This window comes from Condylostylus longicornis, unplaced genomic scaffold (genome assembly GCF_029603195.1).
Source record: "Condylostylus longicornis isolate FDR11 unplaced genomic scaffold, ASM2960319v2 ptg000053l, whole genome shotgun sequence".
NCBI lineage: Eukaryota > Metazoa > Arthropoda > Insecta > Diptera > Dolichopodidae > Condylostylus > Condylostylus longicornis.
In genome coordinates this window covers 349,282-493,460 of record NW_026578022.1, presented here as the reverse complement: position 1 = coordinate 493,460, position 144,179 = coordinate 349,282, and the positions used below count along the sequence as shown (strand labels likewise).

General features: G+C 22.4%; 1 protein-coding gene across 1 annotated transcript; it reads right to left on the bottom strand.

Moving 5' to 3' along the window:
* Positions 1–47,011: 47,011 nt before the first annotated feature.
* On the bottom strand, positions 47,012–128,966 carry LOC129611582 (transcription factor mef2A). Its single transcript, XM_055524790.1, has 6 exons — positions 127,865–128,966; positions 101,992–102,791; positions 55,184–55,335; positions 51,853–52,075; positions 50,008–50,249; positions 47,012–49,501 (listed from the first exon to the last, which is right to left on the bottom strand). The coding sequence occupies exons 1-6, from the start codon at positions 128,761–128,763 to the stop codon at positions 49,415–49,417; spliced, it is 2,403 nt and encodes an 800-aa protein (XP_055380765.1). The 5' UTR covers positions 128,764–128,966; the 3' UTR covers positions 47,012–49,414.
* Between the last annotated feature and the right edge of the window lie 15,213 nt (positions 128,967–144,179).

Genomic DNA, 144,179 nt, shown 5'->3' with positions numbered 1-144,179 from the left:
GGGGCCTATCTACCTACTTTACTTTTAGAATTTTCATATTATGTTAGCTACTTATTTTAAGATTACAAAAATGAAAAAAAAACAAACATTAAATTTAATATAAAAATGAAAAAAAAAAAATTTTTTTTTTCTCGTGATTTAAATTTTCACATAAATAATCGTATTTAGAAAAATGAAAAGAAAATAAGAAAAATTCGAAACGTCGAAAAATACACGAGGAGAAATTTTTTTTTTTTTTTTGATAATTTTAAGAATTATGTACCACCTACACCCGCCCATGAATTATAGGAAACTAGAGGTTTATTTGAAAAAGAAAAAATCGCCTTACAATGTTTTTTTTTCTTCTCTCTCTAATACTTTAAATTAAAAGTAAATTAAATTTTTATGTTGTTGTTGTTGTTTTTTTTTTTGATTATTTAGAACAGGTAAAAATTTTCATGTATATACATATTTAATAAAAGTAATAAAATAATAATAAATCACGCCGACCACACAATACTATATGGTATCTGCAATGCCAAAGATATTTGTTTAGAAGGATGCGATTTTGGGAATAAAATGTGTGACGGGAAAGAGTTGATAGAGATGAGTGCAGATGCAATTCAATTATAACAAAGTCTCGATTCGTTCTCATATATTTTAAATAGCAAATATAATAATAGCGTAAATACTAGATTTTAAGAGATAGTAACAAAAAATATGTCGTTTTTGTCTTTTCTAAAATAATAGTGTAAAATCATAAAAATCATAATCAAAGATCATAATACACAAAATTTATATTTGGTCCTAAAAAATAATCAGTGAAGCTTTAGAACGAACGTGGGCTTCAAAAATATTTTACATCGACAAGAAAATCACAAAACTACACTCATATTTCTATGAAGAGCCTGTAAAAAGTTACCAATTAATATAGTTATATATTGTGGTACCACATCAATGAAAAGGTCTTGCCGCACTGCATAAATTTTGTTCTGTAATTTAGTAATGAAATTATTGATTTAAAGGGTTCACTTCACTATTAATAATTGAAATTTGAATTTAATTTGTTCGCTTTTTCTTTAAAGAATTCGACTCATAATTTTTGCATTTTTTTATTTCATATTTTTACATCACATTGTTACAATATCTACGATCGCATAATTATTATGTTATTTTTATTATAAGAAGTTGCCCGGGGAAATATTCTTTTAATGTTATTTAATCCTCAATAATGTAATATGAAAACATTATTTATTATTATCTATTATACGTACCCTCATAAATTTATATACATATAAATTGTTTGGGTTCACAAAATTAATATCTCTATAAGGCCATCAATGTATCAGTGCCAATTTTATTTTTTTGTACAAATAACAAGAGGAAAAAGCAATATCATAATGCACTTTATAAATATTTCAAGAAACATTAATAAGAATTATGCAAGTTGAAATAAAATTACTAAAAATATCTGCCTTAAATTAATATTGTCCTTACTCTGTATGTAGATAAAGTAAATAAAATTTTATAGAATAATAAAATATTTTTATGTTAGGTAATCACCCGATAAAATTTCGTATGTACCCTATATACAATATTTTCTTACACTTTATAGAAGACAAATAACGAAATTTAAAATAAATCGCAGAAATAAATACAAATTCAAAAAAGAAAAAGAAAATAAAAAAAAAATTGTGTAATAGAATTATTAAAGTTAATTTTATTCTTCTTGGTAGACCAGTTATTAATTCACGATGCAATGTATTTTTGATATTCTCATACTTAATAGTGAATTTGAATCATAATTGCAATGAGCGTGTGTTGGTATTTTGCTATGGTATGTTAGACTGTAGCTGGCTGTCAGTGTTGCCTTTTTGGCCGAAATATGTTAAAGAATGCCATTTTAAAATTAACGTCATGGGTGATGTTTTTTACTGATTTTGTCCTTATATTAAAATCTTAATAAGTCGGGTATAATAAAACTGTTATGAAGGAACAATATGAAGTGTGTAAAAAAACTTCACGGCACTTTTTAATTTTTTTCCGGCTGGTAAGTTTTTTTTGTATTGAAATCATCTGGCAAATTGTATAACACTGAAAGAGCTTAATTGACACTCAAAATTTGGTACTTTTTGGCACTTTTTTCCTATATTATTAAGTTTGCGACCTTTAATATTCTAAACTATGTTGAATATTTCGTGAACCTATCACATTAATTTGGCCAAACAAAGTCAGTCTTCAAATATAATTAACTTTTAATATAAAAATTTTACAAAAATTTAATTAAAATCTTATATTTTCTTAAAAAAGTTCTAACTTTCGATTTTGGAGTAAGTATATGACTTCGAAAATGGGGTAAGTGTGTGTGTGCGTGTGCATACTAAATGTTTATAATTTTTGTACGAACGGATTTCATTACATTATTTGGTATACAATAGCAGTAAGAAAAGTATAACAGTTTTCTTATAAAACAGTCGAGATTATTGCGTCATTAGATTTTGAAATAGTACCCAAATGGGATTTTCTATTTAATTTAGATAACAGGTCCGATATAATAGCAATAAAATAAGGAGTTGTTATATCATTTATAGTAATAGTCACATTGTTTTTAACATATTAAATAATTTTTAATATACCAAAGTAACTCATACCATAGATATACAACCGAGCTCTAATATAGTAAATATTTTACTCGCAATATTTTTGGGTGTACATGAAATATTTTAAAAACTTAAGGAAATAAAATAAAAAAAAAATTAATAAAATAAATGAAATATTGTCAAAAAATTTCTAATTTAAATTAAATAAAAACTTTTATAATAAATATTATTCAAAAATTAATTTTATTTACACAATTTTCTAATGTTCGAACACAAAATTGTATTATAGCAAATTTTTCTATATATTTCAATCGAATACATATGTACATAGCTATGTACTTATGTAAAATAAATTTTAATTTTATGTTTTTTTTTATTTTTTGCCTTTATATTATTCAAAAATTGCCAATTCAATATTATTTATAATAATTATTTATCACAAATATTCAAAATAACGTGATCGTGTATTTGTATAGAAGCTAGAGGTATGTGGGGTAACCCAATGTCAATTTTACGTAACATTTTATTTAAGAATATCAAAGAAAAAATGAAAAAAAATTAAATTAAAAGGAAAAGAAAAAAAAATGAAATATTTCAAATTTATTTGATGTGAAATCAAAAAATGAAAAAAAATTTTTATTATGCAATATTCTATATATTCTATAGTAAAAAAATAATCTATAAGAATTCATCTTAAAATAATCTGAAATCTCCTCTGATGTATTTGTAAAAATATAATACACATATTTAATCGAAATGTAATTGGATCTTATTGTGATGCACTCGCTACATCAAATGTGTATGACACTAGATAGGAATTTGTGAATTGCAATGCATAAATTTTTGTATGACGAAGAAGAATGGTGAAATTAAGTATTGAACAAATGTAGCTACATATTTGAAGTGATGTTGGATATCTGAGGAGGAGGAACATCAAGAAAATGAGTATATTATTGATAAAATGCCAAGAGGATGACGAATCATTTTATCAAGTAAATCATTACAAGAGAGTATCATTACAATCGCATGGTTCTGTTACCTGATGGAACGACCTATAATGCAATGGGACTTAATTTTCTAGAATTGAAAAAAAAGTAAGCAATTTGTAATTTTAATTTTTGTTCTTTAATTTAAAATTAATTTAAAATTTAATTAAAAAATTCATATTTAGCGGCTTGCAAGATTATGTTTTGTATACGTTATATGCATATACACACACACATACATACATATTTATGTAACATAATCTTTCATTTATTGTTATCATAGGAAGAACATTCAACAGCAAGGGTTAGCATTCAATTTTCAATCATAGTAAAAATTGATTTCTCTTTCGATTTAAAATGATTTTAATGAATCAAAATTAATATACATACGAGTACATACATAGGGATCAACGAAATCTAGAAAAGTTTTTCTGAGTTTATCTTTTTCGATATTGCAAAATTCATAAATATTTTATGAAAATATTATCTATTTTGAATAATATTTCAATTTGTATAACTTATATATATTCATGAATTGAATTGAAATGCGTTTTTTTTCATAAGATTCTGATTCAGTATAGGTATTGATATATGATAATTTGCACCCCCATATATCATTATTATAAAATAATAAATTTGTACAACAAAAGCAATGAGTGTATAGCAGATTTTTCCGATACTATATGTTAATTTATTGGGAAGCATATTAGTAATTTTAATTTATATTGGATTGTTTCGAATTAATTTAAAAAAAATTCTAAGGCAGGATGCACTATATGAAATTGGAAATGAATTTTATATTTTATTATAATTAATTTGCAATATACAATTGTAAATATATGTTGACATAATCATTGCTGCACATACATACTTATTATCGAAGCGTTAAATTTAATTTTATTTTCAACAACCTAAAAGTGAACTTAATTTTCTCAATTTAGCATGAAGTGCTAGTATAAATAGGTCTACATATAATCTATTAAAATTAAATAATTTACAGACAATTAATTTTGATTACATAATAAATGAATCTTGAAGTTATTACGAAATATATAATATTTGCTGATCAATAATCATAGAACAAAATCTCTTAAATTTATTCGGAAATAATATTGTTATTAAAAATGGTGTTTGCCTATGTGTGTGCACTCTAACAAATATGCTATATTGCAAAAAAATAGTAATATAAATTGACTATTTTAAAAGGAAAGCAAAAAAAAAGAGAATAAATTAAAAAAAAAAAAATGTGATAATAAAATCACGTTTTATCGAAAAGTAAGTAAGAATGTAAGGAAAGAACTTGAATTGTACATTTGCAAAAAGAAATTTATTTAAATTCATTTACTAAAAATTATATAAAAAATTAGATGGCGTAATTTTCTCACCTTGTCATTACATATAGAATTATTTACATGCATATAGAATCTGAAATCTATATCATAGACAGAAGATTATGGAAACAACTTTAAGAATATTACGAGAACAACAAACTCCATAATATCTTACAGGATTTTAATATTATAATACTAAGAACTAAAATTTAGAAGTTGTTCTTAATAGACCAAGTTAATTGTACACAGTAGGTTTAGAATTAAATACACCATCTTAAATATGTGACAGTAGTTTATGATTCAATTAAAATTCATAATTTGTTAAAAATTTACTTAGATATTTGCTTTTTTTTTTAAATCGAGGTCATCAATATTAAATTATCATACCATATTAAATCATAATATTAATTATACATTTTCAAGGGTGGTCAAAAATATTTCAAAAATCAAAAAATTGTAGCCACTCTATCAAGTGAATGTTTAACTTAAATGGATGTCGTATGCGGTATTTAAAATTATGGCAATGATACTGTGGTACTTGTTGTAATAAAAATATGATTCATGTCTGTATAAAACGTCCATTTCATGGATGGTCTGTATAAAACAATTTATTACATTATTTTCAAAGTCATGAAAATAATGTAATAAATTGTTAATTATTGAAATTAATTGTAATAGTGTATGCTTGGAATTGAAAATATTTTGAATTTTGTTTACATTCATTCTCCCCATCATCGATAATGATTGGAACGCACAACTATACGCAAAGATAAGTTCCTTCACATTAATTAAGATGGTATGGTATATCAATATTAATGCATTTTGGGGAAGTTATGCAATTATTTGCACGACAATACAAAATTAATATGTAATTGCTCTTTATTTCTTAAAATACGAAAATTATTCCATATACGGTATTTCACACTCTGTAGTGACAGAAATAGTGACTATAAAGTAATTTTTTAAAGCAAAAATGCTGCTAACATCCCACGGATTCTATTTCAATCTAAGAGTAGATTTTAAACAATGGGCAATAGTTATACGGTAATTGCATGCAGCACGACGATATTTTAAGTGTTTGCAGATGTATAAGTACTGCATTCAATTTTATATTGCCCACTCTAATTATTACAATATAAATTAATTTAATCCATAGAACAAGAAATGCATATTCTTTGTTCCAATTTTAATATTTTATTCATTCTCTGTCATCTATTATAATTAAAATTTAAATGTTATACTCTTAATTATACTCTTAATTATTTTATTTAATTTCCCGTGGTAACAGCATTAATTCTATTAGGTATGTGTATTACTAGTTTGAGATTTAGTAAGCGATCTTTAATTAAAATGCAGAAATATCTGATAATAATGTAGTTTCCATTTAATTTATAGAATAAAATATGCAAAATTATTCTTAATAAATGTGTATACATATACATAATATATGTATGTATATGCATAATGTAATTTATCACCATAGAAATAAAACCTTATAATTGCAATCATTATTTAAAATAGTTTAAAAATTGAAATAATTAGAATTGAAAATTTTATTCTACTACTTTACTTTCTAATTATGTATACAAATTATATTGAGTGCATTTTCATTACTATGTATAATATCTTTTACTTATGCCTGTATATGTGTAAGTGTATGTATACTATGTACTCGTACGTTTCTCTTTAGTTATAAAATGAATATATAATTATGTATATTTAAAAACGCAATTTTTCAATTTCTTTTATTATAAAAAAAAAAATATTGTAATCACGACAAGCAAGTGACTACCAATTCACGTGTTTTTTTTTCTATTTTACATAAGAATTTTTAATTCCAAAATAGAACATTTTTTTTATTCAATCATTGTGCAAGCTTAGGAGTATTTTTCTGTCTTTAAATAAAATTCGCAATTATAATTTTTTTTAAGGTAAAATTAAAATTTAAATTAAATTGTAAAATGAAGTAGAACTTTCGATTATTAGAATGTACATATATAAAATATCAGGGCCCATTTAAATACTTGACTTTAAGGCTTTGTATATAAATGACGTTTTTCGTATAACACTGTATTTACTCGTATATTCATGTAAAAGGGACTTGAATGTTCATATATGAAAAGTATCTTACAACAATCTATATAAATAGTGGCAAAATGGATCTTAAGATCAGGGTGCATTATCGTTTCAACAATCAATTTACATTCTACAACTAATATAACTAATTTGAAATTGCGGAATTAAATTCGTCCTTAAATTGTAATAATATAGACAAGATTTATAATTTTTTCTTATCATGAAACGAATATGTATGTATGTAAGTAATAATTTTAAAAATGTAATAATATCTTCCAAAACAAAGGGATCAAACTTCGTATATATTAACGTACATACATATACATACACACATATTATTTATTTTCACTGGAATTTTTAGAAAAAATGAGGTATTCTCAGTTAAAGACTATATTCTTATCACTTAAAAATTACAGTTTTTATTGTTTTCCTCTTCTGTTAGTAAAAACAATTGAATATTGTAGAACGGGACTCTAAATCTGTGCTTCCTTACCTCGGTATCACGGAAATTTTTAAAAAGCGACGCTTGAAATTCATAGCTTATTCATCATATTATGTGAAAACAAATAGTTTTTAGTCAATTATTGTGCTATTCTTAAAGCAAATGAGTATGCGAGTATATTTTGTTGTATGAAGATTTTCATCTGCTAGAAAAATATTCAAAACGCGCTGTTATTCCAAATATTCTAAAAATTTTAAAGAATGATTTATATGTATATAACATTTTATTGTTTAACATATAAGCTATATAATCAACTAAGTGGCATGGATGATTAGATTGTGCTGGCAAAAGTTAAATATTCCTAGAATAGTAATAGAATTTAAAGTCGTTGAAAAGGTCTCGCGATTTTTTAAAATCTTATCTACAAGGCCACAGATCATGTTAAATATGTTAAATATATAGCTCCATGTACATTAGATATGTAGATTTTGAGTGACTGATCATCGCTTTAAGAACCCCGGAGAACATTAACACGATTTAAAATTTTAGTATAATATGTTGGCTATTAAGATCTTCAGAGATTGCTGCAATGCACCACGGGTTAGCTAATATTTTATATTTTTTGAAATTTCAATTAATTCATTTAAACTAAAGCGTCTCAAACATCATTTTAATTTGATTGTATGCGATTATTGATCTCCTTTTTGATTTTATCTGAAAAGCAATCATCTGTACGGGGGTTAAATTGTTCTTATATTTAAAATCAGAAAATATGATTTATATTTTCTTAAATTATTTGGAAAAAAGAAGAAATTAGCTTAACATTAAAAATATTTTTTTCACTTTTTTACGATTACTTTAAGAGAAAAACCATATGTTCACACATTGCAAATTGAAACGCCAGCTGAAAAAAAATAATAATAATAATTAAAAGTTTTATAGTTTTTGTCGAAAGAAAATAAAATTTTTTTAAGCATATGCTGCACGTCCTATCTCTTGCTAAATAATTTGCAAAAATCTATACGCCGCGAGTCCAGAAAGAAAAAAAAAACAGATCGCAATCAAAAACAAAAAAATTTTTTGTTTTTTTTTTTTTTTTTTTCTCTTTATAGTTGGCACGTAAATGTATAGGGAATCCGCTAATAACAAGTGATAAAAATAAAAACGATCAAAAACTTTAGAAGTTTCGCTATCGTTATTTTAAGAAAAATAAAAATATTTTTGAATAAGTGAAAGATTCGCGTAGGAATATGGAAACACGCGCCTCTTATCTCTCCTTTTTTGTTTTTGTTGTCGATGTTTTTTTAACACGTTTCCATATTAATTTTGTTTTTATCATCCCTACCTAAATATTTTTGCTAAAATGATAACACACGTGATACAAATTGATTAAAATTTCTTATGGATAGAAAAATTTTAAAAATTCTTAAACATAACGCCGGTAGTTTTTCTAGATTTTCTATTTTTACAAAAGTATTGTTTTCTTTCTATTTTTATTCTTATTATTTTTATTTGTTTATGTTATGATGATGATAAATAAAAAAAAAACAAGACAACAATAAAAAATTCTAAATTCAAAGTAATCTTATGTGTGTGTGCCATGCCGTGCCGGTGATCACGAACGCCACTAAAATTCAAGAATATTGAGAAATTTAAGAAAACTTATAATTATCATTGTTTTGCAAAATATATGCATTCTATTTATAGGTAAATAAATATTTTTTTTTATTGTATAAACAAATACCCAGTAAGCCAAAATTTATGTATGGATGTGTTCATAGAAATTTTTCTAAAATTGTGAGTATTTGGTTAGATTTATAAATATTTTTGCATTATGTTGAAAATCTTAACTCCAAACATAAAATTAACCTCGAAATCTAAAAATGTTTAAGAGGTTGATATTAGTTTCATCTCTTATACATTTCTCGATCCAGAAATTTCAAATCAAGGCGGTACAAAAATTATATGCCTAACCAAATTAGTGTCAAAATGTTAGCTATATGGGGACCGCCTTATTCCACATGATGTGAACTATTTATGAAAATCTAATTTTAGATATTCTTTAATTGTTAATAACCAAATACAGTATCATAAACTAGAATCACAACATATTAGTTGAATAATTAGTAGAAAAGAACACACAAAATTGATCTCAAATCAAATAATAACATGTCAAATATTAATAAAATGAATAAAACCTTAATTGTGGAAGAACCACAAAAATATTACTGAAACTATTGAACAAAATAGATTAGAATCAGACCTAGTGAATTGAAAAATGATAAAATAATTTTAACAGAATAAAATAACATTGAAACTGAATGAGCCAGTGGCCACTGATCCAATATATTGACAATCTATTATTATAGAAGCGTTTTCACAAATAAGCATTAAAAGCTTAACTGTCACTAGTACATTTGTTTAATTGTTTTTGAGCTTCCCATAAATTAAATAGTTTTGCTTCCAAATATTTGGCTTATAGGGTTGCACAAATGATCTACATTAATTTTATATGTATGTGCATAAGTATAACGCATGTACATATGTTTGTATATAGTATGTATATAAACAATTTTTTATAGTATTTATAGCAAAATTTCAATTGTTTATGTATGAATTTTTCTATCTTATTTAAATTTGAAAAAAAGAAAAAAAGAAAATTACGTAAAGTATAAAAATGAGAATTCAAAAGTGATTATTTTAAAACGATGGCGGGAGTCGTGAACATAGATACTTTTATTTTTTCTGCTCTATGTTACAGATGTGATCGTATTATTGGCGTTTGGCAATAGAAAAGAAAAATATTAGTACAATGAAAAATTATAAAATAGCTGTTAATATGAAAATAAAATTTTAATTTTAAAATTTATTGTATTTACACAAAAAAAAAAAAAAAAATTAGCGAACACTAAGAATTTTTGCATTTTTAGTTCCGTCTAGTGTTCTTTTTTTTTTCAAATTTTTCTTTTAATTTTTTTTTGAAGACAAAGTAAAATAAAATTTGAATGAACATTTTTATTTTTAGTACAACAAAAAAAAAAAATACGAAACATTTAAAAATAAATAACAAATTAATGTTTATGTCAAATTCAGTTGTTCTCTTTAAGAAATTACTAATTAAATTGTTGAGGAAAATATTAAAAAATTTTAGCCGTAATACATAATTAGGGAGTGAAATATGTAACAAATATATAATTTAGATGAGAAATACAAACATACATAGATAGGGCTGGCGAGTTAACATACATAGATAGGGTGACATTGACGAGTGACCATAATATTACGAGTTTTTCGAGAATTGTTCATGGGATCGTTGATTTTTTCGTAAGTAATTTATTTGTAGAAAATATGTTTGGTACAGCTTGAATACTCGTATACATATGTAACACGAGAATTCACTCTTGCATATTGAAAAAATATCTGATTGTTTAGTAAATTATTTGTAAAATTAAATGTGACAAATATTCGGTATTGGAAAACATAGTTACTGACAAATGAAAGCAATGATTCCACGTTCTACGATCGTAAATTGAAAGTATTTATTTTATTTAAATTTATTTAACTTTAAATTTTTCCAAATATGGAGGGGATTTGACATTATTTGCATATATGGTTTATACGATTAAAAGTGTATCTACAAGAGTACTTGGGAATGTCTTGTAAATATTGAACATTTCCAGGCCTAAATTTAAAGATTAAGAATTTGACATCTATTTTCCAAATGATATTGGAGTAAACAGAATTATTTTATACAGTCACATAAGTAAATTCAAAAATCCAAAATGACTATATAAGGAAATGAGAGTAAGTTCTACAGTTTGCAAAAAAACGCTTAATTTTTTTATAACATTTACTTACATTACTTTGCAATTAACCCCCAAAAATCTGATATGATGGCAGAAATTTTATAAATTTTGTTACATGTACAGCATATTTTAAAAAATTTTATTTTCTGCTCAATGAAATAAAATAATATAATTTTTAATTTTCTTAATGTTTTAATTACAAAACAAACAAACATTTTGATTTTTGAAAAGAAAAATGTCTACTTTTAAATGATCGCGCATATTTTTATTATATGAGCATAATTATTTAAGAATGTTTATTAATTAATAAAATATGTAAAAGAATAAACATTGTATTTTCTTTCTAATGTCATGGGAGATTAACCTAATTAATTAAAAAATCAAATATGCAAACAATGTAATATAGACAATATAATATTTTTCGCTATAATAGAAATATTTAGGAAAAATTTATTGTTAGATAACATAACAGAAAAAACTCGTGTACTAAAAAATATTTAAAGATTCATGTGTCGGTTGGCTGTAGACATAGCATACTATTTAGGGAAGGTATAGTTTCAGACCATAGTTCACAAATTTTTTTTCTTTTAAACAGAAATTAGAATTTTCTGCGTTGAAGCAATGAAAACAAATGCTTATATAAGATGTTTAATTCTGAGTATAGGTATAATAAGAGATGTTGTAATATTAAAAAACTGCATATGGTAAGAGCTCATTAAGGGCCAGTTCTTAATGTTGTTTAATATATTAGAGTAAATTAAGGACAATTTTTCCCATTTTTATAAATAATACGCAGTTTGTTGGCATTTAGGGTTTGATGCTACAGATATGCATCGCATACCTAAACAAATATACCTTTTAAGATCTCATCTCATTTGTACTCATCCCCTATTCTACATTTTTAATAAATCTTAAAAATTATCTACGAAAATTTACAAAAAATTGAAAAGTTTTTTCATAAATTTGTTCAGAAAATATATAGCAAGGCAGATTATATGGCTACCATACCAAATTGTTTTGAAACATTTTCTCTGATATAAACAATTTTTTTTATTAAATTATAATTTAATTAAGAAAATTTTAGTTTTGCTAAATTTTGTCACAAATAATAAATCAAATAACGATTTTGAAAGTTAAAATTTTGAATACTGTAGAAATATTAAGAAAAATTAGTACTGGGAAAGGACAAGCAGTTTTTGAGATAAGGTCGTTTTACGTATGAACATAATCAAAAATTTCCCTTAAGATTTAATTTTCAATCAAATTATCGTAAAATTTTAGTAATTTTAGAAAATACCAAAATTTTACGATAATTTCGAGTTGTTTAGGAGTTTTCGTAAAAACTAAGTGTTTGTCGTTAAAAAAATTTTTTATTTGTGATTGTGCACGTTTATTTTTGGGCAAAATTCCTTCAAGGAAACTACGTTAATGACTAATATCGGTAACGTAGTATCAAAAAACACAAAATTTTTGTATTTCTTAAAAAAAAAAGAAAAAATTCTATTATAGAAAAATTTCGCCTCGTTTCAACTTATTAAAATTCTTTCCATTTTTGTAATAGTAAATAAAGTTGGGTCAAACCAATGGTTTGTATTGTAGCACTTTTCCCTTCGACAAGTGAAAATTCTGTTTTTAAATACAGTCTATGTAATACCTATCACACTATTAAAATTATTTTCATTCATATACAAAACTATTTCTGGGATTGCATATATTTAGGATGAACGATTTATGCAGTATTTGAAATAGAGCAAAAATAATATAAAGAGGGGTTAACATAATGCTCGATTTTAAGGTTTAAATGTGTGAGTTAAGAAAAATAATTATATTTTTTAATGTCATGGAATTTACCGTTAACTTTTAGCGTTTATAGACATTTGAAAAAGCTTGCGGTTTCGGAAATATAGGGTGTCAAAAATTCAAATTTTACAAATTTCAAGGGGCGATAACTTGAAAGGGGGCGGAGATGGAAAAAAATTTTCTTCTAACGAAATGAACTATTTGGTAATGTCTAAAAGGCCCTAAAATTTCAAGCTTCTACAGGCTGGGGTCTAGAAGAAAAACGAAATCAAAAATTTGGAAAAAAAAAGACTTTAGATAACGGTAAATTTGAACGGCCATTTTGTTTTTCTAAAGTTTAGCTATAGTATACCGTGCTAGAGGAAGCAAGCCATTGTCTTTCTGAGTTTGGAAAATTTCAAAAATGCTTATGGTTTCATTGCAACAAATAGTTAAAAAAGGCCGTTTTTAGGGTTTTGGGGGGGTATAACTTCTAGAGGGGGGGGAGATAGGTAAAAATTTTGTTCTATGGAAATAAGTTTCTAGTAAAGATCTATGTACGTACAAAATTTCAGCTTTCTATCTTCAACGGTGTAGAAGTTTTGTAAACAGACACACGGACGGACGGACGGACGGACGGACGGACAGAGTGAAACTAATAAGCACTTTTTTTCAAAAATTTTTTGGAAAAGTGCTAAAAATAAAAAAAAATTCAAAAAAATTTGAAAAATTTTATTCTTTTATATACAACAAAGTATCTGAACCAATTTGAACTTTTGAGTTCAAATGATGAATTCTCTTGCCATGTTACGTGTACAAATCAAAAATAAGTAGAGTTGTTTAGCGTTTTTTCTATTTTTCATTTTGTATTTTTGTATTCAATAAAATTCAATTTTTTATTTTTAGATTTTCTTGTTTTTTTTTCTCACTATATCTATATAAAGAAACTAAAGGTGAATATTTATAAATTTTCAACTATAACAATGTGAAAAAATTCAAATTGAAATTTCAACATCAATGTTAACAAATCAACATTGATAAACGTATTGTTATAATTAATTAATTAAGGATCTTATATAAGAAATTTAGGTATGTTGAGTATAACCAGGATGAAATTTAGAACACTAAGCAGATTGAATTGAGCTTATATATTATGGAATTTTAAAACTGAATATTTTTTATTAAAATTTAATTAAATTTTAATTATTTCTTGGATATAATATAAATAAATTTTTAAATAAATTATTCAAATTATTTTATATAAGCAAAATAACACTTGTAACAAATGAGTATTTTTAACAATTTAATCGAATTTAATATTATGATGTTTATAACATGTTTGATAGCTATGATCTGTATAACATGTTTTATAAATATTTACGTCAAATTTATGTGAAAAGAGATTCAAAATGAATTGAGACGAAAATTGAAAACTGCTCAAATTTATGTAGAATTTCTTAGACTTTTAAGAAGTCAGAAACTAAATTTTATTTGTTTATTTTAGACACAAAGTTACTTTGGTAGTTAGATAATCAGTTTTTAGGTAATTCAGTTTTCCTTGATAAAAAAAAAAAATTCTTAATTTCAACACTGCTATACTTTTAATTGTCAATTCAGTTTGACTTATTTATCTATGTGTTTATGAATTATGTTGAATAGAGTTTGAACTAAAAAATTTCTGAATTATTGGATTGAAAAGTTTAAGAAATGTTCGTAAATATTGTTGCAAAATGTTATACAGTTATAGAATACAATTATATACATTTGCACATATTATCACATAAATATCACACTCAGAGCTGCTTGCTTTTTTACGGTACAAGAATATAATAGGAACCTTTTTTCATAACCTATTCAAGCTGAATAACTTGTACTTATTAAATAATAATTGAAAACATAGGTACAAAAAATTAATTTTTTTTAATAATATTTCCGCTTCCGTTCGTAATTAAATTCCATTACAATCGGATATTATATACTATGACTATAACAGTTAAATTCTAAAATTTTTCCATTCTTCATATTGCAATATTTAATTATGTATATTTAAAAAATTATTTAATGTTTTCACATACTTATATAACGTCAGTTAAGAAGCAGAAAGCATTAAGTCAAGAAACCGTGTTTTGAGTAAATTCAATTTGAAAAAATCGTAAAATTGTAAAACTAATCAATTAGTGCAATGGAATCAGTCTCTTTAATTTGTAAACTATATTCTGGATTTGCATAATTTTTTCCACAACAAAGAATATATATTTCTGATTTAATTCATCTGGATAATTCGAATTCTCAAAAAATGTACTTAGTGCTTTCTGCCTTTTAACCAACGAGAATATATTGAATTTTCTATTTTCTTCTTATTTCAATATTTTCTACAATTTCATATTCATTAATTTTTATTTTTCAATTATTTATATGCAATATTTCACAATTAATATAATATGTAATGATATTTGATCAGTCTGTCAGTCATTCAAGTTATAATATGCAGAAGTATAGCAAGAGAGACATGTGAGAATGAATTTTTATGTGTGATTATTCAATTCAGATTTGTAAACCTTAGATGTTTTTTTATATTAATTTTTCTGTATTATTATTTTTCCTTTTTTTTAAATACAATCTAAATTATAAAATCAAAAATATATTTAATAGATGATTACGCGATTATAGAAATATAAAAAAAAAATATGTACCTACACTTAAAAAAATGCATCACAAAAGATCATCTCATTAAAAAATAAAAAAAAAAAAATTTTTTTTTGTATATTTCAATTTTATAATCGCATAAAAAAATTTGTAAAAACGACCAACAAAGGAAAAAGTAAAGCATAATTTTTTTTTTTTCGTAAAGCCTCTTAAGCTCATACATACAACATCATACTTACGACATTAGTAAAGCACACTATAAAAATATACATATATAAATTTTGTAAATTAATACTCTCATATCAATTTGATATACGCGAGTAGGTACATAATTATTTTGTAGAAGCAATTTTAAATGGTACAAAAAACCGCCTAAGTTTTTTTTTTTTTTATTTTTTTTTATTGTATTTTATAATAATGTTATTGTGTCGTAAGTCACAAAACTCTATACTAATAGGTATGAAGAAAAGTTAAAAGTGTATTTATGAAATTAATTTTTTTTATAGTATAATGTCAAGCAACCATAGGATAACCGAAAATATAAATTGATTGTGATTATTGTTTTTAAGAAGATATGGTTGAAATTGAAATATTACGAACTTATAGCTATTTAAGATATAAAAAATATTTGTGTTAAAATATTTGTGTTCACAAATTTGTGATTAAAAAGATTTTTATATTAATAACAAAATAACAATTAAGTACTATAATTTTGTCAAATAATTATAACAGTTAATAAAAGTGTTATACTGTCCCAAATTTAAGTTAAACTTTTGTTATATTCCGCCATTTAATTATGACATCATTCTTAGACACTTTTCATGTTCATAATTAGATTCGATATTTTTATTAAATTAAATTCTTCATTTTTTAGACATTTCCAATAAATTTTCAAAAAAAATGTGACTATTAGCTTCACTTTGGTTGTTCGTTTATTTATAAAACTTGAAGAATTTAGTCAAGAAACACAAAATAAAATTTTATACACAATTAATAAATCTTAAAGAAGGCATCATATATTTCTAGCTGCTTTATATCAGAAACTGCTGCCTTCAAAACAAAAACAATTTCAAAATTTAAAACGGCAGGAAACATTAGGCGATTGAGTTTATCTTTCAAATAAAATGTGATTTCAAACGAATTTTTCTCTGATTCTATGATAAACTTAGTAAGTTTCACCTGTTTGTTATTAATTTTATGTTGTAAAATGTTGTTAATTACTGCTTATGAACTAAATATCAAAAAGTTTATATCAACATTCCATCAAAATTTCATTTAATTTTGATTCAATATTTCGTTTTCATAAAAATAGCCGTAATCATGAATTATTTAGGTTTTCTTTTTCAATTTTAACAATCGTTTTCTTTTACAACATAATAGTAATAGAGTAATAGTATAGTAGTATTTATATTACAATATTAAGACATAGCGTCGGCGGCAATTGCTATAATAATTTGCAATCGCTTGTATAATACATTATACATTTTAAAGTCTATAGAGAGTACGAGTATAACAATATGATGAACGTATAAAATTACATGAACTGCATTATATAGCAAAATTATTTAAAATTTATTCTATCCTCTGTAACTCTTTATACGAGATTTTATTAAATTTATGTTTTTAACATTTTATTTAATTTTGATCATTACTCTATACATATATTTTATTTCGACTTTTGACTATAGTTTTCTAATACATTGTATATTTGCACTAATACAGTTTAAAATCAAACAAAATGTAATATTTATACATACCAATATAAGTTTTTTGTTGTTTTATTTTAAAATTTTCATACATGCATACCTTTTATAAAAAGATAGAATTTAAAGAGGCAAAAAAACTACTGCATATAAAATTAGTAAGTTTTATTAGAGTACATATTTTTTTTTCACTATCACTGCTCCAGGAGCTGTAAGGATGTTTTAAAAATACCAAATTAATTTTCGTTCAAATTCTCAAAATATAAGTTTTGGCAATGATGTTTTCGATATTTGACAGTTGATATATGACATTTGAAATTTGCCATTTGACATTTGACATTCGAGATTTGACATTTGACATTTGAAATTTGAGATTGGACATTTGACATTCGATATATGACATTTGACATTTGACATTTGACACTTGACATTTGGCATTTGACATTTGACATTTGACATTTGACATTTGACATTTGACAATTGACATTTGACATTTGACATTGGACATTGGACATTGGACATTTGACAATTGACATTTGACATTTGACATTTGACATTTGACATTTGACTTTTGACATTTGACATTTGACTTTTGACATATATTTTACAGTGATTGCAAAATATGCTATGCAAATAAATTATAAAGAAAATTTCATTTTATTCAAATATGTATTGCATAAGTTTAGGCTGCCCAGAACAAACTGTTCACATATCAATTTGATAATCTTGTAAAATAAATAACATGTGTATTCTATAAGACAGCTTATAATTCGAAATTAATATTTTTATTAAAAAATTTTTAATAAATTTAACATTAATCAAGTAAAAATTATTGATTATTAATCGTTCGATCTTCCTAAACATATAGGTTGCAAAGTATCCCAATATTTATTAGACAAACTCCTTTATTATTCTCATTCCACTTTAATTTAATTTTTACTCTCAAAATATGTGGGTACCTAAAAGTGTATTACTTTAAAAGTGCTACTACTTTATTCATTATTACATACATATTTTATAGAGTGTAAGTGTTATGAAAAAAATATTTCTTTTACTTCATTATTTTAAGTTTCTTTCTTTTAACTGTTATTACGAACATTATAAAACCATTTACTTTATTCATGTAATATGCATATAATTATACATGTGTGTAAATGACTATATTTGTTTGTATTTATAACCATCACAGATTATAATAATGTAGATACATATATTTTGTTGTAAGAGTATTACGACGGCTCAGATTGCATTATGTAGGTCTCAAATATTTCTTTTTTTCAATTTTTATTATTCTCTTATTTTCGTTTGTCAATTTATTTAATGTATTTTGATTGCTCAAATCTTCCATGTAAAAAGCTATAACAATGTACGTATAATTTAAAGAAAAAATTGGCGGAAAGCTTTTTATAATAATGGTATACCGGCTGCTGTTACTGCTGTTGCTGCTGCTTTTGTTATTATAATATTAACTATCACTATTGCGCTATTAAATAAATGTTACCTGATGCCTATTAATATCAAAAGTAAAAAAAATTTTGAAAAAAAAAAAAGAAACAAAAAACACCAAAATGAACGATTACTCATGTACTTTTGAGTGTTATATTTCAAAAGAGAGTATAAGCGTATTGAATATATGTATATATAGTTAAAGTATTTTGTATCTAAAGTGTTTTACGCGAATATTATGACGTAATTATATTGCAAGAACTGAATTTTACACAGTCTTTATTAAATGGATAGAGAGAGGATGGTTGGTAGTCATGTTAATACGACGATGATTATGATGATGATAGTGTGGGTAAAGATAATATTGGTATAGTGATGATTATGATGATGATGATGTTGATAATATTGTTAGTAAAGTTAAATTATATTACTTAACCTAATTTTATCTCATCTCCTCTTCACTCTTTCTTTCTATCTCGTTTTAAATGAATATTTTAAAATTTTATTTTTTGTCTTTGCTCCTTTTAAACAATTTTACGAAATATTTTTATTTCAACTAAGTATACACAACTTTAATGAGAGTTGCTTTATGTTTTATATGGTTGTAATCTTGTTATATAAATTTGGACAATAATTCGTGCTTTTTTTTGTATTTTGGTGGCATGTATACGCTAATGATACTTATACGAGTATTTATATATTATGGGTATGAGTGTATACATGGGTATAATATGGGTGTACATGGGTGTACCTTTTGATTATTAAAAGAAAAAAAAAAGTGATTTAGTTTTACTGATGGATGGTTGTCGTTCTTCTTATTTTCTTTTTTATAATATTTCTTATTATTGGTTTTTCGATTACAATTTTTGCATTTTGGTTTTTTATGCAAAAATGGTGTAATGGTGCTTTGAAATTATTGTGGTGTAGATTTAATAAGTAGTAATTATATTCGAACCTATGATTTGTGCAATATGTGAGGTATTGTTTTGAGAATTCTATGAAAATATATCGTAAATCTGTTTCTAAAATTCTTTTATAAATGTAATTAATTATTCAACTTGTTCTTTAAGTAAATTAGATTATTTTTTATTTTAGTACCTTTTGGTTATTTTGGTTCTAATTTAATTGGTATTTTATGTTTGTATGTAATTAAACCACTAATTATGTAATAGCATAGTTGATTATGTGTATTATGGACCAATTATACAATTCTTTATTTAAGTCTGTCTTTAATTTTTTAACAGTTTACATTGCAATACAAGGGTGACATTTGGCAATTTGTATTGATCGATTATGTGCCGTTCACATCGCAGTTTTTTTTTTTTGGAATTTATCAGTAAAATGTAATATATGCAGTGCGGTGTGGTTTTGTGTGTACGCTTTTAATATTTTTTCATAATAATTTTATGATATGATAATTTTTGAAATTACGATAAATATTATACTATGTCGATATATATTATACTTAAATGTGAAAAATAGTTAAAAAAATTGAATATTTTTAAAGTTAATTACGTAAATTTTTGGAGATTAAAGGAGATTTAAAATTAATTTTTTAATTTCTTATAGTATGTGTAATTGTGTTCAAAATAAATTGTATTAAATTTTCTTATTCTTAATAATTTTCAATTAACTTGTAAAGTTTCAAAATTATACTTTTGGAAATCTATTAAAAGAAAAACGTTCACGTTTCCTCAAAAATGGAATTTTACATTGAGAGAAAAATCATAAGGAATCTAAAAATTTTTGAGTCATAATATGGAAAGCTTACAACTATATTATTTGCTTCCTTTAGAGAATTAGATCAATAAGAATTGGTTATGAGTCCATAAATCCTGGAGAAAAAAATTATTTTAGAATGAAGTAAAAGTGGAACATAGTGTAGGTGTCGGTATGGGGTTGTTTGGGAACAGTGCAAATCTGCAAATTTGTGCTTATTTACTATAGCCTTCAGTGTTAAATGTGTCATGCCTCAATTTATGTTGAAACATTCTAAAAACATGACCATCATTGAAAGTACTATTATTTTCCAGTATATAAGTAAAATTTTTTATTTCGTTTAAGTCCCAAGATTTGAGTTCTGAAAATTTTTAATTCTTCTTCTTTCAAACAAGTATTTTATTGATAAATTGGGTTCGACCACTGTCGCTCAAAATTTAACGAAGTTTTCTCTTACAATATAATTAATTAATTATAAAATGGTGAAGATATGTTACCCTCACCTGAATTTTTTTAATAATTTTTAATATCAAATTAAAAAGCAATATGAATATAATTATTGCCTTAACAGCTACTACATTATTTATTAAATTTAATAATTAAATGACTCTAAAGCAGCATGTTAGCTGCTATACACTGAGCATGTGCGCAATTATTCTGCATCTTAACATTTCATCTTATGATTAGTATACCATTTCAATTTATTCGAAAGTCACTTTTACCTCTATCAAAACTTTTATACTAAGTTCCGTAATTTTAAATATTGTATATAAACATCATATATATAAAAAATATTCTTTTTATATATAAAAAATATTCTTATGATCTTCTCGAATAAGAAACTATATTTTTATTCTACAAAGTATAATTGTGCATAAAATATCGTACATATTTACGTAACTTTTATATAGCTAGTATATTTTCCGCATAAATATTATACTTATGAATATTTCTTATATATAGAATTTCATAAAACACGCCATATAATACTGAATCATTTATTAATATATATAGAATAATAATATTCATGCAATACAAAATTAAAGAAGGGGGCGAGTATATACAATATCGAAATTTCTGTATCATTCCATTATTATGTAATATTAAAATTAAAAAAAGAAAAATAACAAGAAAGTATTCTATATATACAAATATATTTTACTTAAAAAAATATAAGTATACAATTAGAAAATGGCAATGATTAAAAGAGGAACGAGGATAATTATAAAAAAACATTGTTAGGATTCGCACCATTTTTTTATTCTAGTATGAAAAATAATTTAAATTACAAATATACACAAACATATACATTATGTACAAACAATATACTATTAAAGTGTAAAAATTTTCAATGTGTATATAAAACAAAAACGAGCAAGTGCAGAATAAAACTAAGGAAAAACGTGAATCTCCAATGTGGTCATCATTTTTGTTTATTTAAATTTTTAAGCTTGTCAGCTGTACTTAATATTTCAGGGATCTAATAAAATTTCAATGTCTTAATTTATAATTAGTTAACTACTAGAGTGTAGGTATATATTTTGAATTTTCTAATTTTCAGCAGACTGGAATTAAACAAAATTGGACAAAAAATTAAATTTATTATTAGGTCGTGTTCGCAAAATTTCTAAACTGTTTATAGTAGCCTGAAATTTAATTCTTTGGAACAAATTTTGTACATATTTTTCGCTTTCATAACGGCAACACCTAAATATCTGAATTAGTCTTTTTTACATCTTATTGTGTTGAAATTGTTAATAATTTCTATAAATACCACAAAACGTAAGAAAAGCGGTATAGGGGGTTCCAGTCAATTGAATTAATCAAATAACATAATTTTCTCTAATATTGGAAAATTATTAACGCCATAGGAAATTAAAGTGATTTTTCTGCCTATTTTAAAGTTGGTTTAGAAAAAAGTTTTCGAAAGTTTTGAAAAACCGAAATACGTAGCAAGTTCGTTCTAAGATAGGTTAAAATTTTCTAATACATACACACATAATGAATTTATTATACATGCGGAAAATATTTTCTTGTTAATTTTTCTTAACTTTGCATATGAAACCAACACTTTCTAAAAATAAATAGATTTGGCATCTCTGACGAAAAAATTTCGTAATATTAGCGCTACAAAGTATAACAAAAATATGAATGTATGTATGTATGTGGGTATGTATGTTAAGTATACATATTTTCGTGTTGTAAAAATAAAACCGAACAAAAGAAAAATTACTCACAAAATTTTTCATAAAGAAAAAAATATTAGTCTTCTGTTTTCAAAGCTTTTTTTTTTTTCTTTAATTTTTCTTTTTGTCTTTGTCCCATGTTTGTGTTCTATTTCCTTTGTTCCATGTTTATATAGCAATGACCATACATACGATACACACATAAATATCTACATAAACAGGTAATTTGTCATAAGACATTGTATTTTTTTATATATGTATGTATGTATATTAATTTGACATTATTTTCTATGTCATTGCCAATTCTAATAATCATCATAAGGTTGATGACTTATTAATTTTACATGACGTTTAAAATATTCACACGTGCTTACACATTTAAATACATAAATATGTATATTATATTTATGCATACGTACATGTGTATATTTGTTCATATTTACGTAAAAATATATATAAATATATATATATATTTATCGTGTATGATATCTAATTTAATAAAAGGAAAGAAAACACATCAGAAATATTATGCTAAATGTAATCATTTGGTTTATTATTTTGGATTCATTTTGCTTGCGATTTCGGTTCTGCTAACTATTTGCATCAAAAAATTCTATTGCATTAAATTTATTTTCATCATATTATATATGGTTTTGGTATAACAAGTAGATAGACTTAATTTACAATATTTTCAATTATAAATTGGCGCTTTTTGTATCTAATTTTTCATTGCTACATATGAAGTTGGCTTCGCTATATACGAGGCTTTATAGAAAAATTTGAAATTTTTAAATTAATATTATGTTTTATTTAATTTTCAGAGAGTTTCAATGTAAGAAAAATAATGGGTTTTATTTTAATATTCTGAGTTTCTTTAAGAAAATTTTGTATTAATAAACATCTAAGGGGTGCATAACACTAACACATTGCATATAATTTGAGTGTTACTAATTTAACCTAAAAGTATGCAATATTCTAGAGTGACATGGTATGCCACTCTAGAACTCCCAAAAGCTACTAATATTAATATTAAATAATTCTTGTTTTTTTTTGGAACAGAATTAAAAATTAGCATTATTTAATTAGTTTCTTATTACTCATTATTACAATTTGTTCAAGTTAATGCAAATAGATCATATCATAAATATTACCAATACGCACCATATTACTGGTATCTAAAAAATGCTATATAAATTTTTTATAATAACATTACCAGATTAATAATTTAAATACTACATGTATATATATATATATATATAATAGTGTATATTGATTGTATATACTCATGTGCAATATGAATCAGAGTTTGCGGTATATTACATAACCATTTTATTCAAATGCAAATCCAAATATTTATATAGCATCTATATATACAAATTCTTGTAATATTGCTAAATGTCTGTACACAAAATGTATGTAAATATGTGTATGTATTTACGTATATGAACACAATATTTAAGTAGTACGTGTACCATAAAATTAAAAACTATTTAATTGGCCACATTTCTATATTATATTTATACCACATGATTATAAAATTATAAATTCATATTAATTGTGTATGTACGTATGTGTATGTATATATACCAGCAATTTGTAAAAAGAAAAAAAGTTGTAGGAGTTCAAATATATAACTATGGCGATAAAATCAATTTTATTACTATTTCATTATGCATAAATGGATGTTATATATACATACATATATACATATATAATATAAGTATTTAGGCTTCTATCATAAATGAATTGGCAACTAAAAAATATTGAAAATAAAAATTTAGTTAAATTAATAATAGTGTGTATATATACACACTTTTATATATTATGTACATAAATATGTAAAAAAATAAAGAAGAAAAATTTTGTGATTTTCTTTTCTCATATTTTCAATTACATACATATGTACAAGATTTAGAACATGAAGCGCTCCTCGTACGATAGTTTTTTCACTAAATTTCTCTAGCACGCGGTCATAAAAATTAAAAATTGTTTTTTTTTCTTTTCTTTATATAAATAAAATAATTTAATCAAATTTTATTACAATTATGTCATATATTCATATTAAATATTTCCGGAATAATAAACTAAAGTGTGTATGAAATTAAAAATAATTTAAAATTTAAATATATTTATTATTATTATATAAGAATGTAATTTTATGGTGGTCGCATCTTTTAATTGCTTATTTATATTGAAATAAAATAATATTTATTTTTATGGTTATGTAATAAGGCAATATGACAGAATATATTCTATCTCATCTGCAGTAAATTTTGAAATTATTTGAATTTAAAATCAAATTAATTTTAATTAATTTATTTAATTGAAAATCGTTTAAATTTTTTGTTAAATTAGTTCTGTGGGAATGATTTTACCGAAGATTTACTCAAATTCACAGATTTCCATAGTTAAACTGTTCTTGAAACCAAATTATTTTCTCACTATTTCATACATGAGCTTCAATTGAACTTGGTTTCTTAATTTGCAGAAAGAACTTCTTAAGGAATGCAGGTGTTTACATCTCATCTTGTCAGCAAATGAGTAAAAACAATGGTATTGTCTATTTTCTAGATGCAATTTCCGAATTCCGGTCTTAAAGGTTGAAAATTTTATCTATTTCCAAATTAATTTATCTAATTCAAAAGTAAATTTTTCATACACGGGCTGATTCAGAAAGGTATACAACAACAAACATACAATTGGTTAGAGGATAAAAAATGAGTAAAAAGTTTGTTTCTGACTTGCTGCTAAATCTCAAGGGTTTCCAAATTACAGGGATATTATTAAATTTTTACAAAATTTCTGCTTGCCCAATTTTTAAATGCTTATAGCTCTTGTTCCGAAAAAGATAGAGGCTTTAAACTAACAGTTTTTGAAAAGCCTAGTAATCGAAACATTTACTTTCGAAATATCAAGCATTCGAACATTAGGAAAAATCAAATTTTATCCCCCTTTTATATTTTTAGAGTTTTCTTGAACCCGATAATTTTGTACGAAATTTTGAAATTTTTTTTAATAAAATTTTGCCCACTTGCTTAAGCTTTAATTTAAATTTTCAAACTTTAAAAAAACTTTTATCGTACAAGAGATATAGCAAAAAAACCATTTTCACTAATACCGCCTCAGCCGAAACACACACCAAACGGCGGACTAATATCTCTCAAAATATACTTTATATAGTAATTTCTATTATGAAGAAGTGCATTTCACAAATTTTGTGTTAAGAATATAAGTACGTAGTCCATTGCACCAATAACAACAATAATAACATAAAAATACGATAAAGTAATTGAATCGATCTTAACCGATGTCAAAACCGGCTTGATTAATAAAATTATCAAATATGAAAAAAGCTTTTTCGATTATGCATACATACATCTATATTTAATTAAAATTAAAATTAAGTTCCTATAATTTTAAAATTGAATTCTTATACTTAATTACTAAACAATAAAATTAATAAAACACTTAATAAAAGTATAATAGTAAAAAGCAAAATATAAAATAAAAGCACTCTAAATATATTTTCTTTCCATGAAAACACTATTGTATGTACAAGTGTATATACATACAAACAATTTTTATAATTTATAATAGCAAAGTGAAGTACCTATAATCGTAATATTAGTAACACACTATTTAAATAAATAAAAAAAAGAAAGAGAAGAAATAAAAACAAAAAAAACATGAAAATTAGTGGCAACACTCTTTTTCCAGCCACTAGCACTAAATTCACGTTGCTACAATTATTTTAAGTTTCTTATGTAATAAAAATATTTATTTTGCTGTTATTGTAAACATTAAGTATAAAAACCCCTAGTTGATTTGTAATACAAAACTTTACGTCAGCTATCAATAATGAAATAATAATCACGTTTTTTTGAAGATTTTTTATTGTTTTGTTTTTTTTTGTTTTATAAAAATATCGCTATATCATTATAATATTTGCCATTATTTATAAAATTCTTTATTTTTTTCTTATATTGTTGTATGAAATTAAAATAGTTAGTTTTTTTTTAGTGTTGACTTCCTGAATAATTTTATTGAGTACTATAATACTCAATATTTACTACAAGTAGTATTACGTGTTACTACTAGTATTAAGTACATTGTTCCATTATTTCTTAATGGGTAGGCGTAAAGTTAGTAATATGATTCTCTTTAATATCATTATAAGTAATGTTGAATTTTGTGCTCAGGATTATATGTAATAGCAACTGTTATAAAAGTATATCATCTACCTGCGTAGGGACATTTAACAATTTTACAAAAATTATGAATTCTTAAGTTTTTGTTAGAAAAGCGGCAAAACTTTGCGTTTCATCGCAATAATATTACCAACGTTTTTGAGGCTTCGAAACTTAGTTCTTAATGAACGCGTAATTTTTTATAGTCTTATAATATAAGTTTAATATTTTGAAATTGAATTTTTTAATAAATTGTTAAAGTGTTATACGTTGTTATAATGAAATTTAATCACTTTTCTCCGAGAAATTTCAAATTCTTATTGAAATTGTTTGACTTAGAACTTTGAGTAACTTTCTTCTTAAGAACAATATTAATAAAACTTTTGTTACAGATGGAAGGACTCTTCAGCCAAACTAGTTAAAACTAATAAAAAATTTAATTAAAATATTATGTAGAAATAATTTTCAATAAATTGAGAATTTTATTTAAAAAATAATTATTAACTAAGAACTCAAAAATTTTCGCCTATGAATAATATTGAGTTGTTTCCAATAAGCGGCAATACTATTTTGCTTCCTATACCAAATTACTATTAGTTTTTCTCTCTTCTCTCTCTTTGTTATTTTGCAAAAATGTTAATATAATTTTAGTTTCTCTATTTTCTTTCTTTTCTATTTTTCTCATCGTATGAGTATATTGATATTCGCGATTCGCCATTCTGTATTATTATTTAATCGAGGTTTCATACAATAAATGTGTATAAAAAGCGAATTAAATAGTGTGTTCTATAACGGAATTATATTGTGTATATTTAGTGTTCTTGAGCTTTTATTATGCAATTTTTATATTAAAATCATTTGGAATAATATATTCACAAGTACATATGTACATATGTATATATGCTACGTTGTTATTACCATTATTATTATTTATATAAAAAAAATTACATGCTGAAATATGCAAATGAATGTGGCCACATAATATACATGCATAATGTAAATTTATGATAGATATGCAATAAATAGAAACTTATATTATGTACCCTAATTATGTATATGTATATAAATAATTCAGTATACATACTTATAAATACATAATTTCTTTTGAAAAACGTAATTGCTTTATTAAAATTAAAATTACGATACGCATTTCTATAATAAAAAAACTTCACATAAATTGATTAATATGCAATGAGATTTATATCTGTGCTTCTATATATGTATATATAGATATGTGTATATATAATATACATATGAGAATCCAATAAAAATGCGTCCTGTAAAAAATCATCTTACTGCAATAATTTTAAATTGAAATCTACTTTAACATTATGTATACCACATTATGTATACTATTGCTCTAAGGATTCTCATGTATATGAGTAAAATTGTTGTATATGAAGATAATGTTCGCAGTTCAACCAGCTTCCACGATTCTGGGGCTTAAATTTGACTTTGAAGTTTTGAGTATGACATCGTTTCTATATAAAATGGACATATTATTATTGTGATTTCTAAATCTCGGGTTTTCTAATGAATCTATATGAATATTATGGATCTATAACTTGGTTTTAATTCCAAGACTTTTCTTGAATATAAAATTTTCTATCTACATGCTATGCAGTAAATTTTTTTTTTGGAAATTTATAGTTATACGTAACAAGGCAATATGAGGCTTCTTAAAAAATAGAGACTTTTTAGAAAGTTCCATAAATTACAAAACTTATTGTTACCCAACTATACTGTTTTAAAAATACCATATTCTAAAATCTAAAATATAATTTTTAAATAAAAAAATTCCATATAAATCTATTTCTATAAATATAACATAAGCGTACACAGATTTGGGTATAATTTTTGTCTTAAAACTTTTTCCCTTTTTACGTAATATAAAAATATTGATTTGTTTTTTTAAAAAGTCGCATGATTAAATTTAAATTTAAAACCTTACCCTCTGAAAAATTCCATAGTCTTCTATATACATACCTATATGAAAAATTTTCTTTAATTTTTAAAGGATTCGAAGAAAATTTTCCATATACACACCTTTTTGCTGCCCCTCCTTATATCCATCCCACTCCTCCTTTAAATTTAATAATATTTTCTATCACACATGTGATTTTAATTTACACGTAACAATTCTAAATCAAATCCATTTTTAAAATTAAAATCCCAGCATATAGGCAATGTAACACACGAAAAAAAAAATCAAATATATTTTTTTATTCGTTTATTCGTTTTTTGTTTTTTGTTTGTTTGTTTTTCTTTTTTTCTTTCTTGTAAAAAAGCACGTGAATTTCATTCACGTTTGTGAAATATTTTTCCTGAGGATTTGATAAATTTGTAATTCAAACACACACATACATTATTCATATGTGTATGTATGTGTGCATATATAGTCTATGTGTTCATGTAAATTGATTAAGAGTTCATGTAAAACATTTTTCCTTTTTTCTCTCCATATTTTTCTTCTTATTGAGTAATCGAAGCTATTAATAATATACTCGTATAGTGCTGCTGCATTGATGTGTGGTTGTATATACCTAATGATTTTCCAGAAAAAAAAAAATTATTGGTTTTTCACATTTGCATGTATATGTGTACATATATATATATATATACATAAGTATGTGTATATAAGTATTTTTTTATTTTTATTATGAAATATTTTTAATTATTCAAACAAATACGAGAGTGAAAAGGAATGAAAAAAGTATTGAAAATAAGGAATGAAGAAGGGGTTTGAGTCGCGAGCAAACCTTATTTTGAATTTTTTTTTATTATTATGGCAATAAAATGATTGATCCTCATTGCATGTATGTGTTTGATTTTCTACTTATTGTACAAGGTAAAAGTCCTTTGAAAATATTAAATGAAAATAAATTTCGTAGGTGGTTATAATTTTATTCCTTTTTGAAAATTTTTATTTTTTTTTTTATTTTTAGAAAATGATTTTTCATATTAGCTACTGTACGTGTGTAGATGTTCAAAATCTTATGCATATTTATGGAATGTATTATGAACACAACTATTATGAATAATTAGTTATTGGAAATTTTATAGAATTATGATTTTGAATTGAATAAGTTATATGGATTCCATCCCTTTATTGAAAATGTAATTACATAGATTGATTTGTTCATATATATAGAGAAAATTATTGTATCCACTAGTTTAGAAAATTGTAATGAATCACAGGACTCATAATAATTTTTGGTGAACAATAAAAATTATAAGATGGAACACCTATGGCTCAAAAAGTATTCGTACTTTTGAAACTTAGATTAAGTAGACACAATTAATATCTCATTAAAGCACGAAAATTTGAATGTAAAAAATTAATAATTACATCTGGTTTTGAATATATAACAATATATTACACATTATCTAAAAGTGCAACTTCTTAGAATAACTTAGAGAGAATTCTAGAACAAAAGAATTGCGAAGATTTTGCTATAGGAATTTGTATTATATACGTCCATATATGCAATAAAAAATAACTTGCAGTAAATTTTTGCAAGTTATTGAGTTTTCTTTTAGAAATGAGTTGAATTATAACATTTTAGGTATATACTCGCGTTACATATTAAACATTGAGGCTTGTTTAAGGAAATTAAGGAAATAAAGTGAATAACGTCTTTCAACAGTTAGAAGTATAACTTCCTCGATTCTAATATATTTTTTTGATTATTAACTAGCGTTATCGAAAATTAACATTATTATTAGTGTATGTAGTTGATGACCTCAATGTGTTGAAATCTGAAATTTTTCCTAGATAAATTTTGTTAATATTACATTTGATTTTAAATTTAGATAGACTTTAAATTTGAAGTAGGTCTTAATTTTTACTGCACTCACATAATTGTTATCTTTGCTTATTCAAGGTCCTAAATAAAGAATCATATTTTATATACACAATCATATGAATACGTACATATCATGCCGTATGTGGAAAATCTCTAAAATTCTCTACAAATTTTATATGAACATATTTTTGAAAATGTGCTTGTTATGGTCGCAGGTCCTGAAAAAGATTCTTAGAAGGTCTTATGAAAATGAACTCAACAAAGTCATATGAAAAATACCTTTGAGAAGGCCGCGAGAATTTTGACAATTTTTATTCAAAAAAATTCAGAATTTATCTCGCAAGATGCTGTAGAATGTACTTGAAAACGAACTTGAAGAGGGGCTTTAAAGAATTTCACCTATAACATAACGTGATTTTTTCGTATATTATTGAAAAAGGTCTAAATTTGACAGCAGGATTTGTAGTTTAAAATTCAAATATTCCACATCCAATCAGATTTGGAACTCAATTTATTTGCAATATTTACCCAAATCTCATTCGTCTCAAATATTTCATCTATTTCAAATGAATATTTTGACTTACACCGAATTACTCTTAAAAAATTCTCAATAATTTCAAATTTTTATTAAAATGCAATTTTTTTTATTATTATTTTCTTTTTTTTTTCCGCTTTTTGAATAAATTTACTATATAAACTTTTAAAATTCATTTAACAATAAAAAAAACAAAAAATCATTACTCATTTGAAATACGATAAGAATTAATTAACATTTTTTTTACAACAGAAATTGCATAATATTCTGAACACTAATCAAATATCACTAATCAAATGTAAAATGTAACCAATTATCATTTGAACCTTATACAATTACAAACACGCTTATATATATTGTGCATGTGTATGCTGAAAACAACGTAATCAATTACATTATCTGTTGCATAATACAAAATTGTAACAATAAAAATTTATTTTAATTTTTGTTTTTTAAAAATCAATTAGAGATTCTATTTTGTGCTATTGGTTTAGCTAAATAAAATTAAAAATTGGACAAAAAAGAATTCTAGAAGGTTTTTAAAATAATTTGGGTAAGCATTTGATTTTAGGAAGTTAAAAGAAATGCATAATGGAATTATGTAAATTGCACATGATGATTTTGTCTAGTTTATGCATTTATTTGTACGGTTAAATCAATGGTGGCCATTGGTAGTAAAATTTTAAATATATGTTCATATGCCGTGGACAATATTATGAGGACGTGGACACTATGACGTTAAAAATGGTTATAAACAAAATGGTTTATAATGGCATAAAATTGTATGATCTCGTCGGGCAATTGAAAGGTCTAAATACTTGAAAATAATCTTGTTCACAATACAATAATTGTTCGTAACAAGAGTACTCCATTTGCTAATAAAGTACACAATTTTTAATTTATATATTTTGGTTTAAAATTAATAATTTGGAAGCGTTGGTCTGACGTTGGTTTTCCTATTTATTGTCTCTGTAATTAAACTTGTATAGTGCATTAAAGTAAATCTTAATGTTTAAATTTTTTTTTTCTATTTGCCTCTTCATTGTTCACTTGTTCTTTGATCAATTACCTTTCATTTCATATGAAATTATTTTAAAAAAAAGTTATAACTGTGTCAGAAGAAATCTGTGTCTAAAAGAAGATGTTTCCAACAGGTATGTTACACTGTGCTTCATTAAAATCCAGCAAACAAAATGTTGCTTTTTAGAAACTTAAAAACTGTCTTCTTAAAAATTATTAATGTATGTGACAGAACTACATCTTGATGGCATATTGCATTTTTACCTTAATATTTAGGTATTCTGTTTTGGAACAAACGCTAATTATCGTTTCTGATTCTCGTTCCATATAAAGAAAAATTTTTTCGAAAACAAAAAAAAACTTTTAAAATTCAGTTTACATTTATTTAATATATGTAAAAATAACAAAAATATTTACATTGAATCAACAAAATTTTATGAAAAACAATTATTGATGGCGGACACCTCAAATTTTTCTTTTACAATTTTTGCTTACTTTTATTTTTACATTTGTATTGAAAAAAATTTGTTTTGTTAAATTAAATAATTTGACCTTTGAATTTTGTTATATGATGTAAGAAAAAACACACTTAAATTTTTTCGAATTGTAAATAATCAGGTCATCAAAATCAAAATATATCTATGTATTTGGTGTTCCCGTAAAAGTTATGGCAAAATTCATAATTCTTTATGAATAACAATGTTTCTTTCTTGGACAAAGTTCTTGGAGAATTTTTGTAAAATTAGTTTTGCTATTAAAGCTTCTATTACGCAGTTAAGTTTGACTAAAGAGGGTTCCGAGGGATCGGGATATTATTTATTACTTGATTGATTAAAAACAACTGTTATTTATCGAATTTTAAAGTTGTTAAGCGTAAAATCGCGAATATTCAAAACGCTTCCGTAATTGACATATTTTTTATTTTTTGTAATTATCATTTAGAAAACTCATTGAGTTTGGCCAGAGCGCTTTAAAATCGCATCTTTTAAGTTCATGCCAGAATAATTGAAACTATTTCTCGATTTTACAAAGTTGAAATTGCAACTGAATGAGTTTCACCTTATTATATTACTAACGATCAATACTATGTATACAGGTACTAAAATATTATTTATATAATATGTTATAATATTCTGTTATAGTGTCTATGGAATAACACCAATAATTTTAATTAAATGCTAATAACATTCTAGAATTTGTGTGTTGATTAAATTCTGTAATATAAAAATTATTTTTCATATGTAGCATGCAATAGTTCAATCGCATTATATCAAGCCTTTACGCTTATGTGTGTGTGACATTGAATAAACAATATATGTATATATATACTAATATTAATAAAATATTAATGTGTATAAATTAAGATTAAGGAATTCTTATTTAATTTTCAAGTTTCAAGGAAATTAAAAAATTTTCTACAAGATTTTTAATTCGGTAAAATTAACAGACTAATGACAAAACAACGTGCAAATTAAATTTTTCAAAAAATTGCCATTGAAAACTTTTAGTACAAAATTAATGACAAAAAGCTTTACTAATATTAAAACTTTTTCTCACTATTTTTGCTAAAAATAAATTTGTGGTTTGTGTCTATGATAAATAATTCTTGTAATTTGAATAATTTCTGTTATATTAAGTTTAAATTTTTGATTGAAGATTATTTAAATAAAATGTTGGATTTAATTTTGGAATTTCAAAAAAATTAATTATTTTTAAAGCACTTTTGTACAATTTCATTTTCAAAATATTAAATTTATGTAAATATTGAAATATTGATATTGATGCCTTGATGTCAACGATACTTTGGCATAAACATTATCTGATTTAATATTGGAGTATGTAGGTTCTCGTTAACTACACTTTTACTACCGAAAAATTTCTATTAATTTCTGTTAATTTTCAAGGAAATTTTCAAGATAACCTTACTTTTTGAATGATCAGATGTCAGAAACTGATTTACATTTTTAAGCATATGTAGCGAAATAATCATCTAAATTCTTTAAAATTTAATATTTCAACACAGTTACAAACGTAGGGCTAGACAATAATTGTTAAAACAATTGACTAGCAAAGGAAAGGTAATTGACGAAATTTATTGAAATTTAATATTTGACTTGTTAACAAAATTTAATTTCTGGTTATTAAAAAATATTAAATAGCAAAAACACAGTATAGCAAAAAAGTCGGATCACAATTTGTGAACTTCTGCTAAGAAACAATTTTTTTTTTTTTTTGGTATTCGGTGAGAAGTACGGGCTATAAATTTAAGCAGTAATATATTTTTCCCAATATGCTTCTATTAGCGTATATTTTTATTATTGTGGTTACATCGTCTAAGATTGTTGATTTTTCTTAAAATAATGTTGATGCTTTGTCGAGCCGCAAAATATGTCTTAAAAGGCAGCACGTTGCCGACCCTCCTGTTCTATGTAATGAAATATTATGGGAGAAAGAAAACATTTAAAATTATTTTTATTATCAACAACAATTTATTTTTTATTTTGCCGGTGAATTATTTTGTATTTATATATGTATATTATGTATATAATTATAAATATATAATATATGTATATTTTATGTATATATATAATTACAATTTTTTTTTCCTTTTTTGTAAACTAAATTTTTTTTAATAGTTTTTTTTTTTATTTTCATCATTTTTATACTTAAAATTTAATGATAGTAAATTCAAATTTTATTTTTTGTTTTATTTTTTTTAAATAATAAATAATTAAAAGAAAAAAAAAGGAAATGAAAAAAAAAATTAAAATTTTTTAAACACTTAGGTAATTTTTTCGTCCATTTTTGGAAAGCGAGTGATTATTTTTGTTTTTCTTTAATTTTTTTTTTTTATTTTGATTTTTCAATCATTTTAATTTTTTAATTTAATTATTCGTTTATATTTATGATTTTCTTTTCTTTTCTTATTTAATTTCTCTAATTTTTGTAAATTTTAGTTTATTTTATATTTTTACTGTTTGCTTGTCTGTCTGTCATCTTAATTTAATTTTAAAATATTTTTATTTTTGCCCTTTGTTTTTTTTTTTTAACTACAACCGTATAACCGTATATACTGTTTTTAATTTTTTTTTTTGTAAATTTATCATTTATTTGTTTTTATATTTTATTTTTAAAAATAATTATTTTTATTTTGTTTAATTTTTTTTTATGTTAGTTTGCTTTTTGACAAAAAAAATGCTTTTAAAATTAATTTAACTACGAAGTTTATAGGGTCTTGCTCCTATTAGTTTTTTCTTTTCTATTTTGCACTTGTCTTATTTAAGCTTTTTGAAAATTCTAATTTTATTTATACTTACTATAAAATAATTTTCTGCTTAAATTAATACGTACATTATATATACGTATATAATGTATATAAATTTAACAATTAATTAATTAATAATAATATATTTGTATATTATTTTTAAAATTTTTTTTGAACAAAAATCAAATTGAATTTTATTTGAAATTTTAAGAAAAAATCATTTTTAATTTTCTGAACACTATGTATGTACGCATATATATATATAATAATGTATAGAAGAAAAGTAAATATTTAATGATTGCAATATAGAATTTATGTCACTCAAAGTATATTATGTATATAGGTACATACTTAATTTATATAATTAAAATTTGACTTATATAATGGGTAATTTATATGTAAAATATGTTTATTGTTATATACGGATATGTTTAATTTAGTTTAATTATTATCAAATTTAATTTTGTTTTATTCTTTTCATTTAATTGTTATATTATTATTGTTTTTTTTTTTAATATTATTTGTTCATTAAGACTTGTATATTCCCATGCAACATTGTTAATATTTTTTATTATTTCTATTCATTCAAAAATCTGCATACTCTTTGCTCTCTTTATTTATACAGTTTTTTGTGTTAGAACTTGAATTTTTTAGTTGAGAGATGAGGGTATTACGAGAACAGATATTTAAGAAATATAATAGTATTAAAGGAATATATATAATTATATAAGTGAATATTTCCTTTCATTTTGATTTTGGAACAATATACAGCTATTCTGTGATTTAGACGAGGGTAAGTTAGTTAATATTGAAGCCATTTTTTGTTTTTTTGATTATAATTAATGTAAGTAAATTGTAATTTATATTTCTGTTATATGGACAGCGTACAGCCAATTTAATTTCAAAATTTGGCCCATCTTTTTTTTGCAAGAAAAAAAACATATTCGATTGCGACTATTAAAATCTTAGAAATCCGAGTGGCCCATATTTATACTCACATATCACATATTACCCCATAAACCATAAAAGTTTACCGATGGTTGCTCTATAACCATTTTACAATTGTAATTCGTATTACAATTCCTCCAAAATTTTTTCCTCTTTTTTATTAGTTGAATGGGATAGTGAGTAAATGAGATGTAGAACAATTCGTAAGATTGTTATAATATTAAAAATTACATATTAATATGTATAGAAAATTTAGTGCCGATGGGATATAAAAATATAACCAATCTACCTTTTATTTAGTAAAGATAAATATTAAATGAATTATAATTAAAATTTAAACAAAATATGATGCATAGAATTTGCAAAAATTAAAATCATCAAAAATAAATTCATCAATTAAAACTTTTTTTAGAAATTGTTGAGATTCCCTTTTCATAATGGCATTTTTCTCACATTATTACAATCGAATACACCAATAACTTTTTACTTCTCCTAAACATATGCAATTATTTCAGTGGTTCAAGTTTAAATATATTTGCTCTTTCTCATTCTAATATACTACAATAAAGTTCATTCATTGTTGATATTTTTTTTGACATTTTTCTTATATCATTTCAAATAAAATTTTATTTTACCTATATTTTCATTACCTGCAACAAAATAACAAAAAATAAAAAAAAAATAAAATAATAATAAATAATTTGTGTAGTTTAAATGTGGTAATTATTAATAACAGTATAACAATATAAATTTTTTTTTGTTATAATAATGTATACTTATTATACTGAAGAGAACTAGTATACTCTTATAATAACTGCAGTTGTGCTATTATTAAACAACTATTATAAATTATTCGATTTAGATTTTAGTTTCATTTTTTTTCTTTAATAGTATTGTTTTTATATTTATTGTATTATAAATTTTTTATTTCGTTAATTTTCTAAATTATTCTTTTTACTAATAACTGTAATACTATAAATTTTCAATAATAATCAATATTATTGTTTAATTAATTTTATTTTAGTCTCTTCGCATAGAGATTTGTTTTTTTTTTTCTTTCAATATATTTTACTCTTCTGTTTTTTGTTCATTTGCTTATTTTGAAATTAATTACAATTATTCTTAATCATATAATTATGATTTATTTATATTTAATTATTTTTTTTTTAAAGCATTTTTCAATTTAAAAATTTATCAGCATTTTTAGCGTTCTATAATAACATTTTTGTTAATTTTTCTTTATTTTCATTTAAAAAATAAAGTATAATAATTTTATTTTATTGTTATATTTATAATTTTTATTTTTATATATAAATATATTTTATATATAACTGGTTATTATATTATATAACAATATAATTATTATGAAGTTTACAGGTTATATTTATATGTTCTATTTAGATTTGTATGCATGTATGTATTTTTTTTAACATATTTCGGCAATAAAAATGTTTGTTTATGAAATTATAATAATGTGTTGTGTTTAAAAATGTTTTTATTATTTATATTTTCTGTTTTAGGCCAAACGGACAAGTTATTATAAATAACTTGTATATAATTTTTATGCATTTTACAATATTTACTATTTTTTTCATTTTGTTATTTTAAATATAGTCAATATATACATATATATCATATATATATATATATATATATATATATATATATATATATATATATATATATATATATGTATAGATATTATAGGTAGGTATGATTTATACAAGGAATAATGTGAATAGTTTTTCAATTTTTTAAACGTTAAGATCATTAAATTTATATTAATAATAATAATTATTATAATAAATTTTCACAATTTATACAAATATGAAATATAAGAAATGATTTGAGTTGATTTGGTTTTTTAACTTTCAAATTATAATTAATATAAATACAGATAATGTATTTAAACAGATATATAATGAATTTATATATTTATGTATACGGATATTATAATATGAATAGCTAAATAGAATAGTATCATTATTACATTTGACAGAGGAGTTAAACAATATTCTAAATTGCAAATATAGGAAATTATTAAAAAAAACGGCATTAAAGTCAAAGTTGCACAGTAATAAAATTTGCAATACAAACCAGTTTATAGACACAGTAACAACGAATTATTAAAATTTGAGCATCGGGGGTACAGTTGGTTGGTTGGTTGACGAGGCAAATACAGCATGTTCACCGCACTCCAATTAGTACATGTGTACCATATTGTATTTTGTGCTTTAAAACAACAGAAACATTTAGAAGAAAATAAGGAAATACTAAAGTGAATGCAATATTCTGAAATAAATTAAATGTATGTATGTATATGCGTTTCACAAAATATACATTTTATATATATGTATATATATACAATATTTCGTTATTAAATGAACCAATAGTTTTCTCATTCACACTCAATTTTTAATTATTACTCACTCACATTCATTTCTATTATTTCTTTGAAAATAAATAGTTTTTCTCTCTTTTCTTTCACATTTATTCTCTAAACGTTTACTATCTACATTTATACTCTTCATGTTCTAATTACTTAATATTAATTTTATTTGAATATTTTTTTTTCCTTTTTTTTTTCACAAATATTTTTTCATTTTATTTAAAATAATTTTGTTTTTTTATTATATTGTATTCTTTTTATCGTATTTTCTTTCATTTGATTCTTTTAAATTTGTTTTCTTTATAATTTCCTTAATATTAACAACACCACAAATAAGATATTTTATCAGGCACTTTTAATTGCAACACATGAATAAAAAAAATCCATTGAATTACAATAATATTATATATGCAATAATATATATATATATATATATAAATATATATGTATATATAAATATTAATTAATTAATTGTCGAATTTATTATCTTTATATTTTGCATAAATAATATTTATTTTTTTTTAGTATATAATTTTTAATTTTCATATTTTGCGTTTGAAATGTCAAATGAAAATAAAACAAAAATTTGACATTTATCCGTTTTTTTTTCTGTGTACTAATGTAGCAAATTAAAATAAATTTTAATTGTTTGTCTTTTTGAATAAACTGACTATGGCAAGCCTATAGTGAAATTTTTTTAATAAATTTTAACACTCTCTTAATATTGTATTTTCTCTTATATTTTATCAATTTTAAATATTTTCTTGTAATCATTTTCGATGTAATATTTTCATATATAAGTAATTTAATTTTTTTTCTAATTTACAATAAAAATGCAAAAATAGTGAATGAAATAAAGTGTAAAATTAAAAGTGATTAATAAAAAATTAAAAAATTCAAATGAAAATTTTGCAAAACTCAATCTATATTTTATTTGTAAGTACAACCAAATAATACTTAATTTCGAAACAAAGTTAGAACCTAGTATACTTACATAAGTCGATAAACAAACATACCTAATAGTATGTAGTATTATGCTTGAACACAAATAAGTATAGATGTTTAAAAAACAAAATGGAAAATGCTTAATCGCATAGAATAAAAAGAGATAACAAGTAATTTTTTCAGGGGTAGAATTCTTAAATAATATTAACATAACATTTTAAATTGTAAATTATTTTTAAAAAAAACAAATTTTTTATTGCTTAATATGTCAAAATTCTGTCAAAATTTTTTTGAATGTGCGTATTAATTCCAAACTTCTAGAAAAAAAATGTTTTTTAAAAGCAAAACTTAAATTTCTAATGATTATTTAAGAAGCCGGAAAGTTTAAAGAAAGTAACCATTGTAGTGTTTAAAACAGTGTATAGGAACCCAGAGGCAGACGTGCAATTTCAAAAACAAGAGAAATTTGTTCTTTAAGTATAATTGAAATTAATAAAAAATTATTAATAAAATTTTCATAATTAAAGATACATATATTTTGTATTTATTTTCAATGTATTGGATACAATTTTTTTTAAATTTATATTTATTAATTAATAATTAAAATATTTAAGAAAAAAAAAATAAATTAAAATTACGTATACATATAAAAAATTAAGAAAAAGAAAGTATGTAATAATAATAAAACAATAAGTAAATGAAATACATATTTAGAATTTAATTGATTCAAAAACTCAAACTAACAATATTGCCCCCCGCTCCCGTTATATCAAAATTACAGTTAATATAATATAGCCGTTATACAGCTCATTATTTATGCTATAATGGCTTAATAGTATGTAATAATGTGATTATTATTGTAATTTTGAAGTCAGGGAAAATATACCAATACTTAAGATCATATTTAATTTCAATTTGACAATATTAAAATTGTATTGTTGAATAAGTCTGGTTGATGTTGTTCGGTTGTTAGGTATAAAAACCATTTTGTTTTCTTATTAAAAATATTAGTTTTTAATAAGAAATTAAATTTTAATTTAAAAATTTTCTATAGAACTCAATTAACGTTATTGCTATAACCACGTTAATTAATTAAATTAAAAAAAAAATTAATTATCGTTAATTAATAATTAACGGTAATAATATAACAGTCTGAGCTGAATAAATGTTTAACTGCAATTATATAGTTAGTTCCAGTTTTCAAATTGAAATTTACATAATAATATGAGCAAACATCTAAAAGCAAATACATAATATATTGTATACTATTGTAAGTTTCTCTAATTCAGCATTTAAAGTTTTTACTACTGAATAAATAAAGTTGATATTATATAGAACTGTATTTTTGTAATTGTACAGAATTGTATAAAGGGCCTATTAAAGAACGAGAATTATAAATTAAATTCTAAATTTGAGTTAAATAAAATAATTTCAATTATATAATCGAAAATCTATTGGAAAAAAATTAGTAATTATTGTCAAAAATTAGTATAATTTTAATTTGATAATTTTGGAAAGTCATTATAGGGTTATAGAAACCGCATTTTACTATTCATAATCTAGTATGAAAATAATAAACAAAAATTTAAATACAAAGATTGTATGTATGCTATATTAGAATGACAAAATAAATAAAAATTAAATATTTAAAAAAAAAATAAATAAATTTATTTATTAAAAATTGCTTTAATTTCATTGAAACTCTTATCAAATCTCGCGTTCTCCTTTGAAAAGCTATTCATTTACTGTACTTTTAAGGAATTTCTCTACCATACTATAATTTTAATTTTGCTGTAGTTTAATTAATTTTTCTGCTTTTCTAATTAAGTATTGAATTTTTTAATTCTTTTTTTTTTTGTATTTCATACTTTCATCTAAATTCTAATCAGGCTACTAAGAACTAGTCAACTAACAATATTTTTTTTTCTTTCTGTTTTATAAACCGTATTAATTTTTTTTCTCAAAAAAAATTGTTTTTTTTTTATTTTAATAATTTTAATATTTTTTTTTCTAAAATTATATTATATTTCATTTTTTTTTTAATTTTATTATCATATTTTTAAAATTCTGTTTATTTTTTCTTTTATTTATTTTTAATAAATTTTGAAAAAAAAAATTACAGTGTTTTAATTTATTTGTTTTCTTCATTATTAGTTTTTTTTTTTACAATTTTATTCTAAAATAATTTTTTATATAATATTTTTTTTTTCTTTCATTTTATATTTATTATCTCTTATGTAATTTATATTTTATATTAAAAATAATTAACAAATTTTAGTTTCTCTTTTCTTTTTCTTTTTTATATTGTATATAATGTTTTATGAGTAATGCATTTTTGTTTGTTTTATTATTATGTTATGTTTTTTTTATGTAAATAATAATTTTTATATTATACTTAATGTTTTTGTTTCAAAATTTAACTTATGCGATTTTTATTATCTTATTTTGTAGTGCCTTTTGTTTTGTTAAATAATTTTCTGATTTTGTTTACTTAAATTAAAAATGTTTTCTTTTTATGAATATTTTTATTAAAATATTTTATTATAATATTGGTTTTTAAATTTTTTTTCAAGTGAAATAATATTGATTTAGGAAATTATTTAATTAATTGTTGTTTGAAATAATTAATAATAAGAATTTAAATTAAAAATGTTTAATGGGAAATTAAAAATTAAATTAAATAGATGCAAATATTATACCCTTTTATTACATTAAATTTAATTTTAATATTTAATAGTAAGTTAATGTTAATTTAAACAAATTATTGTAATAAAACTTCTGAATTGATTTATTATATTTTCAATTAGTTTAGCCCTTCATTAATTCTGTTAGATAAATATATCTATTTATATAAATAACACCTCAGGAACCTAAAATGTAATAATGAAATGTTCAAATTGAATTTAATAATTTATATTTAAGTTGAATTAAGAATTAAGTTGATTAAAGAATCGTATGTCATTACATTGTTTTAATCAAGGTATACACAGTATTGCACATAAATATTATTATTTTCATATGACCAATTTTTGTACGTGATTTCTAGATGTAATACCAAAAAGAGGTCAGAATATTTTTTTTTTATTATTTAATATAGGTACTCTATACTATAGGCTACTGTAGTAAGCTCTACGCATTTGACAGTGTTGTCAATATAATATATCAGACGCATCAAACAATGTTAAAATATATAAAGTAATTAAATAACGCAGAAGATTCAAATAAAATTGTCTTTTAAGAAATTTATTAATCGAAAATTTTATTCGTTTAACGATTCAAATTCATTTAACATTTCGTATTAGTTCGAATAACAGGAGTTATTATTGTAAAATTGTATTGCTACATATGTAAGTGAAAATTTGTTGTACTTGTAATTTTTATTTGTTAAACCACATAATTGAAAATGCTGCACTGAAAAAAAATTTTGTTTTTATTTTAGTTTTTAGTCAAATAGAGCTCAGACTGATATTGTAATAGGGCACCGACACACAGGCAACTAAGCAATGCAGTTAAACAATCAAACAGTTTGTAATTTTTATTTAATACGCTGATTTTAATTCATGTAATAGTTTAGTTTGTCAGATGTGTCTAACAATTCCGGTAAACATTGCATGTCTATCGGAACCTCAATTGCTATCAATTTAATTTAATTGAAATCCATATCCGTATTTAATTAAAATTTAATCATATTAAAAAAAATTTTTTTGCCTTAAAATATATGTACATAAAATTTAATGAGTAAGAATTTCAAAGTATCAATATCATTTAATATATTAATCAAATGAATTATTTACTTAAGTATGAAATCAAATTTGAAATGGTAAATTATTTTATTTGTATAGATGCGATACCAATGCGATAATTATCAAATTACGAAAATTTTATTTTAGCCTTATTCTTGAATTAATTTTGTTTTTTTTTTTGCATTCGAATTGATTTTTAATGCAAAAAATTTAAAACTAGACTGTGTTGTTTATAAACCCATAAATTATAACAGTTCATATGCAATTCCAGAATTATTGCAGCAATTTTTTTGCTATTATTATTCAGTAATTATAACTAATAAGTTGAAATGTCTATTTATAATATTATATTATTCAAAGTCCAGGGTACATTACCTATTTAATTTAATTTTTAAACACCTGTATATAAGAAAAATAAAATTAATGGCTGCCATGAGGGAAGTAGGTTACTCATCTTTTAGTTTTAGTCATCTTTTTTTTTTAATTTATACTAGATATTAACAAAAAATTATAATTTCAATATTTCAAAAGAAACTCATAATTTGGTGCAAAATTTTTATGAATTTGTTATTTTGTGTTTATTTTTGTTTTTGGTGTGGTTGGTTTCGATTTAAATTCCTGTATTATTTCATATTCGTTCATCATTTTTATTTCAAATTTTCTATTTAGCATAGCTATTTTTGTATTTTGCAAACATTTTGTGTTAATTGTTTTTTTTTTTTAAAGGACGGGAATTGGCTTTTGTTATGCAGTTTTAAATTTTTTAAATTTTATTTTTTATTTTTTATTTTTTTTTATAAATATGTGTATATATTCGTTTTCAATTTTATTTTATTTATGTAGATCTACTGTAGAACATTTGAAGAGTGCAAAACATAAAATTATAAATTATGTCATTTTAATTAAATTTAAAGTATACTATTTTGTTTGATTTTCTTAGAATCAAAATTTGCTTGTCTACGAAATTTATATTTTTCTATTATTTTAGATTCTAAATTTTAGATTTTTATTACAACAACTACATTTTTGTTTTAGTTTTCATCTACCTTTTCAACTACAATAATTGTATGTTTTTTTTTTTTTTTTTTAAGAAAATCTACTTTTTTATTTAAGAAATTTTAAGCAAAAAGTATTTGTTTTTCTCAATTTGATTTTAATAATTTTTTAGTTAATTATAATTTTACAAGTTTTTGTTTTAAAGTAAGTTTGAACATGATTTTTTCTCTATAGTTTTTTTTTTTTAAAGGTAACTAATTTTTTTAATAACTATTTTCTATTCCATTATCTTAGAAGAAGAATTTTGAATTCAATAAATGCTCTCTATATTTTTGATATTACTCTGCGAGTTTAACTTGAATAAAGCTGAATTCGTTAACAAGCTGAAGCTTTTATAGCTAAATTTTCTATAGTAATTCGGTGTATTGTTGCATTATTGAATTCATTCTAATAAATCGCTATTAGGTAAGTTATAATATGAGAAATTAATAATAATTTGAAATTGGAAATGAAAACATAAATCAAAATAATTCAATAAAATATAAGAAGTGCTAATGATTTAGCATAACAATTTCAGTTTAATATACAGTTTTGCCTATATATAATAATCAAAATAATTAAAATCTTAAAATAAAATGTGGAATCCCATGGAAGCCCAAGTTTATTTCTACAATTTTTAATTTCTTTTCAATTTTTTTTTTTTAATTTTTTGTTTTATACTACATATTATTATTTAGAAAAAATTATGACTATTATTGATTTTTATTAAATTTCCAATTAATTTACATTATATAATATTATTCGTCACAATTTTTTGTATTCTAAAATTTGTTTTTTTTTATAAATTATTATATTCGCTATATTTTTCACTGAATATCTTTTATAATAAGCATAAATGCAAGGGACCAAATTTATAGCCAATATTTATGTTAAATTATTGCATAAAAAATTTTTATTTCTTTTTCTTATACTTTTTCATAAAAGCATCCTTTTTTCTCTAATACTTAATATTGTAAAACATTTTTTATTAAGTATTGTTACAATAAATTTTCTTTCATTAGAAATATCATTCATAGAATATTTTTGAAATAAAAATTTTAATATTTGAAAAATGAGAAAAAGAAAATTAAAGTATTGATAAAACTGGAAAAATTTTAAGAATAATTGTATATTAAAATTTGGCAGTGCAACATTTAATTATATATAATTAAATAAAAAGAAAAATTAACAAATAAATATTCGAATAAAAAATAAATAGAATTTTTAAAAATATTATTAAAATTGTTTAAGAAAAAGCTTATAAATTGGCAGCTTTACAGAATAAATGAAGTTTAAATAATATTTTTAATTTTGAATACGGCGTTAAAATTTGCAAGAAACAAAAAGTATGAAATATAACATGGTAGAACTAATTTTTACATAGCAAACGTCTCAGAGACCTTTAAAAATTTATTTTTTGTATTAAATAAACGATTATGGCAAATGTAAAATATGACAATAATATTCCTCTATAATTACGAGTACTAATTACAATATCATCTTTAAGTTTTCGAGATATTTGCATACTATTTTTTCCAATTTTCTTCTTAAACAGTTCTATTTTTATTTGAAATATGTTGGTTAAATTGAAAACATACCAGAAATATTTTAGTTCAGGTTTACCAGTATTTATTAATTAGATTTGAGTCGGTTTCCAATTTTTTTTCTCTATACCATTCATTAAAATTTGAAAATTAAATTTCAAAATAACAATATTTTAATTAAAATTTCATCCCTTTATATATTTTCAGTATTATGAAAATTTCGTGTTCACATAATAATAGTTAGTTTTTGTTGAAATATCTTTTAATGTGATTAGTTTTCTTTAATAACAATATTGTCTTACAGTTCTTATATTAAATATCAAATATTACCCTTAAAGCTGTTTTTTTCTTTCTTAAATTAATGTTTTAGTTATATTATGATTTCGATATAATTGACATCCTCTTCAAATCACAATATTAAGAATCAATTCAATAAATTTTTACATTTCAGATTTTAAGTAGTATTTCATACTATATATTATACATTACAGACATAAGTATAATAGGAATTTTCAGTAAAGTTTTTGATTTTCTCAAGTATTCATTGTCCTATACAACACATTAAAATTATTTAAATTATTCGTTGGTAGATAAATTTCTAAAGCAAATAAATCTCAGGATAATAATTTTCTAAAAAAAATGTATTTTTTTCCTCTTCAAATCTAGATATTCTTGTAAATTTCCAAAAAGGTAATAGCAATTCAGCAGTTTAGATAAGATTTAATATTCAGAGCAAATAAAATTTGTTTCTAATTAATATTTTCTTAAAATATTGCAAAATAAGATAATTATAAACTCTATAAAGAATTAAAATATTTTAAAATAAAATAAAAAAAAAAAAAAACAAACAATACTAAAGAAAATTGTTGCTTGAGTTGATCTTTTATTTTAAAAAATTAAATATTTTCATAATATATCATATTATTTTGTATTTATTTATTTATAATAATATTAAAGAAATGCGCCAAAACATAAGATGTCCAAAATTAAATAGGCGTTTTTAACATAATATTTTTATAGGTGATTTTTTAAAAATTTCTTTTAATTAAATTTTCTTATAATTTGAGTTTCTAAAATATAACAAAAAGAAAAAAAAAAGAAAAACAATTCATCTTATAACAAAATAATAATTATAATAATTAATTAATTCATTAATAATAATAATAATAATAATATAAACAATTATGCTAGTAATCATTATGACAGAGTCAGTGATATTTAATGTAACATTGCTTTTTTGTATTAAAAAAAAAATATAATTTTTTTTTTCTTTAAAATATCATTTATAATAGTTTTTAAAAGATAACAATTTATTAATTTTTTTTTATTTTTTCAAATAATGCTACAACAAAATATAAGGGTTTGTGAATTAAGAGAATAATTCAAATCTTCAGGTTAATTCTAACTTATTATAATTGAAACATTTTATTATTTTAATCATTTATTTAATAATTTTTAAGTTCATCTTAGTGTCTGTCTTTAATTTGAGTTGGCATAAAAAAAAATCGGGGTAAGAGTTTAAAATATAATTTTAGTATAAGCATACGATTCTTCTTACCATGTTCTGCAATAATATAAAATTTAATTGTTATCGGCATATTCAATTTAAATTTTTAACAATTTGAAATATTTTTTTAAAATCAAAATTTATAAGAATAAAATTTTTGTAAAAATTGTTATTAAATATTACAATAAATTAAGATTAATTTAAATTGAACATTGAAGTTTTTTTTTTTGTTATAGTACAGAATAATTAGAACATTTTTGAACTTTGTATTTATTTAAAGTAAACAAAAATATAAATTTAGTTTTTATATATGAAAAATTCAAAAAAATTTTTGTAAATTTTAAAAATATTCTTGATATCTTAAAAAATTGCAAGTACATGATTGGTTTTAATTTCATTTTATATTTAACAAGAAAACTCAGATAACAAACATTCTTTAAAATATTTCTTTTAAATTCAAAGCGTACGCGGGAAATGCAAAATGTTGTTTTTTCAAAAATTCAATGTGTTTAAATTAGAAAATAAAATTTTAAACATTAAAAGGCAATAATATAACGCGCTGCAATCATATTTTAGAATTAGATATTTAATTAATAAAATTTCAAATATAATTGAGAAAAATAAATAAATTTCTGTAAATCGTAATAAATACAATAATTTAAATTTTTATTAAAATAGATGTAGAATTTTGCAATCATAATTAAATAAGAATATTTTATTAAATTATAAAAATTTTAAATTCACATAAGAAAAAAAAACAGACAGACAGACATAGAAAAAAGAAAAAAATATATCAAAATTATAGAAAATTAAGAATAAAAAAGAATTTATTTATTTTTTTGTCAACCTTTTCTCATACTAAAATTTCAATTATATATTAAATTTTTTTCATTTAAATCTTTCATATCCTTTTCATTTTCTATTTCGTTTCTAAATTTTTTTTTTTATTATATTTGAACAATAATTAATATTTTCAATTCTTTTTTTTTTGTTATTATTGTTATAATTGCAGTTGTTTTGTTGTTTTATTAGCTAACATGTTAAATGTTATTTAATTATTTTGTAATTCAATTTTTTTTTTAAACTTTACTTAAAATATTTTTCTTATTCCCATAAAATTTTTAATATTATCTCTTTTTTTGATAATTTTATGTTTCTTTTTGCGTTAAATTAAAAACTTGTGTTTTTTTAGTATTAATTTTTTTTTTGCATTAATTTAAATTTACAAGTTTACATTTAATAATTTCTCTATACTTACAATTTAGTTTTAATTTTTATATTTATTTTTTTTTTGTTTCATTAATTTCTAATGTCCGTTACTTTCTTTAAATTAAATTTTCTTTTTAATTTTACTTTGTTTTTTTTTTTTTTTTAATTTTTTGTATAATTTTATAACATTTTTTTTTAATTTTCTTTATACCTTCCTTTTGTTAAAATAAATAATTCTTTTTTTTTTTTTTTAATTTTTTTAATATTTATTTATTTTAAATTGTTTTGTTTTTTTTTTTATTTTGTAAATTAATTTAATATTTAAATTTATATTTAAAGTTAGTTTGTTTCATTTGTTATTTACTTTTTTTTTACTTTAATAATGAATTTTATTTATTTTCTTCACAATTTTTTGATTTATAAATTTATTTATTACAATATACATGTATTCTATATTTATTAATTTGTATATATATATATATACATATATTTCTGAACATATATATAGATATTTATATGTATAACTTTTTTTTTTAATTATTTTTAACATAATATTCAACAGCAACAATAAAACAGCCGACATTACACTTCCTGATATTTTGCAAGTCGTGCACGCAAGTCCATATTCTCTTGTTTTAACTGCTCGACCTCTTGATGTAAGGTTGCATTCTAAAATAATATAGAAAATTAAAAGTCAGGTTAAATTTAATGGTCGTAAGTATTTTGTAAAAATTATTTAAATATACATATACACAATTTAAGAAAAACATTAAAAATAAATTGTTTCATTAAATGTTACAAATCTTACTAGGTACATGCTAAGATTTATAACGTTTAATCGTGCGTGCTACATTACATATATTTATAACGTTTAATCCATGCTTAACTAATGCTTTAGTTCGAAATATAGACCAGCATTTCAATTATAAATGTATGTAACAGAGCAATGAGAATTAACGTTACGAATGAACTAACGAAATTCACAACTGAATACTGGAATGACCTGGATTTGGTATTTTAAAATTTTATAATATAAAAAAATTGGAAACTTTATATTTGAAAAATCAAAATTCTATTATAGAAACCCACGTAATATTTTATTTAATTATACAAAATTATAATATATGTAATTATGTATATGTATATAATTTATTAGTATTAAATAGATATACTACCTCCTTTTCTAAATATCTTGCTCTCATAGCAATTTGATTCTCTTTTTGACGTCTAGCATCTCTTGAACGTTTGGCAGCAATATTATTCTTTCGTCTTCTAGCCCAATACTTGTCATCTTTGAGTTCATCTGGAACAAATTGTTTTCTAGATTTCTTAATCATCGGTTGAGGTTTTAATTCCTCATCAGAAAACGCTCTTGTTCGAGGATCAAAATCACGGCCAGAGGAAGCAAATGAAAACGCTGAAACATCAAATACTTAAACGTTAACAATGTTTCAAAAACTGTCCATAGATAATAAAAAACGATAAAAAAAATTGATAACAAAAACAAAATAGAAGCAAAATATGATGAAAAAATAAGATCGATTTAAAAAAAAAAACAAAAAGAACAAAAACAAACACAATAGAAAATTAAATGAAAGCGTCCAAAAATATGAAAGACTTTTTTTTTCGAATTCATTAAAATTTAAAAAAATTAATTAGCAAAAATTTTAAATTTATTTAAAATTTTTGTCTTCAAAAATATTTAATAATATTATGCAATACTCGATTTAATTTAACAAATATTAGTTTTGTTTCAATTTAAAAAAATTTTTTTTTTAATTTAATTTTCAATTTTAACAACTTTATCGACTGAAATTTCAGCGCTGTCATTTGATTTCTTATGCACTTATTGATTTAGAGGGGTAATATATATATATATATCTATATATATACATATATAGATTTTGAATATTTACATAATTTAATATAAATAAGTAAGAATTTTATATTAGCTTTAGGTGTATAATATGAATTAAATGCATTCAACAAATTTTAAAATAAAAGCCATTGTTCCAAATAGTCAAATTGCTATTCGGAACTACTGTTAATATTCCAACGTTAATGTACGGTAAGTTTATTCACATCGTTACATAAAGACCGAAATGGATTCTTTAGAAGAATATTTGATATATCAAACTTGAGGAATAAGAAATTAATATATAAAAAATTCTAACACAGTATGCATTATTATTAATCAATTAATATTATTGAATTCCGTCCGACTAGTTTAATTTAAATTACATTTTCAAGAGCTAGCTCAAAGTAATTTACAAATCTTAAAGTTAAATACAGCTAGCTCAAAATTCACTAATATTAAACAATATGTTGAATGCATTTATTCTTTATTTATTGAAATAATGTGTTAAGTATGTAAATGAAATAATTAAGCAATTTAGTGTTTATAATTAATAAAAATTAACATATGTATGTAAATATTTTTTGTATTGAATTAGTATATAGACTCATCATAAAGCGAATTCTGGATATAATACTACACTGAATAAGTTTATTTAATTTTCAAAATTTTGCAAAATTTACGCATAAATTTGACGCAACGTTATAAGATTAAATATTTTAATTATACAGTATAATAGTTGATCCAAATTTCGCTATATGTACATATGCACATTTAGTAGAATAAAATAAAAATGTTAGTAAGAATGATCAATGTTAAACAAATTCAAAAATACATCAATGCGTGGTCTCCAATTTATTATTTAATTGTGTACCGCAGATGCATAAAAGCATTGATTTACAACTGAATTTGCTTATATTTCATGATTGAGTATGGTTAAAATATTAAATTAAATAATTGATAAAAAAAAAATACTCAAAATAGTTTCTTCTTTTTTACTTTTAATATTTTTTTAATTAATAGTTTGATATTCTGTACTAAAGTTGAGTCTCTTTTTTATATTCGAAATTTTTACTTAATTTTGGACTTGTAGATTACAAGAGAGAGCAGGGTGATTTTTGCATTTTATTTTTTGTTTCCTCTGGCTACGTTATTGCATACTTACTTGATTCAGCAGGGGAAGGTGGGTTAATTGTATCAGGGCTAACACAGTCTGATGGTGATGGTGAACGTTCACGTTTGGTAACATGTCCTAAACCCAATGTTAATCCAGCTGAATGAACTAATGAATCAGAACGATGTCCAAGACCAGCTGAATGACCTAAATGTGTTCCAGGCAGGCCATCTGGTATATTATTTTCTGATAAAAATTCATCTAAATCTGCATACTGTTATTAAAAAGGAGAGAGAAAAAAATAATAATATCAATTTAACGAAATAAATAAAAACTACAACAGAAAATATCAACAAACTTTCAATCGATAACTTCATGAATGAGTTGAAGATTGGATGAAAAGCAGAAACTGAATAAAATATTAAATGAATTAATGATACTTGGTGGAGTTTCAACTGAATTGTGATAAAATAAAAAATTTTTCATTGTTTTTCAATGTTCTCACATTTTTTATGACAAAAACATGTTTCGGAAATTAGATAGCAAAATGGAAATAAAAAATTTTACAATATTAAATTAAAAATATTTAGTAAAATAAAACGTTTATTTATAAAAAGTCTATTAAAAAAATTTGATATCTATACATTTTGGGAAATTATTATCGTATAAAAGGCTAGCTTTGGAATTGTTGGTATAAATTGGTATAACTTATAGAGGCCCTCATAATAATTAGGGCCCTTACATGGTACATGAAACTATGAAATTAATATATACATATATATTTTATAAATCTGCTTGTTATACAAAGCTTTAAAAAAATATAATAGTTTTCATATCATTGACTTTACCCACATTTAGCTTTATGTTTTATTTTTAGTTTAGTAAAATATGTAGTTTTAGTTTAACACTATTGAGGAACTAAATTCTACGGCTTTTTTAAAAGAAATATTGAAAATATGTAGTTTTAGTTTAATACTATTGAGGAACTAAATTCTACGGCTTTTTTAAAAGAAATATTGTTTTATTAAGTGCCTAATTAAATTCAATAACTCTGCTAACAATAACAATAGCAGAATGCTAAACTTAGAAATTACACCCGATTGAATTGAGTATAATTAAGGATATTAGAATGAGTACATAGTTGGACATTTGCCAGCTGAAGTTCAATTCTGAGCGGACAATTTAAAGTGAAAATATCTTTATCAAATATAATATTCTTGATGAAGTTCATATTATTTACTTCTTACATATATGTGTATGAATATGAAAGCATCTAATTTATTTTCAAAAATACTATTTTGTAAATTTTTTCATTAATTTCAAAGCCAGTTTCATATTTTTATTTGGAAGAAGTTTACATATCTATATACATAGTTATAATACACATATGGTCCTATTTAAATTTTTGCATACTTTAATGTTTCTTTTTTTTTGTATTTATTTATTTCCTTTCTCTGTTAATTAAATATTCTAATTGATTCAGAATGTCTTTTTTTTTTCTTCTGTAGATTATTTATTGTGTTTTTTGTATTAATTTATACGTTTTAAAATCTCGCGAAGATAAATAGTATGGGTACCTAGTTATATACTATATAGTTAAAGTTAAAAATACCCTTGTATGTGTAAACTATGCGTATTAACGAGCTAGAGCTTCTGGTTATTTATTTTTGCAATAATTGTAGGATATGTTTTTGACAAAATTAAATCCAGAAATATATATATTAGGGTGTTCATACATATTTTCACTTTTAGCAATTAATTTAGAGGTTGAAATTTGACTTCAATCTTATCATATCAGTTGTTAACAAAAACAACTTTATATTTATAAAGCATTTTAAATGGACACAATAATCCTATTTTTCGATTGAGGTGTATTGTTGCATTAAACTTCAATTTACCACTCACATGTACCCTTATGTTTTATATTTGCAGCCAACATGATGTAATTTTGTTTTGTCATCTTAATTCATTTAAAAAGTGCATTTTTTTGGCGAATTACTATAATATCTAATTAAAATCATTATTTCTGCTATTAAATATCATATTTATGCTCATACTTACTCCTAAAACACATTTGATACTAATAAATTTTACTAACTTTAATCATTTCTGTAACTAGGTAGGTAGGTACGTGCTTATTCACTGGTCATTAGCATGAGTACGATGCCATTTTCATGTTTTTTGTAAAATATTATTCCATTCAATATTAAAATTAAACGTTTTCTTAAATGTTTTAATTTTTATAAAAAAAAACTTTAACTTTTGAAAAAGTACTTTTCAAATTATAGCAATATGGGATCGCAATGCAACAGTCATTAATTTATTTAATATTTTATTTCAAGCAGTGACATTTCTTATCTACAATTATTGACATTCGCTCTAATTGATTTCCAGCTGTGTTTACACTGAAAATAAACAAACCATTTCGACCCATGGTAGAGCAAAAACATTTTTAGAACATTTTTTTTGAATATGTGAAATATTTATGTATCTACTCCAAAATATGTATCTCGCCCCCTGTTTATTGCTTTTTGGAAAGTTTAAAAACCTCTGTTGGAAAGGTTGTCATTTGTTCTAAAATATAATTTTAATATGTATATTTTAAATAAGGTAAATTGAGCGACCTTTGTAGATTTGGTAAAATTCGTCACACTTGTCTTATTTATGTGTGCAAGCTACTCCTGAGAAACGAAAACTGCACACCACAGAGATTAAATAGCACTTTAATTATATTATAAATATTAACAGCTAAGTAGGCTGTCAATTTTGCTGTTGCAAAGGTTGAAATTAGACGTCAAAAAATATAATAAAATAACATTAGAAACTACGTATATATTATGATCATGAGTAGTTTGCACACGTAAGTGGAACGCAGCTATTTAATACGACAGATAGAATAATTACGGTTTGTCAAAAAATTAAATAACATAAAATTCTTAGTTAACAAAAAAAAGTTTTTATTTTATGGAACAAAGCTTATTATTTTTTTTTTAATTAGATAAATTAATTAGAGACATTCGAGATAACTGATTTTTAAATAAGATATTGTATGATTTGTGGAAACAAATAATAATATGTGTGAATGCAAATTGTAATTGAAATTTACTAATTATACCTAGTCATTCGAATTATTAAAAACATTTTTGTGCCGTAAGCGACTTCCAAAATAGTATATAAAATACGGAATTTGGCTACCTAATATGTACACATATGTATGTAAGTATGTGCTTAATAATTTACGCTTCATATTTTACAAAGTTTTGTCAATGATATGCTAAAACTATTTTATTTAAAAAAAAAATTTAAATTTATGTATGAATATTTTATATTTGTTTTAATATTATATAATTGTAAAAAAAATTGAAATTGGAAGTGTACTAACTTGTGTTACCTTAAGGTCAGCATCGTATGGCAGAGTTTTATCCCATAAAGTTGGCCCCAAAAAGGCCGCTTGTGCTTCAACATTCCATGGATCACCATCTTCTTTAAATTTATCATCACCGCATATATCTTTACTGTTACTTGATTTGTTACCTATAAAAGAAATATCAGTAATCAATAAAAATGAATTTTTTTTGTATCCTAAACAATTACGAATGAAAAAATTTACTTTTATCAAAAAATCAAAAAGCTTAAAATACATACTACATACATACATATGTATTTATTATTAGCTTATGCTTAACAATGTAAGTATACTTGATAGCTATTATTTTTGGTATAGTTATACCTAATAAATATTTTTTTTAATAATTTTAGCTGGACTTCAGAATTGTAAAATTATCGCAAAATCATTGGAAATAAAATACATTTTATGACCATCCTTTAAAAATGATTACAATTCATCAAATATTTTTGCTATACCATTAAAATTTTGTTAGGAGAACAGACTTGTTTTCACATTTTACTATAATGGTAAGTAATTTTTTATATGAATTAATGTAATCATAATTACTGTATGACTAATTGAAAAATTACAAATATTTGGCGTACAAAATTAAGAATTCTCATGATGTTCATTTGATGTATTGTTATTAAACAATTGAGAAAAATATTTTTTTGAGATTTTCTGTTGAATTTATCAATAAGGAAAAGCGATCTCATACTACCTACATTAAAAATAACAGAAAAAAGGTTTCATCTGAAATGAAAGTGAAATTTCTACTTTCCTTAGTTTTTGGCTTTTCTTATTTTGTTTGCATGTGCAGAAGGTATATTCATATGAACATAAGAAAATGTATTGATGTACCTGTTTACAATATAGTTTTGTAAACAATATTCCCTTTTTTTAATAATCGATAAAAAATCCTGTTTTGATGCTGAACAAAATTGCAATTAAACAAGGGATAAAAAATATTGCTTAGGATAATTTATTATTTATTCGATTGTATAAAAGGTAAATAGACTAAATACATTGTACTAGATTTATTTAATGGAAAATTCACCAAAAACGAACACGAGCAAAGAAAAATCAAAAATTTAGATGATGAAGCAGAATTACCATTATACATACATGAATACATTTACATACTTATATGTATTGTTATGCAAACAAGATAAAGAGAATAATCAAACAAGTCATAATGTTTGATTAAACCAAAAATGTTTTCAGTTCCAATTGTAAACGATGAACTTATGTGAAAAATGTATCAGGATTTTATAATATAATTACCAATACTAAAGTAAAAAAAACTATAAATATTGTTTAAATTATTATACAAAAATATTTTTATTAATTTCCAATTTCTTTTAGCATTATACACATATATCGGCGCCTAAATTAAATAACATTCAGGTTTCATATAAAGGAATATATAAATACGAGTACTATTTTTTTTAAATATCTTCATCGCAAACTTCACAACGGAACTTATCTTCCAAACTTTAAATTTATTTAGAGAAGAAATAAGCAAAATCTTTCTTTTTATAACTTTTCATCATACTTTTGGGTTTGAATTTGAATAAGAGATTATCTTAATACAAACATTTCACATTTTAATGCACACCATAAAATTTTTTATGCAAAATAAACTATTTTCATTTCGTATAGGAATACATTAATGTTACTTTGGTTTAGAAATGAAGAAAATAAAAAACTAAAAGGTAAAAAAATAAAAGATCAAAAGATTGTTTTAAAGCAGGAAGTTGGAAAGTAAAATGTAAAATCTAAGAGATTGTAAAATATTTATTTTGTAGGTTTAGTATACCGTTCACTATGTTTGATACGTACATTTTGTTTTTAAGGAAAAAAATTTCAAAATCCCGTTCTATATAACGGGAAATTTTGTAAATTTCCTTTATTGAAAACCATAAAACCAGAAAAACAAAAGGAAAGTGAAAAATTTTGCTGCACCCCTTTAAAAAAGCACATTTTGTTTTTTTTTTTTGTGGTTGCTATTTCAATTTACACAATAGTTCAGTAATTTAATGAACGTCTTGGATTACTTCGTAAATTTAAAATATAGGCGAAAAATTAAATTTACAAAATTTTAATGTAATTATAATCTTGTTTAAATGAAATTTTTCTATTCGCTCCAGAGTTCCATCAGCTTACATCTTTCAATATAAAAAAGGGTTATGATAACAAGCTTATGATTTCAATACAATTTCATTAATTTTTAATTAGAGAATATTTCCAGATATTTAAATGATAAATTATCCAATTAGTTCATAAAACGAAAACGTGATAAAAAAGAAAAAAAGAGCAAATTATAAAATTGAAATTTTAAATAATTACTGAATTCCTTTGAACATATACGCTATTTTGGCACTATCTTCAATTTCTTTACACAAGTGTAGGTCACATTTCATTCATAAATTTTTTTCAAAAAATGTACATACATAAAATGTGTTGAGTTTTTTTTTATTCATTTACTTTATTTTATAATTTAGTTAATTTATTTGAATAGAAATCTTTGTTTTTACTAACAATTTTATTAAAATTAAATTAAATTTTTTTTTATGTAGTTTATTTTTAACAAATTTGTTGCCAAAAAACTGTCAGTGCACCACTTCAAAATCAAATTTTATGTTCACTTTGAATATTTTTTTTTTTTTGTAAAAATACATTTTAAATTTAAAATATAACGAGTGATTTCCCATTATAAAGAATGTATACACACATTTAAATACTTTTGTCATTAAAAAAGAAATCATTAAAAAATGTACACTAAAATAATATTTAAGCATATTTTATTCGTTAAAGGTTAATATTTTCATTTAACAAAATTCTATATAACGAGTTTTATGATATTGGATTTCGTTACATAAGCATAAATATTTAGTTTTAATTATGGATTCTTAAATTTGAGAATTTAGATTTGATTTGAAATTTAGACCTGAGAGGTTTTATTGGTATGGCAATATTTATTATACAAAATTTTGAATTTCAAATTTGTTCGAGTTTTTCGGAATTATTTGTGTATACCATTTCCGTTATATTGAATTTGAAGGAGAAGAATGATGTTGAGCTTGATCATTCTCATAATGGAATTTAGAAAATTCTTAAGTTCATTGCATTTGTAAATATTTTGAGAATTCAAATATGTAAATTTGAATTTTAAATACTTATAAAAAATATTTTAATTGTGAAAAGTTTTACTTTAAGAATATTTCAAAGAATTTTTCAATTTTTATTTAATAAATACGAAAATAAAATTGAAAAGCAAATAGAAAAAAACTAATTACATCAAGATTTTTTTCTGTTCCCAATCATTAAATTTTTCTTTTAAAAACATTTTAAAAAGAATTAGAAAATGTTTAAAAAAAAAAAATTGCAAAAATTTTAAATATTTAAATAAAAAGTGAAAAAGAATAAATTCCAGAAAATTTATTTGAATTTATCACGTTGGTCTTCATTTAAGTTTTGAGAAATTTGAAACTAAATTTTGTTTTTAATAATTATAAAAGTAATTTTAAAATATTATAAGTATGAGAGTTATTGTATAATTTTTATCATAAAAGAAAATTATTTTTATTTGCAATATTATAATTTTTATTTTATTCAAATCAGCAAATATAGATATTCGACTAAGATATGAAAACTAAATATATAAAAATATTTCAAAAATTTAAGTAATGTTAAGTACTTTATTAATCTGTTCGTTCTACTGGCTCTGAAACGATTTCCTGTATATGTATGTATGCATGGATAAAGTAAAATATATGTATAATTCGAAAAACAATCTTCTAGATAACATTATTTTTCACAGCCGTTGGTTAACTAGGAGCGGTACAGACATAGGACCATAATCTCACTCAGAAAATTAAAAATAATACAAAATGAAATATTCTTATATAGAGAATTTCGTTTTACAATTTCAAAAAATTATGAAAGAACTGATCTGATTTTAATATTATAAATAAGTTTAATTCATATTTTGTTATAAATTAAATCAAAATTCTTTTTTAATTAAGAAAACAATTTGTATTTAGCAAACAATTTAAAATTTATTTTGAATAATTTGAAATATAATCAAGTATTCCACCTATCTTAAATTATAAAATTTAATTGAGAATAAAATATGTTCTTTATTCTTAATCGATTAAGACATCGTAAAAATAATAAAATCGTGTATGATAAATTGACCAAGAACTTGAAAATTTTAATTTCATTCACTTACAAACTTATAGATAATTGTCATTAAAGTCAAAAAAAATATGTTTTACATACTATACATAAAGTAAATGAAGCCCAAAAATCATTGTTTTTCCACAAGGTTTTCCTTTTTTCTCTTCACATTTTCTATGTGTCCAATTTCCTTAAAAAAAAATATTTCCTTTTTCATCGAACATTGTACATATTTTCCTATATCCAATCGGCTGTAATATGTTTTAACAATATCTTAGTTATTTTAAAAATATTGTAATGGAAAAATACACAAAAATTAAATCTATTAAACAAAAACACAAAAATAAATAAATAAAAATTGTAAAAACAATAAAATGAAAAGTTGACATATCACATAAATAATCCGGAAAATTGATGTTCCTCACCCAAGGTTAAGGTCACCTTATTACAAATAAAGAAATTAAATAAAAAACAATAAATAAAACAAATATTTAAAAAAACACAATAATAAATAAAATCCAGTAAATAAGATTCACCCCACAATAATAATAATAGTGACAATCTGGGCATTAAAATAACCAAACGACGACATGTTTGTGGAAAAAAAAAACTTATTTCTTTATTTTGTTTTTCTACTTGATTTAATTCAATAATGCAAATTAGATTTTTCATTTACAATTTACAAAAAAACTTAGAATAATGCAATTAAAAATTGTTGCGAAAGTGTCCATTACAATAACTACCATATATATGCATATAAATGGATATATGTGGGTACGTTTGAATAAATGCATATTCAGTTGACTTTTTGACATATGGCTCACCAGTTTTTTATATAATAATATATTATTATATGGCTACAGTGCTGTTAAAATAAAGCTTAAAAAAGCTTTTTCTTAAATTAAATAATAAACACCCTAAAATTAACACCTACATACATGTGTTAAGTGTGCCCACACTTTACAAAAATAAACAATACAAAATAGACTGTACACTTTCACCCCACAATAATTTTGCTTTCTCGTACTATGTGATTAGTTTATAATTGAAATTTTTTTGTGTTAATTCGTATTGGGTATAGTAAATCTCTTTTTCAATTTATAATGCGAAATTTTAATGGCATACTATATGTAAAGGTATTGAGAATTGAATTAATTTTCTAAACCTACCTTAGCCTCTTAAATTTATACTGTACCCAAATGATGAACGAATATGTCATAAAGTATGCAATAAATTGCTTTGTTATTTACATATAAAAAACACTTGGTTCTAATAATTTTAATTTTGTGAGGGTATAGGAAAATTAATACGATTTGTTTTGTAGATTAAAATTAAGTTTTGTTTTTAATTGTTAAATAAAGAGTCACAGGAGTTTTATTTATTATGAGAGAATAATTATGATAAAAGTAGGCCATACTGAGTGAACAATATCGAATTAATTAATCGCTTATATCAATTTTCGAGTGGATATTTAGCATAACTAAAATAAATTCATCTTTTACAATTTTAGAATAATTTTATTTATAATATTTTGTCTAATATTAAATTATGAATTCTGAATGTTATTAAAATATTATGGTATAATATTGCATTAAAATTTTAAATATTTACTTAGTATCTGTATTACATAATTTATTTCCTTTATATATTCTCTGCTCTTTATTCATTCTATAAAATTTTGAAATTAATTTAATTTTTATTTATTTTAATTATTTGTTCTTTTCTATTGCAAATTATAAAATTGAATGTGTTTGGTACTCGTATATACAAAGAAAATTTTTCGAACTTCAATTGCAATTCATCATTATTATCTACTAAAAAGTACTAAAATGTATGTTTGTATGTATACAATGCACACATCTCGAATCTTGTAATCAATTAATTTACTTGCATATATATGTAGCTATTCTTGTAGAATTTATTTTCATTGAATTTAATTAAAAATTATATGAATTCAAAATGAATAGATTAGCGAAAGTGGTGGTGCCCTTCTTTTAGAAAAAAAAAACATTTATAGATACTTGTAGTTTAAAATTGAATGATGTAATGTGAATAATTTGTACTTATGTATATGTATATGTGTACGAGAAATAAAATTAAAATATGTATTAATACAAATTTTTAAAATATTTAATTAATAACTTTTTGAATCAGCATTGTTAATTGATATTGTCAAAGTAAAATATTTGAAATGGAATATTGAATATTTGTACAATATTGTAAAATTTTAGTAATATTGGACAATCTATGTATAAACTATTGCCATATTAATAATGGAATATTATCAATTGTTTTTTTTTTAATTAAAATGCGCCACAATTTAAAATTTTGGATTTATTGGTGGTTTTAACAATTTTTTTATGATTATTTTACATAAAGAACATGAGCCAGATTTCTGGTATGTTACCTAGTATATGTCTATGCATTTACTATCAATATTGACTATGCATTTGCCTTTTATTGCAATACCGTAATTATTAATAATATTCGCAATTTGACGATTCAAATTTTAATTGATGAAATGTAAAAATGTCAAAAAAATTTATTTTTACTTTTTACTATATAAAATGGCTCGCATATTTTCTATAGCCTTTTAAAAATCATTATTACATTTTTTTTTTTTGTTTTATTTTAATTTTGTGCACACAGATAAAATTGGCAAAAAAAATTTTGTATTTTAAATATAATCAAAGTCTACACAAAGCAAAAATAGGAATGATTTTTTTTTTATTTAATTTTTTACACGCATACCAAAACAAAAAGCTGCACATAATAAAAGGAACAAAAATATTTTTAACTCAAACAAATTTAGAACAATTTAAATTTTCTCTAATTTTGTTGATTTTTTTGTTTTAAATTTATTGAAAATTGCAAATTTTGAATGATATTTTAAAGATAGAGTGAAAATCTTAATTAAACATGATTTCACTGAAATAGTTGAGGGGCGATCTCTCAAAAATTTTTAATTCGAAATTCGAAAATTTATTTCGATAAATGATTAATCAGGAGAATTTAAATCATCAAAAAATTCGAATTTAAGTTCATTTCTAATATTCTACTATTATAGATCTCACAGAATTCGTAAATTTAGCAGTAAATTTTTTTGATATCTTAAAGTATCCGACCCTAAACAATTTAATTTTTTTTTTAATTTTAATTTCTTATTAATATTTAATAGGTGGTTATAGGTTTTAACTTGTTTTGTTCAAAAACTAAGGAATAGTCATGTAAGTGTGAAACTCTACAATGTAATAAAGCATATCTAATATCAATTTTTCATACCAGCAGAATGATTATTAAGACTATAATATACAAAAAATTGATTTAAGACATTTTGTTTTTTTTTTAAATAGTCACTGATATCAAAAATCTAAATAAGACAAGTTTAAAATTAATTGATTTTAACCATATTGTGAGTATGGCGGTTGTATGATTGACATTTTTTTTTTTTACATAAATTTAGATTTCATATGAGAACCTTTGATTTTATTTTGTTTGTAGAATTCATAAAAACAGAAACTTTTAAAATTTTTTTTTTTTTTTTGATTTGTGTCAGTTTTCGCTGATACATTCATTCATTCGATATGACAAAATGAGGCTAAAAAATGTTGAACATGTGTTCTTCTTTAATCTCCCATGACGCACTTATTATGTGTAATTTGTTCTTTTCTGTTTTCATATACACAAACGTATACGTTTTTAGTGCACTCATTTTTATTTTGTAAAAAAATAAATAAAAATGCAATAAGAAAATTAAAATACAAATTTGTTTTTTTTTTTCTCATTTGAATGCATTCTGTACAAAAAAGAAAAAAAAAAAAAAGGAAAATTTTTGTATTTTTTCAAATTTATTTTTAATTGGTTCAAACGTTTTTTCATTATTCACTTGAAAATTTTTCAGTGAATTTACGTAAATGAATTGAAAATGTTAAAAGATGAATTCACAAATTTGATGATTTCATCTTTTTGTTGCATTTTATTTTTAATTTTTCTTTTATTTTGTTTTTTTATTGTTCTGAATTAAATATATGTGCAAATAAATCTATTCAATTGGCAATTAAATTAATAGTTATTTATTAAATTGTCAAATAAATCGCCTCTTTAATAAATCGAAAATGAAAACGTAAAAATGTTTAGATTAGATTTTAATTTTTCCTATTAGACATAAATTATGTTTTTTATAAACATAAATTTTCTGATTAATTTGAATATAAATTTTTTAAATAGACAGCATTTTTAATTAAATTATATAGGATTTTTGTGCGTTTAAAATTTTGTTAGTTAGAGAGGTTCTTTAAATTTTATAATAGTTTTCTTGTAATAAATTGGATAAAATATTTATAGGCATTAAGAGATTAAAATGGCAATTTCGTTTTTGTTCTTCGAACTTATTCTTTTTTCTTGTAAATAATATTTGAAATTGTTATGTCCTTATTTAAATTTATTAAAATTTTTAATATTCTCATAATACCAAAATGAATTTTTCGAATTTGATTGATTGCGTTATTTACGTTTAACTATATAAACATAGTTCTTTAAGTTAAACCATGAATAGTAGTGGTTAAAATAGTAGAAAAACGAAAACTTAAGAGTTTCGAGAGCTTGATTTACAATTTCGGGCTGTGTCAGATAGCAAATAACATTGTAAAATTGGCTTAAACGACTCTAATATTTTGAAACTAAAAATTGCATTTTAAGATCGACTATAAACTTTTCTTTTATGACTTAATGAAAATGTCAAGAATTTGTTGCATAGTGTTTTAATTAAATATTGATTTATTGTTATTTGAAATTTTAATTAGAATTTTAAAAAAAATCTTATTTGTAATTTTAGATTATTAAAAAACATTTCACATACATTTTTTAAATCTCTACTTAACAATTTATAATCAGTACTTATTCAACATTCATACTATAATCTAGTATAATAGTTTAGAATCACATTTGCCGAAAAGCTTGTAAAAGAATTTGCATTCTTATTATAATATTTTACATATTTTCATGGGACAAAAATTGTAATAGAAAATTTTTTCTTTAAATTTAAAATTTCTCTTTATTTAACACCCTCACATTATTTCAAAAATTTCGAATTCATATAAAAATAATTATTATTATTTTATTAATAATTTTAATTTATTTAAAAAAAAAAAAAAAAAACAAGTTTCTCTCTTAAATCTTTTGATTTTTGATTCACAAAAAATTATTGTAGCCAAAATTTTCAATAATTAAACAAAAGTAAAATGAAATTTTTTGGCACAATTTTTTCTTTTTTTTTTTTTTCATATTTCGTAATTATTATAAATTAACATTATTATGTCTATAAATATGAAATATTTAATAAACAAAATAAATGTCTAGTCATACATGAAAAATTTTAATTCAATTAATATTATTTAAAATTTTTGAAATAATTCAATCATAAATTTGTCATATTTCTTTTTTCTTTTTATATACCCAATTAAAAAATAATTTTAAAATTATGATAAATTATAATCTGTTCAAATGCATCGCCGACAATCAATGGTATATAGGGGGGGAGGCCCGTATACCGATTTTCAATTCAAATATAACATTGTATACAAAATAATTTATAAATAGTTCTATAAAGAAAATATTTTGAATTTTTTATATGAAAAAAATATTAATTAATTACAAATAAGCATTATTGATAATTTTGAATGAAATTTTCTAAGACTGTTTATAGTATTATAAACAATTTGAGTTAAATTATTTTTCATTCGGTAATTTATTTATTATATTAAGGCTTCATTAGTTATGTCAATTAATATCCTGTTGAGAATATTATTAAAATTGTAAAATTAAAATGAAATTTCACTAATTAAGAGGCGGTTATTGAAACAATTGGTACAAAATTCGAAAACTTAGTTCATTTATTTACTTTTAATAATGAATTGAAGTAAATTTTAAATATTTTTACATTTATTTGGGATAAATTTCCAAGTCTTATTTCCATAAATAATAATTTTTAAAGTAATTTTTAATAATATTTCTGGTAAAAAAAATCTGTTTTACTGGATTGTTGGTTCATTTATTGGTATCACTTTTTGAGTTACTCCTAAATTTGTAAGAATTGTTAGAAATGTTAGAAATTGATCAATAAAATTCATTTAATTAGAACTAGAATGCCCAATACTAGTCAATTAATTATTCATGTTTTCCTTATAAAATTAAAATATTGTTATAATTTTTATTTAAGTAGAAATAAATACTTTCAAAATTATGGATAATTTATTTAGAAATGAAGCATATAAATTGGAATTTTTAAAATAAATTATTTAAAAATTCATCAAAAAAATGAAAAGAATGAGCAATCGGAAAAGAATTTTGTATTTTTTTTTCCATGTCATTCTTTTTAAAATAATTGTAAATTCATTTCTCTTATGCTGCATATGCCAAATGTCAACATTAAAATTTTTTCTTTAAAAACAAATTAAAATACATAAATATTTTTTAAATATAAATTTTTACTTTTCGCGTAAATAATCATCAATTTTTTTTTTTTTGTTGATATTTTTGACAATTTTGTTATTTTTAGTTGTTTTGTTTTTCAGTTTTATACTATGAGGAAAAAATTAATTTTGGAAAGATTTCAAAATCAACACTATTAAATTTTTTTTAGAATTAATAATAATGTTCTGACATTTAAAGAATGACATCAAAAATGAAGTATAGGTACACCATACATAAATTGTGGTGTTCACTGATTTTTAAAAATTCAAAAATATATTTGAAAAATTTTAGAATAAAATTTTTATTCTATGGTAAATTGTGAAAAATTTTTAAGTTGAAACGTTGACCTTTAATATCATTATTATTTTATAAAAACAAAATTTTGAACTTATATTTAATTTATAATTAATTTTTGATTAAAATTTTTAATAAATGATAAATATAAAAACACATATTTACTGAAAATTATAATTAGAAGATTTTCAACATTTTTTATTTAGTATACAATTATATTAGAAAAAAAAATCTTAATTTCAAAACCACAATTTCCTAACCACAAATTAAATTCCATCCAAAAATAAAAAATACAAAATCGCTTCCAGTATAATATTTATTCTTTTAAAATATTTAATATTTAAGAAAAACTAGTATTTATGACATACTAACGCTAATTTTATTCAAGGTTTCATCCCTTAATATTAATGAACACAAATAATTTGGTTATTTTACTTTGGGCTATGATTATTTAAGGTGTTCATGAATAAGTGAAACTCTTAAGTGTTTTAATTTTTTTTTAAACCAAAAAATAATTTTAATATTTAAATTATGAAATTATAGATAATTTAAAATTGCCATGTATATAAATTTTTTTTCTAAATATTGCTGCCAAATATTAAACAAGCAATTGATAATAATTTCAGCATAATACAGTAAAGTTTCTATATAATGAACCGCCTATAAGTGGAAATAATTTGCTTATGATAAATATGAGTATTATTTATGTGGTTATTGTACATTTGGGTTTTTTTTCTTTTTCATAACTATGATGGCACGAAAAATTTTTTTTTAAAACCTTTTTTTTTATTTAGGATATTTTTAGGAATTGCTCGTATTATTTAAATTTACCTTAATCTCTGCTGAGTTTAAAAGACTAACGAATTAGAACTTAGTAAAAATTAATAAAGATAAAAGTAATAATTATAAAATGTAGATAATATTCAGAAATTTATTCTTTCAATAGAAAAGTTCATAATATAGAAATTTTACTGTAATATCATTTAAGTTCGGATGCCCTTATAGTCGATATTTTGAAAGTTTTTTCATTTACATATTTTAATTTAATTTTCTTTTGTTCAACCATAAAATTCATATTTATATTTCAATTAGATTTTTAAAACTTTTCAAAATTAGGACATTTTTGATGCTATGTTGTAAAATCTAAGGAAATTTTTATTTTTGGTAATTTTATTTTTTATGAACTTATAATTTTCGGGTAATTTTGCAATTTTCTATTTGGCAACTCTGTTTATGAATCATAAAGAAAATAAGGAAAATCAAAATATTTTATAACATCACAGAAAACAACTTTTACATTTTTTATTTAATTTTATAATTTATATTTAATTAATTTAATAAAATTTTTAAAATAATTAGTCATATAAATTTTAGATTTGTATAAAAATCATTTAATTATTCATCAAAGTTTTGTTTCATTGAAATTTTTTAAACGAAAATATTTCAAAATTTCAAATAATTGACAAATTATTGCACATTTAATTGAATATTTTTTTAAAATATTCATTTGTATCATAATATTTTAATATTCTAAATTGAATACGAGTATTCCAAAAAGTAATTTTATTTAATTTTTTAATTAAAAATTTTTTATATACATTCGTAAAAACTACACATGTCCGAATCGTAAAATCAAATTATCCAATTTCACATTAAGAGATAAAGTCCCCGTCTATTACGAATTACGAATTTCAATATAAGAGAAATTTTTTATAAATATACGAGTACTGTCCCTTTTGAAAAAGTTCTTGAGAACAAACTTGTGGAAAAAAGTAATTCAAAAAAAATTGAAAAATTTCCTAGATTTATTTTATTTTTTTTTTTTAATTTTGACATCAAGGAATATAATAAAATTCAAATTAAAATGCAGAACATGTCAGATATAAAATAAAAAATTTAATTAAATATTTTGCCAAATAGATTTTTTATACGATCTAAAATATATTATTCACATCCCATGTGTATATTAAATATTTTTAAGTTGTTCTTCGGAACTATATTCTATATTGTCATTTTGTTATTTCCTCTTGGATTTGTAAATAACATAATTATAAAGTGTTTATGGGGACTATAATAAAATACAAAAACATGCATATTATCTTTTATAATCTAATTATTTGGTTTTTTTGTTTTTTATGTATTCATTAAGAAATTTACATGGTAGAGAAGTCATATAAATTATTTTCTATTTTAAAAAAATTTCTATTATTAAATTTATACTAGGTATTTAAGTTTATACTATACAAATCAAAATAATTATTATGGCAAATCATGTGACAAAAAAATAATGTTGCTAGGATGAAAAATATGCAAATTATAGTAGTTTCAGTTAAAAAGATTTTGCTTAAAAGATAATCACTCATAAATCCTGTTAGTCGCATCACATGACGTGATGGCCGACTGTACGTGATAGGTTGTAATTTTCTAATTGAAATTAATTTCAAAATTTTAAAATTCTATAGTGAAAATTAAAATTTTTTTAATAATATTCCATTATCTCAAGTGATGCAACTTACAGAATATGGGTGAATATTTTTGAAATTAAAATGTGTGGAAGAGAAACTCTTATACAATATTAGGAAAACTTTTTCAAAAAGACTAAAGTACAACATTATGCAAAGAATAATTTTATTAAAAGAATTTTCAATTTAAGTAAAAGCGTGTTTCTAACTGCAAAATCTGAGATCTGTTAAAAATTTTTTCGCTGTGAAAGACTAGGCATTTCACCAGTGTCCATTAATTTCGAATGTGTGACAGAGTAAATCATATTTTGCAATAAAAATAAAAGTGGCTGCTTTGATTGCGTTACGCATTTAAGAAGGAATCAGTTAATATCTTTAAGGTGAAAGATAAAGTATGATTAAGCTAAAGATGAATGAAAATTTTTGTTTTGTGAATGAAGTATTTAGTAGCAATCGATGTACATGAGGAACAGAAAAATTTGCATGTCTTTTTTCGATCGGGCTATAAGTAACATTTTACTTTCCTTAAACATCAGTAAAGTAAATCTGAATGACAGCTACATATATTTTTTGCTGCAATTAAGAGTGCAAGTTTAACCAATTTAGAATGTAGAATAAGAACAATTTACACAAAAATTTTTAGAATAAATCTTTCAAAAGAGCTTATAGCTCATCTTATGATAATGATTTTTTCGGATATTAAGAAGCAAATTTAATTTAAACTCATGATAATGCTTGCAATTTAGTTGGTTAGCGAAAACAAATTAAAATTTTGTAATTTATTACGACTGACTCTCTTAGTCGTGTATACATATATTGGACATTATATTATGGTTTTTAATTAACACGACTAAGACATACTATTATGATATTTCATCATAGTTCCGACAATTGAGAGAAATTCAATTTTATTAATGAGTTAATTAAAAGAACACATTTTGTTGTTTACAAATATTGTCATTAAATAATAAATAATTAAAAATTTTTAAATCCTGTGGTTAAATTTTTCAATTTAATTTTAATAATATTTTTTTTTTTCAATTAAATCCCATGTTATAATCCACCCTATATAAATGTTTTTGATTTTTGATGGTTTTTTTTTTATTATTAAATTTTCTTTAAAAATTATTTTATTTACCATGTAATTTAAGAAATGCGGATTTTCCAAAAAACAAAAAAGACAAAAACAAAAAAAATGGTATTAAAAAATTTGAGACTTGAGATGATAAACTAGAAGAAAACAAAAACAAAAATTTCGAAGGCGGATTTTCATACTTCATTTTAGTGTAATAAAATTTGATAAAACACGAAACATAAGAAAAAATTCATTTTTAGTACCTTAAAATGTCCAGCAGTGTTACTCGCTTCTCTTAATTTTTTTTCTTTGAATTTTTCTGAATTTTTTATGAATTTTTTCTTTTATGAAAGTTTAAACCACAAAATTTTTAACCAAAAAAAAAATTACCAAAAATTTTTATATTTCAAAAAAAAAAAAAATATAAAAAAAATTTTTTTTTTTTTATTAATTTTTCCAAAAGAATAACCTCTGACTTGGTCACGCAATAAAAAATCTGTGTATATATATCAACAAAAAAAATAATAACAAGCAAAAATCTGAAAAATAAAATTGAAAATTAAAAAAATTAACAAAATCCGGCTTCAAAAAAAAAAAAAAACCACTTTCACCGAAAAATGATCAACTTTTTTTTTTTTCATTTTTTCTTCTTATTATTGTTGTTAACTCTTATTTGAACATGGTCAGCAAAAATCATTTCACTTTCTTATCTCAAAAGGTTGGCCATTTACAAAAAAAAACCCAAAACAAAAATTTTTTTTTGGCAGCTAAACTACACACTAATATGAAACATATAGTGGGTAATAAAAAATAAAAACAAGAAAAATAAAAACAACAACAAAAAAAAAGGTCCAAATTATTGGTGTAGGTAAAGGTAGCTAAAGTTATTAAGATTTTATTTTTGTTTTCTTTTCTTTTGATTTTATAATTATTGTTATTAACCGTCATATAAAGACTCTTATGGTACCCGGGAATAAGAAAAAAATGTAAGAAAAGATGACAACAACGCATAGTCGAAATATGAAATAAAATCACAATAAAAAAAACAAAATTAATTCAGAAGGAGCAGAAATGTGTTTTAATGTGCACACCTTTCTTTATATCGAATATGTTTTGAGGGCAAAATGTCTATTACAATTTAGTACAGTGCAGTGGCAATTATGCGTACAAGTAAAATATTCTTTAAGTACCTACACTTATTTTCAATAAGCTATGAAATATGATTATAGTGCTATAGGGTAAAAATTTTCAAATTTTATGCATTTAAATAAGAAAAAAATTGAAAGTGCATAATACGATTAAGTACAGTCCAATTGATTTTGAAATAAAATTTAAAAATTTATTTTATAAATGCATATACGAGTACCTATATACTTTCTTCTTTTCCAAATATTAAAGGGTGGACATTATAAATGTTTAAGAATTATACCGGTATATTCGTCAGAAAATTTGGAATTTTCTTCAATAAATCCATTTAAAATACGTGTTTTTTAATTTTGTATAATTTGGAAATTCAAATCAACATTTTTTCATTGACGAAAGCAATATATGATGTGACAATTACCATACTGGTCAACACATTATTTTCCATGAAAATTTTAATGATAAAAAGCTTTAACAGAATTTCAAATTTTCAAATCAAATTTGATTAACAGGCTTACAATTAGGATCTTCGTTATTTGAAGAGAATAACATTTCATAATAGAGAAAAAATGAAAAAAAAATATATGCGTGTTGTGTCAGACTTTCTTTTAAATGTGGCTAAAATTTTTCATGTCAGTATAATTTGATGAAAATTTAAAGTAAATGATATTAAATTAATATAATCGATCGGTTCAATTTGAATAAGATTTATTCCAAATATGGTTTTGCGGTACATTACTTAAGATATAGAAATTTTAAGACATTTGTCCGAACTATGATTTTGCTGAGAAATTACTCCTAAAGGTATTATAAATAGCATTTAATAAAATTTACAAATTGTGTACAGAATTTATTCAAATGATTATTTTTTTATAAAATCCAATAAGACTATGGCAATGCAAAATATGTAGTTTTAAAGTTCAATGTAACAAACAATTTGTTTCTAGCCAAAGAATTTGTGGTGAAAAAGCCAATTACTTAGTTTTTAAACCCTTAAATTCTTTCATTGCATTATGATTTGTTTATATAAAATTTTTTCTTATTTGAAATATTAGGTGTAAATTACCTAGTAATAACATTTAACACCTATTACTAAATCTTATTTGATATCATCCTTAATCTAAGATGCTACTAGCACTTGTGTTATTTCAAATTAAAAAAAAAACAATAGAACTGTTTTGAAACTGTTGTTGTTAACGTTATTCCCGTAGTCAAGTTGATTTAGATAAGCTAGAAACAACAATAGTAAATATTATTTAAATTTTTGCTCGCATTAATTACGAATTCACAAAAAAAAAAATAAAAATCTTTAATAAATTTTATAAAAATTTTCATAAAATTTTCAAATAAATTACAATTTATAAAAAAAATATACGGAAAAAAGTGAAATTGACTAAAAATAAAAAATACAAGAAATAATAAAGGAAAGCAAATAAAAAAAAATTTATGATGAGAAAACGGTCTCAGAAAATCACATACAACATTGTACATAAAAGAACTGAAAGAAAAGCCCAAAAACCAAAGCAAAACAAAACAATCACTAAGATTTATATTACTCGTATGTAGGCAATCCAGACTAAGAAAACTTTAGGCAACAACAAAAGATTTAAAAGAAAATTAAGAAAAAAATTTTTTTTATTTTCAAATCATAAATTCAACCACAGACAATAAGGACTTCCTTGTCTACGGAAGACTGATTTCATTTTTCTTTTTTATACTATGTATACATATAATATATCGGATAACAGGCTTATACATTTTAACACAAAATATAACAATGTTAATATTTTGTGCAAAAATACGCGAGTGTATGTTTATACATAAAATAATAATTTAAATATATAAGAATAATAATTTAAATATAACCCACAAACCTAATAAAATCGTTTCAAACTAATAATTATTAAATTATATGGCCGCAAATATTAACAAGGAACAAGGGAGTAAAATATTGTATAGGAAAATTTCATGTATGTATATAAGTAGGTACTTATGCATTCATGTGTGCCAGATTACATATTTTTAATATATTTTCAATTTATTGGATTTTTTTTTTCATAAATTTTAGTATTTTATGCTTTTGAGCTGTATTCAAGGTGAAATAATAAAGTATATGCACCTATCTAATTTTGTTCATATATGTTGTATATAGCTTATTTTAAAATTTAAGTAGTTTTTGCAAGTCTTATCTATGTAAGAAACTGAAAATGTGTAAGAATCAGAAAAATAAAATCCGAGAAAAATAAATTATGGCAAAATAAATTTAAAATAATTATTTATTGTTAGTTGTCACATATGTATTTACTTAAATCTAGAAATTCCATTGCAAAATGTTAAGATAAATGGAATTTGTAAGTGAAAAAGGAAATTGTGGCTAAGATTTTGAAAATGAGCAAAGAACGGATGCCTTATAATTTTTCATCAAAATTAAATTTCCAGAAAATTTTATTCTAATTTTGCTAGTAAGTTGCTTTGACGTCATTAGAATTTTTTTAAAAATCAAATATTTTCTGTAATTTAAAATTTTTGTCGAAAGATTCATAATTCAAATTGTTTGCAAAAATCATAAATTTTTTTTAAATAATAAAGGATTTTTAATCAGAATTTCTAATCTTTTGAATTTGGCAATAATAAATTTTTGGTGTACGTGCACATGTTTTGTTATTAAAATTCAAATTGACAAAATTTCTTTATGATTAATCTCTGTTTTGGAAGAGTTTTGTGAAATTTTGTCTTTTATTACTAACTTTTAGTAGTACTTGTGTTATATTTAAAAAATTATTAGTTTATATTACGGACGAGGGTACGAGATTTTGAAATTACGGTAACATAAGTAGTATAGTGCTGCAGAATTAAAAAGAAAAATAACTCGTAAGCTGGATTGTGTTCAAAAGTCATTTTTTGAAGCTGGGGTATCCAGACTTATTATATGCATTCGCATAAATTTCCAAGCATTTCATGTGAATAATTATTGTGAACGTGATAGTTATCATACCCATAAAAAATACTTGCACCTCTTTATAACATACATACATACATACTTAACATAATTATACATTATTATAACCGTAGCTCTCTCTTCGTTCCACAATCACTGAAATCTGCAAAATGTCAATAAGTTATTTGTTAAGCTTTTTCTGTACAGAAAAAAACAATTTTGCTTTTTATTTTGATTACATTCTTTTTTTCTCTTCTTCGTTTCAATATTTTTTTACTGTTATTTTACTTATATAGTGTGTCCGTTGTATTGAAAAGAAAGTGAGAGTGAATTTTTCTTCTTTTTATTTTTTTTTTCGTGACTTTTTAAATTTTTTTTTTTATTTTATATTTGCGATTCGTCATATCGACTGCTTTATTTAAATAAAATGGAAGAAAAACTAAATAAGAGACAAAAAAAGAATGGTTTGAAAACGCGGATGGAAAAGATAAAAATGATAATTACAAACTCGTTTACAACAATATTTTGCAAGTAAACCAAACTTGATACTTTGTAAATGCTCTCATATATTTATAAATGTGTGTTAGTTAGTTATTTTGGATGTATTTCTTTATATACACATTTCACGATATTAAATGACTTTTATTTTTGAATGTACAATACTTGCATTATGTATGTACGTTTATGAAAAGCATTTGCATACAATATTTGTGTGTATATAAGGAGGAGTTTTTTATATAACAAAAAAATTAAAAAAAAATTTGAATTTAATAAGAAAATTTGGTATTTTTAATGAATCAAAGAGAAACAAAGAATTAATATACTTCAAATATTGTCTTTATAATTTTAATACAATTAAAATTTTCTTAGAATAGTTATGTGATCGATTAATCAAATTATTGAAAAATTTTTTTAATTAAATTTCATGATAAATTAAATTAATTGTAATTTTAATTTGATTACATTTTTAATATTTAAGGTAATGTTAATATAACATGTAATTACGAAATACTCAAAGCCCTGTAAAGTATAGCCCTATAAAGTATAAACAAATGCAATTTAAAAAAGTTTAAAGCCAAACGGTTACTCAATTTTTAATGTGTATATCGGAATTCAATTCTTTTTATGTGATTATATAGGAAATTTTTGAATTATGATTATGTTTATGGACAAGTATATGCCTTTGTAAACAAAAATATCTTAATGGATGCTTTTATTTAACACTACCTTATTGTCACTACACTGCCTACTTATGTATGTACCTAAGAATGTATTTATATTTAAATATTTGATATATATAAATTTTATTATCATAAACGAAACCATAAATTAGTAATAAATTCCAATACATTTATAGTTATGTATATTATAATTATGTACGAGAATGTATAAGTAAAAAAGGTGATGATCTGCATTTTTATTATAATTTTTGCATTAGCAAAAAAAAAAAATCATTAAAATTGTAAAGAAAATTGAACGAAAAGCATAAAAAATAAAATTCCACTAGCCTACTGATTGATTTATAGTACATAATATACATCATAGGTATATAAAAATATCATTATTTGTACATATCAGTATATATAAGAAAATATGTAAATGTACATAACAAAAGAAAAATTATATTTAATTAAGCATTCATTCATAAATTTATAAATATATTTAATATGTATACGCATTTACGTATATACGTATGTAGTTGTAATATTGTGTTTTTCTGATATTCATTTGCAAAAAAAAAATCCCAAATGTACATAGATATACTCGAGTATTATACAACATTTACATTTTATCTGCGACAATTATGAAAAACTGCCTAAGTCTACTTATTTAAAAATTGAGATTTTACAATATTTAAATTCTCTATACTCAAATCTATCATACAGGAAGAAATGATTCGATTCGGGCAATTCTAAGTGAGTTAGTAGAGCAAAAATGTGAAAGATGTCTCTGAAAAAATTTTGTCTACTTAAATGGTAACTATGAAAAGTTTAACATAGTTTGAAGAAACTTACCTATGTAGTGCAATTTTGGAAATTTTGTTAAGTTTAAAGTTAATCAAAATTTATTAAAGAGTTTGAGTGTTCACAATTTTTTTCAAAAATGATTTTAAATTTTTAAGTATGTTTAATTCAAAATTGCCAATTTTGATTTAGATAATTTTGTTTGATTGTCACAATTTTTATTGTATACCATTTATATAAATAAAATTTTCAAAAATGTCTATTCATTGCCCTTGCTTTAAGCGATAGTCTGTCTGACAGTAAAATAATATTTACAGTATAATTATGTACATAGATATTTATGTATAGTATTTTCTATTATTGTTTTCTTTTTTCTTATATATGATTAGATTTAGAAAAGAAAAAGAAGAAGGAAAAAACAAAGAAAGAAAATTTCAATATGTGCATTGAATGCATAATTGTACATGTGTACATAACGGTATACGAAAGTATATATTATGTAATTTAACTGGTAATTGAAGTTATGCTCGTTTTTATTTATTTTTTTTTGCTTTTTTCTTATAATTTCAAATGTATTAAATAGGAATATAAAATTATATAATTCATATCTATGTATATAAATAATATATAAAATATTCAAATTATATGTGTGTATATGTGTATATTTTACATTTTTGATATTAAAGAGATTGTTGACTAGATTATGATTTCTCAGATTTGAGCATATAATATTGGTTAAATAATTTCCCGTTTTAGGTAAATTTTAAAATTTGTAAGCATAAGAGTTGATTTTAGAATAATTTCTTTTAATTTTTAATTGCTGAAGATGCATAAGTGTTAGTAAGAAGATAATAGCCAGGATTTAGGTATAAACATAACATGCATATATGTATATATATATGTATATGTATGCATTTTTATTAAAATTTGTGTATACATAGGAAAATGGGGAATAACTTAATCGACTATGCAATTTGTTTTTGCTTCTTAAATCTTAAAAACTAGTTTTCCTATTAAATTTTATTTTTCCGCATTTTCCGTATTACATATATGATTATAACATGTATATATAATAATATCGGTTCATATATAGATGTAAGTTTAATTTAGAAACTTTAAAAATTGATAAAATGTTTGTTATATTTTTCAAAATTATTAAAAGTTTTGCATATCAAATGAACTTTTGTTTTCTTGTCTGTAAAGGTTTTGTGAATTTCAATCGTGTTTGTATGTATATTAATAAAATGTAACACCAATAAATTTCAAGTGATACATCATTCTTAACCCATTGTTTTTCGGGACGCTTTATATATTATGGTACGGATATTGGTATACACGATGATTCAGAAAGGTGTACAATAATATAGGACGCAATCGGTTAGAGAATGAAAAATTGGTAAAATTTTTTTTTTTCTGTAGTGGTTACCAATTCTCAATGGTTTCAGCGGTACCGGCATTTTAAGAAGATTTCAGAAAATTTTGACAGGCTTAAATGTTTCTTGCTTATTTTACTGTTTCATAAATAGTAAAAGCTTTAAACCAACATTTTTTTGAAAGGGCTGATAGAGGGCCTATTACATGATATATTACATTATTTGGTTACACATGTACTTTCGGAAATGCAAAGATTCGAACTTCAGAAAAACTTCAATTTTTCCAGATTTTTAATTTTTTATTTCTTTTAATCCCGACAATTTCTTAATTATATAACCTTAAGACTTAAACTGATGTCAAGTCGTGTGTTTTGACAGAAAGCAGATTCAAAATACGAAAATCAAACAATTTTAGTTTTAATCATGAATATTGTTCAAATTTTTAATGTTGTTATGTGACATTTTTTGAAGTGTTGTCACATATCATCTGTCATTTTAATAAATTAATTATTTTAAAAATTAATATCATTTAGTAATTAATAGCGTTATTTCTTTTGTTTAAAAAAGTAATTATGTTTCTAAACACAAAACATTGTATTTATTGTAATTCAAGTAATCATGAAATGTACATGTTATGCATAAAGAAAGTAAATCCATATACGTACACATGTTTATAAACAATACAGTCGGACCCCTATAACATGAATCACCATTTTGAATGAAAATTAGCTCTTGCTAGAGAGAATTTGCGTTATGCGGGTTACGAATAAAAAATAAAGTGCAATTATGATGAAAAATGCAATAAAACAATTTGTGTTAAGTAAAATTTTGTCTTACGTTAGTTCATGTTACAGAGGTTCGACTGTATATGTAAACCAGTGTATCAGTGGGTAAATATGTAGGTAAGTATATCAAATTACTTTTATCATTCTTCCTGTTTTATATTTCTTTATAATTTTTTTTTGTTGTTAATTAAATCTTAATTGAATTTTCATATAATTTTTTGTAATATGTTTGTATATACTCGAGTTTTATTGAAAGTAAAAGAAATTAAAAAAAGAAAATAAAATGCAGTTGCATGTAAGAAATGCAGAAAAGAAACATACAAAATAGTACATATACCTAGTTGAAATAAAACATTAACCGTTAATTTATAAATTTGAGCTACTGTAATATTTGATATCTTGAATTTACTTTCATATACACTTACTAGTTTACCCACATTACTTGAATGCATTCGTGTAAAAACAAAATAAAAAGTAAACTACTCGTATGTATTTAGTAAATGTGAAACGCTATTGTAGGTATGCATGTACTTTTACGTTACGTAATCTATGCAAATTGACCGCAAAGTGAAATTGGATATTATATAATGTTTTTTTTATTAATAATATTTATTTTAGTATTACATAATTTTGGTACAATTAAAAAACTGAAAATATATAGTGAAAAATGATTTTTCATTATGTATCAATTATTTTGTTGCAGTTTGATTATTTCTTAGATTGCTATTTTTATGCTATGTATGATGCTATGGATACTATGGTTTGATTGTGAAATAAGGCGGCAAAATTGTTTTTCTATTATTCGATAAGTATCCGTCATTTATAAGAACAGAATTTTCGGAAATGAATATGGTGGATTATTTCTTCTTTGAGAATGTTAATTTCAAAGCTGAAACACCACATTCGGAGTGACTGAATTTCATGTGATATTGTGTGAGCAAGTGTAGTATTACAATTTTGATTTGTATAACAGCCATTGTAGAAATAGTAAAAAGTTCAAAAATATAAATTTTTGCGTATTTTTCTCTTACAACAACTTTGAGACGTGATTTTTAAAAGATGCTACACCTTGCTATATACTACACAGGAAATTCATGAGTCTAGATGTCAAATCTTTCTCGCCCTAATAATTTTATAGTTGTAAAATTCGTGAAATTTAATATAATTTTAATGTTTAACATTTTAAGATTAGTAAATCAATTTAGATGTGGTACTTAAGACGGTTTCACTTGTGGATACAAAATTAATGATTATAATTCGATTTGAATACGTATTTGAAGCACGTTGTCTTGAAACCACAGAATATTATTATTCTTAATTTGAAAAAAATTTTCGATGACACAAAATAATTAGTCATACAATAATTCATTTTTCTATATCAAATCTTATATTCCAAATCCTATTATGATATTTATTGAATTAATAGTGAATAAATAGTGTCAAGTGTTGATAAAGTACACTTTGTATGCGTGTAATTATTAATTAGGTTGCATATCAATTTGATATCTTTTTTATTTTTTGTAATCTATTGCAATTTAATTATTTATCATTTAAAAATCATTCATAAATATTTATTTTTATCAATATAGGAGTATTATGTATAGTAAGACTCCACTTGACAAATATCAATAAAAAATGTGACAAACTTATGTACAACAATTTTATAAGTAATATTGAAAGCTGTGAATTATTCTATTAAAATTTAATTTAAATTGTTTTAGTAAGTTATTAATTTCGTAATATTGAATAAATTTTTGATAAATTAATGCAAATCATTTTGTCAAAAATAATAAATTAAATTTTAAATCATCATTTACTTTAACTTTATAATATTTACTTCAAAAAAACTAAAATCGAAACGTTACATATAAAAACTACAGTCGAACAAAGATATATGAATGTATATAGAATAATTTTTTTTCTGTAAATTAATAAAATTCAACTTATCTTTGCATTCATTCATATAAATTTATGTGTAATTTTTCATATTATACAAAATAATTAGGGCTATATTTTTAATTGCGTTTAAACGTTTTTCCCATATGCATGTTCGATTGTATCTCATATTCATAGTCTTCAGCTGAATTCAATACGATGTAGCAAAAGCTGAGTGTTTAAAATTATTTCTAAAAAATTATATTTTACTTTTTAATTTATACAATATTTTGTCTAAGAGAAAATCAAAGTATTGACTTTACAAGAAAGAGTATATAACGAATGAAGAGTGAATTATTTCTCAAAAAAATAATAAGCCTCTGAATGTTTCGACAAGTATTGTCTTAATAATTAAATTTAAAGTAATCTTTGATTCGCCACATTAATTTCAGTTGAAGTTAAACGAATATTTTCCATGTAAAAGATGTTTTAAAATCCAACAAACAAAGTTTTATTTTCAATAATTTGCAACAGAACTTTCTCATTTATAGCATTAAATCCCCTCATTGCTATAAATGAAAAAGTCTTGTTGCACTAGACGCATATAAAGAGACAAGATATTTTTTTAAAATTTTTGCATTTTTTTTTCGTAGAATTTTAAAATTCAAAGTTTATTTTTTTCTGAAAGCTACAAAATTTTTGGAATAAACCTTTAATATTAAGTTTTTTATTCCTGTTCCTGTAATATTTTGATTTTTGCTTTGTTTTATTTTATTTATTATTGTAATTTTTGTGTTTTTTTTTTTATTGAATATTAAAATAAGGTCGTTTAATAAATATTTTTAAAATCGATTTTTATTACCTAAAAAGGCATATATAAGTTTTTAGGCATATTTTAGGTGCCCAATCATTATTTTTTAGGACCTTAAAAAACACAGCCCTATACTCATGTTTATCATATTTGATATTAGAATTTAAATTATTAACGTACAGACTTAAGAGAGTATAGAAATCAATTAGTGTATAAGTCAATTTCCAATCATAGAAATGAGTTGTCGTATATAAATAATTGCTTTTTTCTTAAGGCTTTCGGTTGTTTCTTGCAATTTTTATTGTGGTTTTTGGGAAAAATCTTATTCACTAAACTGCTTTTTTTTGTTTGTATTTGTTCTGGTGTCGTTTTTTCTATTTAATCTAAGCAACTGTTTGGTGAACTACACTGATTGACTTCTTTTCATATTAGCCAAATTGTCCGAAAAAAAAACAAGAACAAAAAAAGATGACATTTTTGATTTATAAACAAACAAAAATTTTTATTCAATTAAAAAATTTTTTTTTTTTGGTAAACTTTCTTTTAAAACTTATGACTTGTCTTCAATGGTCAATCTAAATAATTTTTTTTTTTTTTTGAATAAAAACACACCACATAATCTTCATTTATATCTTTATTTATATGGGTACATTTATGTTGTATTTACATGTGATTTTCTCAGCATTTTATAACACAACTTAAATATAGCCTTCCAAATATCATGTAGTTAAAATTTATGATTATCTATACATCTAAAAAAATTAAATATGCTATTAAATTAAACAAAAACACATAAAGAAGAAGAAAAATTAAAGAAATAAAAAAAAAAAAACAATAATTTTCAAAATTTTTTAAAATTAAAATAAAAGCAAAAATATTTTAATTAAGTTTTCAATCTCTCATCATAATTTATTGATTTCTTCCAAAATATATACAGTAAGTATATAGAGACTAAATTTATATACATACATACATGCATAATATATATATATGGATATAAAATATACTATTATAACAAATTTATAGGCTAAAAGGTGAATGACATTTAACGATATGAACTCTAACGCTAGACTATCGACATTTTAATAATATTTTTTTTTCTTGCATTTCTTTATTTTTTTCTTCTTGATTCAATTCATTTCTATTCATTTTAATTTTTTACTATAATAAATTTGTGTATATGAAATACAAAAACAAAAAAAACAAGTAAAAAATTAAATAACGGATCTATGCATTAATATTAAAAAAAAAACAAATTAAAAAATTCACCAAACCATACTTTTGATATTAAAAAAAATAAAAACAGAATATAAAAAAGTCGGAAATAAACGAAACGTAAAATAACCTTTTGATTTTATCCACCTTTATTGGGTTTTTTTTTGTTTTTATCTCATTTTTTTTTCTCTCATATTCCGCTGGACCACGCACTCTTTTACTCTGTTTTTTTTTTTTGTTTCAATATTTTATTGTGAATATTGTGCGATGATATTTATTGGCTAGCTAATAACACTATGGTGGATACTATACATGGGCTCAACTCTTAACAAATTCTGTTTCATATTCGTAGTTATTACTATTATTTTTTTTTTAAAGACTTTCACTTTTCACATTAAAATGAAAATCAGCAAAAAAAAAAACCAAAATATTGCCAGAAGAAATCGACTTTGTATATTTTTTTTTGTGTTTTTGTTTTTTTTTTGTTAGTTTTTTTATAATTTTGGGTAGAAAATGTATAAAAATTTACGCTTTTTTTTATTATTATTATTTTTAATAATAAATTCTAAAAAATAAAACAAATTTTTTTTTTTCATTTTTCATTTTTCTTCATTTTTTTTTTTTTTCATTCAATGCATTAAAAATGAGAAGAGAAAGTAGAAATGGTATCAATAGTTGTATATAGAGTAGTTTGTTTATATATAGTTATTAAAAATTATAATGATGGTAAAAATATATGTATTGTGTAGATATGTATATAGTTATATAACCTTGAAAAAAGAAAAATACAATACTGAGGAAGTTAAAGGTCGGTCGGTTTTAAAGTAAAAGTATTACAAAAAAATAAAACAAAAATAGCAGTAGAGTAGATTTTAAAAAATAAATTTCAAAATTTTGCAATAACAAAATTTGGAAACTAAAAACAAAAAAAAAAATTCTTTTGAAAGTTTCTAATTCATTACAATTCATTATTAATTTATGTATGTGTTCGTTTTATCGTTTTAATGAGTTCAATGACCTGCTGCTATATGAGAAGTAAATGAAAAATTTTGATCATTAATAATTTTTTTTTTTTATAGTTTTCATTTCATTAATTAATTTTGATTTTGGATTGTAAATTCAAATTTAAAATAATTTAATTTAAAATAGGGAGAGAGAGAGAGAGAGGTCTTACGGTAAAGGAAGTATTTTATAAGCCTTTCTATATTAAAAAACAAAATTGTTTGCTTTAATTTAACTCTATACTTGGTTATTTTTAAGGAATAATTCTTACTTTATTATAATTTATTCGAATAAGATTTTTGCCATTTTAAATATTTAAATTAATTGACGAAATTAGTAAAATAACAAAGTATTGGAAAAATATTACCAAGAATAAACAATTATCTACAGGCCAATGGTAATTACGGTACTTAGTTTTTTAAGGTTTAGTTTATCAGCAAAAATGAAAGTACAATAATGAACAAAAGAAAAACAGTATTGGAATTTAGAAGTATTAATAAATTCGCTGACTTATGTATATATACTTATTAAATTCGATGATTTATATAATATATTGTTGAATGCTTCACAAGCTAAAAACTTCATTAGATACAAATATTCTATATTTCCTGCATAACCTCAGAGAGATGCGTTTTGGAAAGCATATAATAGCATATAATAAAGGTTAAGGTTTTAAAACGTTTACAACCTAACAATAAAATAGCTGTATAAAAAGTCTTAAGTTTGACAATAATTATTTGTTTCTTATTCATAACCAGCTACGAAACAAATGAAGAAAATGTATATTGAATCGAATCATAATGCAAAAAAAATTAAATTGATTGAGGATAAAATTATTTTTAATAATTTTTGCCTCGCAATACTTTCAAGTTATAATAAGAATATAATTAGAAAAGACAACCAATTAGTCTTTACAGTATGTAACGCAAGCAAGGTTTGGTCAAATTTAAATTTAATAAAATATTTAGCTGCAAAAATACATACATGTATATGCAAAAAACTCGAATTGTAATAAGTGTATAACATTAGAAGGTTGCATATTTATAGGCTAATTATATATATGGCGACAAAAAATCTGGCGAATGAAAATAAATAAATTTTCAAAAGCATAGAGATTTTTTTTGTGATAGTTATAATTAAAGTACGTTGTCAATACTATGCAACAAAAAAAAAATTTCAATATACATACTCGTAATATCAACTCGACTAACGAAAGAATACGACAGCTCGGCGAATTCGCGATATTTAATACGACTATTATAAAAAATTAAAATTTAAAGTAAATGAAATTAAAAATTAAGGGTATAAATTAATTTATAAATTACTTAAACTGTATAAATTTAACTGAGAATTCGAATTCAATGTCAACAAGTAGAAATATCTACAATTGAGTGAAAAAAATTGAGCGAAATTCTAAAATATTTTATCTATATTTTACAATGTATAATCTAAAGCGACAATTTTTTTTAAAGAATATCACGAATATTTTAAGGAAGCTATTAATTAATAATATTTTTAATTAAAAATATTAAACCAATAATTATTTTTCTAACTATACAAATAATTTATTTCTTAATTTTTCAAATGAAAAACCAATTTATTATTTCTATTACTTAGGGTACACTTGAATAATGTCATACAGAGTGCATTAGAAGGTTGCATATTTATAGGCTAATTATATATATGGCGACAAAAAATCTGGCGAATGAAAATAAATAAATTTTCAAAAGCATAGAGATTTTTTTTGTGATAGTTATAATTAAAGTACGTTGTCAATACTATGCAACAAAAAAAAAATTTCAATATACATACTCGTAATATCAACTCGACTAACGAAAGAATACGACAGCTCGGCGAATTCGCGATATTTAATACGACTATTATAAAAAATTAAAATTTAAAGTAAATGAAATTAAAAATTAAGGGTATAAATTAATTTATAAATTACTTAAACTGTATAAATTTAACTGAGAATTCGAATTCAATGTCAACAAGTAGAAATATCTACAATTGAGTGAAAAAAATTGAGCGAAATTCTAAAATATTTTATCTATATTTTACAATGTATAATCTAAAGCGACAATTTTTTTTAAAGAATATCACGAATATTTTAAGGAAGCTATTAATTAATAATATTTTTAATTAAAAATATTAAACCAATAATTATTTTTCTAACTATACAAATAATTTATTTCTTAATTTTTCAAATGAAAAACCAATTTATTATTTCTATTACTTAGGGTACACTTGAATAATGTCATACAGAGTGCAATTAATCATATTGTGTATTTAAAAGCATATTGTCGTCATAAAATGATTTTCAAATAGAACTTTTTTTTTTATTTAATTTTTTTTTAATATAAATAAACGTACTTAGTTTTATGCAATTAAAAACAGAAAAATTTATAAAGAAAAGACAACAACAGTCAAGGCCAAAAAATTGCAATTTTTTATTTTACAAGTAAATAAAGGAACTGAAAATATTGTATAAAATCAGTCTGTCACACAATGTTAATAAATAAAATTTTTTATTTACTTATTTTGTACATTTTTTTTTTAAATGCGTTTCTAATAAAATATTGCGATTTTTCCGTTTTTAAAACGCCCTATTATATTTGCTTCTTATCATTTTTAGAAACATATTTTAGATTTTTTTTTGTTTTTATTGAAAAAAAAGAAATGTTTTTTAATATTTTACAAATATAATAACAATTTGTGAATAATATTTATACAGAGTGTTCGAAATTCGATGGTGTAGCGTGGTAATAGAATGGGTTCACATTTACCGCGTTTTTTGAGCTATGGGATTCCTGGCTTTCCTGAAAAGAATCACATTTTTATTGTTTTTTATATTTTTAATAAGGAAAATTCGTACAATATCCTTTCTAAAACAACATTAGAAATCAAAAAAAAAAAAAATTAGAAAAACTTGTACCGAATAGGACTGTGGCGTGGCACACCAAAAACAACTTTAAATGGGGGCTCACTGTTATGTTCATATCACTGTGAAAATTTAGTTTTATTGTCAGCTCTGAAATAATTTCAGTTATTCTCCCTATCAGAAATCTGTTATGCAGGTTCAACTGTATTACTGTGTATGTACAATAGAAAATACACAAACGCTCATGATTATACGTCTTGCGTCTTGGACACTTTGTATATGCATATGTATGTACATTTCCGATAGAACAAATGTCATTAATAATCAACTGTAGTTGCGATATTTTTTTTTAATGCATATGCAATTACACGTGCTAAAAAATTAAAGTTTCCATTAAAAAACAAAAAAAAAAAAAAAATAAAGAAAAAAATTGCACTTGAAAACTAAAGGTAGGCAAATATTTTTATGTACTTAATTATTGTGTATGAATATTTACTTTGAGATAATTTATTTTATATTTATATGAAGTACATATATACATACATATATGCATACATTTATTTGAATGTAGATATGTAAATAAATAGTAAACACTTAGGTGAATGTAAATAATGATAAGGTGATCCATTCAAAATAGACAAGTGTAAATTATATTATATAGGGAGTCGGAATTAAAAGCAGACATCAAAATAAATGGTATTTTTTTTTTATTTTTGTATACATGTATATGTATGAATATCGTACGGTTATTCATTTTCATTGAAAATATAAGTACAGTATAGAAAAGAGATAGTTACTAGAAAAATTTTGAGCACTTGTGACATACATATATGATGTGACTAGAATTTTATAAGAATTCAAGTTTTTGTTGTACTTTATGATTAAGAGAATATTTGAAATTTTGATCATTTCAACCACTTTTTCGAATGATAGGTTTAAAACGAGTCGAAATCCTTTAACTTCCAAATACAAAATAGTTGTCTACACTTGTAATACAATTAAAAAATTCTAGAGTTCAATCATATTTTTAAAACGTAAAAGAATGGAAGATCTTTCTTAATTGCATATAAGTAAATAAAAAAAAAATTGATATATGTATAATATTCGAATATGAAGTGTTTGTAACCTTTATGACACACAATAATTAACAATTGTCGTATTAAACTTAAATTTTTTTTTTAATTGTTTTAAACTTCATTCTTAAATTACTACTTCAATACACTAATACTATAAAGGAATATTTACTTTTTTTAATTGCCTGTTTACTACATTTACGTGCATTAGTTGCTTTTATAGGTATACATAGTAACGTACATATGTAGACTATGATATAAAAACTTGAATAAACTTTAAACTAATATCAATTTAATCTAAGTCAAACATACTTGAATGTAAGAGAAAAAAAATTGTAAATGCTTGTTTTTATATATATACCTAATATATACCCAATAAGTACATAAGTACATATATAATGTCTATTATTTATTATGTTAAAGAAAATATGTGTATATAGAGTTGGAGTGGTAAATAAGAATATATTTCTATACTTTGGAATTTATTCTATGTTAAAATAAAAATAAAAGAGCAAAGAAAAAAATTCTATTAAAGCGGTAAATAAAAATTAAGCTAAGCTTTTAATTTTTTTTTCTTGCCTCATTTTTTTCACTTACATATTTTACTCTAATGGTGAGCATGGCATTAAATTGAGGAATTTCTAAAAAAATTCTCTTCAATGTTTTATTTTTACTGTCTTATGTATCCCCAAATATTACCATCTAATATACATATACCCATCATGTATAATAAGGGAGGGAACTGGATTCGCGTTAAATTTGACAATGGTGAGAAATGAGTTTCACCATTGAATTAAATTCAATGGTGAAATTTGACAATGGCATGTCCAGCGTCTATATCAGCTAATCTTATATTTTAATCGTGATATCAGTAGGCTCCTGTATTGTGGTATCTTGTCTATTGCAACACTATCTACAATTTTAACTAACTTGTCGATTATTTTTAGAAGTAATATTGTAGAAATTTAATTTTTCTTCTTATATTTTACTTCAAAGACACTTTTATTAACAAATCGTATATCAATTTCTAAAATTTTATTTAGATATATTCGAGTAGGATCCGGTCCGTTTTATGTTTTCAATATTTTTTAGGTATTAAAAAAATGTAATGATCATTTTTTGTCCTCATATATGAATGCAGATGTATATCAAAGTATGCTATGTAATAGTATTATGTACAATATCATACATATGTATACATGTATGTGTAGGTATATAATCTGATATTTTTATTATAGAGCTTTTAAAATTTATATGTAGTAAATTCTATATGAAAAAAAAAATTGTTGATGATATTACGCTACTGTTTACAAGTAAATTTATTAGATATTATACATAAACATGCATATAGTAATATAAATAATTATATTGTATGATAGCTAATGCACAAGATGTTCCTGTCCATAATTAATTAAATTTTTAATGTAAAAGTCAAAGTAATCAATGTATCAATGTAATTTTAATGTAAAGATCAATTTGAAGTGATCAAGCTCTTTATTGGACTTTCAGGTCTATATAACATTATCTTATACTCTAATTTTTATTAGGGATTTTATAGGAAAATTTCTTATTTTTAGTTTTTGTTTGTATTTTAATTATAATTTTATTTTTGAATTAGCAATTATAATTAAAGTAACCAGTTTTATTGTTAAAATTTTGGCGGAAGTTTATCCTAATAAATGCATAGTTGATCCTAGATAAAATGGATACTAATTAAGCGGAGTATTATCTTAACTATTAGAAGTTTTCGACATTTCTATTCATATATAATATAGGATGCCACGCATTCCCGTTAGTCTTTTTAATAATTAATCACATTAAACTGCACATGATAGCAATATACTCAAAGGGTGATTGTAAAACAAACATTAAGAGAAACCAATTTTAAGTAGAGCTCTGTTAAAAGTATAATAGAAAAAAATTCAACTTTTTTAATACTACAAAGAATTAATTATTCTTTTAGTTTATAAAATCTTCTAATTCTATTTAATGGGTACCCTCTGTATCTTAGGCACTAATGTATACTTATATATATGTACTGATATATCAGTGTATACGTATATTGTAATATAAATATATTATGTGTTCGTACTATTTTTTTTTTTAAAGAGTTGTGGATTTTTTTGCATAAAACTCCAAATTTTATTCAGATTTCTCTCTCTTCTTATATAATTTGACAAACAAGTTTTTCTAGTTGGTGTATTCCTTTAAATATTCAATAACAATTTGTATATTTTATAAAAACTTGAATTAAATTTGAATATTATAATATTTTTTTAATATATTCTAAAAATGTGAATTTCTATATCAAATATAGGATAGGAAGGATCCTTAAAGGTTTTTTTTTGAATAATAATTAATTAAAATTATACAAAAAACTAAATCTATTTAATATTAAATCTTATTAAGTAATAATTGGAAATAAATTATTAAGATAAATTATAAATATTATGAACATTTTTAGAGGGTGTGTAAATACAATATTTTTAGAATATACATACATGGGCATATGAATATTCAAAAAATGTTTAGATTTTACAGAAAACTATTGAAAACCTAATATTATAAATCGTTGTATATAGTATATAAATGGAAAAGGGTGACCAAATACCGTGTTTTTTTCGTAAATTTTTTATTTCAAGTACCTGTTATGGTATATAAATTAAATTTAATTTCAAATATACGTAGCTAAACTGCGCCCAAGATTAGATTCAACCATATATTATACACAAGTGTTGAATATTATAAATTTTAATTTTTACACAAGAAATTTTTCAAAATTTATAGTCTATCTAATATGTCCATATTTTGCCCATATTGTGCTTATATTGGACTAGTGGTTATATTGCTTCACTGCCGATATATTATGAAAAAAAAAATCTCTAAAAAAATTGTAGTCTTACTCTATAATATGTAATTTATTAATCGGAGTACTATAGCCATTTCTAATGTATTTATTACATTAAACATTATATATTTTCTAAACTAAATGTAATGATATTGTATTCGTCAGAATTAGTACTTTTTCTTTTTATGTAGAAACTGTATAGTTGATTGTTTTATCAAAATGTTTTGATTTTTTTTTGATTGTACATTTTTAAATTTTGCCCAATAATTTCGAAACTCGAAGCGAAATTATATTGATCAAATTTTCTTGAAAGCATAAACCGACTTCCATATCTAACTTTTTAAAGCTCTTTATATTTCGCTTAGCAAATTCACTTTGAAGTAAAATTAAGTAATTTGAAGTAAGCTTGAATTTGAAATAAATTTAGATCTACAAAAGTCACTATAGGGTGATTATAAGTATAATCGAATAAAAATTTAAATATGTATTTCAAATGGCCTCACACAATATAAGCATATCTTATAGTTTACTGTGTATGAGTTATTATATTTAATAGGTACAAACCCATATGCATGTATGTGGTATAATTTTTAATTTTTAGCGCTTGATTTCTATTACACTATTTTCAACTAAAGCTTTTAATTTTTTTTTATTTTATTTTATTTTTTTTTGCAAAAAGGCGGCCTACACACAACCTCTAACACTTGTAATGAGATTATAATAAAAAAAAAACATATATTAAAAACTATGAGTAAATTTAGTTTGGAAATTTTTTTTACATACGAGTACATAGTACATAGTTGTACATACATGCATGTATATTTACAATCTGGTTGAATGTATATTTATATTTAAGTATAGTAATGTGCTGTGACATTTAATATCCCGTATAGAATTTAATAATATAGCATATATATATAAGTAATGTATATGCTCTTAGAATTTTGTAGTAAGTAAGCTTTTCATAATAAATATAGTATTCCTCTAAATGGATATTATTACACATATGTTCACATATCTATGCATGTATATGTATATCTATGCATATATATATATATATGTATATTAATAATGTACAACTAAATTACATTTATTTAGATTTCGTTTGGCATTGTCAAATGTTAAGTTCAAGGAAAAATATTAGCGATTTCAGTATAAAGTAAAATATTTCTGTTGTTAATGCAATTAAGAAAATGAATAAAGTAAGAATGAAAAAAAAATGAAAAAAAAAAGTAATAAGAATTTTCCATAATTGGAAATTTTTTTTTGTTTGTTTATTGTTTTTATTATGGGAGTATCATTTTTGTTTTGGGGTCTTGCTTGCTATTATTATTTTTGATGATCTTTCGTAATTCAGTCAATTTTTAAACGTTTTTTTAATAAAAATTTTCATGAAATTTTATTTTTCATTTAGAATTTTTATTTTTTTTTATATAATTTTATTTTAAATATTTTCCATTTTCGTTTAATATATCTAAAATTAATTATTTTGAGACGTAATTTAATAATTTTTTTTTATAGATAGAAGATGACTGAATTTTTTTTCCACATTTTTCACGTTCTTAGATCAGGTTTGTTTTTATCAAATCCAATTATGTATAGAAAATTAGATTACTGGAGTAATATTTGTAATTTGTACCTATATACATTAAAATTTCAATAAAATAAACCCTTAATATTACGTAATTTAAGTTTATAACACAGAAATTTCTATATAAAGAAAAATATAAAGATGGTTCTTTTAATAGAAATGTTCGTTATACAGAGACCTCATTGTATTTGTAATTTTTGTAATATTATGTAGAATTATTGTTGTAGGTATAACTGACAAATTTTAATAAGATCTTAAATAACCTCAGTAAAAGTTGCAAATTTTATATCTCATAAAATAGGTTTTACGCTGATTTTTACGCTTATTTCTCAATTTGACTACTAAATAAATAAATTGTCATAAATCTAAATTGTCACAAAATTTTATAAAATTATTTTTTTAAATATTTTTTTAATTAAAACTGAATTGGATTTTAAAATTCATTAAGATCGACTTTAGAATGATTCATATATATACATATTTAATTTTCTGACAAAATTTTTATATACAATTAATTTTAAACTATAAAAATTATAATACCCTTTATGTACGTGCAATGCATATTAAATTTTACATTCGGTGGCAGTTGAATTCAGTTAATATTTTTCATTTCTCGTTATTTAGAATGTATTTATGCATATATTCAACTCAAATGTGAACAATATAATGCAGAACAAAAAACGTTTATTATTTTAAAAAATTAATTTGAATGTTATTTTGCAAGAGACATTAAAAGTTTGAACATGTACTTAGGTATAAGTACTGAAATAAAATATTTTTGAAACAAATTTGAAAATTATCTCATTAATGACTAATAAATTCGTTTATTATTTTTATATTGTGTTGCAATTTATTACAAATAAACTGAAATTTCTTCTTGTTAATTGTTATTCGGGATTTGATTAACAAATGAGTTTTTTATTTTTTTTTAATTTAGATCGCACAGATAAGAAGTTTACTGTAGATATTTACATAAACATAATATAACAAAAATTAGTGACATTCAAAAGGCTTGAAGTGTAAAAAAATATAATTTACATTTTAAAATATCTTGGCTATCAAGACGTTTAAAGAGGTCGCCAATGGCACCAAGAAGAAATTACAAAATTATTATTCACACGAAAAATGCTGACAGAGATTCTAGGCACAGCGAATTCCAGAATTAAGAAAATTATTGTTAACATCAAAAGTGCTGACGTAACGTCTACAATTGAAAATGAATGTTACTCCGGAACGGAGTATAAATACTGTTAGATTTTAAGATATCAGTCAGTCCAAATTAAGGTTTTAATAACAGTGGCATTAAATAAATTAAACTGTTTATTGAATAATATAAATTATGAATATTTTTAAGTGAAATTTGTAACATAATTGTAGTAAAGTTACTTTTTTTATAATTCGAGTATAAATCAATTATTTTTGTAAAAATATAATATCATTAATGAATTCTATGTATTGTTACAGTATATCCCGGAGATTTGGGTATAAAAGAATAAAATCCAATGCGGTGGAACTTTAGGGATTCTTTGAAATTTTTTTTTTTATTAAATATTACTAAAGAGCCTAAGAAATTTGCACAAACTTAAAGTATAACAGGAGCCTTACTATATACGAGTAATTTAATTTTCGTGAAACGATTTTCGTATTTACAGAAATGGAAAGGTATAGTAACATACAAATTGAATGGTGGTATAAATTGATAGTAAGGCTATCCTGGTCTATAAAGAAGTAGAAAACAAATTTATGTATGCAAGTACGTGTATATATAAATCAAATGAATAATTATACAATTATATGCCATTCCATTTTTGATGTTTTATCTTTTGAAATTAAATCAGGTCAAACCATATACATACATACTTGCATATTTAAATATTTTTACTCCCGTATTCTCTCCTATCAATTTAAAATTTACTTTCTATTTCATTTTCAAATGACAATTTGTAATTTTAATCTTATAATAATAATTATTATAATTATTTTTACTATATATATTAAATTACCTTACATTACTTTATATATTACGCTATTTTACGCAATTTTTCTATTTTACGTTTTTCTTATATATTTATTATGTCAAATTTCAAATTGATTCCATTTCTTTATACATAGTTAATTTATAAATGCTTCTCTAATGCAAATATGGTTAATGTATTCAAAAATAAAAAATATAAAATCAAATGCTTTTTTTATTTTTATTAATAATCTATGCACATATTTACTATATTCCATAGAAATAAATTAGCACAAATATTTAACCATTTTAAAAATGTTTAATTTTGTGCATAAAAATGTGTAAAAATATCACTTGCACTTTCAATTCCACCATATTTTTTTCAAATTACAAAAAAAAAAAAAAAAAAACAATTCCATTTGAATTGAAAACAGAAAATTTTGTTTTTAAAAATTCAATTGACGTACTGAAAGAAGAAAAATACCATAGAGTCAGTCAGGTGGGGTTGTGTAGTTTTAAAATTGCAATTATTTTGTTTTTATTTTTATTTTTAATATGTAAGTAGTTTGGCGGCAATTTATAATAATGCCAAATTTGTTTTTAATGTTCCAAAAAGAAATTAAAAGCAACGTACCTATAGTATTTTTTAGTGTAACGAGCTGAACGCTATTTGAATTTTAATTCGCGAACGTGTTTGAAGTTTTTTTTTTCTTTCTGTTTTGTTTTGTTTCACATTTTCACGCTTTTGATTCTTTTTTTGTAAGTTTTTCCTTAACATAATTTACGCGCTCAAAAATGCATACTTCTTCCGCATAAATAAAAAAAAAAAAAAGCAAAAAATATTAAAAATGCTTTTTTCTTATTTGCTTACTTTTGCGCGTTATAGAAAATTTTCAACATGCAAATCGGTTTGTAATGTATCAGTAAATATTCCATGTATATAATAATTATGTATATTACACACATATTATGTACTACATATATGAGCGCACAATATTTTAATGAGTGGAGCATTAAAATAAAGTAGGTGAACAATAATTGAATTTTATTAATAAAATGAAAATGCTAAACTTTAGGTTAGCATAATTAGAATTATGGCATACTAATAAAATTGAATTTTTATTTTGCGCCAATTTTTTCGGAACACAATACGTATTTTGTTTTTTTTTTTTATTGGTTTGTTTTTTACTTTATCATTCCATTTTCTGATAATTTATAATGATTGTACTGGAATGATAAGTTCAGCATACGATTTTAAGTTGTGATTTGCATAATTTTTTTCCCCCAGATTCACTTTACAACAAAATGTAAATTTGAAATTATTAAGATGATTCAAACCCAAAATAATATCAAAAATAAACTTACATTAAATTCTAATCGATTATGCTCATTAACCACCGAGTGAGAAAAAAGTGATTGAGTATCTGTGTATTATGCAAAATGTTATTTTCAAGTGTGAATTTTTCGTATTACCTTAAATCTGTAAAGGAGCGGTTTTGACGAGGAAAAGAGGAGGCGGTGGCCCATCTCCTTTGCTAATCTTCAACTTTGGCAGGGAACTGGCGCAGATATGTTTCCTTTACGGATCCCGACGTTATCCGTGGTCAGCCAGATCCGTGGTCCGTAAAGAAAACATTTCAATTAAATTTGAAACAATTTAAATTTCAGAGACCCTAATCGGTTTCTGAAAATCACGGGCTGGTTTTCGTGAGAATGGGAGATTATGTGGATCCGGGGGTATCACGTTGAGCCATCCTGGCCTATATTTGCGACCTTATCTGATCTATAACCTAGTATCAACCTGTATGTTTATTTTTAAAAGTGACAAAAACATTCGATATTTCTGAATGTTTACTGATATTTTGAAAAAAAAAATTAAATTACAAAGTGAGAAAATCTAGTTGAAAAAGTAAGAATTCTGATTTAAAGTAATTAAAAAAGACGCAACTGAAAAAGGGAGATACGCAATCGAGCTTATAATAATTTTTTTGGAATGTACGCCTGCATGTATGCAAAAATTTTGTTTAATAAATTTCAAAATTAATACTATTTGCGTTGTGTTTTAAAATTATTTTACGATCGTATTTGTTAAGCATAATAATACAGTTATAACTAAAACACTAAATACAATAAATGTTAAGAAAAATTGAATATTTTCTTAAGTGTATGCAAAATTAAAAGCATTCCTCTAGTAACAAAATCTTATTAAAATGTAAAACGTGTTCATTTCTTTTATACTTGCCTCATTAGTATTTGTAGTGCTTTCTTGAAGCAATTTTTTCTGTCTTTTTTTTTAATTTTCGGAAATAAAACTGTTTTGGGCATTTAAAACGTCGCTAAAACATATATACTTATAATCATGTGCGTAATTCTATAGTAATTGTATATATTGTATATAAGCATATTGAATAGAAAAAAGTAGAAAACATAGACCTCTTCTAGCCAAAAAGACGAAAAAATGAAGTTTTTCGTATTTTTGCGTTTTCTTTATGTAAGCCTTTTCTAGGTAATCAAAATAATAATTGAAATTGCATAATATTTAATTTAAATTTAATGACAATATTTATACATACATACCTACTTACTTATACATTTAGCTTTAAAATTGACAAAAGAATTTTGTACATGGTTTTAATTCATAAATAGCTAACAATGTGTGTGTCTAGTATGAAAAGTTATTGATAAATAATAATAGGGCACCTAAGTGTTTTACTGTAGCGTTCACATATCATATTCGTAAATTTGGAATTGTAATTACATTTTTTATTTTACATTTAAGTACGTTTGGTTTTTGGTATGAATACGCTATGGTATTAAGACTAATTGTAATACTAGGGAGTGCTGAATTTTAAATTTATAATACGAGTACTTAAGTAAAAAAAAGCTTAAGACCAATTCCTTAATGAGTGTATATTACAATGATATTAACCATATCTGGAGTGTAAAGTCATTCTTATAAGGTTTAAGGAGAAAGATGTTACAGTTGATATCTTAAATTTCTTGGGAATAACATCAATATTACTGCATTAATTACAATCTGACGATATTCCAGTATTTTGTACATAAAAGTATCGAGGATCACATATATCGTTTCAATATTGGTTTGGCTCATCTGGAGTTTAAGACTAAATTATTGTCGTCGTCGTATTTATTTGAAAAAAGAGTTGCAAGCATTTTAAATAAATGCAAAAATGGCGATTTATAAAAGGTATTACCAACTAACGGAAAAGTGTAGACAAAAAATCTTAATTTCAGTAACTTCATAGTTGAGGCTTTTATTTGATTCTTAAAAAAACATGTAAGATTCTTGAATTATATTCAATTTTTAGGTGTTTTTAAAACGTTTAACATTTTTTTTTATACAAAACTATTCATAGAGACATTTAGAATTCCATTTAGAATATTTAACATCCGGTTCGAAAATTTTTGACGTCAATGCAAATTTTAAATAATGAATTTTTCAATTCTTATCAAAACTTTAAGCAACACTTTCGAATATTTGATTTTTGTTTTTGTTATAAAGCCTATAATAGAATATAAATATTAGTAACCTAATTATTAAAATTTTATTTTTATATATATATACAAAAATAATAATGATATATAGAATAAAACTAGAATAGAAAGAAATTAATCTGCATATAGCAAGCTTAACTAAGATTTTTATTATAAAAATAAACCTGTTAAAGTCATAAATATAAGTATAAGGGAAAAAACTTTTTAAAAATGAATAAATTTTAAATAATTTAATTTATTTAATTAATTATTATAAACTATATAAGTATAATATGATTGCTGCTTGAGATTTTTAACAAAGTTGGTGTTATATTTTTTAATATTGTTTAGGGAATTTGGTTTTCTTAAGTCCTTAAGGACAATATCTCATCCGTGCGTAATATAAATTTTTAAATTTATATTAAATAAGAATAAAGTCTAATTTCATTGGGTACTAAACATATCAAAAATATCAGATAAAATTGAAATTCACATAAAATTTAATCAAAATTTGATTGAATTCTTAATCACGTTCTTGCTTATAAAAATTTGGCAGCGTTTTTGTATTAAGTTCAGATTTACGCACTTCCAACTCTACAAATTTTAGCTCTTAATTACTGATTTTGATTTTCATTATCAGTATAACAATTGGTTGGAAATAGTCTATTTTAGAACAAAACATGTGAAATATAATGTGAACAATAAAATTTTTCCTAGCTTCACATTTTCTTAGGAAAAATTCCAATTAAAAGTTGAACTGTAAGTACTCAAAATTTGAATCAAAACCAATAAGTATTTCAAAATTTTCATTTTTCACATTAAGTATGTAGTTTTTTGTTAAAAGTGAAAATTTCGCAATTTTATTCTTAATTATAAGCGTCTATATTATAATTTTAATATTTCAACAATAAAACAACTCTTGTTTTTTTCAAAATATATTTTACTTGCATATGTTAGCAAGAGGAAAAAAATTCCAAAAATAATATTCAAAAAATTGCGAAAAAAAAAATAAAACAATAATTTAGGCATACAATCAAAAAACAAAAAAAAAAAATATTAGCAAAACTGCCTATTAGACCTGTAAAACAAAAAAAAAATAAAATTTCTCCAAAAAATCCACTCATTTAAAAAACAATTTAATTTTTTTTTACTACTTTTTATAACTAGTTTTTTTTGGTTTTTTTTAATTTCTGTCTTGCTCACAACCATTACAAAGCTACAAAGAGTTTAACCAAAATCCTATATTGTAATTAAAAAAAACTACACAAAATGACAAAAATGAGAATTTTGAGGGTTTTTTTTCACTTTTGTTTTCATTTTTTTTGTTATTATTGTTGCTATCTTATATCTCATTAAGCTCATCATTTCCAAAAAAAAAATAAAACAATAAAAACAAGCATACAAAGAAAAAATTTTTTTAATACACTCCAGTCAGACCTTAACACAAAAGCTATTAAACATCAAATTTATTAATATACACACATACACACGTAAATATTTAAATTAACAAAAAAGCCTACAGGTAAAATTAATTATATTACTTTTGCATTTAGGTACAACAACGTTTGTTGTTTTCATACATTTTCGAATTTGTATGTTGTGCTAGTATGTATGTATGTATATATGTCTACAGTTATAATTAGTAAAGGTAAATAGTATGAAGTTGGGTTTATATTTCACAAGCCCATTGCGATCGTCATAATAACGCTTCAAAAAAAAAAATTACCAAAAAAAAATTTCCAAAAAAAAAAAAAAATCAACTAAAATTTCGCTTTCAGATTTTTACTTTCATTTGGTCAACTTTCACTTTTTTCGGCGATTGCTGTTATTATTATTGTATTTTGTTTTTTTTTTTTTTTTTGTGTTATTGTTTTTATGTTTTTTTAAGGTATATTATATTACGATTGTTATTGTTTTTTGATTGTTGTCATAGTCAGACTATCATCAGATCGAACAATTACTGAAGTACATATAACGACGTATGCCCCTGTGACGTATGAAGCTGTCAAATTCTAATTAAAATTTTGGTTATCCTGTTTTTTGTGACAGATGAAATGTTATTTACTTTTAATTAACCAATTTTGAATTGATATAGTAAATAGATTCATTGATATAGTAAAATAGTTTTAAAAATATGGAAGAAAAAAAAATGGGCTAAAAATTAACAATACGCTTGTCTGTTGTGTTTTTTCTTTTTATAATAGTTTAAAGTCTTTTCGAGTTCTTTAAGAAAAAAAAAATTTTCATTGACATGAAATGTCATTCTTATAATAAAAAGGTTTAGTTTCCGTCGAAATGGGTGAATAATTATTTCGATTGGTAATTTTTAAATAAAAATAGAATGTACTCGCTTTCTAACAATAGTATGTAAATACTAGGTCTCTTTAATATTATGTACCGCTCATTGTGCATGTTTTCATTCAGTCGATGTTTTAAAAAATAAGAAAATTAATTGAAACAATAAGGATGAATTGAAAATTTTAAAAGTAGTTTAAAAAGTATGATATAGAATTAGGCCGCCACGATTAGGGCTTTAAGGTCAAATCATAACTGTGGAAAAAATGGTTAATTTTTAATTTTCTAACCTCATTTTAATAATGTAATTCATATGTTTGTAAGTATTGAAGAAAGCAATAAACCCAATTTTAATTGTTAATTCTATTCAATATCTGCATGTAAAAATTTAGGTAAAATTAAAAGAACTACATATGAAATAATGTTTTCAATAGATATTAAAGTTTTAGTTGTGGGCATACAATTACCTCTTTTAATACTAAATTGAGCCCTAGAGTTGCTTTTCAAAAACGTATCTACCAAAATATTAATCAGCTTTAATACATTTTTAGCACTTCATTCTGTTGAATATTTTTTGTTTAACAAAAAAATTACAAAATTTATTTGTAAAAAATGTGCTTCTCAATGGTCGTTTACAATAGTACAAACTTATTTGTTTTGCTTTTGTCAATCTCTTATTGAATTTACTTTTCTATCTTAAATCAACTTAGTAAAATGAAATTAAATAAAATTTTATGAAGCTCAAAAGTGATATTTTTATGTTTGTATTATTATAATAAATTTATTATAATTACACATTTTTATACTGATGTTATTCTTTTAATATCACACGCCATGTAATATTTATTTTGTAAATTTGTAAATGATACGGTAGAAAAATCAACCACAAAAGGGAAAATAATAACGATGTATCAAAAAAACAACAAAAAAGAAAATAACAAGAAGAAAAACTTTTTTTTTTTCGGCAGTGACAAGCTGAAACGCATTTTTAATGTTTCAATTTTTAATTCACGTTCCATAATTCGCTTCCATAATTTTTTTTTTAAATTTATTTCGGCTTAATTTTTTAACCCTTTTTGTGTTTTTTCTTTTTCAATTTTCTGCGTTAATTTTTTTTTTTAAAGATTCACGCTTTAATAGCACTTTATTCTAACAATAGTTGTACGCACAATTGTAGATAAATTTTAGTTTTGTTGCTATTTTTATTGAAAAAAAATTTTTTTTTTTGCTTTACTAACTTTTTTTTTTCGGCAAAATATTAAATTTTTGGTATAGGTTTTTTGTTAGTATCGAACACATACAAAAGAAAAGGAAGAAAATAAAATTTTTTTTTTCTCTTGACAAGGCTTGTTCCGTATCAAGTATTTATGCAAATTAAGATAAAAGTGAAATCCAGAAATTAACAGAAAAATATAAAAGCAAAAAAAAATTAAATAAAAAAAAAATGATAACTCTTTTTTTTTTTGTTGGAGTATATTTGTAAATATGTAGGTATATTAATGTGTCTTTCGTAGACAATACAAGTGGTTTTGCAGTGTTTTTAAAGAGATAAATATAAAATATAATAATGTCATTATTTTGCAATTAGTTTAGGTAAATTAATTCATAATTTGTATAGCTGAAATGAAATCAAAGCATTCTAAGATTAAAGTATGTAATTATAATGAAAATTCAATCGACTCATTTCGTTTTGCAAATTTTAGTTTTGCAGCTTTGTTTAATTATTTATTTGTATTCCATAAATTTATATTTAAGCGCGCATACAAGCAATTGTATGATCGCATGCAATTAAGCAATCAAACAGTTTGTAAATTTTTATAAATCAATTGCAATTTTTAGTCAATGCACTCGATTTGAATTGTCGTAAAACAATAAGTAATTGCAAAAGTAAAAATTACATGCCTTTCTGAGCCCTTATAAAAATCTAATGTTTCTTTTTCTCATCATTTTCAAATTTTAAAAATGATGAGAAACTTTTTGAACTCTGAATAATTTGAAGAGAATTTTGAAAATTTCTTAAAATTCAAGTAGCGAAATTTAATAGATTGCCGGAAACAGAAATGTAAACTTCGTACTTTCCACACATTCCCGAAATTTTTGAAAATATCTTTTTATCACACTTGTTCTTACTATTTCTACTCTAGAAATAAAGTGTCGTCAACTATTTTTTTGCGTTCAACCGATCAATATCAAGCAATGTGTTGTTGAAATTGTTAAAATTTTAAAAAGAAATTCACTATGAAATTTTATTTAGGCAGCACCCCTCCCTCCACTTCATGAAGTGAACTTGTGCTTGCAACAGCAATTGCATTATATTGTATAGAAGCAGTAGTATTGTATTTCGAGATCAATTAATCTATAATCATAGTGCTTAAAGCAATAAAAAATATTAAAATGTGAACTAAATAGCAAATCAAAAATTTATAAAGCGCTTTCAATTTTATTTTATCGGTTTTAATTTACGAATAGCATTTTGCATAGTGTTTTTTATTAGTGTTTTGTTTTATGCGCTTGTTTTATGCGCTAACTAATAAAAACAAAAAAAAATTTATTTCAATCTCATAAAAGAAATTGTATTTAAAATTGAGAATTACGAGTAAATAACAAAAAAAAAAAACGAAGTAAAAGTAAGAGAAAGGAAAATGTAAAGTAATGCAAAGCATAAAAAATAAAATTACAGGTTTTTTTTTTATTAATTTGTGAATTACAGCATAAATGTAATGTTATGTAATAAATAGGTAAATAGAGCTCGTTTCTATGTGCAATTTCTATATTTCTTTTCCTGGTGTAATATTTTTTTTTTTGACTAAAGATTTTTTATTTAAAATTGCATAATTAATTTCCTTCTTTTTGTCACAAAAAATTTCTTGTATGTTATTCTGGAATTTGTGAATGCAGGCATCGGAGATAAATAAAATTACTTATTTTTTGACTAGGTTTTCACTGTATGTACCATTCCGTAATGCAGTTATGAATTTATCCTTACTGACTGACAATTCAGTATACAATCAATATTAATTCATTAAATAGTTAAAATATTTTTACATAATTATTTTTTTATATTTATTGACTTACCATTTAAATATGATGCATGATGTCGCCATAATTGTTGTACTTGAAATTGTGTCCAACGGTTAGCATCATCTGCTAAACCATTTAAAGTATTACTTATATTATTATTACTATTATTATTACCGTTATTATTGTTAACAATATTATTACTATTGTGATTATTATGAATTGAATTATTATTATTGTTATTATTATTATTATTTGTTAAATGATGTAAATGATGATGTAAAATTTGACTTGGTGGTGGTAATGTTATATGATTATTGTTGTTGTTTGTATTATTTGATTGTGATGTATTACTATTGCTATTACTATTATTGTTAACATTGTTCGAATTATTATTATTATTATTGTTGTTGCTTAAATTTATTGAATGTGCAACAGCAGCTGCAGCAATTAATGTATTATTATTAACTAAACTATTTGCAATTGCATTAACATTTGCTGTTGTATTTCCATTATTATTATTATTACTATTTGTAGATCCTTGAGAATTTCCATTACCACTATTACCACCAGTTATTGTACTAACACCATTTAAAAGATGCGGTAAATTATGTACAACTTGTAATGGTAAACTACTTAATGATGGTAATGGTGTTGGTGGTGGTTGCATTGAATTTAATAAATTTTGTTGTTGCTGCTGTTGCTGTTGTTGCTGTTGTTGTTGCTGTTGCTGTTGTTGATGAACATTTTGTAATAATTGTAAATGTGATGGTGATACTAATGATGTTGGTGTTCCAGGTGGCTGTCCGATTTGCAATGATTGTTGCTGTTGATTCGGTGGTAATTGATATTCCATTCTAACCGATAAAAACTTCATTCAATAAAAATGGATTCTTTTTTTTTTTTTTTGTTTATATATAGTTGAATTTCCAAAGGATATTTGTTTTATTCGAAAAATAACGGTAAATAATAGTAATAATTTAATAATTAATTTATGGGCAGTGATTTATTTGTATATTAAGATTTAAAAAAAAAAATTATTATTAGAACTTGTTGTTTTCTATATGCGTTGTTGAATGTTGAATATCAAATGGTGATATTTTCTTATTTTGTATAATGAAGAAGTAGTTTTGTATAGAGAAAATTAGATTTTTAATTATTATTTTTTAATTTATATACAGATAGATTTTTGGAGAAAAAAAAAATTCAATGTTTGTCAAATATTCATGTTTAATTGAGTTTTAATTTTATTTCGGTTTTAATTTTTTTTTTTGTATAATATCATTTAATAATTGTTTTATATTTAGCAAATTTCTTCATTTTACTTAATAAATTATAATTTTAGTAAATTGATATTTTTTTTTTATTTTTTATTTTTCAATAATTAAATTATTTCAAATTTTCCATTCATGAAGTAATTTTATTATTAAAATTATTGTTTAATTTTTGGAAATCTTTTAAATTTCAAATTGAAATTAAAAAAAAAAAAAAAATTATTGCACAATATTTTGACATCTATATACGTATATAAAATTGTATAACAGATTTAAATTTTAAAGTAAATTATAATTTGTAGTATTTCAATAATTTTCTAATTTTTTTTGTAATTAAATGCTAATTTGTATGTCAAATTAAATTAAATCTCCCATGAAATTCTCTATAATTCCAAAATATCATTAAAATTATGATTATGTTTTATAAATAATTATGATTTTGTAAACAACTTAAACATTATTTGTACAACTGCAACTATGTATTTAATTTGTCACCAAATAAATTCTAATTCAAATCTAATTATATACCATATATTATTTTGAATATCCTTTCCGTATAATATTATATATTTAAATACATATACATATACAAAATAATTTTATTCATAAATTCGTATTATATGAATAGTAATAATAAATAATTATTAAAATATTCATATTTCAAAAGTAAAATTTATACATATGTATATACATATGTATATGCATTATAATGTTAACAAATATTGTTTATTTATTTAATAATCACATAACAATGAATATATTTTTGTATTTTATATATTTATATATATTATCACAAAATAATAATTTATTATAATTTAAAAAACAAAAAAAAAATATTGCTATATAAGTATTTTTTTTTTTAATTCATTTTATTCTTTAAATGATATATGGTCACTTTATTCAAATTTTCAATTAAATACACTATATATATAATATATCTCTATTTAATATTATGAGTTATAAGATAAATTATAATATTGTGTCGCGTATATATATATATATATATAGAGTGATGCTCATACTTTAAAATACATAAGTAATATTTATAAATATTTGAGTATTATCTTAAAAAAATTTATTTTAAAATATGATTTTATATTTTTTTTTCCTGTTATATTTTAACCTTTATATTGGAATAAATATTAGAATATATAAGAAGTTTATTATTATTATTCAAAGCAACGAATTGAATTTTTTTCCCCGATTTTTTGCAAAAAATTTTTAAGCAAAAATACACTTTTTCGACTTTTTGTTTTAAAGAATTCTAAATTAAAGACAAAAAATAATTTTTTTTTAAGCTACTTGAACGAATAAACGTAAGTTTTTTTAATTTAAAATTTTAAAAATTAATTATTTTTAAAATACACATAATATATAGCAAAATCTCATTAAAATAAAAAGAATTTAAGAAATTTTCAATTTATTAGTTTTAAATTTAAATATGTAAATAAAATAAATAATAAATGTGTTTGTTGTGTACTTGAATTTTTTTAATTTTATTATAAAAAACAGAACAACAAAAAATAAAATATAATTTAAAATAATGTTTTTAATTTAGTATTCTCTTTTAGTTTTGCTTTTAAAATTCTATATTTAAAATAGATGAGTAAAACTTTATATTATATGCATACTGGGTACTCTATACACATACTGGCATGAGTGAAATTTTAAATAAAATATCAAAATTTTGAATTATTTTATTTTTGTATTTATTAGAAAAAAAAAACACAAAGACTAATTGGTTTTGTATTCTAATTAAAATTTTTTTTTTTTTTCAAAATAAAAAAACAAACACGTTCTCTTTTAAAATTAATCACTTTAACTATAATTATTATAAATTCAAGAATATTCAAAAAAATAAAATATTCAAAAAAGTAAAAAAATTAAATATTTTTTTTTTTTTTTGTGTCATAAATTATAAATTTCACCAATAATTCTTTATATATACCTACATATGTACATATATAAAATACAACTGATTTTATTATTAATTTTTGCAAAATTATGCTATATAAAACACAAAAATTCATTCAACAAAAAACAAAATAAAATAAAAAGTGAAAAACGAACTTAAAAAGTAAAAAAAAAAAAAAATAAATAGACAAATTCATAAAACGAAATTATTTAGCAACAAAAACGGCGGGTGTATAGAGAGAGGTACAAGTTTAAACTACCACTACTGATAAAACAAAACTTAAAAACTAAAGTAAAGCTTTATCTAGAGTTCATAATATTTTTTTTTATTTTGTTTTTTATTATTCTGTTCTATTGCTTGTTTTTTATTTTTTTATGTTTTTTATATTATTTTCTTTTTTTTTTTTTTTTGTAGTTATTCGCAAATATTGTTCTATAAAATGATAAAATATTCACAATCATTAAGAATAGAATATTATGTATATGTACATAATAATAATAATAATAATAATAATATTATGTGTGTATTTATGTACATATATGCACATACATAAATTTATATTATTATTATTACTACCCCAATAATACTAGTTTTGCCTCGGATATAGTTGAGTATTTGCAAAATTTTATAACTGTATTAGTTTTATATTGTGTATATAAGAACAAAATAAATTAATTATGTATATAAAGGTATATAATATGTATATGCATCTATGTACGTACATACATATGAGTGTACATAATGTGTGTATAAAACTTTATAAAATAGTTTTAATATTTTTTTTTTTTTTACTTAAGTACTTGAACATGTACATAATGTTCTTTTATTCATACATATATATATTTTAATTTAATATAAAAAATTTAAAAGTTTAGTCTATTATAAGAAATATATGTATGTATATATGTACATATGTATGCCGGAATAGCAATATAACTAATATAATAAAAGTATAACTATAAGTAAAAGAGTATAATAAAACGATGAGTATATAAGTATAGCAAAAAAAAAAAATTGTATATGTACATATACATACATACATAATAAAAATTAGCAAAAAGAAAAAAAAATTAAATAGAAAACTAGAATTAGAAAAAAAAAAAGTTTGACCTTGAACGTCGTATTCCATGCGTTTAGAATGATCACATTCATTTGATCGTGTGCTTTTTTTTTTTTTTTTTTTTGTTTCTTCTCTTTTGTGCTTTTATTTTTGTTGTTTTTTTTTTTTTTTGCTTTTTAATGCTTTTTTTTTATGATCAAGTGTTCTAAAGTTCTTAATACACACACACACGTATATTAAAAAGTAAAATGTGTGTGTGTGTATGTTAACAATATTTTTATAGTAGAATTTTTACTAGTACGTTATTACTTACTTATATTATTATTTGAAATTATAAATATAATTATAAATGTGAACATAGTCTTTATATATGGCGTGAAATTAAAAATTATAGTTTTATGTACATACATGTATGTATATAATATTTCTATGTATGTATGTACATAATTTTGTTCTAAGCTTTAATAAAATACAATATTATAAGTAAAGCTTAGTAAAGAAAATTTTGTTTCTCTTTCCTTTTTTTTTGTTTTTTAATTTGAATAGTAAGTATATGAAATTAGACACAAGCGGTAGAAAAGAAAAACAACAAAAAAAAAATAGAACTCAAACAGAACTTGTGAAAATGGCAATTTCATACATATAGAAGCTATTCTTATATTTTTACTTAATATCTATCCATCTCATTCTAGGTATACATATATTTTTTCGTTTGTTTTGGTTTATGTTTATTTTAACATACTATTGTTCTAAACTAAACAACAACACTTATTTTATTATTTGAGCTTAAAAAAATTTTGTTTTAAGAATATTTTTATTAAAAAGATGAATTTATAATTTAATTGTTTTTTCGTTTTGAATAATGTTTATTTTATTTTTAAATTCAAAAGATTTATGATTCAAAATAATTAATAAATAAGTATAATATATAGAAGTTTAGGGTTTTAATAATTGTTATCAGCTACAAGACATTTGAGGAGTCATTTAACATTATTTTGAATCGTCCTATTATTTTAAATAAACGGGGCCCTGCTATGTAATTCGATTTTTGTTTTTGCGGAAATGGACAGGTAGTATCATACAAATTTATAGGTACTGCCTTACTATTTTTCCGAATACAAACTTCGTTCCACGAAAATCGAAGCCGTTTGGATAAGATGATTAAGAATCGAACTTTTCAAATTCAATAATGAATTTTCAATTCGATTTTAATTGAAATATTAATAAATTAATTAATTAAAAATTGAAGATGATTTAATTTATTTGACAATTTAAATAATAATCTAAAGTATAAATAATAATAGTCTTGTTTCTAAATAAGAAGATAATAAACTTAGATCTTATATGTTCAAAAATAATAGAATTTTAAAATATTGCATACCATGAGGCGTAGTTGTTTTAAAACTTGATTCTTTTCATATTCGAATGAATATTTTTTATTTCCACATTTAATACTTAGCAAAATTAATGAAAAGTATGTTAGAATACCTGTACCATAAAAAATTAAAAAAAAGAATGAAAATTTCGAAAAATTTGGTAATTATAAAAATAGAATACCAATAGAGAATTTTTTACGGGCCTTAAACAATTTCAGTTTTTTTTATTTTTTTTTATGATTCGTTCTTATCCATAATACTAAACAATAAAAATAATATGTCATACTAATTATATAGCTGTGCGTAAATATATATGCATATTTATTATTTTATTGAATATACACATTAACATTGTCGCTTTTTTTTCCTTATTCTTAAAAACAAAAGAAAAAAAATTCGATTGTTTCTGAATTTTTTTTTATTAATTTTTTTTTTTAGATTCTTTAAAAGAACTATTTCTATTCATTTATAATATTTGAGTATGGTATACATATTTATGTAGTATATAGTGATTTTATATATGTATGTGTAATGTATAATTCGAAAATAACACTAAGAAGTTGTATTTCTGCAAAAAAAAGAAATCCTCAACAACAAAACAGTCAAACCGAACATAATTTAAGGAAGGAAAAAATATCGGATACACACCATCTCAACGATTTTATCCAATAAAAACAAGTTCGATAGGGTAAATCTATAATACTTTTCGACTTTTATTTTTTCTAAATTAGAAATGTTAATCTTGGAAGAGCATATTCCCTATTTTTATTACTCTTTTTTTTTTTTTTTTTTTAACTTTTGCTTCTTAATAAATTTAATATTTTCGGATAAAAATAGATAAAAACAAAAATGTTAACTGATATTCAATACAGATAAGAATTTATTATTTGTCTTAATTATTCAATCGGATATAGGGTAAAATTATAAGTTATTGACTATTTTAATTAAGTATTAAATTGGAATTTAAATTCTTAACAATTTTTTTTCCAAAATTCAATTTTAAATATTATTTTATACATTTAAATAGTAGTGTAGTATCTAATGGTAATTCCTATAGGAAATGATTATTTATAAAAGTTATAAAATTAATTTGAATAACAATAAAATAATTCGGACGACTATAAAACTTAAACTTGTTAATCAGGCCTTATGAATTTAAGAATTATGCAATAACTGAGCATATTTTATTTCATTATCCTTTTGATTTTTTAATAATTATTAATATTTATTTGAAAAATAATGATATCATATTATAAAAATGTATTCGAAATTAATTTTAATTAAGTATTTGATTCAACAAAATTAAAATCAAATATTCAATTTTGGAAATTTCGTTGTTAAATAATCATTAAATAAAATATTGAATAAAATTATTTTAAATATTTATTATAAATATTTAATAATTATAAATAATTATTTATTTAATACAAATCCTTTAAATTGTAATCCTTTTATTTTGTATGTATTCCTTATTGTGTAGATCTTACAGTAATTTTACTATACAAAATTAACATTCTTAACTTTTAGTGCAATAATTTTTTTTTTGTGTAATTTTTTTAAATATTTTCTTAATGGATATAATTTGAAAAAATTTAAATAATTTAAAAATAAATCAAAATTAAATTAATTAAATAATATTTATTATTTATATTTAATATTAAATATTTATATTATTTAATTATATTAATAAAAAAAAAACAATATTTCAATTTAATTTGCAAAAATATAATTAAAATTTTTAAAACAATATCATGATACTAAATTTATAATTAAAAAATCCACTTTATTATTTTTAAATATTCATTTTTCAATTTATATTTTTTTTATTAATGTTATTCAATTTTTTTTTTGTTTTTAAATGTTCAACTTCAAATCCTTGTATTTTTTGAACACACTATAATAAATTTTCCAAATAAATTGTTTTAAATTTTTATTTTATAATATTTTCCTTTTTGTTTTTTTGCTTGTTTCTATTGAACTCATATCACGATTTGAATAATTTTATTTTAAAAATTAAAAAAATATTTATTATTTTTATGATTTCATAAAGTACCGTTTTTTAATATAACGTTCTTGTTTATTTTAATTATTAAAAATGAAAAAAAAAAAATAATAAGAAAAAAATTTAGCAACCGATTTCCTTTTCGTTGTTGTATAAATTTTTTTTTTAGTAATTATCCTGTTTTGGAGGAGATCACGGAAGAAAATAAATTGTGTGATGCATTTACCAAAACAGCCGAAATTCGAATGAGCAATCAAATAAAGTGAGAGTTGTAAAGCCAAAGTTTATGTTTGTTAACAAAATAAACAAACCAAAAAAAAAAAAACAAAATAAAAAAAAAAGTAGTAGAAAAAGAAAATAACAAAACACAAAAAAAAAGCAAACCAAGTAACAAAAAAAAAAAAAAGGTTTGGAATCAATACAATAAATTTCCAGTTTGTATTTTGTAGCTTTTTTTCTTTTTTGCTTGTCATTTTTTTTTGTATTTTGCTGGTTGCTTTTCTTCTTACTATTACTGTTGTTCTTATTTTTTTTTATTTTTTCTTATATTTTTTTTTTTTCGTCTTCTTTTAACCCATGTTGAGTGTTTTTACCGATGATTTTTAATTTTATTAGCATATTATAAGAAAAGGTGAGATATTTTCACATTGTATTTGTTTAAGTATGTGTAAATGTTTATGATTAGTGTTGCCGTTAAATACTATTAAAATTATTATTAGCTTTGTAAGGGTTATTATTTTTAATTTGTTTTTATTTATTTTTATTTAATTTGATTGTTTACTTTAATTTTATCTTATTGTAACTTTATTAATTTAATTGTACTTACTTTAACATTAACATATAGGGATGATGTAGGGCAAACACACATTATTTATAAAAATTATAGCTCACAAGTTTTGATTTTTGGAAGTTTCTTATATATTCAAAGTGAAAAATTTTTTAATTTTCATTGTGATGAGATTATTTTTTCGGCATCACCTACCAGTTATACTTTGGCAGTGTGTTGAGATTATTTTTTCGGCATCGTCTATCTGCCATTCTTTGACAGCGTGGTGAGATTATTTTTTCGGCGTCGTCTGTCTGTCATTCTTTGACAGCGTTGTGAGATTACGTTTTCGACATTACCTATCTGTCATTCTTTGTCAGTGTGGTGAGATTACTCGTATTTTTTCTATTCACATTATTTTGTAGCTTTTTGTTTTATTCGAAATTTTCAGATCATTTAATAAGGAAAATTCACTTACATATAGTATTATTTGTAGTATTCATTATAGGTACGTACAAATATGGTTTCATTATTTTGACTATCTCATATCCAATACATTTAAATACAAAATTTTGTACTGCTCTTACATTCAAATATTATATTTATCTATATTGTTATGTTTATTTACATAAACATAACAATACATTTATCAATTTATTTCTGCTACATATAATGCACATTTTAAAGTATATGATATAAACACATATACATATACATAACTGTAATTTTATTAAATATAATACGGAAAAGCGGAAAATATATAAAAGAAAAAAAAAATTTCCGTAAAATTTGCAATAAAATATAAAAACAAAAAAAAAAAAAATTAAGGCAGAAAAAAAGAAAAGTAAACAAGAGAAGAAAAAAAATGTTGTAAAAATACAAGTATGTAGAAAAAAGAAAAATAATAAAAACCATGTAGAAAAACTTTAATTTTTCATTAGATTGAAATCGCACACATTCACGCAAATAAGTATATTTAAAGTACGGTTTCTATATGAAAGCTTTTAAGCTTAGATTTTGTGGTTGTATTTTAATATTTTTATTTAATTATTATTATTGTGAGATTAAAATTAACAAATACTTATTAGAAAGCTTAGAAATTGTTTTTTTTTTACTTTTCTCACTCTTTATTCATAATAATATAACAATGACGTATATTATGTATAGTAAAAGTTAAAACTTGGCTTGTACGACCTACCTATTCAATTTCATAGTGAATTTATTTTTGCATAGAGAAGAGAGAAATTTTTATAACAATAATTATAATTGTGGAACTTGTATTGTGGAATCTGTATAAAAATTTTTTGAACTATTTAATTTTCTTGTTTTCAGCTTTCTTGTGAACTTTTTACATTACTGTTCGTTTTCTATTAGAATATGTAACAATTTTTCTTTTAGTTTATTTACATTTTTATATGTTGTTTTAGTTACATAAAGTATAAGCACTTACATGCATAAATTTTACTATGCTATGTATATGAAATTTTTTTTTTTCAAATTTTATCATCCATAATAAATTATTCCATAATATAAATATTTAATTTATTTAAATAAAATTTCTGAATTGTAATAACGCTGTTATGATAATGATTATCATTCATATATGCATAATAAATTAAAATTATATTGATTGATTTTGTATATGGAGCTAATTTGTTAAAAAAAAAAACTGAAAAAAAGTCTAAAAACTTTCAATTTCACCAATTAAAAATTTTCATTCTTATTTCTTAATTACTTTCGATTTTATGTTAAAAATAAAATGTTAACTTTTTATATTTCGTATTTGTGCTTTGGAATTTTAGATTTGTTGAGGTAGTACCGAACAATATTACTGACCTATTACTAATACAATACTAATAGTCTGATAGTAGGACAAAGTACCAAATTTTCGGGAGAAATAAGATGCCAGAAACTTGGTGATTTCTATGGGTCAAATTTATATATATTTTTTTACATATTTTTCTTAATATCAAGGCTCGGAAATCGAACTGACGGCCGGTTTAAAATTTGTCACCTCTAAGGAATTAACTGAAGGAAATTAACGAAGGAAGTAACAGACGAATTTTTCAATTTATGTTGCGGTTGCGTGAGTGCTAACTATTTCAGATTTTTGTTACATTATGTTAAATGCTTATTCATAAAGGCAGATGATTTGATATTTAAGTTCATCGTGTTTAAAAACGTTTTTCTTAGCATGAGAACTTTTTTTAAAAATAGAATATAAATAAAGTGTATAACATTATTTGAGAGAGATCCAAATTTTAATATAGATTTAATAAGATTTAATAAGATTTAATATATAAAAGATTTAATTAATAATATTTTAATAATTATTTTATTAATTAAACAAATGTTTTTTACTTTCCTTAAAAATACATGAAAATAATGATAATTTTAGAAAAGATTGCTATGTTGAATAAATCAAATAGTGTAGCAGTAATGTATAGTAGAAGACTTGCTAAAATTTGCATTCGATTAATTAATAATGGTAGTACTTTTAATGACCACGAAATAGTGAGCTTGACTCTAATAAGCTGTTGGCTTTTATAAAAAGCTGATCTACCTATTAAGATTAATCTGACTCGTTATATTCACGTTTATACACGTTTATATAGCAAAACTGTTTAAATTCCAGGTCTTTTCTAATCAGATGAATTCTAATCAGATTTTCGAAATTAATATTATTAATTATTTATTTTGTTTTTGCTAATAAAAAATTTTGGTCTTGGTAATAAAAGCTTTTAAATTTTACTTCCTTTGCAGTTTTTATATTTCGCTGGATTATATAGGTTTGCGGCGAACCGAGTATAGTTCGAAAATCATCTTGGTTATTAATCTGTTTTATTTATTAACTCTAATCTCTAAGATTATTTAGATTCTAACTAACTTAAAAATTTCAAACGTATGTATTTATCTTAGTTCTCAATTTTCTGACTTATCGTGTTCTGGATTTTACAAAAAAATTTGCTTTGAGTAATTTTGTATACAAATTACTTTTCAACAGTTTGTGTCAAAGAATTTTGTTCATTTTTTTTAGAAATATTATAAATAATTTATTGTAAAATAATTAAATTACTCACCACTAAAAATTGCCTTTTGATTTTTTGATAATGATTTTCAATAAATTCAAATATATTTAATTTTAGTCAAATCAACTCACCTGTAATAAAAAAAAATTTTAAAAATTAAAAATTTTAATTAATTTGTTTGTTACTGTTATAAAATTATTAATAAAATATTGAACAAAATATAAAAATATTATAAATTTTTTTAATATTATAGTTAGATAATTTCCTTAATTAGTATATACATACATATATAGTTTTTCTATTATGTAAACTGCACTCATTTATTAAACGGGTAATAGAAAAAGAAAATGGAAAATAAAATTTTATGTAACACAATATGAGTGAAAATTAATTTTTTTTCTGTTTTGTTTTTTCAATAAAGTGGGTTATTAATAATTAATGAATAATGCATTTTATGCAAGAATATGTGCTTCTATAGTAAAACATTTCGTTTAACATACATACATAAAAATTATGACGTATAACTTTCACCTATATTTTTTACTGCAAATTTTATGATTTTTCTTTTGTAAAGTTTTTGCGAAAATTATAAATTTTCATATTAAGGTATATGAAATTTTTTTCAGAAATTTTTAAATAATTATGATGCAAATCCAAACGTTTTAGGAAAACACTGAAGAAAATTTGTTAGGTCTCAGAAGGCTAGTTTTAAAAATTAATTCTTGTTTTTAATTTGGAACAGGGAATAAGTTAAACTCTTTTTTTAAACTAGTACCATATTACTATAGAATTTTGATTTTTCTCTAAAAATAATTTGTTAAATAATGAATTGGCGTTTAATACAGGAAGCAATGTTAAAATACCCAAAGCGCCTGAGAAGCTATCTTAGTTTTTAACATAATCAGTAATGATCCAAAGATTATTTCGTGTTTATACTTTGCCAAAAATACTCTGTATAAAATATCGATTTGAAAACTATGTTGGGATAAGAAAAGCAAAATGGACTTTAAAATAACCACAATGTCGGAAATCAAAGTAAAAAATATTACAAATTTTAAATATTTAAATAAAAAGAAACTTTAAATTAATTTGAGTAATTTGTAAATAGTTAACAAAAATTTGTACATAAATAATTCACAAAATTTCTAAAATATAATGAAGAAACAATATGTTTAGCTCAATAAAGTTCAACAAATACTTGAAATAAGTGGGTGTATCAGTTATAAAAGTGAAAAATTTTAAAATATCTAATTTTACATATTAAAATTTTTGAAGCTCAGAGGGTAATTCTTGCCCTAGTTTCGCTTTACAAACTCATGTACAAAAACTAAATCAGACAAAGATCCATAATATTTTGAAGAGCTACGAGAAAATTAAAAGACTTTTTTTTTTACAAATTTCAAGTTTAAAGTACTCAATATAAACAAATACTTAGTAATCATGTGGATTACACTATAAAGCAATGTGAAGAATATTTCGTCAGCAATTTCTTCATACCTCTGTAGCTCAGTTGGTAGAGCGTTCGTCTAGAAAGCGATAGATCACTGGTTCGAGTCCAGTTTGAGGAGTAAAAGTTTTAAATTTTTCTACTTTTAACTCGTTCCTTTGATTACATCATCCATCTGTTCTGCAGTTGCATGGAGAAATTTCCATTAAGTCAATATTATTAGTGTAATAAGCACATTACTTATTAATTAACTACACGTTGTGTTAGTAATTCAATATTTAAAGACGTTGTTTTGTCCTTAAACATAATTTTTTCTGAATATAGAATTTAAATATCGTATGCTATACTTCCTAAATGCAGTTCAATGAAACTAATTTTTTGTTATTGTAATAGAAAACATTCCTTAATTTTATTAAATAATTCACACATCGTGATTTTGAAAATATATTAATATAGTAAATTTGAGCTTCAACTTAGAGTTTATAGACTTAATACCTTTTTAATTACAATATAACATAACTTAAACAATAACGTTCATAAAGAAAATTTTTTTTAAAACAAAAAAGCTCTTTTTTGAAATTCCCGTTTCCCATATTGCTTTTTCATATTTCAAAAGAAATCTAATAATAAAAACAAAAACAAAACAGAAAAACTAAATACACTATTCATTTCAATAGAATGCTAGAGGCTGTAACAGAAGAAGTAAAGGGAAAACAAGAAAAAAATTACCATTTCTTTTTCTTTCCGAGCTTAATAAACTCATACACACACACAAACACAAATATAATAGTAAATAAATACAAGTATGTGAGTTTAAAACTGCGAGTTTATAATGTTGAGTTTTGCAGATGGAAAACTGGTTTTTAAATTAACCAGCATGAATCACTTTTTCTTTTTATTAAAAAAAACAAAAAAACGCGATTTTTTTTTTCACTTTTAAATGAAATCGAAAGCATTTTGCTTGCTGATTTTTGTTGCTGTTGTTTTTCTTGTTTCTTTTACTTTTAACTTCTTGTACTTTTCCATGGTTTGGATTTGCAAAGGTGAGGAGGAGCGGTATGGTAAATCTCATCGCCGTCATTTACGTCGTGCAATATATTATTTACATCAAAAAAAAAAAAAAAACTTTCTTATTTACTTCCTTGTATTTCTCAAGACAAATTTTTTTCTCTTATTTTGTTGTTTTTTTTTTTTCTTAATTTTTACGCTATATGCTAAATTGACTTTTGGCACTATAATGTTTAACTATTTTACTTTTCTTTGTTTCCTATTACAACAGTTATGAAATTTTATTATTAAAAAAATTGTTTTGGGGAGAAAGGTTTTTCAATTTTTCAAAAGAGTATAGGTTAAAAAAAAATTTATTTTTTTTGATAGTACCTATAAAAATTTAAAAAATTCGTAAAATAATTCTCATACAAAAATTGTTAGTAAGGCAAGGCCAACAAATATTCTACTTTCATTAAAATTTTTTATCATTTTTCAAAATTGGTTTTTTTCTTATTTATTCTAACTAAAAGTGCAAGCAAAAACAAAATTAGTGCAAATTTTTAAATACAAACTTACAAAATAATATTCGAATTGAATCTGCTATAATATAAATAACTTTTAATTAATCGACACATTAATCGAGTCGGAATTTATATTGTTTTATTAGAGAATTACACACGAGTGTACATAAAATATCAAAATCGATTAGAAATCCAAATTTTTTAGGGGTTATTTATTGTTGTTAATAAAATAAATATCTAGTTCATAGAATGGATATGATCGCATATTATTGTAGGGTCTCTTGTAATACATACATACGAGTATATTACAAATGCCCTTATTAAATATTTGAAACATGTCATATAAAACCAAAATTTTAAAAAATTTTTTTATGAAGATAAAATTCATCAGAAATCATTAGAATTACAAAAAAAAGCGAATAAATTATTTAGAATTCGAAAAAACTTCTATTTTCGAAAACATCATTTTTTCGACCAATTTGTTTTGTTAGTAAATAATTCTAGTGTCGAATAGAATTCTTTTAAAATAGAACTAAATCGATTTGGTTGATTATTAATCAAGGTTCAACTAATAAATACAAGTTTATTTTTCGAAATAAACTGGTGTCATTAAAATTTTTTGAAAACTATTTATGAACTAATATTTGGACTTCAACGATCGACGTAGCTATCTATACGATCGACATAGTCCATTAACAATTTTAGTTAAAAAAAAAATAACAAAATCTTTCAACTTGTTTCAACTACACAAGCAACATAGAAAACTGAATTAAATATAATGCAAAACTAAATAAAAACTTCAATAAATTGTAAAACAAAAATGGCAATTTTAATATTTTAACAATCCAAACAGTCAAAAAAACTATTTAAAATAATTTGAAGAACGCATGGAAATTTTTCTTTTGGAAAATTCTCATAGAAAACTTTAAAAAACAAAAAAAATATGAAAATAAAAGAACAAAAAACAAAAAGAAATAACCACATAAAAATCTTAAACTCTCCAAAGTCTCCGGCTTACCATAATTAAAAAGAACTTTCATAATAGGATCACATTCTGTCAAATAAAAAAATAGAAAGAATTAAAAAATGCTTCAAAATAATATTAAAGAAAAAAATTAAGAAAAAGAATAATTAAAAAACAAAAGCTTCAAATTGAATATGAAATGTGGAGTTTAACGGTAAATTGAATATGAAATATGGGGGCTGTTTTCATAATTAAGCAACGTAATATTTTCTTTACGTATTACGTGCCATTGTGAATAGTCTCTTATGAATTATACATAAATATGAAAATAAAGTGTGAATGGAATGATATGAAAATGACAGTTTGTAAAAACTAAGGCGGAACAGTTAAAACAACCTCGCCAATCTATAGGTAGAATATTTCAATAATATAATATACAAGGCCTGGGGGTCGCAAATGAAAATTTCTATAATGTATATAATTTTATACTTAAAAAATGTCAAAATGTTAAAAAAAACTTGTACAAGAATAATTTCAATTAAAATATAATTAGACCTGCTTAATTTAATAATTTATATCCGATACCTTTGATAATGGATTAATTTTAGTAAGGTTTACAAATCATTTAAAATTAGAATAAATCAAAAATCAATTTCAGAAATTTCGATTAAGTTATTGACGTGTTTCAATTTTAATGAGATTTTGTATACAGTCAAATTTTGATGCGGTTCGGTTTATTTAAAATTCGGCAAAATTACTTATTGATTTTCAACTACTTAAAATATACTTACGATTTTAATTTAAATAGTTTCTAATACTGATTAACAACAATTCATTTTACAACTAATTATTGTATTACACTTAAATGACATTAATAAGACAAAGTTAAAAAAATTTATAGAGTTCCATAAAAGTTTGAGTTCAAATACTCTAACTTGAAAGTGTCATACACAAATACATATACATAGAAGTAATTGAGAATAGTAGTTACGGATAATTATTCTGTTAGATGGCCTTACATTTACATAAACGTCAAATTGTGAATATTTAAATTTATAGTTTTTGCTTTTACATAACACGATTTTAACACAAAACTGGGTCCATTTTCGATGCAGTTCAACCCAACTTCTTCGGAGTCGTTTAAAGTATTATCTTTCTGAATAATGAACGCAACAATTTAGTTAACCATGCGCTTTGTGACAAATTAACGTTGGTTGCAACTTCCGATAGCTCTTTACAGTTTATGTATCGCTCCAAATTTCTGATGATTACGAAGAATTTGAAACTCGAAAAATCTCATTTTGATCTTTAAATAAAGTTTCGTATTTTGAAAATGAATTCATCGCGTAATTCGGAAACTTTTCATTGGATTATTTTTTTATTATTATAAAATAAAATTTTTTTTTTGATATTTTCATTTTTCTTATTTATACAATGTAATAGTAATTTTTAAAGTAAAGACAAAATAAATAATAAAAAAGAAGAAAAATAAAAATCAAATAAAAAATACTTGAACATTAGCTAATAACCACCGTAGCGCGGCGCTCTACCAGAAGGAAAAGAAGTTTCACTTTCATTAAAACTAGGTAATGAAGATATTAGGAACTTGTTTTTGTGATTTTTTTTTCTCTCTCTCTTTCATTTCTTTTTCCACAGTTTTTTTGTTATAGTTTTATGGTTTTTCCTTCTTGTTTTTTGTTTTTGCAAATATTTTTCTAGTTTTGTTTTAATTCTTTCGTTTTTTTTTTTCTTGTTTTTCTCATTAATGGTTAATAATAATTTTTTTGTATTATAGGTAAATATCAGCTATATGTTTGTATACAATGTACCTGTACTTGTGTGTACATTAATTACACCCGTAAAACATATGTTGAATTTCATGTATGGTTTGAGCGTCATAATATGACAATTTTTCATAGACTCTGCAGTAAATATTGCTGACTTGCTTTTATATTTTAAATGTAAGTATGTGTGGATGTGTAAATATTGAAGCTTTGATTTGGTTTTATTTTTAGTTTTTGTTTTTAAAAGTTACGTGAGATGACAAGAAAAAATCTTAACACAATTTTTTCACTTGCTTGTTATTTTTTTTTTTTTTTTTTGTAGTTTAATTCCTGAAATACAAGATGTTTGTTACGCTTTAAAACTAAATTAGGAAAAATTAAAAGAGAAAAAAAAACTGCAAAAAAAAATTAAAAACAAACTATTACGTAAAATTGTTTTGCGTTCTGCGTTCTGCCCACAAAATCAGAGGAAAAAATGAAGAAGAAAAACCAACTAGAAAATGGTGAAAAAAAAATTTTTGTTTTTCCTTTTTTTTATTTTTCTTTAAAATGTTGATAAGGTTTAGTGTTTTATAAGAAAAAAATATTAAGTAAATGATAGTTTTTTTTTTTAATTAGGGAAGAAAATCATAGGAAAATAATATTAAAAAAAAAAAAGTAGATTGAAATCCGGGCGTTATCTAAGTTTTATTGAAGTAAGGAAAAATTTTATTTATGCAACTTTGTTTTTGTTTTTTGGTCTTTAATTTATGAAAGGAAAAGTACTTACTAAATTTAATCGCAGGTTAAAATATTCAAATTTCACTTTTTTTTTTTTTTTTGTTATTCAAAATGTCAATGTAATTTTAAAAGGTTTAATTGCTTTAATAGTAAATTAAATCGTAAAATTGAGGTACTCTCAAAATCATGTAAACCTACAGTACATGTAACGATTTTTATCTGTGTTTTCTCTAAAAACAAATTATTGGTACATAGGCAAACATATATTTTATCTCTCTCTCTACATTCACTGACTCCTCTTAGAGATCAAAATTTAAGTAAAATATTCACATTACATAATTAAATTTTGTTTTATTATATGTACACATATTGAAATTTAAAACCTTATCAATTAAACTACATAAATTTTATTAACGCTTTTATGGAGAGATTTATAGCTTACAATATGCATAAGTGATAATGAAGAAAGTGTTAATCCATCATGCCCTATCACTCGTCATAATTAGAAATGTGATTTACGCAAAAGTACTAAACTATAAATTGCAAAAATTAAAAGTTTTCAACTATTTTGTTATAACATTAATTTAATAGAATGCATTTTCGATGATAACCAAATTAGTTGGGATTTCTTTTTTTGCTATATAGCAATAAAGCAATAATTGGAATGGCCCATTTTTTGAGGAAATATTAAAAGCGTGTACATGCATTTTACATATACAGATCACTATCAAAATATTTAAAAGAGCATGAATTTGGCACGTTAACACGCAATAAATTAATCATAGTCCAGTTTTTCCTATATGCATTAGAAATTTTAATTATTTTGTTTTTAAATAAATATATGTATGTCCTTCATATGGTGGGCTCGGTGAGTTATTTTTTGCATTAAATACATTTTAAACATATTATATGTATCACAATAATTTTGAATATGTACACAAACATTTAAAATATTCTATATTATAATGTTGTCTCATAGAAGTTTTTGTTTCAAAAACGAGAGCAAGATGTACGAATTATTCATGTTCTGAAAATGCCGAGTTTTTAACCTATTCTCCTGTATATCATCCAATATGTGTTATGGATCCAAAAATTTTATTCCGATATGTGTATGTTGATATTATAAATAAATCTTTTTGCGCATATAATTTTGAAAAAATAAATCATAAATTCTGTGACTAAAATATAAATCATATTAGAAAAGTGGTGAAAATTAAATTAAAAAACAAAAATAAAATTTATAATTTTTTTTGCCTTTATCAAATTTTCCTGCAAATATTTAAATTATGAACGAAATTGAAAGTTTGTTTTTTTATTTTCATGCCCGAACATTGTGAGAAATTTCATAAAAAAGAATTTTAAAAATAAATTTAACACTATAATATTGTGTACCCACAAATCAAAACGTTTTAAGTCGTCTTAAATCCAAACTCGAATTGAAAAGCTCTCTATAATAATTAGCATCTACTGCATCAGTTTCTCTTAATATCATCTATCTCACTCTTATAATTTGAAAGTTATTACAATAACAAACAATCGTCTTAAAGTAACTTTCTACTTAAGTTGTTAAGATTATTAAGACCTAATCTTTTAGATTAATTAGTCAATTCAGATTTAGCGCTCTTAAGACATTTTGACTTGTAAGGTGCAGAATATAATTTTAATTAATATTTTCCATCTTTTTCTATCATACATGCGATGCGAATTTATACAATAACTCTGATTAATGTTTATTTGTTTTCATTTTCATTGAGATTTTTTTTTTTATAACATTTTGATGGGTGGCAATTTTTTATTTTTTTTTTGTGAGTTTATGTCTAACATTGTTTTGACCCGTTAAGTGGACATTATTTTGGATAGCGAAAAACTTTTTGTTTTGCACAATTTTATTGTTTTTTTGGCAAGAAAACAATAAAAACGTGAAATAAAACACAAAAAAAAAGGAAATTTCAAAAAAATGTTTGCAAAAATTTATAGCGGAATATAAAATTTAATTAACAGTAAAACAACCTAAAGAAAGTAAATAAATTTTTTTTTGAATAAAAAAAAAATATTGCAAAAGAAATTGTAAAAAGATTAAGAAGTGTGAAATTTGTTGATATTTTACTTTAGTTTCAAAAAAAAAAAACACAAATAAAAATTCATAATTAAATTATGAACGTAGTAAATTTTTGTCTTAATTATTTGCAATGATATGGTAACACAGTCAGAAAGTTTTGGTGGAAATGAAGAAAAATTTTTACATTATTTTCTTTAAATAAAATGATCATGAAATTAAAAGACTACGGGGGTAGTTTATTAGTTAAGTGTTTGGAAATTGTCTATAATTCCAAATTTAACAAAGATAACGGAAATCATTCCAAAAGAGTCTGTTGATTCGAATTTTGTTAGAATAAGCACTTGTGAATTGCTATAATAATTGAGGGACTCAGAAGTAAAGTAGCCTAACTTTCATTCCCAAAATTTTTACCACAATTAGTTAAAAAAATTAAATTTTTGGTTTAGGCCAAAAAAAAATAACGGAATATAGGAAATATTTGACTTTTTTATCGATAAAATTAAATTTGGGACCTATTTTTACATACATTTTTAACCAAAAAACAAAAATTTTGGAGTAAGGGTTAAGTCACTTTGCTTCTAAGCCGCTCAATTAGAGAGAGAAGCTTAAAATATTACATTTCAATAATTAAATTACTTTTTAATTTCTTGTAGGAGAGCCCACAGGGTTCTAGAGTATTAGAAGGTTACAGTATTATATAAAGGTTACAGTATCTTATATGTAGGATATAAGACCGTTTCTTCGTAATTTTTGATTTAAAATTTTTATTTAGCAAGCAATATTTTCAAATTTCAATTCTACTGTTTTAAAATTTTTCAACCCACCCATCTGCATTTTCAGAAAAAGATTCCTAAAATTTAAAATGATCTTTTGAACAACTCATTTCATTATTGTTTTGTCTGTCCAAATCATGCAAGAAAAATGATATAAACCTGAAATTTTATGTACAAATATTTTGCACTGTGAAAATTTTTTGGAACAAAGTTTGGGACATAATAATTTTTTTCTAATTCAATTTTTAATAATTTTGATTGGTTACCATTACATTTTTTTTATAAATTAGATCATCAATAATTAAATTAATTTTAATTAAATTTATAATTTTCCACAGTCATCTTCTCTAACTAATAAAAATTAAATTTTCGATATAATTCTAAATATTATCATAAATTTCTATTTAATTTTGTAACACAAGCATATTTAAGCTACTTGTTTGGAATTTAACCTACAACCTAAACGTTAATCCGTATTAAGGTGATATTGTAGAGTTTTTGAGATTAATTAATAAGCTCACAATATTATTTGTCTGCATCTAATACTCAATAAGATGCAATGGGGGTTTGAATTCTTTAAATAAACTGTCAAACAGTCAAAAAATTTGATTGATATTAAATTTAAGATTATTATACAAGTTAAAATGATTAATTCAAAGTAAAAGTTTGTCACTATTCTTTGTTTTTTTTATTTGTTTCGTTTCTTTTTAAAGTTCATTGGGCACGCGTAAAATATTGAATAACATTTATTAAATTTTGGTATTTAGAGAGAGAAAAAAAGCAGTAAAACAATGTGAAAAATCGATCGTGTATAAAAATTTTTTTTGTATAAAATTTTCTAAATTTTTTTTTTGTTTTAATTATTAAAACTTTTATAATTATTCGGGCATAAATCTTCCGCCAAATTTTGTCTGCCTTTTTTTTTGTTTTCAGCTTTCAGCTATCATTAAATGTTACTTGCCAGAAAATGAAAAAAAAAATGAAGTGAATTTGTGCTCGAAAACATATTCGCAATCTGAAGATCTAAAAAATTTTGAAGTATGTCTTATTATTACATATAGACTCCACAGAGCGCTGAAGTATAGCTAGACTCCGTAATTTAATGAAAAATAATAATAAAACTTCTAAACTTTAAAATACTTATGTAGGTTGAAGGGCAGAACTTTTAAAACATTTATTTTTTTGATCTAACTCTAGTGTTAAAGGAAAAATACAAGATTTAGTTGAAAATTCTTCAAAAAATTTTTTATTTTATAAAATTTTTCTTAATATGATGCGATCATGATGTCAAATTTGATGACATATTCTAAGTCGAATTCTGAATTTAAAGAACAAAATTTTATTTATAAAGTTTAAAATGCATGTGACTGTAAATATGCTTGTATACTGTTAAATATAAATTAGTCATATTTTTTAAAAAGGTGTACAATTAATTGGCTTGTTTCATTATTGAAAGTGAAAACTAATAATGATTTTTAATTTACTTTCACAATAAAGATCAAGGCTAAATAAAACATGAATTTCGTGATGTTTTGTTTCATAAATATTTAATCTAATTTATAAATTAAGTAACAAAATAAAAATTTCCTTAATTCTAATTTTCTTATAGGTAAAATTGTCACGACTTACAATGTTTGAACAAAATTTCAAATTTAATCATTAAAATGTATAACAATTTTACTTTAATTAAAAAAAACAGTAGTAGTTGCCACTAAATTGAAAATGAATAATTTGAACTTCTTAATTTTAGGCATTTTTACAATTGAAATTGGAAGTACCGGAAGTATTAAAAATAGTTTTTTATTAAAAATTAATTTTGAATTAATTTCAAATTTGCATAATTCCGAAAACTCCTAATATTGAAAATCCTTAAACTAATATCAAATTTAGAAAACTATTAAAAAAACCATCGTTGAATAATTATAGGTAATATGTAAATTAAATAGAAAAAAAATCCACAAAAATAATGTTAACAGAAAGCGGAATTGTAAGAAAAAAAATCTTCTCTCGACGTATATTATAGGTTTAAATATAAATATCTAAAATAAATAAGAAAAACAAAATAAGAATGTAATAATTTTTGTAAGAAAAACTTAAATCATACCAAAAATTCCCCAACTAATTAAAAAAAAACGCAAATTTAAAGTAAAATGAAATTTTACTTATGCGATTACTTGATAATAAAATAGTAATAGAAGCTAAATATAAGAAATAAGATCAGAAAACCACCGACAACGTTATGGGTATTTTTAAATGAAAATATTAAATATAGAAAAAATTTACTAAATTAGTAATCAATAATTCTATGCTCGTGCCAAAGCGGATATATTAAATTTCAAGTAAATATTTTAAATAAAAAAAAGTACACAGTGTTTTTTTGCCAACAGAAAAGTTATTTACTTTTCTAAGAAACAACCAAAGTGGTAAGTTGCAGTTAATTGAATTTTCAAAAACATCAAAAACATCAACAGTTTATTCTAATTGGCAACACTATATTCTTCAAAAGTCGTTTACATTAACGAAAAAACATAGATTCAGTCATTCAGTGGGAAGTGAAATATTGTACAAAATGATAGAAAACGAATAGACAAAATTATTGAAAAACACTAATGAAAAGTGTTTTCTATAGAACATTTTCAAATGCTTTCTGAATTTCGAAAATGGGTTCTTAATAGCGAAAACTCGAATAATAAAAAAACGCGGCAGAGAAACGTCATATATGTAGATTAAAAAAGAATTAATTCGTAATTTATGAACAAATATTGGCGGAACTTTTTCAAATGATATTTCCTAAAAAATACAATAATATCAAAAACAAATTTTCTAAAATTGTTGTACAACTGATTACACGCATTCAACTGTTTTCCATTTCACATTTTGGAATTTTGTAAAATTTTTCACTAAATCAAATATTTTCAATCGCCATATTATTATTTCCCTCTTCTCAATACCTTAATTTTATAACTTTTAATAGCATTTGTACTATTATGTCTGTATTATTACTGCTCGTGACATTAATTAATTATATATTCAGATGACACATATCTACATACACACAAAGTTAAAAACTATAATTTAATTGTATTTTTTTTTCTGTCATTTAATTTTTTCTCATGTATTTTGCACACGCTTATCACCAAATAAACTATGTAGAATAAATTCTTTCATACAAATATACAAAATACTATAGATATAAGTCATACATTCATATAAAATACTTATACAAATATACAATAAGCTCACGTGTCAAAAATTGTGATTGCATTTTCTTTAATAATTGCGATTATTTTGTTCTATTCGCGATAAAAACAAAAATATACTTTCGCGAAATAAAAAAAAAATTAGTGAATAAAACCAAATAAGAAATAGAGAGAAGAAAAAAGAAAAAAAATAACTAATAAGTGAAATATATATTGATTCACCCTGTTTGCATTTAATTGAAATCGAAAAGTTTCAATTGCAACTGCATACAACAATAATAATTGTAGCCCATTACATTTGCACACAATTACATTAAATACAAGAATAGAACAGGCATTATAGTAGAACTTTTCGTATATGAGTGAATTTTAAGTAAGCGAAAAGCAAAATCTACAGAATTAATAACAAAACGGATTTTATAAATTATAATGAATGCTAATTTTATTGCAACGGCTAGTTTAATATGTGTATGTACATATAATATACGATATTCATTGATTTAAGTATGTGTATGTACAAGATATACGTAAATGCATACATTATTGCTTGATTTCTACACAAAAATTTTAAATATCTTAAAATTATAGGTATGCACCCTGTTATTCCTAAATTGACTTGTCACAAAATCAAAAAGTTGAATTTAGAGTAATACAATTAAAAAATTAATTAAAATATTTTTTGAATTTTTTTAATAATAATTAAAATGTTTTTTTGCAATTAATTATAAATAGAAGCAATCTATGCGTGTACACAGGTCAAAAATTCTAGTTTAATTCAATTTTATTCAATATAGACGGAGAGTTGATCTGGTCAATTATTTGCTATGGAGACGAATAGCAAGTTTCAGAAATCTACGAGTGTGAACTAAACAAGCTTTTTTAGATTCAATATTTTAGATTTCATTCATAGAGAGACATTTGTCTTGGATTTTGTTTGATTTGCAAATATTTGATGAAATTTTAATATGTGCACGTTCTCGGATTATATTACAGAATGCTATGACAACAAAATAAATTTTGTGAACAATGTTTGATATCTTAATCAGCCATTTAACGTAAAAACTTATGTACTTACGTTATTAAGAAATACTCGTATTGTGATTTAATTGTTGAATACAATTTCTAATCTAATTATTAGGCTACAAACTAAATAATAGTTTAGTAATGTAACGTGTAAATTATTTTTCCTAGAATATGTGTTTTTGCAAAGAAAATTACATGAGAGTAGCAATATCAGTCTAATACTCATAAATTTTCCAAAAAATTTTATTTTTAACGTGACTTTTGATGTTCTTTACATTGCAATTCATTCCATGGTTCTACTCACATAAATTTTAATAATTATAAATGATTCATTATTAGTTACAAACTGATTAGCAAATTTATAATACCATTTTTAAAATAAAGCTGTTATATGAGTTATAAAAAAGTACATATATATTTAATAAAATTGAGCTATTCATATTCTCCCTTTGACTAAGTTTTTATATTGCTATACCACAAGATATTTTATAAATTTCGTCATTTTGGTACTTGAATGGAAAAATTTCATACCTGATCAGTAATATTATTTTTATATATATACATATATATGACATATGAAATTGCTGACGTCAAAAAATATAATTTTATATGCGAACTTTTAGTCAAACAGTTGTTAAAATAACGTGCAAAATTTTTTTAACTATATTTTCTTATGGGGTTTATAACGTTGTCATTTGTATACTATGTCATGTGTGCCATTCAACAACGTTTCGGTAGAAGTAATATTAATTATATAGGAAAATTTACTTAGTAAATTAACATCAATATTTTGTACATAGAATGGAGCAGCTTGGATAATTTGAATGCTAAAAATTGAAATTTTCGTTCTTAATAAAAATTGTGCTTTTAATACTATACTTAATTTAAAATAATCAAATATTTAAAGGACATTCCTTACTATACATGATCTATGGACTTATTATACATAATCTATTACAACTTGTAAAATCTAAATATATAAAAGAAAATTTAAAAGGAAATTAATAAAAAATAATAATTTTAAAACTGACCTGCTTGTATTAGAAATCTCTTATTATGTAAATGATTTCCAAGTAAACTGTTATTATTTTGCATACTGCTATTATTATTACCGTTATTATTATTGTTACTATTGTTATTATTATTATTATTACTATTACTGTTATTATTATTATTGTTATTATTATTATTTGAATTATTATTACTATTACCATTTTGTGTTGTTAAATTATTTTGATTTTGATTAAATGCTGCTTGCATATAATGATTATCACTATAAATTCTTTGATAACATGCCAAACTTGGCATTGTCCATGAATTATTTGATCTATGATGAAAATTTCCAGTCCCAAATATTGAATGAGCATTAGTTGAATTAAGTAAATGTTGTGATAATTGTGAATTTTGATGATGATGATGATTATGATGATGATGTTGTTGTTGTTGCTGCTGTTGTTGTTGCTGCTGTTGCTGTTGCTGATGATGATTTTGTTGTGGTTGATGATGTTCATGAGGTTGATGTTGTGATAAATTATGTTGTTGTTGTTGTGAAGATAATTGTTGATTTGTTTGTTGTTGCTGTTGTTGCTGATGATTTTGTTGTTGATTTTGTTGTTGTTGCTGTTGTTGCTGCTGCTGCTGTTGCTGTTGTTGAGTTGCAGCATTTATTGATGCAATATCATTCCAACGGTTTTGATGTTGTTGTTGTGGTGAATTTGAATTTGTATGATTACTTGAATTTGTACTTGAAGTTGATGAATTTGCTGAACTATTACTATGTCCACCATTTCTGCTAGGCGGTTGCGTTCGTTGTTGTTGCTGTTGTTGTTGTTGACCAGTTGTAGACATTTGTGGAAAATATCCATTTAATGAATTATTACAATGTTCATTAAAAAATGTATTACACGTTCCTGTATCAGCTGCCATTTTTTTTTATTTTGCTTTAGAATGTTTTTAAAATTTTATTTGTTTAATTATTTTTTTTTTAATTGTTTCTAGGAGTTTTTTGTTTATATAATGACAATAAAATCACTACTAAGATTGATTATTTTTTTTTCCTAAAAATTTTGTTTTTTAAATTTTTGAAGTTATTTCTATAACTTTTATCACTTTTAACGATTTATAAAGAAATGCTCAAGTTTTTGATTAGATGATTTATTAGAAAAGCATATGATTTTGGTTGTTTGTTGAAATTTAGTAAAATTGAAATCTGTCATTTTTACCATTAAATTATTAATTACAGAATTTTATATTTTAAATTCTTATTGTAATTCTTTTGTTTTTTTCAAGTTTTTGTTTTTAAGATGAATTTATTGAATAATTACAAAATAGTTTCATTTTTATTCAATTTCATATAATTTTTAATAGTATAATTGTTTGTATAAATTTGAATCCTTTTGAAATAATTTGTATATCTTTTAATTATAAAATGTCCCTTTCTTTTTTCTTTTATATTTTATTTATTTTGATTTTTATAAATACATTTTTGTTTTATTTGCCTTTTAATTTCCTTATTCTTTTAAAATTCTTTTAATATTTGATTTTGTATGTTATGTCAACACAATAACCCAATATCAAGAAAACCTTTAAGAGAAAAGACTTACACGGAAAAAGAGCAGAATTGGACATATTATAATAGCCTAAAATTTATGTTTCTGTTTTACCCTAATTTGTTTTTGGGTATTGCGTGATTTGATTTAAAAATTTACCCTGTATTATGTAAGAGTAAAATTATTAAAATTTATTTTACGGTTGAAAAATTTTGAATATCCCTTTCAAAAATTAAAAAAGAAATTGGAAGTATTAAAGAATAGGAATGCACCTATTACATGATGGGATTACGTGATCACCTAATCTATGCACAATACTCTACATAAAATAAGGCTCTCAAATGGCTATATAATATACGTGAGAAGGTTGGCTTTTTCATTGTATACTCATTTAAGTTTTTCTTTTCAAAAACATAATGTGCAAAACCTTAATTTTGTATTAGCCTCAAATTTCGCATAGTAAATGAAAATATCAAAAATTTAATAATATTTTCCCGAAAATTTTGTTTAAAATTAATAAAAATGAAATGTAAAAAATTGCATATTCTTTAGGAGTTTTATTTAATTTATTTCAAATTAAATTTAATTATAGCTATCTTTCTCAATTTCTCTTTTAATATTTTCATTTATTTATATCCAACCAGTGTCTAAAAATGTGACTATCGTCGTCGTCAATTTGAAATAAACAAATATTTTTCTTTTCTAATTTCAAATATTTTATATGTGTATGTGTATATCATATGTACATATTAATATTTATATGCATTTTATTTAAGATATGTGTTTGTACTTTTCTATAATATGTGGACTAATTTTAATTAAAATATTTGATATATTTTGTATGTTGTGCTAACACAACTTTATATATATATATTGTAATATTACAATTTACACGAAATTTTATTATTAAAATCATACACAAAAACAAAAATATAATAATTTAATTTAATAATATAATTAATTAATAATAAAATTTCAATTAATTTATAAAATTACAGAATATTTTCGTGTTTCTAAAAACAAAATAAATAAACAATGTAATTACAGAAATAATAATAACAATAATATAAAAGAAAAATATTCTGTAAAAAATAGCAGCATTCTTAATAATATTCTTTAACAAACACATCCATATTTAAATATACATACATATTAAATGCAATATGCATATACATATACACATATAATTTAATACAAATATTGAGATATTGTTATACGTATAATATATATATATATATATGTAAGTATATCACTAAATCACTAATACATTTCCGATGTTTGATTGTTTTTTTTGTTAGTATATATATTAAAGGTTTTATTCTGGTCGTATTGTATGCAGAAAAATTTTTATTATTAAAATAAAAATTCACACATTTTTACACGTGATTGCACGAGTTTTAGTATTTTTTTCTGTTTTTTTCTTTATTTTTTATTATTTTTAAATGCGCGTAATAAGAATTTTAAATATTTCACCCATTTATTACTTTTAGGATTTTTTTTTTATATTTATTATTTTTGTTATAATTATTAAAAAAAAAATATAGCAAAATTATAATATTAAAGGTTAAAACTTAAAATATTTTTAATATAATTTTAATATTAAATTAATATTGTAAAATTTACAAAACAAAAAATAATATTGCATTTGTTTTTTGATAATAAAATAAAATTTATAAAAAAAATATTCACTGAAATTTCACAATAATTGTTAATTATATAAAATTCACTGTTTTTTTTAAAATCTTTTCAAAAATATCACACTTTTATAATTTTTAATAATTTTAAAAAATTCACTGCTTTTAATACATTTAATAAATTCACTACACTTTATAACATTTTAACTGTAATATATTTGATTTGCAAAAAACAAAATTCTGCACTTAAGTCAAAATGGAAGGAGAAAATTAAAATAATTATAAATTCTTAAAAAAATATATTTAATATTTTCGAATTTATTAAATTTAATTTTTATAATATTGTAATTTTGCAATTAATTATTTTTTAATTCACAATATTAAATTACAATTTTAATTCACAATATTAAATTAAAATCTTAACTGTAAATTATCACTTTCCTGTTTGTCAAACTCATACTTTATTAATTTCACACATTTACATATACATACATATATATTTATTGAAAAAATAAAAATAAAATAGATTTTCAAAATTATTTTTCAATTCATTTAAATTTATTTTACAGTAATAAATTTTTTATTTTAAATAAAAACTGTTATACAAATTTGGAAGTTATTAATTGATATTTAATTTTTGAAAAATTGTAAATTAATTTTATAAATTTAAAAATAAAATTATGAATTTAATTGTTGATAATTAAATTGTAATAATTTTTTGTTTTTAAATCTTAAATACTTCACTTTTATATTAAATAATTTTTGTCTGATGTCGAAATAGAATTGTTTTTCAATTTAATCTTTGATTATTCTCTTTCGTTTTTGTTTTTTTCTCAAATTAAGTTTTGTGCAATAATTTTAATAATTATATATTAAAATAAACAAGAAGAACCGTTTTGAATATTTAATATTTTTTTTTTTTAGGTCTCAAATTTAATTTAAAATCTTGTTCAGAAATTTGAATTCTTTTCCTTGCTCGATTTTAAAAATAAAATTCTTTTTGATTACAATTTCAATTACATATGTAAAATAAGTCAAATATGCAATTATGTAGATTATTATAAAAATCTAGAAAGCGAACTATTCACGACGAATATAATAAACTTTCTATACTTTAATATTTTTATAACCGATCTGAAAAGCCTTACTTTCTATAATATGGCGGTTTAAAGTTAAGCAGAGAATGTAAAGCTAAATAAATAGATTTATAAATTTTATTTTGTTCTTATATTTCTCTTTTGATTTTGATTTTTTTTGTTTTTTGTTTTTTGATTATTTTTGTTATTATTTTGTCGAAAGAATAACAAGGAAATAAAAAGAATAAACAGCAGAAAAATAAAAAAAGAAAAACAAAATTTCACCCTGTACTTTGTGTACAATTTGATTACAAGTATTGGTAATTATTTTTATTATTATAAAATGTATGTATGTATGTACGAACATAGATATAGGGAGCAAAAAAAGGGTATCTAACGAATACATAGAGAAAAATATTTTTTTCATTTGGTTTTATTTACGTAGAAATTTTTCCTATTGAATATTAAAAATGACGAATTGTTGATATTTTTTCTTTTTTTTTGTTTTTCAAAAATCTTGTAAACGATGATTTGAATTCGATATTAAATGTTTGTTTGTATGTATGTATGTATGGATGTACTGATATGAAAATTTACGGGGTACAAAATATACGGGTGTGTAGTTTTGTATTGAAAATTTTGAAATTCTTTTTATGTTTTTGTTCTTATTTTCTCTGTTTTTTTTTTGTCACAGGTAAAAAGCATCAAATATAACAGATGAAAATTTAATTTTGTTGTTTTTATTGTTAACAAAAATATATACATACATATTTGTATGTATATATATTACACGCTCAGGTCATATACATATTATAGCAAAAAAAAAATGGAAAAAAAATATACAAATTTTAATAATAAAACCAATCATATTTATGGGACTGTATAGGATTTACATTTTTATTTTAAATGGACCGGTATAGAAAGAAAATATTTTAAGAATAGAGAAAGTAATTTTATTTATATATGTATATATTATACATACGTATATGCAAATGCAATAGTTTATAATTTAAATAGAGCACTTTATACTTCTCTCTTAAGAAATTTTTATTCTCAAATCTCAATACAAATTAGTGACAATATAATATTTTCAGGTATTGTGCGATTGCATTGCCATCTCTAAAATAAATGATTTTAATAAAGTTGTTTACACGTGGAAATGATATTTGCGCAAATAGTGTCTTGTATGTCAAAGAAAAGTTTATTAAATATTTACTATTAGTGTATTCAAATTACTATTAACAATTTTTGTTACTTTTAACATCTTATTTTTAGAAATAATGAATTTTTCAGAAAAATTCAGTTTGGGATTAAATATTACAATTTTTACTTTAAATTCTAAAGCTTTAAGAGAAAATTTTCCAACTTATGGAAAAATGAACGCTTTTGTAGAATAAAAATAAGCTTAAAATTTAGATTTAATTGTTTTACAAGACAAATAGAATTCCTGATTTTCTCTACTTTATTCCAGGTCCTCAAAATTAAGGGAGATATAATAATCAAATTTTAGAAGGGATATAAATAAAAGCATAAAGGACTTCAATATATTTTTAAAATTTGTCGGATTTGAATTTGGCTAGATTATAGAAGTAGCAAGTTCAAATTTCTTCTTCTGTTCACAATTCTGTTCAACAACTTCTGTTCACAATTTCGAAAAAAATTGTGGTACATTCACAATATTTAAGTATGACTAGATCAAATTAAATAGGATTTAAATATTTCAAAGCTGTCCTGAACTTGGCTTAGGTGAACATTATTGACTTTATTCTTATTAAACAAGTGTTTTAGCGTATAGTTCAATTGTTAATTATAAAAATTGTAAATTATAAAAATAAACAGGTTACATTAATATTTAGGTTAAAAAAATGGTCAGAGTCCTTTAGAATCAAGTCTTAATTATCTTATTAAAATTATAAAAAACTTGTAAATATTTTAACATCAATCACTTTTTTACAACGTGTAATATTTTTAGTTTTCGTTTTAACTTACAAGTTTTCTGATTTTTATACACGTATACATGTGTATGTTAGTTTGTATATGCGCTCCAAGATAATAATCGAAAGCGATAGTTTAAAATTTAAAACTTTTATTTACATTAATTCTAAATGTTTTTTTTTTTTGTCGTTATTTTTATAACAAATATAAACATTTCTTTTATAAATTTACAATTAAATTTAAAATTAAATAAATTTAATTATCATATACTTGTAATTTTTATCTTATTATTTTATTAAAATTTTTACATTGACTCATTAGTTAAGGTAAATAATTTTCATGACGTATTTGGTATATGATTATTTATTATAGATGACAAAGCAAAAAAATTAAGAATAAATGCAAGTGTTATAAATATGTATAACAAATTACAAAAAAAAATTATTTGCACAGTTAAATTTACATGGGCTTTATGATTAAACTTAGTGTTCCTAAAGAAAAGTTATTGAATTTTGGTATGTAAGTATATGTATATTATTTGTCATGTGATATAAACTGTGAAATATAAAATGTTGAAGTTTTTTAGTAAGGGTTGATGCTGAAATTATTAATTATTTGAAAATTTACCAATTATTTTGCTAACTTATGTGCATTATACTAAAAATCAATATTTGTTAAAAGAGTATACGCCATATACATTTGCAAAAATACGGTTGTGGTACCTCTGATCACCTTGTTATGGTAGTATATAAATAAATAGTATCTAACATGTGATCTTTATTATCACCTGTTTTTTTCGTAAAAGGCTTCTCATAATATTATGGTTTATTTTACGACCATTTAATTTCGGATTAGATGAAATTTTTCTGAGATCATGTAAAAGGCTGTTTTTTATTTGAAATAATACTATAATTATCATAATTTTAAAATTGTAAAATAGAATGATTAAAAATTTTGTGACTGTTATACACATTATTGTAGCATCGCAAAATCTCATGTCAAATTTAAGAATGACATGAAGTTTTTATTAAAAAGGGTAATTCCGTAAAATTATAATCGTATATTATTATATAGCCTATAGTTGGCAAAAAGTAGAAAAATAAATAAATTAGAATTGTTATCAAAACTTTTATATAGAAAATAATCTTTTATAAACTTTATCATGCATTTAACATTCTCGCATACATCAACATACAGCCATACATAGGTATACAAAATGAAAACAATATCACTTGTAAACAATAATAAATTAATCGTCAAGAGAATGAATTGTAAAATATATAAAATAATACTGCATTATAAGAATATATAGGGGTGGAGCTTTTCTCTAATTTGATTTAAAAAAAAAAATTTCCAGCTCAATTTTACCTTATTACAAATTACAACCCTTCTACTGAATTTTCTTTTTTTTTTTTCTTTAGTATTTTTGTTTTACTTAAATTTATTATAGAAATTCAAGTGAAATTTATAATGTATTTTGTATATATGTGTATGTGCATGCAATAGAATTAAAATCAAAATATTTTAAAAATAAAAATAACTATTAAAAAATTACCAACAGAGCACATACTCTTTTGTTCTTATAAATACATGTAAATATTACGTTTTAATAGAACCAACACATTTGAAATACATGTGTGAATAAAACAAAAAGAACATACAGAAAAAAAACAAAAGAATGAAAATTCTGAGCATTTTTAGTCACGCGGATCGTGGTATGACTTAAAGCTTGAATTTTATTAATTCACGTGTGCTGGCACACCATAAATTTTCCTACTCAAATTTATAAATAAAATTAGAAATTATAAACAGAATGCAAAACGATTGTTATAACTAATACCAACAACATCAACAACAACAACAACAATATAATAATAAAAATAAAAAAAAATAAAAGAAAAATTTACACACGTTTCACTTATACATAAACAAAACAGAAAAAAAAAAAATATTTTTTTTTAAACTCTCGTTTATTCTCGTATAACGTTACAATTATTTGTTATTATTACAATTAAATTATTTTGAAGTAGACTAACTGCTATTTTGAATGTAATCATTTTTAAGATTCTTATTTTAGAAAAAGAAAGTTTTATTGACTGCATACAATAAGATAAATTTGATCATTTTCACATCAATTTTCAAATTTCGAAATTTTAGTAGTGGAAAATGCAATTCTTCGTGAATTCGTGACTTCTTCCTGACGAATAATACAAAAACACTATTATCAGAGTCTAGCTGCTCTAACTCATTCTCTGGCCACTCTCTGAGAGGAATGATTTGCTGAAATCTTTAAGAAAATGGGATATTCCTATAAAATAAATTAAATTATATTCCGTTGAAATTAAACATTCTTTTCTCACTGGGATGGGGTAGGATATTAGATCGCATTATTATAAAAATTTGAAAGAATAAATTAAACCCTTACGATTTTTAATAATTTAAAAAAGAAGGTTTTATGAAATTTTTTACAATTATTACAATTTATTTAGTTTTTATTCTGTAACCTGCTCAGAAATATTTTAATATAAATTAAACCAAAAAAAAAAAATTTCCTCATAAATTTTTTTTTATTAGAAAATTGAATTACAGAACCGTGCCCGAAAATAAATTTTGTTTAATATTTTGAATAATTTTCACTATTTATAGATTATTTTTATTCTTATCATTAATTTGATCCCCAAGTAAATCTTATTTTACAACACGTAACACGGATTACAATAAAGATGATGATAAACTTTTTGAACCTAAAGTTATAAAAGAATTTTATTTTTATTTTAATTGCATTTTGTAAATTAAAATATTAAATCATAATATTTTATCAATAAACCAAAGTGTAATTCGTTTTAAAATCAATTTTAATTTAATTTAAATCATTTGAATGAAAATTATTAATTATAATTTTTAAAATTATAGTAATTAATTTCCAATTAATTAACTGGATTAAATTTTTCAAAACTAATGTCATTATTTTTAATGATTTTTTTTTCTTCTGCGTAAAATATTAAGTTTTAAAACCAGTTTTATCTATAATAAATTCAGAGAATTCAGAAAAAAAGAATTTTCTTGAAATATTCACAGCATTCATTCATATTTTAACTACTATTATTTATTTTACTGCAGTAAGACAAAGGAAATCAAAATACTCGTAATAATGTGTGACAAAAAAATGTAAAAAAAAAATGTGAAGAATTCCGTCCAATTAATATTATTTCTACAGAGGTGAAATCAATTGAAAAAATTGTAAATACACAACTGATCGAATATTTGGACAAATTAAACTTGATATATGAAAATTAATCTTGGTTCAGAACAAGCCATAGTTGTGAATCATTGTTAAATCTTGTAATTATAAATTAGAAAATGGAAATGCTTGACAATAAAGCCATATTTGCTGTACTTTAAAATTTACAAAGGGCATTTGAAAGGATTAACAGAAAAATTTTATTAGAAAAGCTTAAAAAATATGGAATACCTGAAGTAGAGTTTAAATGATTCGAGTCATATTTGAGCAACAAAACTCAAAAAACAAAAGTAAATGACTTAAGTTCTGATTCCTTAAATGTTTCTGTTGGCGTACCGCAAGGTAGTTTTCTTGGCGTTTTCGTGTTTTTAATGTAGGTTAATTATGCGACCAAGTACAGAGGGCTGTATTAAGGGCTGCGAAATCAAAATCAATAATTTGAACTTTAATGATTTTGTTGCCTGCTAGAGATTGCATTGTAACATAATCTATATCAGCATTAATCCTTGATTATCTCACTATATCTTACTATATGTAAGACTAAGTAGTTCCAAGAAAATTTTAAAAATTAATTAATGCACTATTAAAATTAATATTTAATATTTTTAAAAAATTCTTTTGAGCTCATTATAAATTTGCAAAAAAAAAAAATAGAACTAATTTGTTTTTTTTTTGGCCTGTACTCGTTTACGTACCCATTTCTATCGGTTCTTTCATTTTATTCCTTTTATTTCACTTATAAAATGTCTAAAAGCGTAAAATTTAATATTGGCAATGTTTCAAAATTTTTCAACTAAAAATTATAACATTTGGCTTTTTTTTTCTCTCCCCTCATTCATATATTGGGTACTTTGTTTAATTTTATTTGATTTTCTATATTTTAAATCAAAAAAGAAAAAAAGCCATGTAAATAAAGTAAGAAAAAAAAATTCATCATTTTCATTACGTTAATGTTGTTTTTGTAAATAATATGGAATTTAGAAATTCTTATAATAAATTCGTGATATTTTTTTACTCTATGCAATGAAATGTGCATATTTTTATTCGCGAATATTAAAATAAATATAAAAATATGTAGGTATTCACAAATATACACACATATAGGTAACTATTTACTAATTTGTATGATTTTTTTCTGAATTAAAGAAAATTTGTTTTCTGTTTTTTCTTTTTTTTGTTATAATAAACATAAAAGAGAAAAATTCTAAACAAAATAAAAATATCTTTTGGCAGCCATGTAATAAAAAGTATGAATGATTTTTTTTCTTTATTTGTTATTTTAGTTATTTTTCCTATATAAATTTGTTTGAGTGTAAGGTATAAATATATTAATATAGTAAATAATAAGTAGAAAAGAACAGAAAATTTATTAGAAATTAAGAATGAAAATTTCAATTTAAGTAATGAATTTAAAAATTTCTTTTTTTTTTTTTTACAGATGCACAACACTGGAATATAAATGGCTACAAATATAGTGTACAGGTATGCCAATTATGTGTTTGTATGTATGTAATATGCAAACTTTACATTTTATATTCTAGGTTTGTATAATTGTATATGTTTCTATAAATATTCGTTCTTATATTGCAATTGTAATATTGCATTTTTGTATATACAAAGTATAGAAAAAATATTGTGGCTATTGGCATTTTTATTCAAAAATTTTGAAAATTTTTATTTTTTTTTAATCATTTATTTATTTATTTTTGTTAATTTATTAAGAAATTAAAATTTATATAAGATCAGTTATACCTCTGGTAACTCCCTATATATTGAATTTGAATATTATTATACTTGGTAACTTTTATATATATATAGATTATTATGTAGATTGAATTTCGCCTTTATATATAGATTTTTATTAGTTTTATATTTTTAGCACAGCTGATAAATTTTAATTTGGTTTATCAGTCATCTTCCTGCTTCTTATAATTTTAGAGTTATTGAGAAATATAAAGTATTGCAAATAATGTTACGAAAGCTGAATTGTTGCGTCATATAAAAAATTAAAAAGTTTTTTCATCTTTAACCGACGAGATAGTTGGTAAATTTTACACTTTCTGGTTTCTTTTTTGTATTTACTTCCTTATATTTGTCTCTCACACTTCCATATTCTTTGAACCTCTATACTGTTTTAGGCTCTCAACTCATTAATTTTTTTATCGTGCTTAAAACACTTGAGAAGAAGTGAGGTGTTATAATTAATAATGAACTCGAAGAATTTGTTAAATATTTCACCTCGCAGTTTAAAGGTTAAAAATAAAAAGTAAATCAAGTATTTCGAACTTTAAAGGCAGGCGATTTCGAAGTCTTAAAATATTATAAATAATGTAAATATCAATAAGATTTTTGTTCTGATATTTCCAAATCATATATTTGATCATGCACCGGGGGTGGAGGTGAAGCGGGAGCGGAGTTATATCTAAAAATTTTAAAAATTAAAAATATGGACGAAATTGTCTTTAAGTCCTTGTTAATCAGAGCCGGTTGTGTAGAATATCTGCAAATAATATATCTTACCTACTAATAAGGTATCCTGTATATGTGAAATTTATTTTCATGACATTATTTCAAATACTACATACTAGATTATATATATATACAAATAAAAGAATTTCATATAATAAACTTTGATATTGTTAGAATAATTGACGACAATAAAACTTAAATGAATACGTTGATAAAAGTTATAAAAACAAAACGCCTCGCATATTGAAAAGCGTTTTCATATAAGCTTTAAAACTCATTATTTACAATATAATGTTCTTGTAATACATAATGTTCTTAGATATCTAAATAATCAATGAATATTCTCTTAATTGTAGCCGGTTTCAGATTTTTATTCATACATCACAGCATAACTTAATTATTATAAATAATCGCTAAAGCTTTAAGTTTATAAAAAAATTGCTAGGCACTTCAAAGTATTTATAAACGCGATTTAATCACCATTAAGAATTTTTATGTTAAAATAACAAGTTTTATTTATAATGGTAATAAATTAATAGTTATATGTAGTTTTCAGAGTTAAAAATATTTGTTGCATATCAATTAATTTTAAAAGTTTTAAAATAAACAGCTAAAACTATTCTAATTGTGAAAATATTCGTACAGATTTTTATGGGCTGCAATATTTTAAGTCAAATAGGAAAATTTATAAGATCAATGACCCATAAATGAAATATTTAAAGTAATAAAAATCATATTTAAAACAGCAATAATTACATATATGTACTAACATTTTTATAAAAAAAATTAATTGTTTTCCTTCACAATAAATCTTAATTAAGATTTACGTTGACCTTTAAACTTTTATGAATAACATATGTGAGTAAATATGTATATTTCTGAGTTTTTGAAGAAATGTCATTGTAATTTAGTTTAATTTCCTACAAAATATCCCTATTTATTCTTATAATTTTCATTTGTCTATTATTTCATTTTGGGAAATAACAAATTCTTAACTTCAATAGTTTATTATAATTTTTTTGTAACTAATATTTGAACTCAATTTTTTCCCTAACTGTATGCTTTCCAAAGCGATAATGAGAACATCACGCGGACAACCGCCTATATATTTCAACAAATTATATTTACATACCTAGTAAAAGGTATGCCTGTATTAGTATAAGGCAAAGTGATTGCTTTAAGGGGTTAATAGAATTTATTTTAATTTAAGAAGCCGGCGCCCTACGCGGCTTCTAAAAAGTGCCACAAAAAAATTTTTTTTGGAAAAATGCATAATGGAAAAAGTTGAAAAAAAAATTTGTGTTTTTTTTTTTTTTTTTGCTTAAGTTTTTAATAGCACTCCCATTTTTCAGGGCTCATTGTAAATGCTTACTTTGCATATAAAGTATAGATCCGGCTCTGATAATGTCATATATTATTATGTACATCTAAAAATGTAAACGAATTTCGTATAGATTGTTTTATTTATACTTGAAATAAAGATAAAAAAATTATTTGCTTAATATAGTCACAATGATAAAATAATGCCCTAGTACAATTTCGGTCTCTAGAAACCGATCTGCCTTAAAAGTTCTCTTGTCTTTCAATTGAATCTAGACTACAAACTTAATGGTTCCAATATTCCGAAATCATCCGAAAATAGATAGGAAAACTTAAAGATCCTTAGACTAATAAATAGAGACCTTAGATATCTTTTTCTTTTTTACTCATGTAGGGGTACATATATCTGTTTAGAAGGTAGAAATGTAAAAATTGGGGTGATCCTCTTATTGTATGCCGTGCGACCGATGATAAAATTTTTTTTTGGGATTCATTTAGGTTAATAAAATATCAAATACCTATAAATAAGAAAAAACTTTTATAAAAGAACAAAAAAGTAGTTAGATATATCTGTTTTTCTAATTTTTATAATTTATAAACTAACAATATAGTTTTGTTACGTTATTAATAAAAATATTGTAATTCAAAAACAATTCAACTCATCACATCCCTTATACCCAAACATTTTATACTTCAAGAACAAATTCTACACCACTAATATATAACATTGAAAAAGCTGTAAAATTTCTCTATATCTATTATTCTAGTCTTGTAATACCTGGTTACTGTTATCTACTGGTTGCTTTCCCTGTCCTAAACCAACCTTAAATAGACTAAAAACATACAATAGTCCTATAGTTATTAGTATTGTCCTATAGGTAGTTTAATTTGTTTAATTTTCTCTACTCAATACTTTCAATTTTTCTCATTTTGCTATTATTTTTCATTTTACAAATACAAACATATATAACACACATATTATTCTATATGCATATATGTATGTATAGCATTGAGAATGGTTGTGTATTTCATTTAAACAAAAATGAGAAGAGTGAGATGACATTTATCTGGCTTGATAATCACGTTTTCTTAACACGTGTATTTTGTCATTTTTAAATTCACCTTTTGGGAATTTTTATTCTTTTTTTTTATTATTATTTATTATTATTATAATTATTATTTTTTTTTTGTTTTTGTGGTAAAATTATTTGTATTGAATCCCAAATTTATTTTGCTTTATTTTTTGTTGCCGGTTTTTGTTTTTTGTAATATTAAAGGAAAATTTATAAAACGTAAATAAAAAAATAAAAGCATTTTTAGTGGGCATATAAAAGTAATTTTTATTTGTTTTTTAATTTTTTTTTTATTTTTTTGAAAAATGTCGCTATTAATAAAAATAAAGTGAATCGCTTTTACCCTATTAGTAATTAGAAATTACTGTGTAATTATTTGTTTGCAATTTTAACTTCTTAAGAGAACCAAGTAGATCAATATTGCGTTTTGAATATTTTTAAAAGAAAATTCAGAGTATTATTGAATGGAATGTGTGCTGTATTGTTTTATAAATTAAACGTTCTTATGGTTGATGATAAGAAATATTCAATTGTACGTGTAAAGAACTAGGGAAAACAACTCTTTGAGAACTATGCATAAAAATTTGTACTACATTTTGTAAACGTTTTTTAAATATGTCATTATTTGAAAAAAATAATGAAATAAATTTCAAATTTATTAAAAATCAACATGGAAAAATCTTTATTGTTTTACAGAAGAGTGTATTTAGTATTGAATAGTGTTGATCTCACAAATTTTATCTATAGGTAAAATAATAAACGATATTAATTTTTATCTTTCTATCAAGATTAATCCGATTAATATGCAATTTTTAAATTACACATATTTGCAAAACAAAATAATTTAGGTTGTATAATTTTCTGGAATTGCCAATAAAAATCTTGCTTTTAGTTCAAAATTTCAAATTACTTTTACCTGAGATTTTGATTTTTGAGGGTCATAAATTTATTTTTAAAATTAAATGAAAGCATTGAAACCAACAAGTATCTAATATACACGTTAATTACATTCTGGTTCGTTGGTTGATGTGAGCGGTGTAGCAGGTCCACCACACTCATGTTAGTTAATGTCATTTAGCACAAATGTGCCGTTTTTAATAACATTATTTTGTGAATTAATGGAAATTGATTTTGTATTCAAAACTATCCAATGTCCCTGCCTATTTATAGTATGTTAATTAGCTGAGCTAATTTTTCCAGCTTTTCAAAATGATTCTTGTTATACCTATTTATATGTCTTAAAGGAGTTTTATTATTTTTAACTCATAAAGGAAAAAACAAATTCCTAAGCAGATATTTTTAAGATTTTATCTTATACCTTTTACTTTACACTAAAATAAATAAATAAATTTCATCATTTTTTTTTTTTTACAAAATAATGAGAACAATATACCGATTTAAACTTTAGCTATACCTTATTAAGATTGGTTACCATGGAAAAAATCCTTCTGGAAATAATAAAATATCTGTTGAATCCACGTGACTTTTTCAATGAAAACATTTTAGATACAACGTTTTAGGGTTGGTATGTTTTTTCTTTTTCAGTTTATATGTGTATATGTATATTTGTTTTTGTATATGTGTATGTAGTTAAAGCGTGCGTATAGAAAATGATTTTTTGCATGAATGAAAATTGTTTTTATTTTTTTTTTGTTTAGTTTTCTTTATTGAAAAATAAAGGGAAGGAATGGAGCTAAATATGTATGTGTGTGTATGTGAATTTTTTAAAATAAATTATAGGTTTTGGACAACAATCGGAAAATGAAAACTGATAAATATATAATCTAATTTTATTGTCTTTTTCCTGATGGATTTTGCATTCTGACAGTACATTATGATAAGATTTTTAATATCGGTAATTGTGACTACCATTTTTTAAATTCAATTCTTCTTATTATTCAAATTAAAAAGGAATTGCTGACTATTTATACAGTGAAGTAACATACAAAGCGTGAAATCCAAAAAATCAAAACAAAAAAATTTTCTAATCTAACAAAATATTGTTATATTTAACAAAAAATATGTAGAGTTTTTCCTAATAATGT

What these genes read in the sequence shown, in the direction of transcription:
- LOC129611582 (XM_055524790.1), bottom strand. Translation starts at nt 128,763, where the DNA reads ATGGCAGCTGATACAGGAACGTGTAATACATTTTTTAATGAACATTGT. An exon ending in TCATGCATCATATTTAAATG is followed by an intron (nt 55,336 to 101,991) that starts GTAAGTCAATAA and finishes TTTCTTTTATAG; the next exon opens with GTAACAAATCAAGTAACAGT. An exon ending in CAAGATATTTAGAAAAGGAG is followed by an intron (nt 49,502 to 50,007) that starts GTAGTATATCTA and finishes ATATTATTTTAG; the next exon opens with AATGCAACCTTACATCAAGA.